Genomic DNA, 141,225 nt, shown 5'->3' with positions numbered 1-141,225 from the left:
ATTAGGGGTCGGTGGGTCATGTTGTTTGATAGACGTGGATTCTTAAGGGAACGGCTCATAAAGGGACACATCTTTTCACTGGGTGTTGACCGTTTTTATCATTATGGGCGGCGGAGGCACTGAATCCCGCCCAATGATTTTTTTTTTTGAAAGTGGGAGAGATTTTTATTTTCCCGCTTCAGATGAGGTTTCAAAAATCGGCGGGACGTCAAATCCCGCCCAACTTTCCCGCCCGGTAGAGCCTATAAAATAGGAGTGAGGAAAATGATTATTTGCCATCCCCTCTTCCTTTTTTCTTTTTGTTTGTCGAAAATGTCTCAGGAGCTCGTCGGTGATGATCAACAGGGAGCGATAATTCCGGTTGTGGAGGTGAATTCGCTCTCGGATGGGTATGATGAGCCTCAAGTTTTCGTCGAAGAACCGGTATCTCGGAGAACCAGGACGTCGCAAAGGGCAAAAACCCACCGGTGGCGGAGGCGGAATCGCCGGAAGTGGTGACTCCGGTGGTGGTGGTTTCCCCCTTGGTTGGGGATGAGAGAGTAGATCGCGGCTCCCAGAGTAAGAAGAAGTGGAAAGCGGAATGCAAGGAACATTGAGGTTCCCCTTTTTCTGGGGATTGCCTCGCTCCTGGTGATGTCCCCCACTTTGTTGCCAATTATAAGCGGTCCTTGAAGCATACCATGGAGAGAGGATGCGGGGTGATGAATCAACTTCTCCAGCAGGGCTCAAAGGTTCTTCGATTGAGGGCCAGGGTCGAGAAGTTGGAAATGGAGAACGAGGCTCTGAAAGCGATGTTACAAGGAGTGACGGAAGGTGACCAGAGGGTTGGATCTGTGTCACCCGGTCACGAACCTCATCTAAAGGAGGATTCGCCAGAGGAGGATCCTGAGGAGGACCCCGAAGAGGAGCCGGAGGAAGATCCAGTGGAATGACCTGCGCCTTTGGCCGTGGCCTTGGCACTGTTAGGCTCAAGCTCCTTTTGTCTTTAGTAGTTTGATGGAGTTTTAGATGTTATTTCTTTTTTGCAAATGGCCTAGAAGCCCTCCTTCTGTAGAGGTTCTCTTACTTGTGAATAAAAGAATATTTGTCATTTCTATCTTTTTTCTTATAACTTTCAGTATTATTTAATACCGATAGTAATGCGCAGCCGATGCTCGTAGATGTATGACAGGTACGTTGTTTGGTAACAGCGGGAGCCGAATGTCATGAATTATGCGTCACCATGTGAGGGTGCATTGTTTAGTTGGGGCTACGCTCATGGCGCAAGTGCGTATATTTGGTTTCGAGGGTATTCTGACCTTGACGTGGATATCATATAGCTTGAGTGTATTGTGGGATTGAGTTCTCTAAAGGATATTCGACGCCAGGGGAAACTTTGTTTCAGGAGTGTCTATTGTCGTATTTTGAGGAGTGCTTTGGAGAGACATGTGTAACGGTCGTGACCCTTTAGTTTGGCGCTTCAAATAATGATGATAAAACGGCGCATTTAACGTTCCAAAAGTCGTACATGGATTACGGGATGCCATGTGGCGCCTTATGTCAGAGGGACGTGACTTTTAAGTTTTCCGCCCACGGTTCTTATAAAAGCCCGCCCATTTACCTTTTCTTTTTTCACCTTTATATCTTTTTCTCCCCCTTTGCCTCTTTCTTTTATTCCGGTGGGATTCCTTTGGATTTTCCGGCGTGAAATCCTTTTTTTAGTGAATCATCTTCCTTTTCTTGTTGGGACTTTCCGTCCTATCCAACTCTTCGTCGAAACTCAAAAATTTTTGATTGAGTTTCCCCCTTTTTCGACGGTATTTCCGACACTGATTGGTCTTCTCCGGCGGGCTTTTCGACGTACTCTCTCCGATCTCACCGGTGCGTTTCTCAACCCGCCCTCGCATTTCATTTTCTTTAGAATAATTATGTCAGAAAACACGGATTATCAAAACCAAAATATCGAAGCTGTGGTAATGGAGGAATCTTCTCCTCCCCTCGAATCCAGTCGGAAATAGAGGTAGGGAGTCTGCCGGAGCAATCGTCGGCGAAGAGGCGTAAAATTAGGGCCAAGAAGGTTGGTGAAGGTATGGTGGTTGAAAATATCGGAGTGTCACATAAAATTATAGCTCCACGTTCGAGGAAAGAGGTGGATCCTATTCTTCTCCTTGAGCCACTAGGCGCGGTAGAGTCGGTGCCGAGTGATGCTCCCGTGATTGCTGCGTTGTCCGAGGATAGGAGTGATTCACGCTCGGCGCCGATGAATGTTCAGATTAGGTGTAATGCTAGGGAGTCCATGGAGCTTCACAGCCCTCACGTGCCTCATTGTGGGGCATATCATCCTGAAGTTGCTATGAGTACAATAGGTATCCTTCAACCTTCAGATCTTAGGCATTTGGGGGAGAAGTACCACATTCCGGATGATTATGAAGTCCGACTCCCTACTTCCAACGAGCGGGTATGTGGTAGTAGCGTGGAGGGGGAGACGGCCTTTTACAAGGAGGTTATTGAGGCGGACGTTCGTTTTCCCCTTCATCCAATTCTGATAGATTTTTTAAATTTCTTTGGCCTGGTGTGGAACCAGATCCGGGACGGGCGTGAGGGGACGGGCCCCCGCGCGAGTCTCTAGACCATCCACGTGAAGGAGAGCCCCACCAAGGAACCCTCGAAAGAGTGCCCCTCACAGCATGAGCGGCGATGTGAAGTGAGATACCTCTCGATTCGGGGACTAGCCCGGATTCGAGACGCACCTTAAGCAAAGAAAGAGTCGCCATCCAAGGAAGTGGGCCCTGGATCCCATGCTGTGCTCTGTTGCAACGGATAACCAGAGATATAAAATAGGGTTCGTGCCTGATGACGAATGGGGAAGGGATTAGGCGCCCCCAATTCGCCCAAGTGCTAGCACCTGGTCTCTTATGCCATTTATTATTAATTTTGAAGAGTTTTGGGCGAAAATCATGCGAAATGGGAACGAATATCTCCGAGATAACGTCTAGCTAATCATGCATGTCTCGGAGATGAATAAGAAGCACACACACAAGAAATGAAAGATATGTCGCCTAAGAATAGCTAGGTTATGAGTGCCATGCCTAATTGGTGTCTAAGTTCTGGTGGACAAGCACATGCATGTTACAGCTAAAGGTATAGGATCTGTACATAAAAATAAGAAAACACAGCAAAACACGCAACACAACACGACTCGACACACGACCCGACACGACAAACCCTAGACTCTAATGCAATACTTGACTCGGACCAGGATGGCCATTCATCCTAGCTGCACTACGTATCCCGGCCTCGGGAAGAATCAGAGCCAACGTAGTTCGGTGTCCTATGCTAAACCACAATGCCTAAACCTCTAGGACCGCTATCCTAGACTCGATCAACTAGACTCGACTAGTTTTTAAAGCTTTTTGTGCGATTGCTTAAATTCAAGTGGATTGTAATTTTTAGGACTCTCTATATGTCCTAACTAATGCAAGTTGATTAGCCTTAAGCTAATGCAGGTGGGCCCTATATCCTATGTGTATCTAGGCTGTGCAACATAAAGAAAACCATGGGCTGACTATATGCTTCCTAGTCTAGCCATCGGTTCGACTAAGTGTCTGACCGATCGACTCGAGGCCTCCTAACTCTAGGGACACTCACACGACAGGACACACCACATCAATACAAATCAAGACCGACTCCTAACTCTAAAACACCCTAAATATCTTGGACAGACTCCTAACTCTAGGGGAAGATCTTTTTGAAAAGGTTTTGAAGTTTTTTGTATTTTTGGAAATATTTGAAATGTTTATTTTTTAAAGGTTTGGAGATTTTTGTATTTTTCTGGATTTTTGAAAATGTTTATTTTTAAAGGTTTGAAAGCTTATGGAAGTTTTGAAGTTTTTTGTATTTTTGGGAATATTTGAAATGTTTATTTTTAAAGGTTTGAAAGCTTATGGAAGTTTTGAAGTTTTTTGTATTTTTGGGAATATTTGAAATGTTTATTTTTAAAGGTTTGGCTGGACCTGGGATGTGAACCCCAAGCTGCACTACGTACCCTGTTGAAAGGGATCAAGCCAACGTAGTTCGGACTGAATTCCTAACTACTCTGCACATGACTCAAGATTTTTTGAGATTTTTGATTTTTCAGATGTTTTTGAATTTTTAAGTGTTTTTGGAATGTTTTTGTTGTTTTTAAGTGTTTTTGGAATGTTTTTGTTGTTTTCCAGTGTTTTTGGAATGTTTTTGTTGTTTTCAAGTATTTTTGAAATATTTTTGTTGTTTTTTTTTTTTGACACCAGAGAATAAAATCCTATCATCATAAGGGTAGGGAGACTTCTGGAATCCCGCAAAGGTTGGACAGCATCCTATGCTTTGCGGGGGAACGAACAGGAAAATAACTCGGCAAGGGTTGGACAACATCCTATACCTTGCAGGAGCGGGTAAAGATCACGACTTGATGAGAGGATGGACAGAATCCTAACCCCTATGATGATAGGAAAAACTCCTGGACTGACTGAAGGACTGACTCCTGTGCTGAAGACTGACTCTGAAAGATAGAAGGACGGAATCCTAAATTTTATGAAGGGATAGGACAGAATCCTAAACTCTACAGGGGTAGGACAGACACCTAAACCCTAGGACGGTAAGACTGACTCCTAAACTCTCTAGGACTGACTCTAAAGAGGAAGAAATCCCTTAACCTGCGAAAACTCTAAGGCAGGAAGGGAAGGGGTTGTACAAATCAAAATGAAATGGGTTGCCATTATTAAAATGAAGAGGGCTGACAATATCAAGATGAGGGGGCTGACATATCTAAAAAAAGAAATGAGGTGGCTGCCAATACAGAGTCGGTATGCTTGTGTGGGGCCCGCTGGCGTTGGGTCCCGCTACTGGGGTCCGCTGATGTGGGACCCACTGTGGGACCCTGCTGATGTGGGACCCGCTGTGGGACATGCTGATGTGGGACCCACTGTGGGACCCGCTGATGTGGGACCCGCTGTGGGGCCCGCTGTTGTGGGGCCCGCTGGGACTGCTGTTGTGGGACCCGCTGTGGGGCCCGCTGTTGTGGGGCCCGCTGGGACTACTGTTGTGGGACCCGCTGTGGGACCCGCTGCTGTGGGACCCGCTGATGTGGGACCCATTGTGGGACCCGCTGTGGGACCCGCTGATGTGGGACCCGCTGATGCGGGACCCGCCACTATGAGACCCGCTGGTGTGGGACCCACTGGTGTGGGACCCGCTGATGTGGGACCCACTGTGGGACCCGCTGATGTGGGACCCGCCACTGAGGGACCCGCCACTGTAGGACCCGCTGTGGGACCCCGCTGATGTGGGACCCGCTGATGTGGGACCCACTGATGTGGAACCCGCCGCTGTGGGACCCGCCGCTGTGGGACCCACTGATGTGGGACCCGCTGTGGGACCTGCTACTGTGGTGTATCGTGTAGTGCAAAGAATGACTAATTATAAAATAAAAAACTGAACTTACACCCGCTATAATAGGAGGAACAAAAGATCCAGGAAGATGTTGACGGAGTCGGTGTGCTTGTGTGGGGCCCGCTGATGTGGGACCCGCTGATGTAGGACCCGCTGGAGGTGGGGTGGAGGAGATGGGATGCCGGTGGAGCTCCGGTGGTTGGCTGAGAGGATGCTGGAGAAGGTGGTCTGCAGAGGGTTCGAGAGAAGGTGGAGGTGGCTCTTTCCTGTTCTCGGTCTGCAGAGGGTTCGAGACCAGAAGAACTCCTCCAATGGTTTTTTTTTTTTTTTTTATATTATTCTGGTTTTACGAAAGAGGGGTGGTAGGTGAAGAAAATGAGGGGGAAATGAAGAAAAAAAGGAAAGGGAGGGGGGACAGTGATGATGGTTTTTTTGTTTTTTTTTTTTTTCGTCAAATGGGAGGTGCGGGCTCAAGAAAAGAAAAAAAGGGGGGACAATCATGATGGGTTTTTATTTTATATTATATATATATATTTATATATGTAAAAGAAACCGACGATTCTCCTCTCTCTCTCTCTGTAAAATCGATTTTTATTTTATTATTATTATTTTTTTATTTTATAAAAACAGGGTGGTGATATTGGCACTACCAATATTGATGGGCGCACTATTGGCGGAAAAATTGATGGGCGCACCATCCAATCGTGTCTTATTCAAAATCTGCTCTGCACCGTTCCAGGATAATTCACCCCCCTTTTCTGGTTTACACTACGGTCCTTTCTCTGCTCGTTCGCTAGGCAAACGTACTCGGATTTTGACGAAATTTTGCGGGGACCTAGCTGGGACCCTAACTTACCTTGGGGAGAAATTTGGAGTCCTAAAGCATTGGTTTGATGGGGTTTTGCATAAAATTGGAAGGGTTTAGGGCACGGTCAAAATGGGGTGTCTACAGATGCCCCTCTTTGGCAGAGTGTGCTTGTCGCGCGAATGTCAAAGCTGAACAGACAACACATTTTGACTGGCCCAAAATTTATTTTACAAAGTTTGAACTCGTGGAGGGAACAGATGTCTCAGGGGTCTCACTCGAATTGGAGGGAAGGGATGCCTCAGGGGTTTTGAATGAAAAGGATTTTGATTATTGGCTTGATGCTCTCAAAGATGCTCTCAGAGAGACTTTCGTTTTAAAATTTCACATTCAACATGACTTAATATTAATTTGGTGAAATGCTGGACACATAACTCAGCATTCAAAACATATTGGTGAGATAGCCTCCCACCAGAGAAATAACTCGAGTAACACATCGGTCACACTCGAGTAACACATCGGTCACACAGGTATTCCTGACTCCGCACTTGGGTGACGACACACTGTGGAACGACGGACCATGACTTGACAACAAAATAACTAGAGAGAGTTGTTGTCCAGCTTTTCACCAAATTAGACAAGGAAGAACAACAGTTGAATGAAAATTTTGATCAGGGGTCCATGGTAATAAGCCATGAAGAGCCTTGCAGAAAACGAGGGTCCACGGTGGTGAACCGTGAAGAGCCAAGCAAACGGGAATCGAGGGTCCATGGTAGTAAGCCACGAAGAGCCTCGCGGAACGAAATTTATTTATATTTTTTTATTTTTAGGAAACTAGAAATCGAGGGTCCACGGCAACAAACCGCGAAGAGCCAAGCCATAATCTGGGGTCCGTGGTAATAAGCCACGAAGAACCTTGCAAGAAAGATATTGAGTGATTAATGGATTAGAAAAACTGAGAATCAAGGGTTCATAGCCATAAGCTATGAAGAGCCAAGAAGTAATCGAGGGTCCACGGTGACCAGCCGTGAAGAGCCACGCAATGAATCTAGGGTCCATGGCAAGAAACCATGAAGAGCCCAGCAGAAAGGAATTTAGGGTCCACGGCAATACTCCGTGAAGAGCCAAACATTGAATTTGGGGTCCATGACAATAAGCCATGAAGAGCCCAACATGCAGAAACAAATGATATGTAAAAGATATGAATGGAATGACTATGAATAGTGGGTCCATGATATTTCTGGAAGGACATATCACGAAGAGCCAATCGGGGAGCATGGGTCCATAGTATACCTGAATGGTAGACCATGAAGAGCCAAGAAGTAATCGAGGGTCCACGGCAACAAACCGTGAAGAGCCACGCAATGAATCTAAGGTCCATGGCAAGAAACCATGAAGAGCCCAGCAGAAAGGAATCAAGGGTCCACGGCAATACTCCGTGAAGAGCCAAACATTGAATTTGGGGTCCATGACAATAAGCCATGAAGAGCCCAACATGCAGAAACAAATGACATGTAAAAGATATGAATGGAATGACTATGAATAGTGGGTCCATGATATTTCTGGAAGGACATATCACGAAGAGCCAATCGGGGAGCATGGGTCCGTAGTATACCTGAATGGTAGACCATGAAGAGCCAAGAAGTAATCGAGGGTCCACGGCAACAAACCGTGAAGAGCCACGCAATGAATCTAAGGTCCATGGCAAGAAACCATGAAGAGCCCAGCAGAAAGGAATCAAGGGTCCACGGCAATACTCCGTGAAGAGCCAAACATTGAATTTGGGGTCCATGACAATAAGCCATGAAGAGCCCAACATGCAGAAACAAATGACATGTAAAAGATATGAATGGAATGACTATGAATAGTGGGTCCATGATATTTCTGGAAGGACATATCACGAAGAGCCAATCGGGGAGCATGGGTCCGTAGTATACCTGAATGGTAGACCATGAAGAGCCAAGAAGTAATCGAGGGTCCACGGCAACAAACCGTGAAGAGCCACGCAATGAATCTAAGGTCCATGGCAATAAGCCACGAAGAGCCTAGAATGAAATTTGGGGTCCATGACAATAAGCCACGAAGAGCCCAACAAGAATAACAAGTAATGGAGATGAATGAAATGAGCATGGAGAGCGGGTCCATGATATATCCTAAAGGACAGATCACGAAGAGCCATTCAGGGAGCAAGGGTCCATGATGTGCCTGCCTGACAAACCACGAAGAGCCTTGGAAGGACAGTGATATTGCTGAGAATTGATTGATTTCGAATGATGATTTTTTTTTTTAGACTGATTGCCTCTTGCCGAGGAAATTGGGAGTATGAGTTCCTTGCTGAGAATTGGACTCAGATAACTTGCAGGGATTTGGATATTGACCATTTTTTCTGATTTTGCCGGGGATTGAAGGCTGTGCGAGCAAATTCTAGACTCCGCTTGGGAAACTGATTTTCTTAGAGAATTGACTCTTCTGAAGAGAGGACTCAACTGAGGAGTTTAGAGGTTAGGCTTGAGATGTGCTTGTACCCCTCTTATCCTTACTTGCTTGAGACATTGTTACTGATTGCCTTTGTGCGCTTGACATCTTTTATGACGCAAGTCATAAAAGATGCCCCTAGTATATTGTGTTTCCATGACAGGAGTTTTAAGAAGGCAAGACAATGATGGTTGAAGAAAAGATGTTTCGTTTCATGAAGGCTTGAGGATGCAAAGTTTTTTTTTTTTTTTTTTTGTATGGAGAGAATAGGACAATAACCATGATGGCTGAGTCTGAAAATCTCTTCTTTCGCATGGCTCACTTTTGGAGGCTTAAGGTCTCGGGTAGGTTTGAACAAGATGTCTCCCGCCCCTTCTGATACCTAAACCAGGATTTACTCTGAATTTTCTTCGCATTTTGGATGACACGCTCCCATTCTTCCAGCATCTGACAGTTTGGACTTCGCAAGGAGAGGGAACACAAATATGAAGGAGGAACAGATTTCCAAGGACTCAATCAAAGAAGATTCTCATTGTTCCAAGGACTCGACTCGCTTTTGACTCACTCTTGGATCTGATGTGTCATTTTTTAAGGGTATGGCTTAGCCACTCTTAGAGTATTTCGAAGACCGTGTCAAGATGCACAACTCTCCTTTTTCGGTGTTTATGTCATGGTTATTATCCCTTTTGGATTGCTCGGTTTCAATGCCCCAGTTTAGAGGAATGTTAAAGTAAGCTTGCTGACACTACTTGGACCCCGAGATTTTACCCTGGTTGAAGACTGTTTCTCCACCTCAATGATTCACTTTTTGCTGGAAGTCATTGCCATTGACCAGATTGCCTTTTCAGGTTTTCAATCTGACGGACCGCTTGCCCTAACTTTTGCCTGGTTCGCCCTTTCGGGTTTTCAATCCAGCGGGCTCGATACACTAACTTTTGCCTAAGCTGACTTTTCAGTTGTCAACTTAGCGGGTGAATGACCCTAAATTTTGCCTAGACCGCCCTCCCGGGTTTTCAGCCTAGCGGGTCTTCAAACTCCATCATTTTTTCTTCTTGACTTTGAACCTCTGCTTGTTCACCAGAAGGACTTTCTAGGCGGGCTTGGGTTCAAAAGGGTTAGATATCGGAAGTTCAAACGATTTGGATCGAATCTGGTCTCGCCAGACTACCTACGTACCCCAAAAATGGAGGATCAGATCCGCGTAGTTCGCTTTGGGTTTAATAAAGAATGGTTTAGCTTTTTAGCTTCAAAAGTTTGAAAAGGGGATGATTTAGTTTTTATCCCCAAGGATTTGACCGAACCTGAGTTGATCAGGTTGCCTACGTACCCCCGAAGAGTTGGGGATCAGGTCCGCGTAGTTCGGGTCGAAATGCCCCTGGTTTGCGGGTGTTTGAAAAGAATGTTTGATTTTGTTGAGGCTCGAAGGTGTTCGCAAAAGGATTTTTTTAAACTTGGGATTTGTGGCGTTTAAGGCTCTGGCGTCCAATGATGGCCTTCTGATGTTTTGGCATACAAGCTTCTTGAATGGCTAAGGTTCAATGGCTTTGAACTTTTTTTTTTTTTTAGGAGTCTGGCGGCATTTCCTGGCAAGACTTCATCTGCACTGTGCAAGCTAGACTGATTGAATTCCCACTTTGTCTTTGAGATCTTGCACTGATATTTGGGATTCTACGACTCTGGGTCTTCTCTGAATGCTGAAGATTTTGAAATTTTCAATCTACTTATCGACTCCGCTTCCTGCGATTCTGATGCTCTTGAGGAGTTGACGCGGGGCATGCTCCCTTCTCCTTTCTTCTCTGGATTCTATCTTATTTTTCTTTGTTCATTCTGATTTTTATTTTTTTGCTTGGATGTGGGGAATGCCCCTACGCCTGGAATGCTTTAACTTGAAATTCCATCGCAATGTATAGCCCAAGTATTCTTTTTGGGGTTCATGCTCTATGCTCATGACTTTGTTGTCCGAAAGTCTTCTCTCAATTTTTCATTCACTGCATTTGATGTTTGGTATTCTTCATTTGAATTTTTTTGCTTTTTTTGACCTGTCTGAAGCTGAGGGTGACTTACGTTGAACAATGCCAAGACACGCTTCCGGTTTATCCTCATAGGACCAAGCAACACTTATTTGAACCCTCTAAATAGATTTATCGATTCTTTGCGCTCTTCGGGAGATTTTGCCAATCCTTATTTCCCGAGTTTCGGATTTGGATACCACTATCCACGGTATCGATTTCATCTTCGAGTGGCTTTGCTCGACGCTCTTCCCCTCGTTTGATCAGCTTTCAAATCTCGAGGAGAATTTCATCAGCATCCTCGTCTGAGGAGGGTGTCTTAATTTGTTTATTAACATTAGATCCAAGAGTGAACATATACAAGAATACTGACGACACTGGAATCAAATGTTCGTTGCATTGAATGTTTGAAGTACATACATTGATTTTTGACGCGCCACGATAGGCTCTCCATCAAATTCAACAAAAGAAGGGACATTGGCTCACAATGAGAGAGACCACAAAACACGACATACTTAGAATTGATATTGACATGGTTAGACTTACCAACTTTGACAGGAGGGTCGGTATACACACTTCAAAGCAAATTTCAAAGATGGGACACTTCATCGGAGGCAACGGATTGGCGCTGAAAGTTCAAGGGCAACGTGCCTTCATTAATGATGATAATGATTTGAGAGAGCAATCCTGGAGTTAGAATCTCAGAAGGGAGGGCCTCTCAAGTTTCTGTTGACCCAGCTCAAATTGTTCTTTAGCACCTGACAATGGCAAGGCTTTCTCTGGTATGATATTTTCAAGGAGTTCAAGCTCTGACATTTTTCTTTTTCCTTCCCAATTATTTTCCAGCCCAGAAGTGGTACAGGTAAAGGTGGTAAGATATGTGAAGGGTTGAACGGGTGAAATGGTTCCCATGGTGGGTGAAAGAAGTGCAACATGGTTAGGTGCAGGGTTCTCGGAAGCATTTGAGTTCAAGAAGAATGAGGGGATCCCTGTCTATCAGGTAGCGGGCTAGACCAAGCGAGTTCAGAGATGGAAGCTCTTTTTGGGGTTGATGGTAGACGAGTGACTAAGACTCCTGTCATGGACACCATAAACACTAGGCTCAATGAGAATTAATCGCATGACAATGTAATGTGCAAGTTGAAGCAAAAGGTAGCACAAACACATCCTTCCCCTGGATAAAATTCGACATCTTAACGGTTGTACATGAAGATGTGGTACGGCAAGTACATGGTTCGTCAACAAGCCTAAAAGGATGATGACCACACTCAAAGTATTCGGAGAAAATTCGACAGCATAACAGCTATACTAGGAGATGTGGTAAGGTAAGCACATGGTTGTCAACGAACCCAAAAGGATAATGATTACGCTCAAGGGTTCTGAAAAAAAATCGGCAGCATGACGGCTATACTAGGATGGTCTCAGCAACTAAACATGAAGAGTATGCCGTCATGGTCAAGATAAAGCAGGGCTCTCAGCAAGAACACACTCCGGTAATGATAATGGCAAGATAGACTCATAATCGACATGCGGAGTACATCTGATCAGGATCAATCAAATGATCAAGCACATGGGAGATAGATCATGGCTAAAAGAGCCCAGCATCTGATGATAATCCACAGAATGGATGGAGAAGAATAATTGATTAGATTATGAAGGAAAACTTAACTAGGAAGCAAGCCCTAATCTAATAATAAATATGTACATATATATATATATATATACATCCTAACCAGGGACACCAACCCTAGTCTAATCTAGCGGAGTCGAGAGAGTCTCGACTCATGACAGACAAGTGAGTGTACTAGGACTGCGTCTGTAGCCACATAAGGTGGGCTACAATAATCTATAGATAGGACATGGCTCCTAAACCTAGGCTCCAACATGTGTAAGCCACACATGTTCGTCCTTATATGAATGCAATATACTTATATAAACACGGGTACTTCCTAGTTGGGTTTCACTAGGTCAGTAAGTATATACATAATATATAAAACAAAGTAGGGCTCCGAACTCAATCTATCGGGTACTATGCGTATGAAACATACTTAATATGTATAACTCAAGTGCACCGAGTGTTATACATAGTATGCTTCATTGCTCATCGGCTGCTGTAAACACAAGTGCACCGAGTGTTTACGGCTGCAGCGCTGGCGCATAGCTTGGAAATAGATTCAACAGCACCATCAGGGTGTAATAACATCCCAGTCGGGCACGCATCGAATCTATCCCGTGGAGCCAATAAAAAAACAATGAAAATCAAGAAATAAAAAATATGACAATGCCTACTGTGCAGTGTGTGAATCCCTTGTTTTAATTACGCACCTACTTGGTGCCCCTGGATTTCTAACGATAAAGTTCCCATTTAGCTTGATTTTGACCCAAATTTCTTCAAAATTAATTAAAATGGCATTTTTACGGAGTTAGGCAATGTTTCAAAAACTCCCCAGCAGAGTCGCCAGTCTGTGGAACCAGATCCGGGACGGGGCGGGAGGACGTGCCCCCGCGCGAGTCTCTAGACCATCCACGTGAAGGAGAGCCCCACCAAGGAACCCTCGAAAGAGTGCCCCTCACAGCATGAGCGGCGATGTGAAGTGAGATACCTCTCGATTCGGGGACTAGCCCGGATTCGAGACGCACCTTAAGCAAAGAAAGAGTCGCCATCCAAGGAAGTGGGCCCTGGATCCCATGCTGTGCTCTGTTGCAACGGATAACCAGAGATATAAAATAGGGTTCGTGCCTGATGACGAATGGGGAAGGGATTAGGCGCCCCCAATTCGCCCAAGTGCTAGCACCTGGTCTCTTATGCCATTTATTATTAATTTTGAAGAGTTTTGGGCGAAAATCATGCGAAATGGGAACGAATATCTCCGAGATAACGTCTAGCTAATCATGCATGTCTCGGAGATGAATAAGAAGCACACACACAAGAAATGAAAGATATGTCGCCTAAGAATAGCTAGGTTATGAGTGCCATGCCTAATTGGTGTCTAAGTTCTGGTGGACAAGCACATGCATGTTACAGCTAAAGGTATAGGATCTGTACATAAAAATAAGAAAACACAGCAAAACACGCAACACAACACGACTCGACACACGACCCGACACGACAAACCCTAGACTCTAATGCAATACTTGACTCGGACCAGGATGGCCATTCATCCTAGCTGCACTACGTATCCCGGCCTCGGGAAGAATCAGAGCCAACGTAGTTCGGTGTCCTATGCTAAACCACAATGCCTAAACCTCTAGGACCGCTATCCTAGACTCGATCAACTAGACTCGACTAGTTTTTAAAGCTTTTTGTGCGATTGCTTAAATTCAAGTGGATTGTAATTTTTAGGACTCTCTATATGTCCTAACTAATGCAAGTTGATTAGCCTTAAGCTAATGCAGGTGGGCCCTATATCCTATGTGTATCTAGGCTGTGCAACATAAAGAAAACCATGGGCTGACTATATGCTTCCTAGTCTAGCCATCGGTTCGACTAAGTGTCTGACCGATCGACTCGAGGCCTCCTAACTCTAGGGACACTCACACGACAGGACACACCACATCAATACAAATCAAGACCGACTCCTAACTCTAAAACACCCTAAATATCTTGGACAGACTCCTAACTCTAGGGGAAGATCTTTTTGAAAAGGTTTTGAAGTTTTTTGTATTTTTGGAAATATTTGAAATGTTTATTTTTTAAAGGTTTGGAGATTTTTGTATTTTTCTGGATTTTTGAAAATGTTTATTTTTAAAGGTTTGAAAGCTTATGGAAGTTTTGAAGTTTTTTGTATTTTTGGGAATATTTGAAATGTTTATTTTTAAAGGTTTGAAAGCTTATGGAAGTTTTGAAGTTTTTTGTATTTTTGGGAATATTTGAAATGTTTATTTTTAAAGGTTTGGCTGGACCTGGGATGTGAACCCCAAGCTGCACTACGTACCCTGTTGAAAGGGATCAAGCCAACGTAGTTCGGACTGAATTCCTAACTACTCTGCACATGACTCAAGATTTTTTGAGATTTTTGATTTTTCAGATGTTTTTGAATTTTTAAGTGTTTTTGGAATGTTTTTGTTGTTTTTAAGTGTTTTTGGAATGTTTTTGTTGTTTTCCAGTGTTTTTGGAATGTTTTTGTTGTTTTCAAGTATTTTTGAAATATTTTTGTTGTTTTTTTTTTTTTGACACCAGAGAATAAAATCCTATCATCATAAGGGTAGGGAGACTTCTGGAATCCCGCAAAGGTTGGACAGCATCCTATGCTTTGCGGGGGAACGAACAGGAAAATAACTCGGCAAGGGTTGGACAACATCCTATACCTTGCAGGAGCGGGTAAAGATCACGACTTGATGAGAGGATGGACAGAATCCTAACCCCTATGATGATAGGAAAAACTCCTGGACTGACTGAAGGACTGACTCCTGTGCTGAAGACTGACTCTGAAAGATAGAAGGACGGAATCCTAAATTTTATGAAGGGATAGGACAGAATCCTAAACTCTACAGGGGTAGGACAGACACCTAAACCCTAGGACGGTAAGACTGACTCCTAAACTCTCTAGGACTGACTCTAAAGAGGAAGAAATCCCTTAACCTGCGAAAACTCTAAGGCAGGAAGGGAAGGGGTTGTACAAATCAAAATGAAATGGGTTGCCATTATTAAAATGAAGAGGGCTGACAATATCAAGATGAGGGGGCTGACATATCTAAAAAAAGAAATGAGGTGGCTGCCAATACAGAGTCGGTATGCTTGTGTGGGGCCCGCTGGCGTTGGGTCCCGCTACTGGGGTCCGCTGATGTGGGACCCACTGTGGGACCCTGCTGATGTGGGACCCGCTGTGGGACATGCTGATGTGGGACCCACTGTGGGACCCGCTGTGGGGCCCGCTGTTGTGGGGCCCGCTGGGACTACTGTTGTGGGACCCGCTGTGGGACCCGCTGCTGTGGGACCCGCTGATGTGGGACCCATTGTGGGACCCGCTGTGGGACCCGCTGATGTGGGACCCGCTGATGCGGGACCCGCCACTATGAGACCCGCTGGTGTGGGACCCACTGGTGTGGGACCCGCTGATGTGGGACCCACTGTGGGACCCGCTGATGTGGGACCCGCCACTGAGGGACCCGCCACTGTAGGACCCGCTGTGGGACCCCGCTGATGTGGGACCCGCTGATGTGGGACCCACTGATGTGGGACCCGCCGCTGTGGGACCCGCCGCTGTGGGACCCACTGATGTGGGACCCGCTGTGGGACCTGCTACTGTGGTGTATCGTGTAGTGCAAAGAATGACTAATTATAAAATAAAAAACTGAACTTACACCGGCTATAATAGGAGGAACAAAAGATCCAGGAAGATGTTGACGGAGTCGGTGTGCTTGTGTGGGGCCCGCTGATGTGGGACCCGCTGATGTAGGACCCGCTGGAGGTGGGGTGGAGGAGATGGGATGCCGGTGGAGCTCCGGTGGTTGGCTGAGAGGATGCTGGAGAAGGTGGTCTGCAGAGGGTTCGAGAGAAGGTGGAGGTGGCTCTTTCCTGTTCTCGGTCTGCAGAGGGTTCGAGACCAGAAGAACTCCTCCAATGGTTTTTTTTTTTTTTTTTATATTATTCTGGTTTTACGAAAGAGGGGTGGTAGGTGAAGAAAATGAGGGGGAAATGAAGAAAAAAAGGAAAGGGAGGGGGGACAGTGATGATGGTTTTTTTGTTTTTTTTTTTTTTCGTCAAATGGGAGGTGCGGGCTCAAGAAAAGAAAAAAAGGGGGGACAATCATGATGGGTTTTTATTTTATATTATATATATATATGTAAAAGAAACCGACGATTCTCCTCTCTCTCTCTGTAAAATCGATTTTTATTTTATTATTATTATTTTTTTATTTTATAAAAACAGGGTGGTGATATTGGCACTACCAATATTGATGGGCGCACTATTGGCGGAAAAATTGATGGGCGCACCATCCAATCGTGTCTTATTCAAAATCTGCTCTGCACCGTTCCAGGATAATTCACCCCCCTTTTCTGGTTTACACTACGGTCCTTTCTCTGCTCGTTCGCTAGGCAAACGTACTCGGATTTTGACGAAATTTTGCGGGGACCTAGCTGGGACCCTAACTTACCTTGGGGAGAAATTTGGAGTCCTAAAGCATTGGTTTGATGGGGTTTTGCATAAAATTGGAAGGGTTTAGGGCACGGTCAAAATGGGGTGTCTACACCTGGCACCATCCCAGATTTTTTCGAATGGGTGGAGGGGTCTTCTGGCGTACATAGTAAAAAGTAAGATGGTGAGGGCCCCACTATCCTTGGATGTAATTCAGAAGTGCTTTCTTATGAAGATGAAAGGGGATTGGGTGGATGTGGCTCAACATCGAACGTTGATGATCATGGGCGGATCCCCGTCTTCCATTAAGCGGTGGAAGAATGAATTTTTCTTTGTGAAGCCGCCTCAAACAGCTGGGTGTCGATTTACCTTTGATTGGAGAGAGCCCAATGAGGAGAAGATGGGGCTGAAGTTTTCTTTAGGAACATTGAGTCAGTTGGTATTCAACGACGTTGTCGGTAGGGGTATAGAAGTCAGAAAGGAAAGGTTTGACGTTCGGGATTTCAAATCCGAATGAGTATTGGTCAAATTTGACTTAAGTATTGTAGTGGTAGACTCAGAAGATGAAGCTCGGAATGACAGTGAGGAAGAGGGGCAGGAATATGAGACGAGTGTTGACGAGAGTCAGTCTGATGATTCCCTCTTCCGACCTTGTTTTCCACATTTATATTTGCTTCCCTTTTATTTTTTATTGTGACTTATTTTTCGGTCTTATCGCAGAAATGGCAGCACAAGGTTCAGGTGCTAGTATTTCTGCTTTGGCTTTGGCGGAGGCACGGAGACTAAAAATAGAGGAAGTAGCTTGGGCAGAAGGAAGAGAAAGCCTTGAAGCTTCAGGCAAACAAGTATGGGAAAGGGTCAGTTTTGAACCTAGGGTCCAAGGAAGTTGCTCATTCGGAGAAATCCGCGCAAGGCAAGCGGCATGCGGAGTTGTAGGAGAGGAGCCCTAGCAAAAAGAGTAAATCGGTAGAGGGGCAGGGTCTCAAAGGTAAAGACCCGGTGGCGGCTCCGAAGACCTTCCCTGCCAAGGGTTGTGACGGGACCCAGGCTCTTTTTCTGCCGGTGAACCTTCCAAAGGACCAGGCGGTTCAACAGGGGTCCTATTTCGACCCTAACTGGAAGTGGGTACCACTGATTCCGCCCTTCGTAACCCAAGGGTGGCTGTGGAGATGGCGATGACGAGCGTCTTACCGAAAGACTTGACGGAGATGGAAAAATGTTCGCACTAAGCCTTGAGCCGGGACATGGTCGCCTTGGCGAAGAAGGTGTGCATTTTGATTTTTAATTCCTTAAATGTCCTTTAGGCCCTTCAAATATTTATGTCTTGCTCTTTTTACAGTTATCTGATATTTGTTCCTATACCTCGCGGCGCATGGATAAGTACCAATCTCTTTACGCTCATGCATCCAAAGAGGTGAAGAATTATGCGGATTCGTAGGAGAAGAATAGGAGAATATTCGAGGAGTCTTTGGCAGATGCAAAAAAGCTCCATACGGATGCCCAGGCCGAGCTTCAGAGGGTTAAGGATGAACTTGACCAAGAAAAGGAGATCTGTGCTAACCTCGAGAAGGAGCGGAATGAGGTTGCAGAGCGAGAAGGAGAGATTCGGTCCAAGGCGATTGCTGAGTTTCGCCAGTCTCAAGAGTACCAAATGGATATGGCCCTCCACGTCCTGGAATTTGAAGCAGAGGGGTTCATTGATTGTGGGAACCAAGTCAAGGCCATTGACTCCGACTTTCCTATTGAAAGGCTAGAGGGACCTCCGGGGACCGAGCTCTCTGAGGGAGAAGATTCCGAGGCGACTGAAGCGAACGTGGCAGATCCTGTGGTTGCATCTCTTGGAGTGGAATCCTCCGTTCCGCCTGCGTCCGAGCGTCCTGCAGAAGGAAGCGCGGAGAAAGATGTTTAAGGGTTGGGACCCAGTGTTTTTCTTTTTGCCTTTTTCATGAACTTGTTCTGTAAAAACTTAATTTTATTTTGGTGTGGATGGAAGGGTTTGTCTTTTGAGGCAATCCTTTTTTATGGTGATGTAATTGAGACGTTTTTACCTCTCACTGGTGATGGTGAGTTTTCCATCAACTCTCATAGAGTATTGGTTTACTTTTTTGAAGCAGATAGACTCCCTACCGAGCTTCTCGAGGCATCGGTTTATGGGTCATATCTTTTAAGTAGATAGACTCTTTAACGAGCCTCATGGGGCGTCGGTTAATGGGTCATATCTTTTAAGTAGATAGACTCTTTATTGAGCCTATTTGGGCATCGATATATGGGTCGTATCTTTTAAGTAAATTGACTCTCTACCGAGCCTCTTGGGGCGTCGATTTATGGGTCATATCTTTTAAGTAGATAGACTCTCTACCGAGCCTCTTGGGGCATCGATCTATGGGTCATATCTTTTAAGTAGGTAGACTCTCTACCGAGCCTCTTGGGGCATCGATTTATGGGTCATATCTTTTAAGTAGTGTAAGCCCAATGGTTTTTACCTTGGCATTCCCATCTTGTTTTGATGATTCCAATACACAAGTGATCATTTATCACTAATGTGTTTGTTTGTCTAAGTTGTAGATCTTGATAAAGTAAGATCAATGATGCTTGGATTGAAGGCCAAGAAGCCCACATTGGACCACTAATTGGAAGGCCAAAGTCATCAAGCAAGAAGTCATGAAGACTTGAAGACATGAAGAAATTAATATTGAAGACCACTTTTTATCTTTTAGAATGTAATTGATCCAAACCTAGATTAGGTTTTTAGAGGCATAATTAAAGTAATCTCACACACCCTAAATAAACAAGTGATTGTATTTGTGGAGTTCCAACACCTTGGAACCCTCATAGCAATCCCATCTTGGTTGAGAACTGGAAGCCCAAAAACAGAATTGAAAATCTGCTCTGCATAGGCTTCTCGGAACTCCGAGAGTTTTTCTCGGAACTCCGAGAATTATTCTCGGAACTCCGAGAAATGGTCCAGTAGACTTTTTCCAACTTCTGTGTGGCTTCTCGGAACTCCGAGAATTATTCTCGGAACTCCGAGAACACTCCAACGGTCTGAAAAAGAGCCGTTTGGAATTTTGCTGGAATTACCGTAATGCCACTGAACGGTCATATTTTGTTTTTCCTATAAATATGGGTGTTCTAAACATACAAACGATCAATCCTAACACTATTAATCTTCATTTGAATACCCAAGAGTGAATCAAGCTTCAATTATGCCTCTCATCACCAACTCTAGGATTTGGATCATAGGCTCTCAATTGTACATCTTTTGTAACTCTATTGAAGGGATTTTTTAGTTCTTTCTTCCATCTTTCAAGATTTGTATTCGGGCGAGTATTCGGAGAAGCGGAGCCCTTTTTTTCTCCGTGGTGAGGATTGCCACCAAGGTTAAAGCAATTGTAATTGGCACCGATCTTCGCCAAGGTTAAGAAGATCAAATAGTGAAGCCATCAACGGGTTTGGTTGGTGGAGTGGAGTAGGCCTCGGGTTTGAGGACCGAACCACTTTAAATCTCGGGTGCACTCTTTCTATCTCTTTGCTCTTTCATTTGCATTGCACCATTAGATTTAACTTGTATGCTTAAAATATTGTTTTTGATCTCTTAATCGGTTTAAGTTTTTCAAATTGGTAAATTCTAGTTTTCTTAAACAACCGTATTCTCCCTCCTCATAGTTGCCATTTCTATTATAACTTGGGACCCCCTATATCGGATTTTAACTTGGTATCAGAGCCTTGGCTCTTAAAAGATTTTAAAATTTTTTGTGAAAGTTATTTCAAAATCTAACTAGGGAAAGATTTTATTTGGCAACTTCTAATTGTGAAATGGCACACCAAATAGGAACCGGACTTCCGGAAGGCCATTCCACAACTAGACCTCATTTCTTCAATGGGTCAAACTATGGACATTGGAAAACAATGATGCGCATCTATCTTCTTTCGATAGATGTGGAACTTTGGTACATTGTTGAAAATGGATACAATGTACCTTCCAATCCTTTTAAAGAATGGAATGTGGTAGAGAAAAGGCAAGCAAATTTGAACTACAAAGCAATAAATTCCTTGTTTTGTGCCTTAGCTACCGAGGAGTTTAATAGAGTTGCTCTTTTTGATTCCGCCAAGACTATTTGGGATACCCTTGCAACTACCCATGAGGGAACATCACAAGTCAAGGATTCCAAAATAAACTTGTTAAAGAGCAAGTATGAAATGTTTAGAATGAGTCCAAACGAGAGTATTTCGGAAATGTATACTCGTTTTTCTATTATTTCTAACGAACTAGCTAATCTTGGTAAATCTTATCCTAACGATGAGCTTGTGAGTAAGTTACTTAGGTCTCTTCCTCCCCATTGGGATCCAAACGTGACCGCGATTCAAGAGTTAAAAAATCTCAAGACGCTAACCATAGAGGAGCTTGTAGGATCTCTCATCACCCATGAGATGCTCCTTACTAGCCGACAAGAGGAAAAGAAGCCAAAGGAGAAGGAGAGGGAATTTAGATCCCTAGCACTCAAGGCTTCCAAGGAAGACTCATCAAGTGAAGCGGATAGTGACGAAGAAGAAGCTTTACGAAGATTCAAGAGCTTGTGGAGAAAGAAGCATAAGAAAGATAAGAAAAAGAAAGAAGAAAGTGATGTTGATGGAGCCTTAAGATGCTTCAATTGCAAGAAGATAGGACACAAAAGACCGGATTGTCCACTTCTAAAATCAACTTCCTCTAAGTACAAGGGTAAGAAGGATTGGAAGAAGCATAAGGCTCTTGCCGCCGGTTGGGATGCGTTAAGCACATCGGGCAAAAGCTCAAGTGAAGGGGAAGAAAATAAAAAAGATGATCTTTGCTTCATGACATTCACCCATGAAGTTGAGGTAAACTCTAACCCCTCATATTCTTCATCTAGTAGTAAAAGTGATAGCATACCTTATGATGAATTATGTGAAACCTTGCATACCCAAATTTCCAAAAACAAAGTTCTTAAAAAATCCATTTTAAAGTTAGAAAAAGAACTTGAATTTTTGAAAAGTGATTTATCTTCTTCCATATCTCAAGAACAAGTTACACTTGAAAATCATAAACTTAAGATTAATACCCTTAAGGGTAGTTTGGATGAGAAAACTTGCCAACTTTTAAAATTTCAAAATATGGCAAGCTCCTCCAATTCTTATGAAGATGAAAGAAATGAGCTTTTAGTTCAAACATCTCATCTTCATAATGAAAATGAAAGACTTAGATTATGTTTACATGGATTTCTAAATGGAAATAAAATTATTGACATAATCCTAAGTAAAACTAGTCTTAGACCTCAACATGCTTATCATGATAGGACTAGTGTATCTAACCCTCTTGTTAGATGCCATTTTTGTGGAATGAATGGTCATTACCAATTCCAATGTGCATCCAAGAGTAGGGCTAGATGTGGGACCAAGAAATCTTGGGTTCCCAAAACCCCCATATGATGATATTCATATTGTGTAGATTAGGGGTTTTTGAACTTAAAATTGAATATATTTCATTTGTATGTTTTTTTTAGATAACCCCTCTTGTATTGTAAAATTATTTTAACTAGGGGGAGTTAAAATTGAATTTTTCTTTGAAAAAGGGGGAGCTTTAAAATTGTAAATTTTAAACCCTTGTTTTTCTTACCCCTTCTTTTTGTTGATGACAAAGGGGGAGAAGAATCTAGAGTAAAGTCTCTAGTGTAAGAAAAATGTGAAAAGAGTATATGCTTTGATTTGTAAATCTCTTGTGCTTGTCATCATCAAAAAGGGGGAGATTGTAAGCCCAATGGTTTTTACCTTGGCATTCCTATCTTGTTTTGATGATTCCAATACACAAGTGATCATTTATCACTAATGTGTTTGTTTGTCTAAGTTGTAGATCTTGATAAAGTAAGATCAAGGATGCTTGGATTGAAGGCCAAGAAGCCCACATTGGACCACTAATTGGAAGGCCAAAGTCATCAAGCAAGAAGTCATGAAGACTTGAAGACATGAAGAAATTAATATTGAAGACCATTTTTTATCTTTTAGAATGTAATTGATCCAAACCTAGATTAGGTTTTTAGAGGCATAATTAAAGTAATCTCACACACCCTAAATAAACAAGTGATTGTATTTGTGGAGTTCCAACACCTTGGAACCCTCATAGCAATCCCATCTTGGTTGAGAACTGGAAGCCCAAAAACAGAATTGAAAATCTGCTCTGCATAGGCTTCTCGGAACTCCGAGAGTTTTTCTCGGAACTCCGAGAATTATTCTCGGAACTCCGAGAAATGGTCCAGTAGACTTTTTCCAACTTCTGTGTGGCTTCTCGGAACTCCGAGATTTTTTCTCGGAACTCCGAGAATTCTCGGAACTCCGAGAATTATTCTCGGAACTCCGAGAACACTCCAACGGTCTGAAAAAGAGCCGTTTGGAATTTTGCTGGAATTACCGTAATGCCACTGAACGGTCATATTTTGTTTTTCCTATAAATATGGGTGTTCTAAACATACAAACGATCAATCCTAACACTATTAATCTTCATTTGAATACCCAAGAGTGAATCAAGCTTCAATTGTGCCTCTCATCACCAACTCTAGGATTTGGATCATAGGCTCTCAATTGTACATCTTTTGTAACTCTATTGAAGGGATTTTTTAGTTCTTTCTTTCATCTTTCAAGATTTGTATTCGGGCGAGTATTCGGAGAAGCGGAGCCCTTTTTTTCTCCGTGGTGAGGATTGCCACCAAGGTTAAAGCAATTGTAATTGGCACCGATCTTCGCCAAGGTTAAGAAGATCAAATAGTGAAGCCATCAACGGGTTTGGTTGGTGGAGTGGAGTAGGCCTCGGGTTTGAGGACCGAACCACTTTAAATCTCGGGTGCACTCTTTCTATCTCTTTGCTCTTTCATTTGCATTGCACCATTAGATTTAACTTGTATGCTTAAAATATTGTTTTTGATCTCTTAATCGGTTTAAGTTTTTCAAATTGGTAAATTCTAGTTTTCTTAAACAACCGTATTCTCCCTCCTCATAGTTGCCATTTCTATTATAACTTGGGACCCCCTATATCGGATTTTAACTAGTAGATAGACTCTCTACCGAGCCTCTTGGGGCATCGATTTATAGATCATATCTTTTAACTAGATAGACTCTCTATCGAGACTATTGGGGCATCGATTTATGGGTCGTATCTTTTTGAATTTCGTCCTTAGTTCGTCGCTTGTTCGTCTTGGAGATTTATTATTGTCGGGGAGCAGTCGTTCTTACGGGTGGAGAATCGAAAAGGAGATTTTATTAATTGAAGGAGAGAATTACATGGCTGCAATATCACAAAGATAAAGACAAACGCATAGATTTATTGAAAACATATAAAATGAAAGAGAACTAAATTCTCGCTTATTGGTAGAATTTCTTCAAGTTCGATATATGCCAAGTGCGGGGAATAGGGTCTCCCTCCAGACTCTCCAACTGATATGACCCTAGTTGGAGTATGCGGGAAACTCGGTAGGGTCTTTCCCAAGTAGGAGCCAACTTCCTCGAGTTGCGCGGGTCGGAGACTTTGGCTCGTTGTAACACCAAGTCTCCTGTTTTTACTGCCCTTTCCTTCATTTTGGAGTTGTAGTATCGGGCGACCCTCTGTTGATACGCGGTCGTCCGGACTCGGGCCTTTTCTCGAATTTCTTCTACAAGGTCGAGGCTACTTCTTAGATGTTTGGGGTTCGCCCGCTCGTTGTATGTTTCAAGCCTTGGGGAGTGGGCACCAATCTCGACCGGACTAGCAGCATCTACTCCGAAGGTGAGGCTAAATGGTGATTCTCCGGTAGTAGTTCTGGGGGTGGTTCTATAAGCCCAGTGGAGACTTGGTAATTCTTCTACCCACAAGCCTCGGGAGTTCTCCACCCGCTTCTTTAATCCTTTCAAGAGTGTTCGGCTGGTTACTTCAACCTGTCCGTTAGCTTGTGGATGGCCGACCGAGGTAAATCGTTGTTCGATGCCGAGTTTACCACAAAAGTCTTTGAACTGCCAGCTTGCAAACTGAGTTCAGTTGTCGGTTACGAGGATCCGCGGAATTTCGAACCTACAAATAATATCATGGTAGAAGAAGTTTTCCATTTCTTTGGAGGTGATCTTTTTCACCGCTTTGGCTTCGACCCATTTGGTGAAATAGTCGATAGCAACATACATCATTTGGTGCCCCTTGGTCGAGTTCGGAAAAGGTCCCAATAAGTCCATTCCCCACATGGCGAACGGGACAGGGTTGGAGATGGGTTTGTAGGGAACCACAAGGAGACGAGATACGGTAGCGAACTTCTGGCACTGCTCGCATTTTTTGACAAAATCTGATGCGTCCTGTTGGAGAGTCGGCCAGAAGAAACCTCGGCGGAGTATCTTATGAGCTAACACCTTCCCGTTTGAGTGATCACCACAGATTCCTTCGTGAACCTCTCTCATAGCGAGTTCCGCAGCTGTGGGTTGGAGACATTTCAATAGCGGCCATGAAAAGGACCGCTTGTACAATGCTTGTCCGTCGAAGATGTAATGGGCGGCTTTGGCGATTAAGCGTCGGGCCTCTTTTTTATTAGAGGGTAAGGTGCCGTCTCTTAAGTAGCGTACTATTGGGTCCATCCAACTGGGCTCTTCTCCGATTTGTAGGATTTCCTTTCCTTCGATACTTGGTTGAGAGAGAATCTCGGTGAAGACATTTCCTGATTCAACTATGCCAGAAGACGCCATTTTGGAGAGTGCATCGGCATGGGAATTCATGGTTCGGGGGATTTGCACTATTTGGAATTCTTCAAAGGCGAAAATCTCCTTGTGTACCTTTTCTAGGTACGTGATCATTCGCTCTTCTTTAGCCTCACTAAAACCGTTGACCTGGCTCACGATCAATCGTGAGTCACTATGTGCCCTGACGCGGTTGGTGCGCAACTCGGCAGTGAGTGCTATTCCGGCGATTAAGGCTTCATATTCTGCTTCATTGTTCGAGGCTTTGAAGTCCAGCTTCAGGGTGTATTCTGTGAGGAAGTTGTTAGGTCCTGATAAAACCAATCCAGCGCCACTGCCCCCATCGATGGCGGAACCGTCAACGTATAGCATCCACAGAGGATTCTGGTCTGGTGATCCATGAGTCGGCTCCCCGGTGAAGTTATCTTATTTTTCCGATTCGTCCATCGGTATAGTGCGTTCAGCAATAAAGTCTGTGAGTACCTGTGATTTGATCGCAGGCTGTGGTTTTATTTGAATGTTGAATTCCCCTAACTCGATTGCCCAATTAATTAGTCGGCCTGAGGTGTCAGGCTTTTGCAATATCTTTCGGAGAGGTTGGTCGGTGAGGACTTTAATGGGATGGGCCTGAAAATATGGACAGAGCTTTCTTGCAGATACGACGACTGCAAAGACGAATTTATCAACCTCTTGATATAGTGTTTCAGCGTCATGGAGTACTCGACTAACATAGTAAACGGGTTGCTCCTTTTTTCCCTCCTGCCGAACGAGCACGAAGCTTACCGCGCTCGGCCCTACAGGCAGGTACATGTATAAATCTTCCCCTGGTACAGGCTTTGAGAGTAATGGAGGTGTTTGGAGATATGCCTTTAATTGGTCCAAGGCGGTCTGGCATTCTTCTGTCAATTGAAAATCTTTTACGCTTCAGAGGGTTTTGAAGAAAGGCAGGCATTTTTCGGCGGATTTAGACATAAACCTGCCGAGGGCTGCGATTCTGCCTGTGAGCCTCTGCACGTCCCGGACTTCCTTCGGCGCTGTCATCTCTAGTAATGCTTTTATTTTCTCAGGATTAGCCTCAATTCCTCGCTGGCTGATGTGGACCCCGATCCCGAGGACGGTGGGCGAGGGACACGAGATCCCACGTCGATCCTCTAAGATCTCCACAACGTGAAGGAGAGCTCTACCAAGGAACTCTCAAAATGGTGCCACTCACAGCATGGGTGGCGATATAAATGAGATACCTCTCGATTCAAGGACTAGCCCGGAACCAAGCTGTACCTATAACAAAGAAGAGTCGCCATCCAAGGAAGTAGGCCCTGGATCCCATGAAATACTCTGTTGCAACGGATAACCAGAGATACAAAAGTCCGTGCCTGATGATGAATGGGGAAGGTATTAAGCGCCCCCAATTCGCCCAAGTGCAAGCACCTGGTCTCTTATGCCATTTTAAATTAATTTTGAAGAGTTTTGGGCTAAAATCATGTCAAATGGGAACGAGTATCCCCGAGAAAACGTCTATCTAAGCATGCATGACCCGGGGATGGGCAAAAGAAAATAAACATCCGAATCCTAATTCACCGCATCTAATCCTAACCCATCACATCTAGGAAAGCAGTAACACCCACACGCATAGCTACAGCTAAGCAGATAATCAAGATAAGATGAATAAATGCTACAACTAAGCAGGTGAGAGGACAGATAAGCACAACAGTAAACTATCAAAGCAATAGAATAAACATACTAGCATGCGAGCCTATGTAAGAGATAATGCTAATAAAATAATAATCAATCTCATGCTAGGAAAGTAAGCAAGCTAACAGTAGCACATAAGAAGTCAAAGATAAACACACAATGAGCTAAAAGATACAGGGAAAGAAATGAATCGGAAAATCAACGGTACATGAAGACCGAGAATGCCAGGGAAAAGAAAATGGAGCGTACGATAGGCTCAGGGAGCGATTCTAATGAATCAAGCTCAGCGATCTTGATCCGCTAAAGATCGGATAAGTCTCACGATCGTCATAGCCTATCGTTGGGCTCAGCGAGGACAATCCCTGTGAAGGGGCCACGCTACGTCGTCGCCTGTCCCAAAACCCGATAAAACGTCGGAAAACCGATAAAACCGGAAAACCACGATCAAAATCGGAGATGAAATGAAAGGAAGGCTCCGAGTGACCTGGCGATCACCATCCTTGCCCATTTTGATTTTTGTTGTGAAATGTTTGAAAGGTTTTATTGAAAAGTTTGACTGAACTTGGGACAAGAATCCCAAGCTGCCTACGTACCCTGTGAAAAGGGATCAAGCCAACGTAGTTCGAAACAGCTTTTCGAAAAACGCTTTGAGAGTTTTTTGATATTTTTTGTTGTTTTTGGATTTTTATGTATGTTTTATCCCTTTTGATTGAAAGGGGGGTTTTGGCTCAAGAGGTTGCCGTCCGTCATCGCCTAAACCCGACGAGTGCTCCCAAAATCGATGGGGATTCCGAAATCGCCCAAGCAATGAGAAGCACAGATAGGATCAATGGCACTGCTAGCATCTAGTGATGTGGATATAGAGAGTTGGACATTCATAGTTCCAAAGCTATCCCGACTTCCCACACGATCCAAAGGAAGACAATTGACAGAATCAACTAGTTACAGGCAATAAGCACAACTAACAATGTTAAATGATGGAGTTCCAAGGAGAACCACATTACCATTACGATGAAAATCATTTCACTTCTTATTTTGCACTTAGTCACCACATTACCATTACGATGAAAATCATTTCACTTCTTATTTTGCACTTAGTCACCTGAGAATAATTTCAGTTCTTTGTACCCAATTGATCTAATTTGATCTAATTTGAAGGAGACAAAATAAGAGTAGCTCCAACTCAAAGCAATCATCGAATAAAAAATATGCCCATATCCATATCCCTTTCCTAACAAGGCCCATGGATTTAGGAGTAGCTCTTATATATGCTTTTCTAAAGAAATCAGCAAAAACAAACGAGAAATCCCAAGAAATCCAGAGAAGAGTGGAACATTGAGCAACCCAAGAAGATTAGCATGAGAAACTGAATGGAAATTGAAGCAGAGTCCATGAATAAAAATCAATATGCTGGAAAGAATAGCCCCAGAAATCAAACAAGTATAATAGGCACACTCTATATACGAAACAAGAAATTAAGAAAATGGAATTACCTGAAATTTAGGACAAAATAGACTTTGACTTTGGATTTAGATGCTCGCCGTGCTCCGAAACCGAACCAGCTCTTCGTTTTCGGAGATGACAAATGCTCTATGCCGATCTCCCCTCTCTCTCTCTCTCTGTTGGTATTCTTCAACAAAATTAGGGAGGCTTCCCTGCTTCTCTCGAAAACAAGTTTTGGGATCTTGCGAGAAGGGGTTGCAGAGACGATGGAATGGGATGGGCTTTAATAGAGAAAGAGAAAGAAACATGGTCTATAGATTTTCTTGATTTAATTTTAAAAGAGGGCTTGCAAAGAGGATATTGGACGTTAATGGTGGAGATAGAGGTGCAAATGAGGGTGGGTTGCAGAGGGATGGTGCCGGAATTAATGGAGGGGGTTGAAGAAGATGGTCGTAGGTGGTCGGAGAAGAGGAGATGGGAAAAATCAAATGGGTTTGGGTTTTATAAGTCTGGGTGGCCGGAATCCATGGTGGTGGTGGAAGAAATGGGTTTCAAAGGGCAGAGATGGGTTTGAGGAGGTAGTGAAGATGGTGTGGGTTTGAAGGTGGGTTTGGATGTGGGTTTTCGAAGTGGGTTTGGGGTGGAAATGGTGATGGGGTTGAATTTTGATGTGGGTTTCAAGGGGTGGTGGATGAGGAGATGGCTACGCCGGATTTGGGGTTCGGATTTCGGAGCTCCGGCAAGATTGCCGAGGAAGACGATGGGGATCTTTTTCTCCTTCTCCTTCTGCTCTCTCCTACTCTCTCTGTTGCTCTGGATTTTCTCTCTGTTTTTTCTTTTGGATGAAAAGGAAAAAGGAGTTTAAGGATGGTTGAGATGTAGGATGATGGTGGCGGTGGAGTTGAGGGTGGTGGTGGTGGATGACGGTGGAAGAAGAGTTGGGAAAATAAAATGGGTTTAATGATAAGGGTAAAGGAAATGGTGGGGGATTTCAATGGAGGTGGAGGTGGGGGTGGTGGTGCCGGATTCCGGTAAGGCCACCAGAATCAATGGAGGTTGGGGGTGAATTTGAAATGGGTTTAGGTGTTGAAAATTGAGGAGGTAGGGGGTGGCTGTGGTAATGGTAGAAGAAGATGGCCGGCCGGCCAGCGGGAATGAGAGTAGTCGGTGGCGGCTGGTGGTCAGAGAAGATGGACGGAGGTGGTGTTCGATGGAGGAGGGAAGATGGCGATGGTGGCAGCAAACCCTCCCTCTTTCCTTCCTTGCTCTCTTGGTTTCTCTCCTCTGGATTTTCTCTCTACTTTTGCCTCTCTATCTCCTCTCTCTGTATATTCTCTCCTCCCTCTGCTATCCTCTCTTTTTTTTTTTTTTAGAAAAATCCCTCCTGGTTCTTACGAGATTTGCCATTTTTATAGTTAGGGTTGCCACCCTTCTCTAATCTCAGCCATCCATTTTCTTCCTTTCTTGATCCTATGGCCCTTGATTCCTTATCCCTCTTGCCTTAATTCTATCACAGAAACCCTAAAAACCTAGAGTGTCTAGTTGATCTAAGCCCTACACCTCATCTCCTTAATCCAATGGCCCATGCCTGTTGCTTGCAAAGAAAGAAATGTCCATTTTACTAAATACCCCAAGGAGAAGGCAATTTTACCCTCTTGCCACTATACCCTATTTGGCTTTTCTTCTCTTAAAGGGAATGGTATATTATTCCCTCTCTCTTCTCCAAGCAACCCCAAGCTGGCTAATTCACTCCCCTCTTGCTTAACATGGGAAAGTGATTTAACACACGCACGCTTTGATAAAAGCACTCCTAGGGATATTAGCAGCCTCTTAGGGATTTTGCACTACAGTGGGTGGGTACCATTTTGAGTTTTCTCTGCACTTAGGGCCCACCTCCTTCAGGAATTCTGGGATTCGGCTTCGGAATTTCATTCGAGAATTTATTCGGTTTCAGAGATTTATTCGATTTTGGGGAAAATGGTCCGGTCAAAATGGGGTGTCTACAGCTGACCATGAAGCCTAGGAATTTCCCGGAGGTAACTCCAAAGGCGCACTTGGCGGGGTTCAACTTCATTCGGTTACGACGAAGCATGGCGAAGGCCTCTTCAAGGTCGGCAATGTGGTTTTGTGCTTCGAGGCTTTTGACAAGCATATCGTCGACATACACTTCCATGTTCCTTCCGATTTGCATGGCGAAAATCTTATTGACCAATCGTTGGTACGTGGCACCAGTGTTCTTGAGGCCAAAGGGCATGACCTCATAACAAAACAATCATTGGTCGGTGACGAATGAGGTTTTCGAAATATCAGGTCCGTACATCTGTATCTGGTTGTAGCCGGAGAAGGCATCCATGAAGCTCAGCATTTCATGTCCGGCGGTTGCGTCGATGAGATGATCGATCCTTGGTAACGGGTAACAGTCCTTGGGGCAAGCTTTGTTAAAATCGGTAAAATCTATACAAATCTGCCATTTTCCGTTAGACTTTTTGACCATCACCACATTGGCGAGCCATTCCGGGTAACGAATTTCCCTTATGAATTTGGCCTCAAGGAGCTTATCCACTTCTACTTTGATGTGCTTTTGTCTTTCGGCGGTAAAATTACGTTTCTTTTGTTTGACCGGCTTGTAACTCGAGTCTATGTTTAGTTTGTGGACTGCTACGTTGGAAGGAATTCCCTGCTTGTCAGTCAAGAGAGATCCTATCTGGATGGTTCGTTCATCAGATCCTGAAAACAAGGGGGATCTTTATGAGTTCCTCAACCGGTTCTCCTCGCTTTATTTTGACTCGAGGGTCGGGACCGCCGATCGAGAAGGTTTGTTGGCGGTTTTTTTTTTTCAGCAGGACGGTGTAACATTCACAAGCTTTCTCTTGATCGCCGATGACTTCCCCGACGCCTACTTTTGTGAGGAATTTTATTTTCAAGTGGCAGTAGAAACCACTACCTCCAGCTCGTTCAGCGCTGGCCGTCCGATGATACCATTATAGGCAGAAGGGACGCGGACTATCACGACGGTTTGCATGATGGTTCGCCGAGCGGGGTAAGTTCCAAATGTGACGGGGAGTTTGATTTTGCCTTGCACTTTGACCTTTGCTCTGGAAAACCAAAGATAGACCAATCCACCGGTTCCAGTCTGTCTTTATGGATGTGCATTTTGGCGAAAGCATCCTGGTGGAGAACATTGACAGAGCTTCCGGTATCTATGAGAATTCGACTGACATTGAAATTGGCGATAGCGAGTCGAATGACTATAGCGTCATCATGCTGTCGGTCTATTTTTTCGTAGTCTTTCTCAGTGAAAGTGATAGGCACTGAATCCGATTTTGACTTTTTCGAGGGGGTCTCCACAGAATTGATCTGTCTCGCATATTGGTTGCATCCTTCCACGGCCAGTCCACCAGAAGCGGGACCACTGTAAATGGTATCGATATTCCCAGTGATCCTGGGCGCTTCTTCTTTATCCGACACTCTTTGTCTGCTACCCTCTGCTTGGAGACCAGGCGAACGTCGATGTTCATCTGGTCGGTGTACTTCAGATCTAGGTCGCTGCTGGCTTCTTGGAGGGTTTTGGAGGTAACGATTGATCCGACCGAGTCTCGCAAGTCTTTCAATTTCATTCTTAAGATGATAACAGTTGTCGGTGGTGTGCCCATGATCTTGGTGAAAATGACAATATTTACTGGAATTTCTTCCATTTCCCGCGTTTCGCATTCTCTCGGGCCAATGTACGGGCTCCTTATTTCGAATCTCGTACAGGTTATTTGACACGGTGGTGTTCAACGGGGTGTAGTTGACCCTTTCAGGATGGGGATTAGGGGTGCGACGAGTCTGGCGGTCGTTGTGTCATGCTTGCTTGTGGTTCGGTCCCGATCTGAAATCGTCCTTCCGCTTCTCACTTCCTCGCGTACTTTCCAACTCTTTCTCCATGGCAAAAGATTCTTCGTTATTGATATACCGATCCGCGGTGGCCATGAGTTCTTGGAGGTCTCGAGGGGGGTTCACATTCAGGGCTACTTTCATGTCCCTATCCCGAATGGTGTGGGGAAGCGCGGCGCGGACCATATCAAAGTTTTGTTCGTTGATCTGGTGAAGTTCCGCGCGGAAACGACCGATGAACCTCCTGAGTGTCTCGTCTCTCCCCTGTCTCAAAGTCAGAAGAGTGTCGGCTGGTTTCTTTCGGGGCCGACTGTTGACGAAATAGGCGACAGATTCCTTCCCCAATTCGTGAAAGGATTCGATGGAGTTAGGCCTTAGTCGGTTGTACCAGTTACTGGCGTCTTTCTTTAGATAGGCGGAGAATGCCCTGCACATTGTGGCGTCAGAAGCGTTCCTAGCGATCTCGCTATCCCATTCTGCCAGGAAGTCTGGATCACATGGTGCCTTCATTTGTTGTTAGAGTTCTCTTATCTGGCGTTGGGGATCAGCCATGATGGTGGAGTTTTCTTCTGCTTGGTCATTTTTCGTCGGGCTTTCTCTTTGCGGAGGTATCTGGTCATCATTTCATGGAGCCAAATTTATGGGCTCCATCATCGGGTCATTGCGCCTTTGACGACGATTGTCCTGACGATAGTCGGATGGCGGACTAGTGATTGATGCAGATCCTTGTTGATTCTGGCAGGGTTTTTTATTCTGAGGATTTCGCCCTTCTGAAGATTCTTGCTCTTCTGAAATTTCGGCTGGTGAGATTCTCTCGGCCGGTAGGTTTACAGGCGGAGGTGGTGCCACCGGTTGAGGAGGGATTCTTTGAAGTATCTGCTGGAGGGCGGATGCAACATCTCCGAGTTGTTGCATGAACTGGTTGAAGGCTGTCATAGTAACTGGAGCGTCGCCGGAGACAACCATCTCTCATGTCTCCTCCGGCCGTTCCTGGTTTTGTTGGCTGGCTTGACTTCTTGTCACCATTCCACCGTTAGGTTGGGAGGTAGTTTTTTATTTTGGCATAAACGGTCACACGGATGGAGCCAATCTGATGACGCTGAAAATCTGACTGCGCGAACTAGCTTGGCAGAACCTGGAATCCTGCGCTCACAGAAAAAGCGTCAGTGGGCCCGAAGTTGTGGCTCCGGACGGCCACTTCGACACTCAAGTCAGAAATAGGCAATCACAGACAATGAACAATGAATGGGGAAAAGCCAAGTCAAGTTACCAGACCAAAGGGGGAGAAGAAGAAGTGACTGAATGCCCTCGCTTGAGTGTGTAGACCCTTTTTTATAGGGAGGGAGATCCACGATCTTGGAGATATCAATTAGGCCTTTAATTTAGCCCACGTGGAGCATGATGGATGGAGAATAAAATCGTGGAGATATGATTTCCGATGATTCTGGACGGAGATCTTGGATGGTGGCTTGGGCGGGATGTTTGAATTTTGAATATCGCGCCTGGCGTGCAACGGTAGTCCGGATTGGTCGCACAATGGCGAGATTCCCTTGATTGCGCTTAACTTCTTTTGAGGTTCGTTACCGTATGAAGGCGTAGTCTTATGGGTGTAGTTCGCTAAGGAGTGCTGCTTGTGGAGGCCAACGAGATCTAGTCAAATGGCGAAGGATGGATTTGAGGGTTGGTACCGTGTATACCGATTTTTACCCCTAACAGTACACATGTTGAGTAGTTAGTTGTCTTTGATGATGTGGTAGGCTACCACTACTAGTTTGGCCTGTTGGGGCTGTCCCTAGTGGGATAGTAAGTGGGATAGTAAGCCAGAGTTTATTTTAACCCTCTTATATTTAGCGCCACAAAGATATGATGACTGCGGTTTCGTGGAATTCCTCTAAACAAACTTTGATAGCACGCTCAACGATGGAATTTGAATTCATCGCCTTAGACAAAGCTGGTGAAGAAGCAGAGTGGCTTCAACATTTTCTGGAGGATATTCCATTATGGCCAAATCCTATGCCTGCAATTTGCATACACTGCGACAATCAAGCACCAATTGCAAGGCACAGAATGTAATATACAATGGTAAGTCTAGACATATTCATCGTAGACACAATACCGTGAGGCAGTTGCTCTCGAATGGTATAATTTTCATAGACTTTATGAAGTCTAAGAGCAAGTGAACTGTGCATCGAGGGGAATGGGGTTAAAAGCCTCAACCCAATAAAGAGATTCCAGGGTGGAAACCTAACCTAGCAATTGGAGATCCCGTGGACGAGGCTCAATAGGAAAACGTAAATTTTGAAAACTCTAATGTGAGCACTGTTTCCTATTCCTATGATGCACCAGTGCTACCTACAACGTTTTAAGGATATCCTAAGCGTTTAATGATTTCTATATCTTGGAAAACCAATATTTTGGTACACCAAGTGAGGTATAGTAGGATACCTTTGATAGGAATGCACCTATATCCGTGGAGCTGGCCGACTCTATGAAATTCTTTAAAGGCAAGAATTTCTAAAGCACGCATGAATCCCGAGAGGTTCAAAGCCGAAATAATGAACACAACAGAAAACCAATCTTGGATTGGAAGGGCTCTGTGTGAGGTCTATTGTCTGGGATTATACAAACAACTAGCAATTCAAGGCATAGTCCATCGACTAGTTAAGTAAGCCCGATAGGCTATCACTAAAGAAGGTTCAAAGCGAAAGCTACCTATCTTGATGCAGTGTCCTTCCACAGACACACTCAAAATTTCTAGAGTCAAAATGTTTTATCTTGTTGATCCATTAAATGTGGGGGATTGTTGTAACCTAAAATGATTTAATGGCTAATGGTTTAATGGCTCATGTCCATTATTTCCTTTGTAACTTAAAATAGTTTAATAGCTCATGTCCATTATTTCCTTAAAGTTAAAAATTCTCCATTCAATTCATAACAGTTATAAATTCTTCATTTATTTCCTGACAGTTACAAATTCTCCATTTAATTTTTTGGTAAAAAGACATGTCCATTCGTTTTCTATAAATAGCAAACGAATTTCTCATCCAAGACATAATTTTTTCTTCTGCAGAAAGAGTTGTTCTCTGAAAGCAAATTATCTTTTGATCATCATTTTGATATCAAATCAAATTTTCTAAGTGTTTTCTCTTAGTGTGTTGATCCAAGTAAATTTCGATCGCGCCCAAGTTTGATAGTGCTAATCAAGCCTGGTTGGAAGTGTTGTATCTTGGGAAGTATTGTTCATTATCTGTGAAGTACCATAAGCATTCATATCCACCTAGCACATTGTTCACAAATCTGAAATAAGCAATATCCATGTTAATACAATAATGGAAACAAGAGATGCTGAATTCTTTGAGGATATATATCCTGCAAAGAAAGATCAAGGTGAACCTTCTCAGAAAAGATCAAGAGAATCTAATTCTGAGAATGAGGAAGTCGAGGCAAATGAGCCCGAACTTCGAAGGAGCAAGAGATCAAGAATTGAAAAGTCCTTTGGTCCTGAATTTCTAACATACATGTTGAAAAGTGAACTTCAAACATTTAAAGAGGCTATGCCAACTCCAGATGCTCCTTTCTGGAAAGAAGCTGTAGACAGCGAAATAGGTTCTATCCTAAGTAATCATACTTGGGAATTGGTTGATCTTCCCACAGGAAATAAACCAATTGGTTGTAAATGGATCTTCAGGAGAAAGTGTAAAGCTGATGGTTCCATTGATAAGTACAAAGCAAGGCTAGTAGCCAAAGGGTTTAGACAAAAAGAAGGTCTAGACTACTTTGATACTTATTCACCGGTAACAAGAATAACATCAGTGAGGATGTTAATTACTATAGCTTCGCTATACAATTTGCAGATACATCAAATGGATGTAAAAACTGCATTCTTGAATGGTGATCTTGACGAGAAGATTTATATGGAACAACCAGAAGGTTTCAAGGTCAAAGGACAAGAACACAAAGTGTGTAGACTTGTCAAATCATTGTATGGACTTAAACAAGCTCCTAAACAATGGCATGAGAAATTTGACCGAGTTATGATACAAAATGACTATAGAATTAATGAGTGTGACAAATGTGTATACATTAAATCCAATTCGGATGGTTGTGTACTCATTTGTCTATATGTCGATGACATGTTGATTCTTGGCAATAACTTGAAGGTTATTCAACAAACCAAGAAGATCCTCGAAAAGAACTTCGAGATGAAAGATTTAGGTGTTGCTAGTGTTATACTTGGCATAAAAATTATAAAGAATTCTGATGGCCTAAATTTAACGTAATGTCATTACATTGAAAAGGTAATTGAGAGGTTTAAAAGGTTTAGCATTAAAGATGTGAATAATCCTTTTCTTCCATACTTAACTCTGAGAAAGAATACTGGAAACAGTATTAGGCAGCTGGAGTACTCTCAAGTAATTGGTAGCATCATGTACATCATGAATTTCACTAGACCGGATATTGCGTATTAAGTTGGTAAACTGAGTAGATACACAAGTAATCCTGGTCATGAGAATTGGAATGCTTTGTTGAGAGTGTTGGGTTATCTTAAAAGAACTAAAGACTATGCTCTGCAATATAGAAGATATCTGGCTGTTCTGGAAGGCTATAGTGATGCGAATTGGATTCCGGATTCTGATGAATCAAAATCGACTAGCGGATATGTATTCACGCTAGGTGGAGCTGCGGTTTCGTGGAATTCCTCTAAACAAACTTTGATAGCATGCTCAACGATGGAATTTGAATTCATCGCCTTAGACAAAGCTGGTGAAGAAGCAGAGTGGCTTCGACATTTTCTGGAGGATATTCCATTATGGCCAAATCCTATGCCTGCAATTTGCATACACTGCGACAATCAAGCACCAATTGCAAGGCACAGAATGTAATATACAATGGTAAGTCTAGACATATTCATCGTAGACACAATACCGTGAGGCAGTTGCTCTCGAATGGTATAATTTCCGTAGACTTTATGAAGTCTAAGGAAAATATCGCGGATCCGCTGACAAAAGGTTTGTCGAGAGAGCAAGTGAACTGTGCATCGAGGGGAATGGGGTTAAAAGCCTCAACCCAATAAAGAGATTCCAGGGTAGAAACCTAACCTAGCAATTGGAGATCCCGTGGACTAGGTTCAATAGGAAAACGTAAATTTTGAAAACTCTAATGTGAGCACTGTTTCCTATTCCTATGATGCACCAGTGCTACCTACAACGTTTTAAGGATATCCTAAGCGTTTAATGATTTCTATATCTTGGAAAACCAATATTTTGGTACACCAAGTGAGGTATAGTAGGATACCTTTGATAGGAATGCAACTATATCCGTGGAGCTGGCCGACTCTATGAAATTCTTTAAAGGCAAGAATTTCTAAAGCACGCATGAATCCCGAGAGGTTCAAAGCCGAAATAATGAACACAACAGAAAACCAATCTTGGATTGGAAGGGCTCTGTGTGAGGTCTATTGTCTGGGATTATACAAACAACTAGCAATTCAAGGCATAGTCCATCGACTAGTTAAGTAAGCCCGATAGGCTATCACTAAAGAAGGTTCAAAGCGAAAGCTACCTATCTTGATGCAGTGTCCTTCCACAGACACACTCAAAATTTCTAGAGTCAAAATGTTTTATCTTGTTGATCCATTAAATGTGGGGGATTGTTGTAACCTAAAATGATTTAATGGCTAATGGTTTAATGGCTCATGTCCATTATTTCCTTTGTAACTTAAAATGGATTGTTGTAACTTAAAATAGTTTAATAGCTCATGTCCATTATTTCCTTAAAGTTAAAAATTCTCCATTCATTTCATAACAGTTATAAATTCTTCATTTATTTCCTGACAGTTACAAATTCTCCATTTAATTTTTTGGTAGAAAGACATGTCCATTCGTTTTCTATAAATAGCAAACGAATTTCTCATCCATGACATAATTTTTTCTTCTGCAGAAAGAGTTGTTCTCTGAAAGAAAATTATCTTTTGATCATCATTTTGATATCAAATCAAATTTTCTAAGTGTTTTCTCTTAGTGTGTTGATCCAAGTAAATTTCGATCGCGCCCAAGTTTGATAGTGCTAATCAAGCCTGGTTGGAAGTGTTGTATCTTGGGAAGTATTGTTCATTATCTGTGAAGTACCATAGGCAGGAACAAATCGCTTTAAGGAGATTCGGTAAACCGTACCTCACTTCATTACTTGATTTCTTTCAAGTTTGTTACTTTGTTTATAAACACAGTACTCTTATTGTTTTGTTCGGTTGTGGAACAAGTTTCGGCTTTATTAATCATGCTTATATCTCACTAACAATTCTTCTATACATTCCAATTCTATTATTGGTTTACAACAAATAGTGTGAATACAACACACTTTACTCAATAGCTTTTTCTCATGGACTGTGAGTGAGGAGAGGTTAAGGAAGGGCTGAAACACAATGGGATAAAAAACTATACTCAAAATATGATATATTTTTCCCTTATTTTTTTTAGCCTTTCTCACCATCTCCTCTCTCATGCCCTCTCAAGTCTCTCTTATTGCCGCCCTCGTGACCCTTATCTCAACACATTATAACCGAATATTCTAGGGAAATAAAATTCATGGTTGGTAAACATAGAGTAAACGAGGCTTAATGGGTCAAAAGACTACGATCATTCAACTTTGGTAGGGCAAACGACAAACCATAGGCTAGACTTGGGTTTGCTAGATCAACTGTCAAATCACATCCACATGCCACACCTAGAAATCTTAGGAAAGAATCTTAGGATCGAGGTTTTTTGTATCTCTATGATTTTACGAAGTGAAGTGATATATTAACCCTTTTTTTTTTTTTTTACCTGGGACAGCCCCTAGTGTAATTATGACTACTCTTACACTAGAGAATGCTGTCCCACGTAAAACACAAAAGAGGCAGAATATATCATTTTCCTTCTTCCAAAGGGAAGTGCTACATTCGACCCTTTTTCTTCATTGGGCCAGCCTCTTCTAGTGTAATTACGACCAATGGTTTAAAATTTCGATTTTCGTACCGGTTTCGGACATTCCAAAAACTGAAATTTCGGTCGAAATTTGGTAATAATTAAATTTTTTTTAATTCATTTCAAAATTTCAGACGGCCGAAATTTTGTAACATATATATATATATATATATTTTTTAAATTACAATTTCTGGAAATTTCGCACCGAAATTCCCGAATTTGGTAAAGGCTGAAATTCGGAATTTCAGGAAATTTCGGATTCAGTCTCCACCGAAATTTCGGACTTCGGTCGAAATTTAAAACCATGATTACGACTACCCTTTAACACTACAGGTGTGGCTCAAGAAAGAAAAGAGGGCGAATCTATCATTTCCCATTCCAAAATCATGGCTTTATGTTCAAGAGATAATAGGAAAGTAGTAGTGAGGAATGAGTCATTAACGAAAGGTACACCCACATTATTTGCCACGTATACAACTTTCAAAACATGTTTATTCACCACTACTGTTTGGTTAGTGACAACTGACATGTGGCCGTGGATGATGGGCCTTCTAAACCACCTACTCCACAAAATATCAAGCTTTTGTCACGTCCCAGTAATCGCTTTTTGCGTAGTCTCGACTCTCGGGCTCGGCCGAGTTGGGCCGACAAATGACATTTTGTCCCCTCTTCTTAATTCATGTAAGACCTTTGCAAATGGGTTTTACAGTCGCGACATGTAACGTTGTCCGAAAAAGAAAGCCATTAGAGCGACCGTTACCGCTTGCGTTGAAATAATTCGAATCGACTCAGCTCGGCCGAGTTTATTTTTTTGACTCGGATGAAATTTTCTCATGGGCCATGCATATTCTCCACCGTAAGTCTAAATCGGCAAGGATTGCGGGAATCAATCTCAAATTCCCAACTTAACAAACGAAACTCGGCTCAGTTCGGGTCTGAGGAACTTTCCTCAGACCCCTTGGTAATAGTCTAATAGCAAGGGGTGTGGAAATATCAATTAACTACCTCGAAACAAAAGGATAAAAGACGCGAAAGAGAACGATTACCCAGAAAAATTATTTTAGGGTATGTTTGGTTGTACAAGCTTTCCTAGGTGTTTAACTTGGGTATTGGGTGCCACGTTGTCAAAATCCTCTTTTTGGTTGTCTCCTCCTTGTCCTCTTCGTCTGTTGACGTGGAATGCCAACAAACTCCCAACAAAATGCAAGAAAAATAACCAAAAAAATGTTGTTTTTATGATTTATTTGTAGTTGAATGACATGGATCCAATGGAACAACACCCTTGTGGATGGGTTTTTGCAATGGTGTCCTGTTTACCAGTACACATTAATAAAAGATTTCAAGTAGAATTCTAAATTGAAGGGCGGCCTTGCAAAAATCCACCCTCAAGGGCACTCCGTTGGATCCACATCCCCCAAATGTATTTATAATGAATATGGGTTTTTGCAAGTGCGCCCTTCACTTTAACATTCTTGTTCTATATTACTATTTTTCAGGTGGCACATAGGCCTATTGGTGTTGTGGTGGGCCACTACATGCAAGAGGTCTCCATTCATTGTTAGACAGTATAATCTTAGGGTCCACTAGATATGTATAAGTTGGACCCCACACAATGAACAAAAAAATCTCATTCATGCGACTGTTTGTAGCATTCCTACTTTTCACTTTTTAGAACAACCAGGTGGAGAGTCACTTTTGGCAAACGAGATGACGAGTCCAACCCGAGTTGATTTTTGGAATCGGTCCGAGTTGCCAAATATCATCCTAGGACCATTCACTTTTCCAAAGAAAGCGCCACCGAACAAGTGGATGGCAGACTGGCAATTGCCGGTGAAACCCTCTTGACCATTGAGTACCAAAAATAGACGAAGCAGTTCGATTCCAAAAAGAAAGGCCAATGATATTGGCCCTACCAATTTTTGATAATTGCACGAACTCATCTTGTCTTTCTTCAATGGGCTCTTGAGAGCTTTTCGTTAACTGTCTTAACATTTGACAGCTATCTAAATTGAAAAAGACAATATGAGTTCGTGCAATTAAAAACAAACTGGTAGTGCTAATATCCGCAAACAAGATTTACCTGCTGTAGTCGGTCACACCAAAATAATACATCCCCTCTCCCTCTTCTTCTTATCTCCTCCTCTCCATAAATCCAACCCCAAGCTTCTCATTCCTTTACCCTGCGACTTCTTTGCCCTTCCCTTTCCGTCCAAATTACGGTCTTACCCCTCTGGTTATGCCATCTCCCAAACATGGGGAACATGAGAGCCTAAGCTCGTCTTCAGCTCTCGGCTTCCCCCGTCTCAGATTCTTCCGTTACCGAAGGTTGAGGTAATATAATCACCTTTCTACCCCTATGTCTCACCCATCCAAAAACCGAAGACATGGGCAGGAAGACAAGCGCAGGATCGGAAAGTCTAAATCTTTCCATGGAAGAGTCCCGACGGCAATAACGTCACCGTTGGTCCGGCCGAAGACACAGCAGGATCTGTTCTCCAGCAAAAATCTCGTCACCGGTACGTCGCCGGAGAATTCGAATCCGGCAACGCCGAGGCTGACGAAATTGCTGTTGAATGTGACCGTACAGGGGAGTCTCGGGGCGGTTCAGGTGGTAATGCCGCCGGAGTCGATGGTTGGAGAGCTCGTGGGGGCCGCTGTTCGGCAGTATGTCAAGGAAGGGAGGCGGCCGCTGCTGCTGAAAACTGAGCCGGCTGGTTTCGACCTCCATTATTCGCAGTTCAGCTTAGAAAGTAAGGCACTGTTTGGATAACAAAACTTGGCTACAAAATGTTTTGAAACAACTTCCTCCATATTCCTGCATATTTCAACGTGATAGGGGTACTTTTGTCCTCATAAAAATTGTTTTTTCTTCGTTTTTTCTTTATTACATCTAAAAAAGTTGCCATGTGCACTCAATATGCAGGAAGTTCCTAGAAAAAGTTTTGAAGCCAAGTTTTGTTCTTGGTTGCAAAACGTTTTGCAAGAACTTCTTGGATATTTCTGCATATTTCAACGTTATAGGGGTACTTTTGTAGGAAGTTTCAGAAAAACGTTTTGCAGCCCAGTTTTGTTCCTGTTTGGATTTCAAGAAAAAACATTTATGACAAAAAAATTTAGAGTGAAATGATATGGTTGATATTAAGAAAATAAATAAATATAGGGTTGGTTCAGTTTATCTTTTTCCATGTACTAGTAAAAATATTTAGAAATATTTTTCCTTTCCAAACTTTTACAGAAATTTCTCAAAACTCCTCCGCTAAAAAAATCTCTAATTTGGCTCTGTTTACTTGTTTTCCCTCGAAAGGAAAAGAAAATGTTTCCCGGGAATCTGACGTGGTATTAGGAAAAGAAATCCAGGGAATCTGTGTAGGAAAAGGTTTCCCTGGACTATTTCTAGACTGTTCACTTGCGCAGGAAAAGGTTTACAGGGAAACTGCTTGCCCTTTTTTTTGCACTAGTTTTTTCCGGATACGAAATCCGAGTGTTTTTGGTCGGAAATGAAATCCTTAACGGGGGAGGGAATGGGCTTTTCCATGTCATTTTTTGACTTATCGTAGAAATTCCACATGTATAATTCTATTTTCCCGGGAAAGCAAGTGAACACCAGAATTCTATCTTGTCAAGGTCTTGTCAAGCAAAAAAGAGGCTGTTTTCCAAGGATTTGCTTTCCTGGGAACGCAAGTGAACAGAGCCGAATAGGTAACTCCCTTCCACCTTTTGTCCTTCCTTCTCTGAGCAATTGAAAATGGACCTCTTCCGTGTTTGGATTGCAAGAGAAACATTTCTGATAGATTTTTTTTTTCTCTTAGGAAATTTTTGTCTTTCTGCAGTCAAGAGGGAAATCATATGATTATGATAAATTTACAGGGTTATTGGCATAGATTAAAGGTCGACGTTCTACATAAAAATTGAATAGGATTGGTTCAAATTATCTTTTTTTGGTCTGTAAAAGAAGTGTAAACTTTTAGAACTTTTTTTCCTTTCGAAACTTTTCCTAAAAATTCTTGTAATCCAAGCAGGTCTCTCTAAATATTTGTGATTGGATTGCAAGAAAAATATTTGTGATGGAAATCTTTTTCTCCAGAAATTATTTTCTTTTCACAATTTAGAGGAAAATAATATTGTTATGGGTAATTTATTTTAGAGAGACATTATGATAAATCGCAGGTCTCTCTAAATAAAAATTAAATAGGATTTGTTCAAGTTATTCTTCTTCTTGTGTACAAAATTTAGGCAGCTTTAGAAATAATTTTTCTTTCCAAACTTTTCTAGAAAATTATTGCAATCCAAAGAGGGTAAGGGACCCGAAATTTCTGAAACCTTCCCTCCTAAAAAAATCTCTTTACGTAACTTCCTTTTTTTTCTTCTGTTCTCTCTTTTTTTTTAATGGGTAACAGAAGTTGAGCCTCTGGCTCAATTGGTTAGGGCTTTTTCTTCTGTTCTTTGGACAACCGAAAAGGGAGATTTTTTTTCTTCTTCTTCTATTGTTTGGACAACTGAAAAGGGCTTCTCCAGGCCTTGTTTGGATTGCAAGAGAAACATTTTACATAATTTTTTGTCTTTTCAGAGTTTAGAGGGAAATGATATGATTATGATTAATTTAGGGCAGTGATAAATCGACCCCAAATATCTTAAATCGTCTCCCTATGTGTCTTTCTCTCTCCTCCCGGTTAGAGAGAGAAAGACAAATAAGGGATCGATTTAAGATATATAGGGTCGATTTATCACTGCCCTTAATTTAGAGGGTTATCATGGTGTCCCATGTGATGAAAAGGGGCACATTTATCATTTCGCTAAATTAAAGGTCGCTCTGAATAAAAATTGAATAGGGTTGGTTCAACTTATCTTTTTTTCGTGGGTAAAAGAAGTGCTAACCGTCTAGAGTAATTTTCCTCTCCTAACTTGCTTTACTGCTGTCTGCCGGCCCTTATTTCTATGGCATGTATGGCAATAATTAAAAAAAAATCATGGATTTTTCATGATTTTCTTTTAACCATAGGTGACAGAGGGTAGAGAGGCTTGGTGAAAGATGGGTAGAGAGGGCTGGTGAGAGAGATTTGAGAGGTCGTGAGGAGAGAGCATGTGATGGGGTTGGTAAACAAAGAAAAAACAAAATCCTGTTTAAAATATCTTTCTTGTTTTCCCTATTTTCCAACCCCATCTCATGCACATGGTTTTAAATTTCGACTGAAATCCGAAATTTTGGTTTTCGGTGAGGATCGAAACAGAAATTTCAAGAAAATGGCATTTTAAAAAAATAATAATAAATGTTACAAAATTTCGGCCGAAATTTCAGATTTCGGTGGGGTCCGAAATAGTTACCGAAACCGAAATTTAAAACCTTGCTCATGCACTCCTCATCCATGCCGCCCTCAAATATCTCCTCCTTTACCTCTTTGCTCCTCTATGACATTTGGTAAATAATATTCCATGATTTTTTCCATGGTTGCCAAACATGCCCTAAGTCATAAAAAAATAAATTTTCGATTCTGTTTTCTTTGAAACAGAGAGCCAAATGTTCTCATGTTTGGAAATTATAGATCTTTATTTTCTCTTTTGAAAATGGGTTTTATGGTTTTAGTTACTCTATGCTCTAACAATCTAAAACTTTGAAATTTGCTAAGTATAATTTGGGGTTTAGAATCGATTACTCTCGAAGACTTGGGCCTTAATAATTTAAAAGCCCAGGGACTTCATGTTACTTTTATGTTCATTTTTTTATATTGAAAATAGGGATATTTTTATACTGGATAGGCCCCACTGGATGGACAATCTGGATAATCATACATTATGCCATGTGTATATGATGAAGGAGCTAATCTGTTTCATTGATTTGGCAGGCTTAGATCCAAAGGAGAAGCTCACAGGGGTGGGATCAAGAAACTTCTTTCTTTGTGCAAAGCCTTTGGCTACATCCTGTTCCAACCAAGCAGAGAAAGCAGCTGCAAAGATGGGCTTTCCATGGATGAAGCTCATGGATTTCTTGCTCTGACTTGTAGTTTTCTTCTACTTCAGCCAAAAGGGCTGTGTGCATTATATTGTAATCCTATTTCTATTGTGGTGAGCAGCTTTGTAAAAAACACATCTCACATATATACATTAAGTTTACTCTATTCAAATTATTGCAAAACATCTATATAGTGATCAGTAATGTTTCCAAAGGCAAGGAAAAACAATGTTTCTAAAACAGCTACTAGGCTTCTTGGCCGCTTGCCCATCAATAGTCCAACATTTGAACAAAAAAGCTAATTTACTCCAAGAAAGTTGGATGCCTGAATTGGGTGTACATAAAACAAGAAACTATGCTCTTCTAATCAAAGTGTATTCAACTGCAAATTGGCCTAATCAGTGATTACCCAGATCATTGGATCCAATCACGAAAAATCGGGAAGAATCCCGTTGGGCAAGACGACCCATTTCTCCAAATCTTGGCAAAAAAAAAAAAAAAAGGCGGCGAAGAATGATTTTTGCCTGATTTTACGAAGCCAAGCAGAACTGATTAGGCTTTAGCAAATTAACTGTTGGATATGTTCTAATATAAGCCCATAGATAGTGGACTAGATGTATGGGCCCATATGGGCTGAAGCCCATAACCTCTCTTATTTCTCATCCTTATCTCTTCAATATTTATAACCGTAAATAGGGGCTGGGGGCAGCTGTCTTGGTATTCCACTTTGATACCTTGGGAGTAATGCTTCAAGCAAAACTCATGCTTATCTTCTCCACCGACCCTCTCTTCCCCCATCTTTCTCTAACATTAACATGTGAAAAACTTTGGATCAATGAAGAAGAGGTCAGGATCCCATACTTTTGCCTACGCTTCTCTTTCTATGGCGAAAAAGGACCAGGACACTCATTTCTACATAGATATCTCAACTACTGTGCATGTTTAGTCATAGTTTTTCAGGGGATGCGAGTGTAATCGGAGACATGCATAAGGCAGTGAAAAATCTGAGTAGTCCCCCCCTTGTCTATCAAACATAAAATGGTCACTGAAAGCCATGGGTTTCAAATTCGGTTTTGGATGCGTTTCGGTCCTCACCGAAACCGAAATTTCGGCCGAAATCCAACGAAATCAAATAAACAAATATTTATCTCGTACAAAAATTCAGGAAAATATTAAATAAGGAATGAAATCCAAATTTTCCGATGAAATTCCTTATAATTCGGACCGAAATTTCAACCGAAATTATTGAAATTTCGACCAAAATTATGAAATTTTGGTCGAAATAATGTAAGGTTTATGGTATTACCAGTTTCGATATCGGTGATTTCGGTCGAAATTTAAAACCATGCTGAAAACTGAACAAATCAGTAGGCAGCTGGAGGAATGGCCTATTTTCTATATGGAACTATACTACTCCCCATCTATCATAACTTTGGACGAACAGTGTACAAAACCTGGAAGAAATGAAGATTTTCATCATTTGGCATCATCATGCTTTGCCTTGTTATGGGATTGCAAGGCACCATCAGAGTTGAAACTCCTGTCGGGCAAAGACAGCATATTTTTGAGAGGTCAGAAGCTTGAATAACACCAGGCCACCTTTATTGTGAACTATGGGGCAAACCGGCAAACTGACCACTATCTATTTGTTGATATAGATACCAAATTAAAATGGTCAGGCCTCCAAAACGTTTATCAATAATTATTATTTCAAAATTTGCAACTTTAGGCCAGCAAAAAGCATTAATTTCGCTAAATTAATCAAAACAAACTGCAAAAAACGAAAGCATACCTGTTACAAGATTTGCAAGAGAATTGGCCACCAAATTTTGGGGTTTGAGGCTTCGACACCTACAGTTTATAAGTTGGTTAATAACATATACGCAGTACTGGAACTTAGATTTAAAAAAGTATGGAAACTCAATATCAAATCTCTACAAGAGATCAAAATTTAATATCCAAAAATTGCCGAGACCAAAGATGGTCCAATACTCAAAAGCTTAGCTAGACTCTTCTCGTGAAAGGGGAATTGGGAAATGTTTTTCACAATAAAAAATCAACAACGTGTTTAATAGACACATACAAGCAGGGTGAGGTAGCACACCCGTCTTCTGACCACTGGGTGTGACCAATTTGTCCTTCTTCTCATGAAGAGGTGGCCTAGCAGCAGGTTCAGCAGATCTCTTCTTACTTGATTCAGCCTTCACAAAAGGAAAACAATCATATTGAAAAAAGAAGCTGAGACATTATCCACAAATTCAATAAGCAATGAGCTTAACGAGGGAGGCATTGTTTTTTTTTTTTTGTTGAAAAGGTAACGGAAATTGCATTATATGAGAGAGAGAGAGAGAGAGAGAGAGAGAGAGAGAGAGAGAGAGAGAGAGAGAGAGAGAGAGACGTCCCCAAGATCAACAATGACAATGCGAAAAGGCCCCTCCCATAAGAGGGCCACATAAAACCCAAAAAGTGAAAAAATATTTACATCACAGGATTAGTGGAGAGTAGCAAGGAGGCGCAGTCCACCCCTTCCTTGGCAAGCACATCCGCGAAATCATTACCCGATCTAAGAGTATGATTGAGCACAGGTCGAATAGTTGATCCCTGATCTCATCTATCTTGAAAGCGAGAAGCCAAGGACCACAAGCTTTGTTACCGGCCCAAGCAATGGTATTGGATGAGTCTCCTTCAGCAATAAGGGGTCCGAGATCATTCTGTGCATACCACCGCAAGGCAAACAAGAGGGCTGACAACTCCGCTTCATTTGCGTCACAGTCCTCCAATGGCCCCGAGAAAGTCATTAAAATATTGGCGAAATGGTCCCGGATGACACCCCCGATACCAGCCTTTCCAGGGTTACCATAAGAACTGCCGTCGAAATTCAGTTTGAACCATCCCTCAGGGGGAGGTTTCCATTGCGGTAATATCTGGACCACTGCTTTCCGCTCGGAGATCACCACCGCCCAATTCCTAATCAACTCACCGGTGGAATAGTGGATACCTCCTCTGGCTTTTGCTCAGCTTATGATGGAGAGTTTAATGTCGAAAACCACCTTTGACCAACCTCGCTCGTTTCCGCTGAAAATGCAGTTGTCACGCTCAGCCCACAGGTGCCATACAATCGCAAACGGGATTGACAGCCACATGGATTCACCAACCCGGCCAGTCAACATGCCCCACCAATTATTGATAACAGTACGAATGCTTCCCTGGAGTACCCATGAAAAACCAAAGAACCTGAAAATTCCCATCCATACCTTATATGCGAATGGGCAGAGAAGGAATAGATGATCCAAATTCTCTTCCGCCATTTTGCACAAAACACAATGATTCGCTAATTGGAGTCCCCTAGTCTTCAGTCTCTCACAGGTGTTAATGTCGTTGAGCGGTAAAGTCCATGGGAATCCCTTGATACTATGGATTGTAAACATTTATTTTTTCACGAGGGAGGCATAGTAAACATACCTTCTCAGGGGTATCTTCATCCTCCTCAGAGCTTTCATCTCCATCATCACTTTGGCCTTCCCCTTGAAGCATGTCCCTGTAACAGAATCCATCATAAAACCTTGAATAACCAAGCAAGGCAAAATTGGGCTTGTCAGTATATGCCTTGCTGAAGTTTTAATAGCAGCCAAGAATCACAAAAAATGACAAAACAACATTTGAGAAATTAAAAAACACGCATCTTTTAGTCACAATTCTTTCTTCTTTTGATACTAACCACGTCGTATTATAAGACAAACTCACTTTGTCTTTTATTATTTAATCAGGGGAAATGATATCCCCCCTCCCCCGCCCGCCCCCCCCCCCCCCCCCCCCCCCCCCCCCAAAACAACCTCTCCTCCTCCTCTTCCACAGCACAGCAAGAACCTTACTGAACCTGCAGAACGTGCTAGAGAACTTGCTGCGGAATTTGAAGAACTTGCTACGAAAGTTGCAGAACCTGCAGAACGTGCTGCAGAACTTGCTGAGTAAATTACAGAAATTGCAGAACGTGTTGCAGAACTTGCTGCTAAGACGCCTGTCCCTGAGAAGAAGGCTATGTTGGTTACACCTGGTGGCCAGAAGTAAGGTGTGCTACCTCACCTTGCTTGTATGCGACCATTAAACAATATGTTTATTTTATATATTGTGAAAAATTTGCCCAATTCCCCTTTCGCGAGAAGAGAGTGCAACAAAGCTTTTGAATAGTGGAGAGCATATTCGATCTCTGCAATATTTTTGGATTTTAAATTTTGATCTTTTGTAGAGATTTCATATTGGGTTTCTAATGATTATATATTAAAACTAGTTCTTTTTGTTTTCAACATTCAGGGAACCCAAAGTCAGAGAAGGAGAAGCCTAAACATGCTATGGGTAAAACAATGCTGCAAAACCTGAATCATCTGCTGCTAAGAAAGTGAAAATGTCAATTGTCCATGAGGATGATAATGATGATGACAATGAGGATGATGATGAATCTGAGGAAGATAAATCAGATGACGAGGTATGTGTTTTTTTTTTCCTACAGTGAAATAACAAAAGATACCTATTTGGCTAGAAGCTCCTCCCGATTATTACGATGGCACTTCCCCCACGATGGTTTTTAGGGTTTCTTGTGCTCCTCAAGATAACCAGGTTTACCCGATGATTGGCCAAGAATCTTTTGTTTCAACACCTCTAGCACGCCTGTTACCCCTCTCTCTAGCAGCAGATATACTTATATTCATGATGAATGTGAATTGTGATATACTTATATTCATGATGAATGTGAATTGTGAAGGGACTCAAAGGAGTTGATGTTCACCATATTTTTGTCCGAAATAGTAATGCTACGAATTTCTTACTGACCTCATCATCCTTCCCTTGCTAGTAAATTCTCGTCATCTATTGCTTGTGAAGGAGTTGCTAGATATTAGTTTCATTTGGAGCACTCTCCTTGCTGTCTTTCTTGTGAAATCGTTGCATTGGAATTCCATTAAGAAAGAGTCTGCCGTGATCTTGCCAGCATTTGGATTGCAACTTGAAACACACTATAGGAGATAATTGTGGTAGCGGGACTCTTCCACTTAGGGTTCGGCGAATCTATGGTATGGGTGGTAGAGTGTGTGACCCCTGTTACTCGTTATTGGAGCCTGGCTTTGCTAATACACAGTGAAGCAGAGCTGATGTTAGTTTCTCAGGAATTACGACCGCCCGTGAAAATGATGGTTCTTGTATGGGAGGCTTTGTGTGCTGCCATGGATGGTAAAACAAAAGCTGGTTAGTAATGTTGGATGACCCTTCAAAAAGTATGTCGGATGACATGTTACAGTAATATAATTTGAGGGCTAAAAGCAGTCATGGGAGCTGATCAATGACATGTTACAGTAATCAGTTCAATGCTTCTTGTTGACCAACTGAAGTTTATTCTATTAATACAATTTTTTTGCCAATGATATTTGCAGTACCATTTTTTGATAATTAGACGAACTCACCTTGTCTCTTCCTTTTTAATTGGCCGGTGAGATTTTTTGGGACTTGTAATAGCTTTTGACAGCTGATTAAGGGAAATGATATTTCCCCCCTCTTCACAGATAAAATCCCCCCCTTTAACGTTATTTGTTAAGTTTTAAAGGCAAAGAAAAACGTTGAAGGGGGTGAATTTATGCTGAAGCAGTGAGCCATTCTCACAGAAACCGTTGAGAGGGGGATGTATGAATCGGACTATCAAAGGGAAAACCAAGGGCATTCATCCTAGTGCTTTTACCTTCCCATCACCGGCTTGTTTTATTGCTTTACTTTTCCATTTAATTTTGTGCACGTTCGGATTGATTTGCCCAGCGGATTTTCTCAACATAAACTAAACAATACAAAAAATATTCATCATGAATGATCATTTCTTTGTTCTTTTTTTTTCTCCGCCTCCATTTTGTCATGCTGCTATGATGTAACGTGCAGTTGTCCCGAGGCAGCAGGATGTATAATATAGGCCCCCCTATTTCCTCTCCTACAGTCAGTGGCTTATTCGGCGTTATGTCACAATTCATTAATTCTCGGGCATAGTTGTTCACGAAACATGGCATGTGACATCTGTCGGCGGTGGGAGTCAACCATCCGAGCGTACCAAAATAAAAACATTCACACAAGCAGCGTGTAGAACTGATAGAACCTGATGTCCTTGACATCAGAATAGTAATCTGCATATGGAAAAAATAATTTGATGCGAGAAGTCTCTCGAAGAGCGTCCTCTAGCCCGAGATTCCTATTGTGGTGATCCGGAAGGATTTCACTAAACCCAAGAGGACGAACCGTACACCCGAGAATTAATAAGCCCAGTGGATAATTTATAAGCATTTGATTCAACCCTTCCTTTTGCCATGGGTTTTAGGGATGCTGAAAGGATGGCCGAGCGTACGATGGATGGAATTGCGTATTAGTTGTCTCCCTGGACAGAAGAAAGTCCAGGGGTGGAAGAGCAGAACGTATATGATCGGGAGTAAGGATTACTTATCATTGTATCCCTTTATCGGGCGGGATGGAATGAAAGTAGTCCCCTCCACGGCCTTGCTTTTCGTTTGTGTAGACACCCCATTTTTACCGAACCCTAAAACATCAAGTTTGAATAAAAATCCATCAAATAAGAGAATTAGTGTCCCAAATTTTACCCTAGACTAGGTTAGGATCCCAAGTAGGTCCCGGCCAAAATTTGCCTAATAAGACGAGCGTAGTTAGAATAAATAGTGTAAAGAGAAGTGTGTATTATCTAGATTAGGGGTGTCCCTTGGAAGAAAGAAGTGAATGTGTGTCACATGGGGGGGGCGGGGGTGTCCAAAAATTTAAAGGGGGAATTAGTTCTTTAATTAATTTTCATTAAACATTATTTTTAGGGGCCACCTCATCCAAATAAAACAAAGGCAAAACATTGCAATGAGGGTGTCTCAAACAACTTGGGGGCTAAAAATTAAGCAAAAACCTTATAAATATGAGCTAAATGTTCTCATTTAAAAAAATAGGGGTTTTAAAAAATAATGAGAGAGAGAGAGAGAGAGAGAGAGAGAGCTTTTGCTTCAAACCCTAATCTCCTTATCTTCTTCCTCGGCCAATGCTCCGATCAAGCTCCGTTGGAAACCGTAGCTCAGGTCCTACAATCTTAGATCCAAATCTTTAAATCGGAAATTCAAGCTTTTAAGCTTTGGATCCAGATCATAGCTTCTTAAAATCCAGTCGTCTTCATTGGATCTAGGAGATTATGCAATCGATCATCATTGTTGTGCTACAGCTGAGCTAATAAGTGAAAAGGAAGACCGTTCACATTTATGCAAAGGTAACAAAACTCAGGTATTTGTTAAGGCATTTGATCTATAATTCTGTTTTGAATGTGGTTATAATGTTATATTACTCTCACTTGCTGATTTTTCTTATAAAAACTTAAAAAGTAGATGTTTGTCTTTGAGGTCTTCTTTAATTCAGCCTATTAGATTTTAGTAGTGGTTATATTGCTGAAATGATAATGAATAATGGCTTAAGTTCATCAATTAGACATATTCACACTGATTGTGTTGATTTATTTTGGTAATGATCAAGGATCTAATGGAGTCGTTTTAGTCTTGGTGAGCGTTTTGGCAAATTCTGTAAGATATTGTAATAAGCAATGGCTAGATGGTACAATCAATATTATACCATCTGGAGTATAACGAGTAAAAATACATTAAATAATGAACCTAATGATGTAAACAACCCTACTTGTCTACTGCTTTTATGAGAATCTAAAGGCAGTAGACAATTGATTGTACCACATATCAGAATTGTAGACAACCGTGCTGGTCTACAATCAATATTGATTGTACAATTTGTACCACATATCAGAATCTAAACAATATTATAAAGAGAAAATGACCAAAAAAAGGGCTTTGATATGACAATCACTTGTCAAGGGGAGACTTGGAAATGACCAATCCAGAGTGATGGTGACTGGTTTGGGTAGGTTTAGGACAAAACTACCCTTAAAGTCATATAAGTGTTTTTACAGTATTTACTCTCTCTCTCTCTCTCTCTCTCTCTCTCTCTCTCTCTCTCTCTCTCTCTCGCCGTTCCTCTCTCGCCGGCTCTCACTCGCTCTCGCTGGCCATCTCTCTCTGTCGTAGGCACCCTCTCTCTCCCCCTCTCTGGTGTGATTCTCTCTGATCCTCTCTCTCGTGGCCCTCTCTCTCTCTCTGTCATCGGCATCCTCTCTCTCCCCCCCTCTCCGGCCCTCTGTCTCTCCAGTAGCCTCTGATTATGAGAGGACCTCATTTTCACAGGTTGGTACTCTTTCCCTCTTAGTTGTGTTTTGATATTGTAAGTTAGGGTTTTGAGAAAATCAGTTTAGAAACAAAAAATTAGGAGTTTTGAGAAAATCAGTTGAGAAACAAAAAATTAGGAGTTTTGAGAAAAGTTTAGGAACAAAAAATTAGGGGTTTTGAAAAAATCAGTTTAGACTCAAACAAATAAGTTAGGGTTGGTACTCTCTCTCTCTCTCTCTCTCAGTTGGGAAAATCAGAGAGAGAGAGAGAGAGAGAGAGAGAGAGAGAGAGAGAGAGAGAGAGAGAGAGAGAGAGTAATCAAACCCCTAATCGAAACCTGTAATTTTTTTTAGAAATCTAAGGTTTGAAGCCCTAAAGTTTGGTTTAAACCCCTAATTTTTTTAGAAAACCTATGGTTTAAAACCCTAAAGTTTGGTTTAAACCCCTAATTTTTTTTAGAAAACCTATGGTTTAAACCCCTAAAGATTGGTTTAAACTCCTAATTTTCCCATAATTTGTCAGAAATTATGGTTTTAAACTCCTAAAGTTTGGTTTAAACCAATAATTTGTTAGAAATCATTGGTTTAAAGTTGAGAAAACCAGTTTAGCAAAACCCTATATTTTCCCAAATCAGTTGAGAAAACCCTATATTTCGAAAAATCAGCAACTAAACCCCTAATTTTTTAATAAATCTAGGGTTTAAACCAATAATTTGTGATAAACCAATAATTTCTCACAAATTATTGGTTTAAACCTCTAAAGTTTGGTTTAAGCCATTGGTTTAAACCCCTCTCTCACATTGTCACTCTCTCCCTCTCAGTTTTAAGTTAGGGTTTTGAGAAAATCCGTTTAGAATTTTCCCTATATTTTCCCAAATCAGTTGATTGAACCCTATAGTTAGAAAAATCAGCAACTGAACCCCTAATTTTTGTATAAATCTATGGTTTAAACCAATAATTTCTCACAAACTATTTGTTTAAACCTCTAAAGTTTGGTTTAAACCAATAATTTGATAGAAATCATTGATTTAAGCTCCATCTATCAGAAATTATTGGTTTAAATCCCTAAATCTTGAACAATTAATGGTTTAAACCAATAATTTGTGAGAAAGCATTGGTTTAAACCCTTAATAATTCGAAATAAGTTGGTTTAAATCCTTAATTGTTCTAAAATGTATGGTTTAAACCTATAAGTTCTCACAGATTAGTGGTTTAAATCCCTAAATGTTGAAAATCAATGGTTTAAACCAATTATTTGTGAGAAATCATTGGTTTAAACCCCTACTATGTCCAAAATTAGCTCATAAGTTTTGAAAAATGATGGTTTAAACCAATATTTTGGTAGAAATCATTGTCTATAACCCCTAATTTTTGGAAAATATATGCTTTAAACCTATAGTTTCTCAAAAATTATTGGTTTAAACCTATATGTTTTGAAAAACCTATAGTTTCTATATGGTTGGCATCACAGTTAAGAAGAATGTTGGGTTTTGATCCCTAATGGATCAAAAGGGTAAAATTCTGGTTGTTAAAGAATTTTGGTAGACAACTTTGTTAATTTTTTTCCTGAAATTCTGTCTGAATAGGTCCAAATCTGATTAATTGGATTGGATTCCATCTTTTCCACATAGTGATCATCTCATGAAACCATGGTAATGCCTCCGGTTATTCTTTTAAGCCTTGTTTTCCATCTTTTTCATATAGTGAAAATGTTGTATATATCTGATAATTCTTTGTTTTGCAGGCGTCTTATGCTACGTCGAGATGCTGCCCCTCCAAGTTTCACGACTTCTTCAAGACCCTGAAGTTGAGGAAAGCACATACCGATATGCTAGAGAGAAGCCCATTTGGGGCCTTGCTTAATCTTGAAGGTGTCAAATTGCACAAGGCAATATTGACTGTCCTCATGCTATCCTAGATACCTAAGTCGAGGGCATTTAAAATAGGTGGCATATTAGTCCCCTTTGAGGTCAGGGATTTAGCATTGGCATTGATCCTAAGCATTATAGGGGATAGAATACGGATACACTGGCATTCAACAGAGGAGGTCGAAGGTTGGAGGTTTGCCCGTGCTTGGGCGAGATTTGGTGAGATTGCAGATGTTATCAGGGCAGAGTCCAGATCGGATGAGATTGCATCGGTCCAGGCGACAGTGAGACATGTGTTGCTGCTCTGTGCTTTTTGCCCGGGCTGACCCTATGGATCACAGGACGAAATCCTGCCTCTTCTCCTACTTAGGAGAGAGACCGTGAGAAGAGTTGCTTGGGCATACCCCGTCTACGACTTCCTAGTAGAGTCATTGGATGCATATTCCAAAAACGGGAAGATGGGATATATCACCGGATGTGCTATTATGCTACAGGTAAAGAGTACATATATTATATACATGATTAGTCTTTTGTAAGTTTGGTTATTTGTTCTCTAAATATTGTCTGTCTTCATTCCAGGTGTGGCTATTCGAGCATACTACCTTTTGGGCACCTTCTACTCGTTTCCACTCGCTCTCCACTCACGTTGACGCCCAGTTCTCTACCCTTTATCAGTACCTCTCCGGTGGTTTGTCGAGTCAACACCCGGGCAGTTTCTCTTCTTCTCCGCCACCACCTCCTCCAGAGCAGTAGATGGATGCAGTTATTTGCTGATGGCTCTCTTTTTTGGCTCCGACTCCTTTGGTATATTTGGAGTCTCTTTGTGGATGTTTTGGGCTGTATTAGCTTTATATTCAGAGTCTCTTTGTAGATGGATGCAGTTATTTGCAAATGGCATGAAAGTTTTCTTTTCAGCATCTAAAATGAAACATGTGTTACAAACTTCATTCATGGAGAGAAATATAGAGAGAGTAAACAATTTTCTTAAGCCCAAATCCAACGCCGGAGCTGTTATATAATCAACCATTTTCTAGGTACAAATTAAAGCCTGTACATTATAGGGTATAAAAACAGTAAAATTTCTCATTGTTGCATATCTACACAAAATGCTGGGCCATTCCCATATAACTTCATAATCTTTAGATGAATCCTCACTGGTTGAATTGCTCAATGGTTGATTGCTCCCTAGTCCAGAAGTTTTGGAGCCGCGTCTAGTTGACGACCCCGGACTTCTTGAAGAAATCTAACATTGAAACTGTATTGGGTGCAAAAATAGGCCACCTACATGGAAAATTCAACACGCCAGCAAGTTGTTTAAATGTTTCATCTCATTTTATGCATGGTCTTGAGAAGAATTCACCTTCTAATGGTTCACAAGAAAACAAAAATTACATACCAGGAGGCAGGCAGAATAGCCCTAGAAACAGTTTCTATCAACGAAATCCAAGTCCCTTCAATTCAAATGATCCAAAAAATACAAAAAAAGAATCATACTTTAAAGAACGGAGACAGGCAGGATAGGCCGGGCCTGCAATAAAATTACCAAGAATAGTTTAAAGCTGGCACGGATTGTATCAAGGATCATAATATAAGAGAAAACACAAGTCAAAAAATTACATACCAGTGTCCCAATGGTGCGGAAGGCCTGATTGGGACCGTGTTTGGCTGAGGAATTACGATGGGCGGATTCTTATACGATCTCTTATTATGTCCAAGTTGACCGCAAGTACCGCACTTATGGTACACTCCTCTTTGCATCCCTCTCTCCGTTCTCACTTTTTTCGATCAGCCTGGCTGTCGTCTTGATTTTGGCGGCAATACCAACTGCAAAGGATGGGTAGGCTCCGGCCATTGCGATCGGTCTAACGTGGGATAAATTGCTCCATCGTAAATCCTCCGATACGTATCGGCATGATAGCATTCCTCGCAGTAACTGTATGGGTCTCGTTGGTCCAGTCCCATGGTTGCTATCGCATGGGAGCACAGCATTCCCATCGTTTGGAACAAACGACACATATATGTTTTCTTTTCTAAGTCCACCTCATCAACGTGGTACTTGGACTTGACCTCATATACGGTCCAACCACACTGGTGCGCCATATAACCACCTGCTAGAATACGTTCATCGACCAACCAGTCTTCTGCATTTGGGGTCAAACGAGTCGTCCACTTGCTACCTGCCTTCTGACGGTACTGAAAGAAGTCAGATAGTCTCCATCTTGTCTATTCGACAAGTGCTGCAATAGGCAGCTCCTTTGCGCCCTTTAAAAGTGCATTGAAGCTCTCAGCTGCGTTAGTTGTCAGCACGTTATATCTAGAACCTTCAAAATACGCGCTGGCCCAATTTTGTTTAGGAATCTCCGATATCTATTTCTCTGTGCTTTTACTCATGCTTTTAATACTCTCCATCGCATCCTTAAAAGCACCCTCCCTTAGGAAATATGCAGCATTCATAAAAAGTTTTCGGAGATCTTCACTCTTAAATTTTTCATGGAAGTTGGCACTGAGGTGGTGGATGCAATAGAAATGGTGCGACCCTGGCAGAGCTTCCGCTACGGCTCTAGGCAACCCCTTCGTCCGGTCGGACCCAATCATGATGACATCTCGTCCTGCCGAAATGAAATTCTGACGAAACAAATGCAGGAACCATACCCAGCTATCATACGTCTCGGCCTCGACTACTGCAAGTGCCAACGGGAATAACCCATTGTTGCCATCTATCGCAGTTGCGGCTAGTGGCCTTGGGATGATCGTTCCCTTTCATTGTGCTTGAGCATGTGTGCTGAGGGATAAATGTTTTTACCTTAACATAATCTGTATAAGTGGTCCCTCTGATACGCCATGCGCAGGTACGATCCTTGCATCTAACGCCGTACTTTGTAGGATTTGTCTCTTGTGGGACAAACACAAACCGATGCCGGATTGCGTACTTTGTGACTTTCTACTGAAAGACTTTAAGATTTGGGAACATTGCCCCGACCGTGAAATCCTCAGGTCCCACGATCACTTTTACTTCATCACCCCCTACAATCATATCATTCGCTTCCATCGGCTGCCTTATATTTGTATTTCCCAAAGCATCGCCTAGATAATTAGTAGGTTCATCCTCCTCCTCGTCACTCATCTCATCATCGTCACTGAAGTCCTCTTCATCATCACCGAAGTCCTCCTCATCATCGTTATAACTGTCATTGTTCGGTCGAACCAAATCATTAGCATGAATATCACCTCCAAAATTCCTACACTAGTCCGAATCGTTTCTGCCTGGTTGGGTTTTCTCAAACTCGGTCTCAGTCGCGTCGGTCTCATTCAAAGTGGGATCTTCGAAATCCTGATTCAAGTCCACTTCATACCTGCAGATCGGTAGCCAATTAAAGATAAAGTAATTGATTTAGAAATGAAACGAAGGAATATTAATCTCACCCAACAATTGTTCAATACTATAATTTACCGATGTATGGTATGAATACCGCCAAGCGTTCTTTTCTCTTTTCGAGCAACGGCCGTTAGACTCGGTGATGCAGGAAGCACGGAGACAGTATTAATATTCGGCCTCGAAGCCTCTGCAAATGAGGAAGGAATCGTAGGGTCCGGAGAATTTTTTCCTCTGAATCTGAACTCTTTAGTTACATATAGGCTCAAGGTGTTAATGACTGTACTATCAAAGAGCATCATTACCAGATCAAGGTCGTCGTCATCTCGAATATCATATAAGATGATCTGAGATGGGTCAAAAACATATCGACACTTTATAGATAGAGAAACCTCACTTCAATTGGTCCCAATTTTGCTATGAATTAGATTGTCAAAATCTCTATATTTTGTTCTCCGACCCACAATAAGAGGCAACTTCTTCCCGCCGACGTATTCAAATGATACTGCATCTTTTGAAATGCCGTCGACGTGTAAGACAAAAGAAGCCATTCGTTCCTCTCTTATGTAAAGACAAAATTAAACACTGATTAGAAGTTGTTTAAAGCAATTTAAACGTACTAAAAATGGAAAGAGAAGAGAATGGAAAGGAAGCTACATACCTTTCCATGGAAGGGAGTTAGTATTAGTGCAATGCAATGGAATGATGCTTTGGAGTGAACCAATCGAATGGTGGTTTATGCCCCTACAAATGAAGCAATGGAAATGATTTTTTAACAATTACGGGCTTTCTCAACTGATTTCTCAAACTTCAGTGTAAAACAACTGATTTCTCACAAATTATTGGTTTAAACCATTATTTTTTCTAAACTTTTGGGATTTAAACCGATAATGTGTCACAAATTATAGGTTTAAACCATTGATTTCTCGAAAATTAGAGGTTATCTCAACTGATTTCAGAAATATTATGTCTTTAAACATATAATTTTTGACAAATTATTGGTTTAAACCATTGACCTTTCAAAGTTTAAGGGTTCTCTCAATTGATTTCCTAAATACTAAGGGTTTGAACGAATGATTTCTTAACAATTATTGGTTTAAACCATTGATTTTCAAAACTTTATGGGTTTAAACCAATAATTTCTGAGAAACTATTGGTTTAAACTATTGATCTTTGAAAAATTACAACTGATTTTAAATATATTACGGGTTTTAAACAATGATTTCTCACAAATATTGGTTTAAACCATTGTTTTTCAAAACTAGGGGTTTAAACCATTAATGTGTGAGAAATTATTGATTTAAACCACTGATATTTAAAAAATTAGGAGTTTTCTCAACTGAGTTTTAAAATATTAGGGGTTTAAACCAATGATATCTCACAAATTATTGGTTTAAACCATTAATTTTTCAAATTTTAGGATTTAAACCAATAATGTGTGAGAAATTATTTGTATAAACCATTGATCTTTAACAAATTATTTCTTCAAACCATTTATTTCTCAAACTTTAGGGGTTTAAACCAATAATGGGTTAGAAACTATAGGTTTTAAATCATTGATTTTTTTAAAAATTAGAGGTTTTCTAAAGTGGTTTCAGAAATATTAGGGGTTTAAACCAATGATTTCTCCCAATTTAGGGGTATCAACCAATAATGTATGTGAACTTATACGTTTAAACCATTGATTTATGAAAATGTAGGTCTTTATCAACAGATTCACCAAATACTTGGGGTTTAAACTAATAATTTGTTATCGATTGTTGGTCTAAACCATTAATTGTTTAACAATTAGGTGTTTTCTCAACAGATTTTGGGTTTTATAGCAGATATTTCACCCAAGTATTGGTTTAAACCATTAATAGTTCAAAACTTAGTAGTTTAAATAAATAACTTGTGACAAACTGTAGGTTTAAACCATTGATTTTTTCAGAAATTAGGAATTTCCCAACTGATTTTCTAAAAATTTGTGGTTTAAACCATGCAGATTATGGGTTTAAAAAATAATTTCTGAGAAACTATTGGTTTAAACCATTGATATTTGAAAAATTACAACTGATTTTCGATATATTACGGGTTTTAAAAAATAATTTCTCACAAATATTGGTTTAAACCATTTTTTTCAAAACTTAGGGGTTTAAACCATTAATGTTTCAGAAATTATTGATTTAAACCATTGATCTTTGAAAAATTAGGTGTTTTCTCAACTGATTTTTAAAATATTAGGGGTTTAAACCAATGATATCTCACAAATGATTGGTTTAAACTAATGATTTTTCAAACTTTAGGAGTTTAAACCAATAATGTGTGAGAAATTATTTGTATATACCATTGATTGATCTTTAAAAATTAGGGGTTTTTTAACTAATTTGTTATATAGGTTTTACCCAATGAATTCTAAAAAATTATTGCTTCAAACCATTTATTTCTCAAACTTTAGAGGTTTAAACCAATAATGAGTTAGAAACTATAGGTTTTAAACCATTGGTTTTTTAAAAATTAGGGTTTTCTCAAGTGGTTTCAGAAATATTAGGGGGTTTAAATCAATGAGTTCTCACAATTTAGGGGTTTCAACCAATAATGTATTTGAATTTATAAGTTTAAACCATTGATTTGTGAAAGTTTAGGTCTTTATCAACTGATTTACAAAATACTAGGGGTTTAAACCTATAATTTGTTATCAATTGTTGGTCTAAACCATTAATTGTTTAAAATTAGGGGTTTTCTCAACTGATTTGGGGGTTTAAACCAGATATGTCTCCCAAAGTATTGGTTTAAACCATTAATACTTCAAAACTTAGTGGTTTAAACCAATAATTTGTGACAAACTGTAGGTTTAAACCATTGATTTTTCAGAAATTAGGTATTTCCCAACTGATATTCTAAAAATTTGTGGTTTAAACGAATGATTTTTCACAGATTTAGGGGTTTAAACCAATAATGTCTGAGAAATTATTGGTTTAAACCATACATTTTCCAACCTGAGAAGCGTGCCGCTGTGTGGGGAGTGCCTTCTTTTGTGCCGGTGATGGGGAGAGAGAGGGCAAGCGAGAGAGGTAGAGAGAGTGTCGGAGAGAGAGAGAGAGAGAGAGAGAGAGAGAGAGAGAGAGGCGGGAGAGAAAATGCCGGAGAGAGAGAAAGAGAGGCGGGAGAGGGAACGCCGGAGAGAGAGAAAGAGAGGCGGGAGAGAGAACGCCGGAGAGATAGAGAGAGGCGGGAGAGGGAACGCCGAAGAGAGAGAGAACGCCAGAGAGAGAGAGAGAGAGAGAGAGAGAGAGAGAGAGAGAGAGAGAGAGAGAGAGAGAGAGAGAGAGAGAAGATGGTGAAAAGTGGGTGAAATGTGGGTCTTTATCACCTGCAATTTGATTTGAGAGAGAGAGAGAGACAAGTGGGTGAAAAATAGTCTTTATCACCTGCAATTTGATTTGATAGGGGGAGAGAGAGAGGGAGAGGGAGAGAGAAAAACATACACTAAGGGCATTCTCATCCTTAAAACTCTTCATTGGTCATCTACAACTCTCCTCCCTTGACAGATCATTGTCATATCAAAGCCCTTTTTTTGGTCATTTTCTCTATTATAAATTCAAACTCCTTCATTATTACAATGAAATAAATATTGTTTCAGAATGTGTGTCCTTGTGTACAAAGGAGGATTGATCGTTCCTTCGAAGTGGATCAAGTAGTTGATCTTCACTTCAAGAAGATCAAATCGGTTGCGAACCGATTTGGGTTCGTAACAAAAAATCCAATGGAAATAAATACATAAAATCCCATGATATTGAATATTCTTAATAGGTGAAGTAGTTCAGAGATTGAAACCACAATAATAATGAAGAAAAAAAATCAACAAACGGAGAAATTCTAGGGAGAAGAAATATGCGAGGAAGTTAATAAATGATTACCCCGAATCTCCATTGATGGAGCACTGAAATGGTAAAGTAAGAGAGTTTAGGGTTTTTCGCAAAGAGGTTTTGATGGAGTTTCAAAATGAAGGAGCGAATGAGATGAGCTCTAGGGTTTAGTGGGGACTTAGAAAGGGAAGCTTTTACACTTTTAAATTTGAAAGGGAAATGTTACAAGAAAAATATTTATGAACCGTGTGGCTTTCATGAAGGACGGTGACAGTAAAACATTGTGTAATATGATTAGGCTTGTGAATAATGTCAGCCATTACAAATCTGGCTGGCCCATTGATCTTTGATCAAGGGGGTCAAAATGACATATTTTAGATCTTTCCCAAGAACCTTCAATACAGGATTGGGACCCGCAACTTCATAGGATAATCCAAACGATTCATTTGTTGGACCACATTGCAAATAAGTTGTACCCCAAAAATCATCTCCATAGGGTGATCCTTACCCTCTGATCTATAGGGGCCCATACTCTTATAGAAACCTATCTAGATCGGATGGTTATGATCATCCTATGGAGAGTATGCGAGTTTAGATCATCCTATGAAGTGGGGCATGTGGACGCGAAAGTTCGTTGATCTGGTTGGCAACACAACTCTGGCTCAAAACCATTGGCCCTACCTTGATGAGATATTCTTAGTCTTTTAATCCATAATTGGTGAGAGAGGGGTTGGGCGGGTGAAGTAGCTAAAAATCATGAAACAAAATACAGGAAACTAGTTTCTCCAAGTGGTGAGAAGGGTCTGAAAATCAGGAAACAAAAAACTCTACTCAAAATCCAATCGAATTTTTCCTGATTTTTGGCCACTTTTCACCCTTATCTCAATCGGCCTTCTCATATCACTCTCCTCTCCCCACTCACCCTACCCCACTTTCACCACTTGGAGACACTAATTTATCATGAAAATTTTTCCACCAAGGGTCAATTGTTTTTTGGTTTTAATATAGGGAAGTTACTAAAGTATAGAAGATTAAATAACGTCTTCTCCAACAGCTTAAGCTTTTGGAGCAATTGGTTGTTTCACATGGTATCAGAGCAAAGGTTCTGGATTAAAACTCTTTGATATTAAAAATCCACATCTAATGGTCAACCCAAAAGAGGGGCCACATGTGCCATGTGTAGGCCAACCCTAAAAAGAGGGGCCACACATGAGAGGGAGTGTTAAAGTATAAACGATTAAACAACGCCTTCGCCAATAGCCTAAGCTTTTGGAGCAATTAGTTGTTTCACCGAAATGATATATCTACCCCCTTTTGTCCGTCTCCCAACCCACGCCCCCCCTCCCCCCCCCCCTCAACACTCCGTTGTAGTGTAAAAAAGTAGCCTCAATTACACTGGAGGGTGGTTGCCGGGTGAAGAAAGGGGGTGAATACATCATTTCTCTTTTATATTAGACTCTGGTTGGATGCCACATGCATGGCATCCTCAAGAATTTCCCAATAATAAAAAAATGCAATTTTCTTCAACTTTATGGTGCTTGGTTGCCAATTTTGCATCGAAATCCTTGGAGACTACCGGACAAGTTTCAGAGATAATAATTGCGTCTAGTGGCGTGGCATCAATGACCTCTCCTTGTTCTTTCCAAGCCAAATTTCTCAGAAAGGGAACAATTTGGCTTGGAAAATTATGCTGTTTTTTTTCCTCTCTCTCTTTCTCTATCTTCCTTCTCTCTCCTCTGTTTCTACATTGATCCCCCTCTGACTACTCTACTAGGTTGGCAACCAAACACTACTCTATTTTACAAGGTAAATCAAATGTTCGTCTCTTCCCTATTGACTACTTATACCACTAATCTATAAGGTAACTGCCTGTATCCAAACATATCTAAAATTATTTTTGTTGTTGCACACTTGCCACAAAAAGGGTTGGAACAAGCGACTGTTTTCTGTTAAAATTTTGTTGACCGGGTGTTGTATTAGGAACACCAGCATGGCTCCCCCACTTTTCTGCCATCTTTCCCAATATGCCGATGGGGCTTCAACCACCCTGTCTTCTCTTTCCTATTTCTTGCAACTGAAGATGTTTCTTCTCCTATTCTTTTTCTCTTGTTTTTCTATCTTAAGTTTTCAATCTAATGATCCCAACCAAACGGATCCTTGAGATTTGGTTGTTTTCCCTTTGTCGTATTGCTTGCTATAATGGGCCCATCCTAAGATGCAACTGTTTGGTTGCCACATGCCTGGCATCCTCAATTATTTCCCAAGCAAAACCAAATACACTTTTTGGTGACTTTATGGTGTTTGGTTGCCACATGCCTGGCATCCTCAAGTATTTCCTAAGCAAAAAAAAATGCACTTTTTGGTAACTTTATAGTGTTTGGTTGCCAATTTAGCATCGAAATCCCTAGAGACTACTAGACAAGTTTCAGAGGTCATGAAATAGACCAAACGTAAATTCGTTTTTAATAGGGGGTATTTTCGTATTTTCCCATAAAATCTATATTAGGGTTTTTTGGAATTAGCATAAATACTAATTCTGGGTTTATTTCTCCATAGAAATCCTAATCACCGGTGAAAAATTGCTTATTTTGTGATCCGCAGCATTCTGTGGTGTTTTGTGGACTAGGCCTATGGCCTGAAGTGTTCACCTATTTTTGTTTTGATCGGTTCTGTTATTGTTTCGGATATGGCTACAGTCTCAGTTTCTGCACTTGAAATATGCATGATTATCTCTTAAACCTAATGAGCATGGATATTTGTTTCCTTATTTCTTTTTTTCTTTTTCTTTTTTTATGACATAGGGTATCCCCACTCCAATATTTAGGGTGGGACTATTCCTATGGATGTGCGCAATCACACGTAAACCATGCGCATCAGGTAAGCCCGGGGGATTCGAACTCTCGTCACTGGGGAGCACACCCATGACTTTAAGCCAAAGAGCCACATCCATACGTGTTGTTTCCTTATTTCTTATTCGTGACATATTGTGATTCTTTGGTTATTCCATTGTATTCCTTGTTTTATCGGCATGCTTAGACCCTGCTGATTTGGGATAGCGGAAGACTAACTTTATTTAGGGGCTGTTTGGATACACGGATTTTAGACTCCAGGCTTTTAGTTTGAAAACAGTGTAAAAGAGGGTTCATGATGAAGCTGCTCTATGCTGTCATGACAACGATTCTTGGATTTTAAGTTAGAAATCCAGGTTTTTGAAATCTCTCCCGCATCCTCAGATTTCTAAAACCTGGAAACATGAGATGATCTGCTACTCTCTTGCTGACTGAAAGACGGGCGAGAAGTCAGAAAACAACGGCTGGTCCTCTTCTTCTCTTGTCTTTTATCTAAAAATTTTAAGAAATCCCGGATTCTAAAATTCATGTATCCAAACAGCTTTTCCAGGGGATGATTTGCTAATCTCTTGCTGAAGGAAAGAAGGGCGAGAAGTCATAAAACGACGGCTAGTCCGCTTCTTCTCTCGTCTCTTATCTAAAATTTCGAAGAAATCCCGGATTCTAAAATCCGCGTATCCAAACGGCCCCTTAAAGAAATTCTGAATTTCTTACTTTATTAGAGTGAGTACTAGTTTGGATTACGTTACATGTCAATTTTTTGGTATTATTGGTAGTGATGTGAGACATGTTTAATCATGTCATTAAATAGTTGTGATTGGATTTGGATTTACATTTAAATGTGTTCGAGCATGGTTCTAATTATTTCTGTTAACCCTGTATGCTTGTAGAGTTTACTTTGCAAGTATCTGTTGTTGTTACATGTCGGTCCATGGTAATGGTTTGGGGTGTGACAGGTAATAATTGCATGCCTGGTGATGTGGCCTCAATGTCCCCTCTAATACTTTTCAAGCAATATTTCTCAAAAAATGGAGGAATTTGGCGTGGAAAATTTGCTTCTCTCTCTCTCTCTATTTTCTTTCTATATTGGTAATGACACCCTCTCCAACTGTTCTAGGAGGTTGGCAACCAAACGTGAATTATCACTATTCTGCAAGGTAAATCCTAGGCAAATCAAATGTTTTTCTCCTCCCTATTGACTACTTAGTACCACTAATCTACAAGTAAACTACCTGCATCGAAACAGAGTCTTATGAACAGATGTATGTCCTTATTGACAGATGTATGTCTCTCTGGAATCACGTGGGTCACCTTATGATGTTCCGCTACCCAAACTGTCACGATTATACATGGATAATGATATATTCACCCCTTTTTCTTCGTTGCCAACCCTCTTGTGGTGTAAAAGGGATCAGAGGGGTAGCCCACGGAAGAAAGGGGGTGAATTTATCACTTCCCTTGTCCTTTATCTCGTGTAGGACCCAATGTTGATAGTCGGACCCAATAATAAAATGTCCCTAAGTTAGGTGGTGAGAGGTAAAAGGCTGTGCTAATAGGTTGCGGCCCTGTCTCCATGTGGGGCCATGTACGAAATTTATGGACGCCATTTTGCTCTTTTATTATGCACAGGGGAAATGTTAAAGTACAAAAGATTAAATAACGCCTTATCCAACAGCTTAAGCTATTGGAGTAACTGGTTGTTTCACATGGTATCAGAGCAAAGGTCTCCCGTTCAAACCTCAAGTATGGCCACACGTGAAGGGGAGCGTCAAAGTATAAAAGATTAAATAACGCCTTCTCCAACAACTTAAGCTATTGGGTAATTGGAAGTTTCACAGGAAATATCATCATTTGCTTTATTCCTTCTCCAAGAGGGCGAGCTCTGGGGCAACTGTAAGGTTGCGCCACTGTGATCTCGCAATCACATGTTCGAGTCACAGAAACAGCCTCTCTACAAAGCAGGGGTAAGGTACATCTAGCCCTCCCCAGACCTCACATTGGCAGGAGCCTCGTTCACTATATATCAAGATGAAAAATGGGCAACTTCTTTTCATTTTTTCTCGGGATTTTTGTTGATTAGTCCCTACATGGCAAAATAATTGCTTATTAGTCCCTAAGAAAAGCATATTATCTTAGCAGTCCTACTTTTTGAAAATATTTACTAAAATGTCCCGAAAACTCACCAACGTTAATTTTCTCTGTTAAAAATTTTAAAATGGCAAATTTAACACCCCCCCTCCCCATTTAATCCGTTTTAACGTTTTTAGATTTCCCTTCTAATATTTTTAGAAAATAACTAGGAAATAAGCAAAAATATTATCTCTTCGAATATTCTCATAAAAAAACCTTCAACAAAAAAAGCATTTTAAATAAATTGAAAATCCCTCTAAAATAAATTAAATAGGGTCGCTTTGAGTTATCTTTTCTTCATGGATAAATAAAGTAAGAGATTTTAGGAATATTTCTCATTTCAAACTTTTCCACGAAATTCCTATCTTGGTTGGATTGCAAGAAAATATCTCTGATGGAAAATTATTTCTATGAAATTTTTTTTCCAATGATTTAAGAGGAGAATTATTTCTATTAATTTAGAGGGAGAATGTCAAAGGGAAAGTCAAAATGGGATAAAACGTTAACAACTTTGAAGGATTTTACAAGATTTTTGAAGAGAATATTGGAAAAGATATTACTTTCTCTTATTTCCTGAATTTTCTTCTAAAATATTGGAAGGGAAATCAAAATACGCCAAAACGGATTAAAGGGGTTGGGGGTAAATTTGCCATTTTAGAATTTTTAACAGAGAAAATTGACATAGGTGAGTTTTAGGGACTTTTTAGCAAATATTTTTCTAAAAGTAGGACTGCTAAGATAATATGCTTTTCTTAGGGACTAATAAGCAATTATTTTGCCATGTAGGATCTAATCAGCAACAATCCTTTTTTTTTTTTTTTTCTATTTCCTTGTAGACTCAGCTTACCATTTCAGTTTTCCAGACGACCCAGCTGTAAATGTTAAAATGCCTTATTTAAGTGGATGCATGTTAACAATTTGGTTTCGAGAAAATTCTCAAAAAAATGTGTTCAATTACATAAATACTTTTGGCTTTTGACTTAGTGGTTGGAAAGACCTATATTGTTTCTTCATGAGAAAGAGTTTTTATATGGTGTAAACCCATATACTCCAGCATTTTTCAAAAAAGTATTGTACGGGCATGGTTTTAAATTTCGACCGAAATCCGAAATTTTGGATTTCGGTGGAGACCGACACCGAAATCGACCAAAACCGAAACGGTCATTTATTTCGGCCGAAATTTCGGAAAACCGAAATTTGACCAAAAAAAACTGTTTTTTTTTATATTAATTTAATATTTTACCAAAATTTCGATAATTTTGGCCGAAATTTAATATTAAATAAAATATTGGTTTTGGGTTATGTATCAGATTTCGACCGAAATTTCAAAATTCCATAGTCCGAAACCGGAACCGAAACCAAAATTTTAAACCTTGGTACGGGTCACACCATAGGATGATCCAAACCGTCCATTAGATAAGCCACAATGCAAATAGGTTGTGCCTAAAAAATCATTTTCACAGGGTAATCTAATGAAAAACAATGCAAATAGTATTGTACGGGTCACACTTGAGGGTCGACATTTTTACATTTTTCGCAAATAGGTGCAAATTTGCCATAATAGGTATACCTTTATAGCATATGTACAAACAGGTGGGAATTTGCCTTGATAGGTCGACCTTTTCAGCATTTGACCAAACAGGTAGGAAGACCAATTACAGGTCAACCTGTAGGTCGACCTTTCCACCATTCCGTCATACAAGTGTAAAACATGTGAAAAGGTAGACCTTTCCACCATTCCGTCATACAGGTGTTCATAAAGTTATTGCAACATTGACACCCAATGAAGTACTATTATATTGTGTGAAGCAATATTTCTACTCTGGAACCACTATTTGTACCTTGGAACCACTACATAATGGTAAATAGTGGTTCCTAGGTATAATTAGTGATTCCTGAGTATAATTAGTGGTTCCTAGGTATAATGAGTGCTTTTGAGTGTTTAAAACCCTATAAATACAGTCATTCTCACAAGTATTAGGCCATATAAACTATGAACCACCATAACATCCGAGTGTTTAGAAAACTATTTAATCCATTGTTCATAAATTCATTGCAACATTGACACCCAATGAAGTACTATTAGATTGTGTGAAGCAATATTTCTACTATGGAACCACTATTTATAGCTTGGAACCACTACATAATGGTAAATAGTGGTTCCTAGGTATAATGAGTGCTTCTGAGTGTTTAAAACCCTATAAATATAGTCATTCTCACAAGTATTAGGCCATTTAAACTAAGAACCACCATAACATCCGAGTGACAATACACCATATATCCAAGCATTAGGCCATCTAAACAATACACCATAGCATTGTAAAGAGGATGATGACAATAACAAATGCCTAACAAAACCATAACAAATCCCTAACAAATAAACAAGATGATGACAATACACCATAGCATTATAAGGAACATGTTAAACCTATGCAAATGTATCACAATGGACCTACTTGAGAAGCTTAGGTTTGATTGCCAAAGAAAAATAAAAGATCCAATAAAATCTACATTTTAGGAGAGGGGAGTTTCACCTCTTTGTAATGGAATTTCGTTTGGGTTTTTTACAAAGATAATGGCGTTTGATTTTGGCATGGGGAAGAAGGTAAAAATGTCAAAATGTTAGGTGAAAAAATGCATTGGGATTTGTTGCTTACTTTTTTAGAGGGAAAACCAACACAAGGGCATTTTTGTCCAAAAACACTCATTGGGATGCGTTTCACCCCTTTTTGAGAAATTAGCCAACTTAACCCTTTTTTGAGAATTTCAGATAAAAATCATATTTTTTTGAGAATTTTCCCTTTGGTTTTTGTTATTTAATTTTTCATTTTTTAAACAGAGGCATGTGTAAAAGATATGCCTGATTACTAAATGAACACCAACTCTTGGCTATGTGATTTTTGTGTATACTCTATCTTTTCCGAATTTTAGGTTGGAATTTGGAGGTTATATTATATTTTATTAACTTCCTATATCCATGCATTCTCTCTTTTTTTTAAATAAAAATAAACTCAGTTTTGATGCATCTTTTTATAATCCATTTACTTATATTCTTTTACTATTAACTTTGAGTTTTTGTTCTTTGATAATGGCCTCAAAAATTTGTTTTTTTAGCATATAATAGCATAAATATTGTGTTTCTTAAGGACTCTGTAACAGAAGTTTTTATCTAATGACCTTTTCCGTTTAAATGTTAAATGGAATGCATGTGCATTTTTACTAGTTTATGGTAGTTCAAATCCTTTTTCTGCAAGTTTAGGAGAGTTGCAAACAAAAGAAGACATTTTAAGAAGATTTGAGGACAGGCTTTAAATGGTCTGTCAAAGATGAAAGTTACAAATTTTCAATCCACAGTTTCTACGTCTCAGTGTCGGTATAAGGGCGGAGGAAAATACCCGGGGGGTAGGCCTGCTGGAAGGCGCGGATCATGGTAGATAGCAGTGTCCTGGTACAAAGCGTAGGGATCCCGGCGTTGAAACTCATCAAGTGTCCTTGGAGGTTCCAACTCCACAAGCCGACGATCACGAAGCTCCATTGTTCTGTTGTAATCCATTTCTATTGGCCTGTTTGTGTAGGGATACCATGGAGGTCGTAATGGAGGAGCTATCGGTGGTGCTGATACATATGCCTCTCTTCGGTATGTATCAAGATGACTTGCGTACATCACTCTACCATGACCTTGCGTCCTAGCAGCAGGTTTAGAAGATATCGTCTTGCCTGTTTCAGCCACCTTCACAAAAGGAAAACAGGCATATGGAAAAAGAAGATGCAGCATTATCCACAATTTCAATAATCAATGAGCTTAACTAGGGAGGCATTGTAAACATACCTCCTTAGGTGTAGCTTCACCCTCACCAGGATCCTTGTCATCACTTTGGTCTTCCCCATGAAGCATGTCCTGTAATAGAATCCATCATAAAACCTTGAGTACCCAAACATGCAAAATTAGGCTTGTCACTATATGCCTTGCTGAAGTTTTAGTAGCAGCGGAGAACCACAAAAAATGAGAAACGAACATTTGAGAAATTAAAAAACACGGATCTTTTAGCCACAATGAAATAATGGAAATACAATGATTCAGATAATGCCAAGATGTAGTTCCATAATGCACATCCAACCGAAACATAGACATTCAGTAGATGGACAATTGATATTTTTAACTGGCATTATTAGTAGAGTTCTTTTTTGTATGATACTACAGATTCATGGTGTATGCCAGTAACAATCATTTACAAGAGGATGATTAGTCATTATATGCATCCAGTAATACTTCTAATTTTGTAACCAAATAGGTTTTCTTTTGTTATTGCACTTGAGAAAAAAAAACCTCGTCATCTGATTCATCTTCCTCAGATTCATCCTCCTCCTCATCATCATCCTTCTTAGCGGCTGATGATTCAGGTTTTGCAGCATTAGCTTTATCCATAGCAAGTTTAGGCTTCTCCTCCTTGGCCTCTGGCTTCCCTAAATGGTGAAAGAGAAAACATATGTACTTGTCACAATAAAGAACCAGTATTAATATAAAACTTGAATCACAATGAATAGTGGAAGTAATTTGATACCATTTTCCTTGACCATAATTGGAATATTCACATCAGAATCTGTTTCTGGCATTTGAAATTGAATCAGAAAATATAGGTTTACATCAATGAAGAGGTAAATTGTGTTGCTGAAAAGCTTGCGCGAGAAGGGGTCTGGAAAGTCGCCTTAGAGTGTTTTGACTTCTTGCCTTGCTGATCTTGTTTGCTATTTTGTTGTTTTTCTTTGTTTGTATAGCTCCTGACCTCCTCGGTCGTGAGCTCTTCTTGATTTTTAATAATATCTTTCATTAACATTCAAAATAAAACTTCGGGTTGGGTTTAAGGCCGATCTGCTCGATCAAAAGTCCAAAAACCTAAGTACCAGCTCAGGTTGGACTCCCCTGCCTAAAACATGAGGGTGACTTCGGGCTGGGCTTGAAATCGATAAGCTCGGTTAGTACGACCTAAAACCTGAGCACAACCTCTGGTTGGGTTTAAGGCCGTCTAAAGTCAAAAAAACTGAGTACCAGCTTGGGTTGGATCCCAGCCTAAAGCTCGAGGGTGACTTAGGGCTGCGCTTGAAATCGATTAAGATCGGTTATTATGACCTAAAACCTGAGCACAACCTCAGGTTGGGTTTAATGCTGATCTGCTCGGTCAAAAGTCCAAAAACCTGAGTACGAACTCGGGTTGGATCCCCCTTCCTAAAGCTTAAGTATGACTACAGCTTAAGTATGACTACAGGCTGGACCATGTTCGGTCCTCGCAACCTCCGAGTTCAAACATGAATTTAGATTACACTGACCAAGTGAGATCCAAACTAGGGCAAGCACAAGAGAATATATAAAATACGAACTACCACTTAAGCATCACCGAAAAAGTCTTCATCATGGTTTTAAATTTTGACCATTTTGGTTGATGAAACTGAAATGTACAGTACCCAAAACGTTACACGATTTCGGCTGAAATTTTGTCCGAAATTTAAGGAAATTCAACAAAAAATCTCGATTTTTTTATTATTTAATATTTTCCCGAAATTTCGGTTTCGGACGAAATTTGGTATTAAATAAAATAATATTTTTAATGGTGTGTCGGATTTCGGTGAGGACCGAAAACGAAATTTGAAACCATGGTCTTCATTCGATCCGGATAAAGTACATCAGTGGGCTTCACGGCCGAAGTACAAAAAAAATAAAAATAAAAACAAAAAAGAGACACCCTGAAGAGCCGTCCTATACGGCTAAGTGCTCTGAGAGATCGACATGCTGCGAGGTCAGGTTGACTGGCGTTGTTCCACCAATCCACCGTCCTGGACAACGACATCATCCTCTTCATCCTCAGAAAGGACAATGTCATCCAATTTCATATCGGGGTGCTTCTCAGCCAACATCACCTTGCACTCGTTAAATCCCACTAGGTAGGATTTCCCTAAGAAGCTTACAACTCGTTTTGGAACTCGGGGCCCCCTTGTACACCGTGACGGCCGCCCTTCAGATCTCCGCAGCACCCGTTTCCAGTCCTTTAAGTTTTGCCTCGGCAGCCTCAGCTCGGCATGTCACTTCATAGAGCGTCTCAAGAGCTGATTTCTCAGCTTCTCTCAAATCGTCCTGCTTCTGTTTGAGGACAGCGATCTCCTCAACTTGTCCTTGCATTGTTGCCTCGAGCTGAGCCTTTTCTTGCTCCAAGCCCTGGATGGTATTGTTCAGTCCATAAACAGGGACATACATCTTCATCATCCGGTCCATTAGATCTCCGCTGTAAATTTGTTGTTGTGCAAATACTATTAATACGATCAATAAGATAGAGATGCACGCCAAATTAAAAGCCCGAACTGAGACTTACATTGTATATGGCCTGACAGACCCCTTCTATGACCGTGTCGAGCGGCTCACACGACACACGAGCTTTATCCCGAAAGTTTGCTAGTGGCACTCTTGGTTGTCATCGCTCGATCACTTCCTTTTCCACTAAGTGATTGCTTAAAGACCTTAGCGTACGATCTGGGCTGTTTCCCACTCGACTTTGGATCTTAGCACCCAAAACTGCCCCTTTCGAACAATCTCCATAGAAATCCGAGCATCGCCCAATCCGATATCATTCCTCCTGACCTCCCAGTCCGGACGAAAGGCCACATTAAAGCGGCCCGGCCTCTGTGCCCGGGGGGGCATCCGTGTCTGGAGCCTCTTGCGCCAAAATTGGACATGGCGGAATCGGAATAACAATGGCTGCGCTTGATGAGCTGACCTGCCCTTCACCCTGCTGGCAGGACTCCATCGCCTCGCTCCTTAGAGCAGTAAGAACCCATGGACATTTTTCTCCCTGCGTATGTCGGGGAGTCTGAGTTAATCGCGAGCTCAAAGGAAGACAAGCCTCCAATGCCTTCCTCTTGGCAACTCCCTTTGGAGCTTGCCTAAGGGCGGCCTCGATAGCAGCATCCATCTCTACAGACCTCTCTTGGCAGCTCCCTTCGCAACTTTCCTAAGGGCGGCCTCGGTAGCAGCATCCATCTCTACAGAGAAACAGATATGTGCTAAAGTCAAAAGGAGGAAAAATAAAGGAACTAAGTTATAGCGCGGATTTCCTAAGACACCTACGCGCTTTTGTGGCCAAGCTAACCCCGATCCACAACCTTTCTTCTAAGCTAATGAACGGCACAATTCCCAACGTAGGCAGTTAATGCTCTTGCACTCATTTAATTCTAGAGAGCTCATAGGGAGTCCAAACTCCGGGTGCTTCTTGACCATTTGTTTGTGAGTGCATGCCATCACCTCATGAGTGCTTCCAGCTGAGACCCCATCCATCATCTGGTCAGATTTCAGCGGCAACACTCCACTATTCAAAAGCTTAATTGTACTCCTCGCAAAGGGGGATTGGGCAATTTTTTCACAATATATAAAATCAACATTATGTTTAATAGCTGCATACAAGCAAGGTGAGGTACATACCTGTCGTCTGGCCAACGGGGGTAACCAACTTGGCCTTCTTCTCAGGAAGAGGCGTCCTAGTAGCAAGTTCTGCAGACCTCTTCTTGCCTGATTCAGCCTTCACAAAAAGAAAACAGACAAATTCCATAAAGAAGATGTAACATTATCCACAAATTCAATAATAAATGAGCTTAACTAGGGAGGCATTGTAAACATACCTTCGGAGGTGTAACTTCATCCAAACCATCATTCTCGTCATCACTTTGGTCTTCTCCTTGAAGCATGTCCTAAACAGAATCCATCATAAAACCTTGAGTAACCAAACCATGCAAAATTAGGCTTGTCACTATATGCCTTGCTGAAGTTTTTGTAGCAGCCGAGAATCACAAAAAAACACAGATCTTTTAGCCACAATGAAATAATGGAAATACAATGATTCAGATAATGCCAAGATGTAGTTCCATAAGGCACATCCAATCAAAACCGAGACATTCAGCAGATGGAAAATTGAGATTTTTAACAGGCATAACCAGTAATTAACAAAACAGCAAAGTTCTTTCTTGTATGATGCTACAGATTCACGGTGTATACCAGTAACAATCATTTACAAGAGGATGATAAATCATTATGTGCATCCAGTAATCCTACTAATTTTGTAGCCAAAGAGGTTTTCTTATGTTATTTCACTAGAGGAAAAAACATACCTCGTCATCTGATTCATCATAATCGTCATCATCCTCGTCGTCGTCGTCATCCTCGTCATCTTTTTTTCGTTCTGTTAATTTTACCTCCTCCTTGGCCTCGGGCTTCCCTAAATGGTGAAAGAGAAAATAGATGTATTTATCACAAGAAAGAACCAGTATGAATATATAACTTGAATCACAATGAATAGCAGAAGTAATTTGATACCATTTTCCTTAACCATGATTGGAATATCCTCATCAGAATCAGTATCTGTATCTGGAATTTGAAATTGAATCAGAAAATATAGGTTTCCGTCATTGAACAGGAGTGATTTGATAGGATAAATGATTTTAAAACTATAACAGGGAATGGAAACTGATGGGGCCTAAAATGGGCCACCCAGTTGCAAAATGACACGTGGCGGGGGATAACAGAATAATTATCTCACTAAGGAAGGTCCTAGAGCAAATTCTATCCAATCACAGGCTGACACCTGTCTAAGGGCAGAAGGGTAGCCTAATACCCAGACTCCAACTATAAGTAGCCTTAAAAGGCTCAAAGGTAAGGGTTCAGATCCCAAAATTTACTATTCATAGCTTTCCTTTCCTTATTTGTTGCAATCACTGACTTAAGCATCGGAGGGCCTTCCCGGAATAACCACTCCGAGTCGGTCATCTGACCGTTTGCTACCTCGCGCAAGTCCACATCAGCTCTTCCTAAGCCACATCGACATATCCCCAATTTTTACCGCAACAGATTGGCGCCATTCGTGGGACCCGAACAAGAAGCCTTCATAGATCTTGCTATGCCACCTAGGAAGAGCGCCCGCACAGGCTCAGCTCAGGGTGCGAAGTCAGCACCTCCCATGGACCAACCTCCAAGGCGACACATAGCCTCGCAGGTCGTCGTTACCCCTTGCTAGAGGGACAACCCTCTGTCATGCCAGAACCTCAAGCGCCCATCGAACAATTCAATGCGCTAATGGAACAGGTTACTGCCCTCGCAAACCAATTCAAAGATTTCGTAGAGCGTCCTCCTACGAGAAGCCAACAGGAGTGACAACCGACACGAGATGGAAGCGTGGAAACCGGACGAGAAGAGATGCTCATGTACTATGAGCACCACCCGGTCTCCTCAGATCGGTACGTCCACCACGTCCACCGCGCTCGTGAGAAATCTACATCGCCGAGTTACCAACCCTACCAGCATGGAGACCGTTCGAGATCAACCAATAGACATCGGCCCCGAAGGAACCATCCCCGCTTCGACGAGCGCCGACCTCGTAAGGCAAGTCTGGAAGGAGAGAGAGCGGATCAAAAAGTTGAACGCATGTTATAGGGACCCAAAAATGATTGTCCAACCCGAACGTGACACGTGTCCCCAAGTAAAATTCCCCAATTACCCTACCCAGCAAAGGGTAATTATGTACTTAACCGAAAAGAACAGAAAGACAAATCCACATTCTACCCAATCACAGGGCGACACCTGTCAGAGGGCAGAAGGGTAAACCAACCACATCCACTTACTATAAATAGCCACTAAAGGCTCAAAGGTAAGGGTCTGAAACCCAAAAAATTACTATTCATAGCTATTTTCTATTCTGTACGGCTTATAGATGATGTCCTGTGCTGACTTAAGCATCGGAGGGCCCGTCCGGGGACTATCCCCTGGGTTGGCCTTCTGACTGGGTGTTACCTTGCGCAGGATTCGTCTTGGTACAGAGCCGATCTCAGACGCCCACTACAATATCCAATCATATCCCAGTCAAGTTTGCTTTTCTTGGATTGCACCTCACATAACTGTTTTTGACCACAACAGTTTGGCGCCATCCGTGGGACTCGAATGAAAAGCTGTCCCCAATCTCCCACATGACAGGCAGGAAAAGCAACCGCACGAGTTCAGGTCGAGGTGCGGGATCTAGACGAGGTGCCCACTCCCAGCAGCCACCTAGAGACCCTCCGCCTTCCAAGGTTCCTCCCAAAAGCAGACGCCTAGCTTCACAGATCGTAGCTAAAGTTCATCCAGAGGATCAAGGACTAGAAGAGCAGCGCTCGGCCGCGCCCGTTGTGCAACTCCCAGTGGAGCAGTTCAATCACATGATGCAACAAGAGGCCGATCTAACTAACCAAGTCAAGATCATCTCTAACCCTCCTCCTGCGCGTCCACTATCCCCAAAGCCACGCATGCAAAGAGAGGGAGTGTCTCACAAGCGCGAAGAGCAGCGCGACTGTCTCAGATCTCGCCCGCGCTCGTCCAATCGATACTACCGGCACAGTCGTGACCGGTCTCCTTCGATGAGTCGAAACAGACGTTGAGAATGATCTCCCTCACCAAGTCACGATTAACATCGAGATCGATCGAGATCGGTAAACCGACAGCAAGGCCCAAAGAATATCGTAGGCCAGGGAAAGCACCAAGAGCGGAAGAGAAGATCCGAGAGTCGATCAGACTCCGCTTCTAGTCCTCCACAAGAACATAAAAGGCACGGGGAAAGAAAAGGAGACAAAAAAGACGAGCACATGATGCGCAAACTTGAAGAAATCGATCATTGGATTGAAGAGTTAGCCAAAGTTCATAAGAATCCTGATCTCAAGGTCTTCAGCAGCAAGCCTCCATTTACGAAGCCATCCTAAATGCACCAACTCCCCGAGACTTCCAAATGCCACTGATCCCGTGATACGACGGGACAACTCGGGACAACTGATCCCATAGACCATCTGGAGACCTTCAGAACCATGATGCTGCTACATAAGGTCTCAGATGGGTTCCTGTGCAGGGCCTTCCCAACCACACTGGTAGGTGCGGCCAGAGATTGGTACTCAGGACTAAGACCGAATTCCATTAACTCATTTGAAGATCTCAGGGACAATTTGGTTTAGCACTACATGAGCAGTCGTCGACCGAAGAGAACAATCACATCCCTCATGGCGCTAAAACAGGAGCGTGATGAGTCTTTGAAGGATTTTGTACGCCGATTTAATAGGGAAGCCCTGCAAATAACCAACTTGGATCCATCGGCAGCCGTAAACGCTTTGCTAGCAGGAGCTAAGTCAGATGACTTCAAGTGATCCATTGTGCGGAAGGCACCAACTTCCTTAGTTGATCTCATTGCGAAGTCAGAAAAATACATTTCGGTAGAAGACACAGTGGCGGCTCTGAACAACAGGCATGGTGGCCAACCTGAAGAGAAAAGGAATGGGCAATCATCGAACCACAAACACAGACAAGAAGATGGACCACCCCGAAAGGATAAGAGCCCGCCACACAAAGAAGAAAATTATACCCCACTCAACACCTCAAGGGCCGGATCTTGGCAGCCATAACAGATGAGGACTTTCTTAGGTGGCCAGCCAAGACGCTGAGCAAAAGCAACAAGAGGGACAGGACCAAGTACTGCAGGTACCACAAAGACCATGGACATGACACCAACGAATGTCGGCACCTGAAAGAAGAAATTGAGCTGTTGATCAAGCGGGGGCACTTGAGAAATTATGTCAAAGGCGAAGGCCAAGACAGAAGAGAATCCCGGGCTCATAGTCCAGTTAGGGGTAGAAGTCCGCAAGGGTCTCCATCGTAGAGAAGCCGAGCAAAGTCCTTAGCTCCAGTAAGCCCCCTCGGAATAGAACCATCTTTCGAACCAACTGGGGTCGTCACAACCATAATCGGAGGAGAAGTAGGAAAATTCGCAGCAACCCCCGGGTGCGGATAATACAACTACACCTGGGGAGCAGGAAGGTGTGAACGATGCAGAGAGCTCGCAACAACCTCCGGGTGGGGATAATACAACTACTCCCGGGAGCTAGAGCATGAGAAAGAGGCACCGAACCTCGAAGGACCCAGTGGTCCAAGCGAAGGCGATCGGCAAGGTCCAGACGCCCTCTGGGAACTCTATGTAGACAGCTCCTCTAACGCACAAGGAAGCGGGGCCAGCCTTATCTTGACAGGACCCGACGACTTCATTGCCGAATACGCCATCCAATTCGGATTCCACGCATCCACCAACGAAGCGGAATATGAAGCCTTGATAGCGGGAATGAATCTGGCAATTCAGGTACGTGCGGACAAACTCAAAGCCTTCAACGACTCGAAGTTGGTCGTCAAGTAAGTGAAAGGTGAGTTTGAAGCCAGGGACTCAAGAATGGCTAAGTATTTGACCAGAGTCCAGCATATCGCAAAGAAATTTCAAAGCTTTAAAGTAGAACGCATCCCTCGAGAAGAGAATGAGAAGGCAGACGCACTATCCCGACTGGCAACATCGGGATACTTAGCGTTAGGTCGCATATGTGTGGAGCACATGAAGAGGGCCGCCATCGAAACGGAGATCGAAAAGTTGATGCAAGTGGAGAGGGAACCGTGTTGGATGGACGAAATCATTCGATATCTTCAAGATGGAAAACTCCAGGATGATAGGAAAGAAGCACGCAAGGTGATGCAGAGGGCATCCCGCTTCAGCTATGATGGCGAGAACCTATAGAAGCACGCAAGGTGATGCAGCCCTGGTAGAGTGAATCATCCCCCGCAGCCTACTGGCATCATCAACACAATAGTTAGTGGTCTAACGGTGGGCGGTACCTCTTCATCAGGACAGAAGGCATATACAAGGCAAGTCAGTTCGGCCCATCTCCCAGGTAAAAGGCCAAAGACGGACCAAACCATATCTTTCTCGAACGAGGACCTCGAAGGAGTTCTGTTACCCCATAACGATGCGATGGTCATCGACATGATTATATCCGACCTTCTCGTGAAGAAAGTGTTGGTAGATAACGGGAGCTCGGTAGACATCTTGTACTACCATGCCTTCAAGCATATGGCCATCCCGGAAGAACGTTTGAAACCCTTCGAATCCAATTTATATGGTTTCTCTAGAAACATCGTGCAAGTCGAAGGTTCCATAGAGCTTCCCGTTTGGATTGGCAGTGCCCCACACCACAGTTTCGCGGTGATAGAGTTCTTGGTGGTTAAAGCCCAATCCGCCTATAACGCAATTCTAGGAAGGCCCGGGCAAAACCTACTAAGAGCCATCACGTCGGCTTATCACCAAAAGATGAAGTTTGTCACCCCTGAAGGTATCAGAGAAGTTAGAGGAAATCAGATTGAGTCCCGGGAGTGCTATGTAATACTCCTGAAGGGAAAGCTCGCAGCTGAATCACTCCCGATCGAGATGTTTGACCTACTGGACGAAGCCCAGATGATGAGAAATGAATCAGTTGAAGACGTGGAGAGCATTCCCCTCTCTGAGAATGGGGACCGAGAGAAGGTCATTCAGATCGGATCCCCGCTCCCAGACGATCTCAAGACAAGCCTGGTAAAATTCTTGATGCAAAACTCGGACGTATTCGCCTGGTCCCCAGTTGATATGCCCGGGATCGACCCCAAGCTAAGTGTCCATAGGCTCAATGTCGACCCCACCTACAAACCTGTGAAGCAGAAAAGAAGGAGTTTCACGCCCGAAAGACAGAAAGCTATAAGGGAGGAGATCGAGAAATTGCTTCAAGCCGAGTTCATCAAAGAAATACACTATCCAGACTGGTTGGCCAATGTAGCTATGGTGAAGAAGTCTAACGGGAAGTGGAGGATCTGTATCAACTTCACCGACCTAAATAAAGCGTGCCCAAAAGACAGCTACCCCTTCCCGATGCTACATCGGGACATGAACTACTCAGTTTCATGGATGCCTTTTTGGGCTACAAGCCTACAACTAGATCAGGGTGTACGAAGAGGACATCCCAAGACGGCATTAATCACGGACCAGGGCTTGTACTACAACAGTCATGCCCTTCGGTCTGAAGAACACTAGGGCGACATATCAAAGGCTAGTCAACCAATTATTCAAAAAGCAGATCGGACGCAACATGGAGGTATATGTGGACGACATGCTCGTCAAGAGTCTTCAAGCCGACCAACATGTTGGCGATCTGGAAGAGTCATTTGAGGTTTTGAGACAAAACAATATGAAATTGAACCCGACTAAGTGCGCTTTCGGAGTGCAAGCGGGAAAGTTCCTAGGGTTCATGGTTAGCTAGAGAGGCATTGAAGCAAACCCGGAGAAGATACAGGCCGTGTTAGAGATGAGTCCGCCAACTACCATCAGAGAGATTCAACGGCTCACCGGACGAGTTACCGCTCTTGGAAGGCTCATCTCCAAGTCCGCGGAGAAATGCCTTCCCTTCTTCAAAGCCCTGAAGGGAGCCAAGAATTCGCCATGGACTCAGGAATGTCAGACAGCCTTCGACGAGAAAGACATGCCTTACTTCACCACCTTTACTTAGTAAGCAGGAGCCTGGAGAGCAAGTCATTCTCTACCTAGTCGTCACGGGGAATACTCTGGCCCCCGTCCTAGCTCGAGAAGATTCCGGGCTGTAGACTATGTTAGTCGAGTGCTACATGATGCGGAGCTCAAATACCATAAGGTTGAAAAGGTGGCCTATGCATTAGTCATGGCGGCCTGTAAACTAAGGCTGTATTTCTAGTCACACACTATCGACGATCTAACGGACCGACCCCTAAGGCAAATACTGCACAAGCCAGACAGCTCTGGTAGGTTGGTGAAATGGTCTGTAGAGTTGGGCGAGTTCGACATCCGTTACAAGCCATGGCCAGCCATCAAAGCTCAGGTGTTAGCAGATTTCCTCGCAGAGTGTGTACCATTCCAAGTGAGCCAACTGTAGGGCAAGGGCCAACCCCTGAGGAGCCTATAACAAAAGAAAGGATAAACACCGAAGAAGAGACGAGGCTCACAAATAATAATGGCCCCACAAGCGAAGATCTTATCCCGGAAGAACAGTTCTGTGAACTTGAATGGAACCTTTTCGTTGATGGATCCTCTAATATACCGGAGTGGGGTCGGATTGATACTCACAGGGCTAGACGGACTCTCTGTCGAATATGCATTACGCTTCTACTTCAAAGCCTCCAATAATGAGGCCGAGTATGAGGCCCTCCTTGCAGGTATGCAGCTGGCGCTGGGAGTGGAAGCAGATGACCTCCAGGCCCATAGCGACTCCCAACTGATCGTCAATCAGGTCAACGGAGAATACGAAGCCAAAGAACTGAGGATGTCTAAATACCTACACAAGGTAAAGAAGGCGAGCATTGATCTTACAGAAGAAACAGTTCTGCAAATAAATCAAGGACCTTCATGGATGGACGACATCGTCAAATACCTAAAGCACGAGACATTGCCTGAAGACAAGAAAGAGTCCCGAAAGATTATCATGCGATCCGCCCGATTCGTCCTACACAAAGACGAGTGGCCCTATTTGAAATGCCTAGGGCAAAGCGAAGCAGCTCGCTCACTCAGGGAAGTTCATGAAGGCATATGCGGAGAGCACCTGGGCTGAAAGGCCCTAGCACATAAAGTACTCCGGAGAGGATATTACTGGCCTACTCTCAGAAAGGATGCATCAGAGCTCGTAAAAAAGTGCAAGATATGTCAGAAGTTCGCTGCGATTGACCATCTCCCTGCAACACCGCTGGTCCCGGTTCTAAGCCCGATACCTTTCGCAGTATGGGGAATGGACATCTTGGGGTCGTTCCCTCCAGCAAGTGGGCAGAGAAAGTTTGTGATCGTCGCAATCGACTACTTCATAAAGTGGGTCGAGGCAGAGCCTTTGGCCAAGATAACTGAGCACAACATCACGAACTTCTTTTGGAAATTCGTGATCTACCGTTTTGGCATCCCTAAAGTCCTCATCACCGATAACGGAAGACAATTTGATAGTGCAAAGTTCAGAAGGATTTATGCAGACCTGGGAATAGATCAACGATTCACATCGGTGGCCCATCCCCAAACCAACGGATAGACTGAAGTTACCAATCGCGTCTTGTTGCAAGGTATTAGGAAGCGACTGGATGACCACGAAGGAAGATGGGCCGACGAATTGTACCATGTTTTATGGGCATATCGCACCACAACCAGGACGCCAACGGGAGAAACCCCCTTCAACCTGACCATCGGAACTGAAGCGCTGATACTGTTGGAAATTGGTACCCCCGCACTAAAAAACGAGTACTTCAACGAGCAACACAATTCGGACGGGTTGAGAAGCAACCTCGATCTGTTGAAGGAAGCGAGAGAAAGGGTGGGAATCAGAATGGTGGCATATCACCAAAGGGTAGGAAGGTACCACGACACTAAGGTGAAAGATAAGCTTTACCGGGTTGGGGATTTGGTTCTGAGACGAGCCTTTGTCTCACAACCAACCAAGGTTGGGAAACTCACCCCGAACTGGGAAGGCCCCTACAAAGTGGTGAGGATTATAAGACCTGGAACCTATTGGCTAGAGACACTGGACGGCCACTCACTCCCTCACGCCTGGAATTCCAAGAACCTCCGAAGGTTCTATCAGTAGACAGAAAGAAAAAGAAGTCAGTGTAACGACCCAGTTGTAACCAGGTTTTTCTTGTTAATGAAAAATGAACACTTAGATCTTTGCTTCAATTCAGAAATTCATTTCAAATCCTATTTGTATACGATAAAACACTGGGGGTACTAATAAGCTCAACGGTTGGCGGTCGACCAATAGAAGGTCGTCCATAAATCCAACCGACCTTCTTATGACACAACGTTTAAGGGATTCCAGAAAATCCCAAGTTGTAGTTCATACGAAGGAAGGTCGTCTACTCCAAGGACGACCTCTTCACAACTCAAACGGTTGGAGGTCGACCAATAGAAGGTCGTCCGTAAATCCAACCGACCTTCTTATGACGCAACGTTTAAGCGATTCCAGAAAATCCTACGTTGAAGTTCATACGAAGGAAGGTCGTCTACTACAAGGACGGCCTCTTTACAACTCAACGGTTGGAGGTCGACCAATAGAAGGTCGTCCATAAATCCAACCGACCTTCTTATGACACAACGTTTAAGGGATTCCACAGAAAATCCCAAGTTGTAGTTCATATGAAGGAAGGTCGTCTACTCCAAGGACGGCCTCTTCACAACTCAAACGGTTGGAGGTCGACCAATAGAAGGTCGTCCGTAAATCCAACCGGCCTTCTTATGACGCAACGTTTAAGGGATTCCAGAAAATCCTACGTTGAAGTTCATGCGAAGGAAGGTCATCTACTACAAGGACGGCCTCTTTACAACTCAACGGTTGGAGGTCGACCCATAGAAGGTCGTCCGTAAATCCAACCGACATTCTTATGGCACAACGATTAAGGGATTCCAGAAAATCCTAAGTTGTACTTCATACAAAGGGAGGTCGACTACTCCAAGGACGGCCTCTTCACAACTCAACGGTTGGAGTTCAACCAATAGGAGGTTGTCTTAAATCCAGCCGACCTTCTTATGATGCAACATTTAACGGATTCCAGAAAATCTCAAGGTGTACTTCGTACAAAGGAAGATCATCCAAAACACATAAGAAAATTGATGAACTAAGACTTGGCCAAATTTGGAACAAAAGGCCTTTTCATTACTTGTCCAAAAAGTTACAAAATGGGCTTCATGGCTGAATTACAAGTGGAAGTAAAACAAAACAAACAGAAGCCCAGAACACCGGCTCATGGGTCGATTTCATGGACAGGAGGGGCGGTGTTGGTAACCTCCTCGTCCCCGCCTTGGCCTCCGCCTTCCTGTTCATTGCCGTCCTGACCGTCGTCTTCATCTTCAGACATGAAGACATCATCGATCACAAACCCAAGATCGGTGTATTTCTCTTCTACCTTCCTCTTGCAGTCAGTAAAGCCCTGCTCGTAAGAGAGAGTACTGAAGTCATACATGGCGGATTTGTACTCCTCCGATGCTTTGAACTGCTCTACATCATCTGCTCCGACCTGGGCTTCCTGTTCCTCCCTTTCTTTGAGCTTCACTTCAGCCGCCTCGGCTCGCTCAAGAAGCTCCGTCATCTTCTCCTTATCAAAGGCAGCTTTATCAGTCGCCCCTTGAACGTCGGTTTTTAACTTCTTGATCGCCTCGTCGAGGACCTTGATCTCGCCCAAAAGCCTCTCCTGGGTGGACTCCAAGGAAGCAACGTTATTGTTCAGGTCGGTAATGGTGCCACCGACAAAAAAAGACTGGTCCATCATCGCACCAGCATAGATCATTGCCTGCACAAAAGGTCATTCCAAGAAACATGTATAGACCATTGACCATTGTCTGCACAAAAAAGCCGAGCTACAACTTACATTGTAGATTGATGAGGCCCATCCTCTCCGGAGTGCATCAACCGGCTGGTGCTTCATCATGGAGACATACTGGGGAAGCCGGGCCTTTGAGACGATCTCATAGGCCACGAACGTGTCTCTAACGCCGGTGTCCCTCAACCGAACAGGCTAGTCCGAATTATAGACCTCGTCAAACTCCTCCGCAGGCCGGCGGGATGCCTGAGCCCCGAGAGCCGGCTGGGCCAATACCGCAGATCCTTCGGGAAGCACAGGGGCCCGAGCCCCAGATCCGATCTGTGACTGAAGAAAGGCGTTCAGTGCCGCCCGAGACTTCCCTGCCGTGGTGGAACGGCAGGACACCCCTAAGGGCGGAATTTGGACTGGATCCGGCCGGGCAAGACGTGAAGCTGACCTCGCTGGTGGAGGAGAAGAGGTCGTAGCCGTGGATTTTCTCTTCTTCAAACCAGCTTAATCAGCAGCATTCATTTCTACATGCGCAAAACAAAGGATGAGAGGAAGACGAAAAGAAAATAAAAATCTCCTAAGTTATAGTTCAGCTCTCAAAGCAAGGACTCACGTTCATCAGTGGCGGAGCTAACCCTGCATCACTTCAACATCCTCTCAACTATAAACTCTTTCCAATAGACCGAATCTTCATTGCAGAGGTCTTCAAAGATCTCTATTTCGGCCGGACTCAGTTGTGAAGAGATATTAATTTCCTCTATGTACATATCCCTCCACCTCGTACTAAAAGACCAGTTCACCCTAGAACGGACGACGAAGTACTTGTCCTTCCACCCGTGGATGGAGGAGGGCGTACCCCATATCAACTTCACGCCAATCCTTTGGCTGAAATACATCCAACCGTGCTCTTTATGCCGCTTCAATGAAACACATCGGCGAAATAAGCTAATGGTGGGCTCTCCGCTTCATAATAAAAATGAAACCTATAAGCACCTGCGAGGAGTTTGGCACCACTTGAATCGGGGCAAGGCCATAAAAAGACAAGACTTCGGCTATGAAAGGGTGGACTGGAAACCTAAAACCGCCCTTCAAAGTCTCTACATATACATAAACGTCAGGCAGACAAGTGCATGCCCGCTCACCAGATCGGGGCAACCTCAGTTGAAACTCAGGAGGGATGAAATAGTCCTCCCTAATGGACTCAAGATCCCCAAGCCGTAACGTACTACGTTCGTCTTCAGCTACGACTCTATTGGCTTCGGGGGAGTTCACTACGTCCGTCTTCAGCTTCTAACTCGTCTCGCACTACAGCTAAGTCTGAAGGACCGGCCCTAACCTCTTCGGCAATCCGCCCCCTAGAGGGCAGAGCAGACTCTGGATCATTGGACATTACTAAAAAGAAAGAAGCAAACAAAAACAAGAACGGCAACGATCCAAATTGGAGTATACCTATCAAAAAGGAGAGGAAAAAAGGGTTTTGATCCCAAAAACCGAAACGGTGACCGAACTCCAAGCGAGGCTCCTTTGAGTAAAAATTTGACATAGAAATGGGCAAAGGTGAAAAATGAGGAATTACCCAAGCCTTATATAACCGTGTAACGGAGATCGAGGCCATAAATCACGTCCCTTCGACTCCACAAACGGGCGCATTTAACATGTCACAACACCATTGAAGGACTATGGACCGTCACGTCTTGACTCCCATCACCATTAATGCCCTCGAAAAACCCGCTAATCTTTGCATTGCAACGGTTGGAGGACGTCCGATAAAGAGGTCGTCCAAAAATCCAGCTGACCTCCATATTTTGCAGCGTTTGAAGGGTTCCTGAAAATCCTAAGTTGTAGATCGTCCGTGAAGAGATCGTCCGAATAAAGTGCTGATCTCCTCACATTGCAACGGTTGGAGGATGTCCGATAAAGAGGTCGTTCGAAAATCCAGCCAACTTTCATATTTTGCAGCGTTTGAAAGGTTCCTGAAAATCCTAAGTTGTAGTTCATCCGTGAAGAGATCGTCCGAATAAAGCGCCGATTTCCTCGCAGTGCAACGGTTGGAGGGAGTCCGATAAAGAGGTCGTCGGAAAATCCGGCCGACCTCCATATTTTGCAGAGTTTGAGGGGGTTCCTGAAAATCCTAAGTTGTAGTTCGTCCGTGAAGAGATCGTCCAAATAAAGTGCCGATCTCCTCGCAGTGCAACTGTTGGAAGACGTCGGAAAATCCAACCGACCTCCATATTTTGCAGCGTCTGAGGGGTTCCTGAAAATCCTAAGTTGTAGTTCGTCCGTGAAGAGATTGTCGGAATAAAGCACCAATCTCCTCGCAGTGCAACGGTTGGAGGACGTCCGAAAATCCGACCGACCTCCATATTTTACAGCGTTTGAGGGGTTCCTGAAAATCCTAAGTTGTAGTTCGTCCGTGAAGAGATCGTCCGAATAAAGCGTTGATCTCCTCGCAGTGCAACGGTTGGAAGACATCCGATAAAGAGGACGTCCGAAAATCCGGCCGGCCTCCACATTTTACAGCGTTCGAAGGGTCCCTGAAAATCCTAAGTTGCAGATCGTTTGGAAGGAGGCCGTCCAAAAGGACATCGGCTAAAATGAGATTGTCTAAGATCCCAACCGATCTCCACACGATTCAATAGCGGGAGGCTTTCCAAAAGGAGATCGGCTAAAAAGAGATCGTCTAAGATTCCAACCGATTCAATGGCGGGAGGATTTCCAAAAGGAGATCGGCTGAGAAGAGATCATCTAAGATCCCCAACCGATCTCCCACGATCCAACGACAGGAGGTTTTCCAAAAGGAGATCGGCTAAGAAGAGATTGTCTAAGATCCCCAACCGATCTCCCACGATCCAACGACAAGAGGCCGTCTAAAAAGAGATCGGCTAAGATCCCAACCGATCTCCACACGGTCCAACGGCGGGAGGCCGTACAAAAAGAGATCGAATTAATAAGGTCATCAATGACCACTATCGATCTCTTCGCCACCCGACATCTAGAGATCGTCCGAAAGGAGGTGACGCCCACCAGCCGACCACCCCCCCCCCCCCCCAAAAAAAAAAAAAAAAGAGGACAAGAAGAGCCAGTTCCCCAGGGTCGGCCAAGTAGTTTGCACTCCCCTAGACCTCAAAACGTCCTAAAGGAGTTGTGGGGTGGGGGGGCAACTGATGAGGGAAAAAATAACCGTCCAATCGGCAAGCCCCACATGTCAAAGTGCCTCAAGGTATCAGGAGGGCCTCAAAGTAATTTCCCCATAGTCGACAAAAGACCGCTGCAAATGGCGATATTTACAGCTCGTTGCCATCTACTCAGGTGTGACATGGTAATTACGCCACAAGGGAAATTACAGGTTAACCCCTGCATACTCAACCACTATAAATAGGGGTAAAACCCAAAAGGTAAAGGACACGATTCCCAAAACTTACTATCCCTATTGAATTTCCCTAATCTGTTGCTGTCGCTGACTTAAGCATCGGAGGGCCTTCCTGGGAGAACCCCCGTCCAGGCCGGTCTTCTAACCGTTTGCTCGTGTGTAGGTCCAAAGCAAGGTCGCCTACCCACCCTTCGCCTCCAGTTCAGCCATTCACGGGTTTTGACTGCAACACAATACTTAACTCTTATATAACTGAGCCTCCTCTCGTCTAGCGTACTTAACTCATTGACGGCGATATTTACAGCTCACTGCCATCCGCTCAGGGGCGACATGGTAATTACGCTACAAGGGAAATTACAAGTTAACCCCTACATCCTCAACCACTATAAATAAGGGTAAAACCCAAAAGGTAAAGGACACGATTCCCAAAACTTACTATTCCTATTGAATTTCCTTATCTGTTGCTGTCACTGACTTAAGCATCGGAGGACCTTCTTGGAGAATCCCCCCCCCCTCCAGGTTGGTCTTCTAACCGTTTGCACGTGTGTGTAGATCCAAAGCAAGGTCGCCTACCCACCCTTTGCCCCCAGTTCAGCCATTCACAGGTTTTGACCGCAACACAATACTTAACTCTTATATAATTGAGCCTCCTCTCGTCTAGCGTACTTGACTCATTGACAGCGACTATATTATATGTCTGGTCGGCCTCCATACGAGCTAGGGCATGAACCTCTCTAGATCCTCCTAACTTTAAAAGATCCTCAAGTTCGTCGCCGTCCTCGCCGACATCGCCTTCCTCTTCAACCTCGACGTCGTCATCACCCTCTACTTCAACGTCGTCGTCGTTATCGAGAGGCTCAACCCCATGGGGAAGATCTAAATCATCTAACCAAACTTCGTAAACACCGCCCTCACCTAAATATAAGATCTCCTCGTCATCTACACCAATTGTTGCCTCCTGACCAGAACCACGATCCATGTCGGATATGGTAGCCGAAGACGAAGTAATATTGGGAGAAACACTCCCAGAAGACGCACTACCGGAGGAAGAGCCATAGGTGAAGCACCTCCAGACGAAGTACTCAAACTCGAATTATGGGACATGTACAATAAAAAGAAAATCAAAGCGAAGGACAAATCAGAAAAGAATTGCCGAACTTAGAAAACAAAAAAGGGGGGCCCCCGAACTCAAAGCGGCTCAAGAACAAAGGAGGATGATCAAACTCTGGAAGAAGAGAGGAAGAAGAGAATAGAAATGAAGAAATGAGTCTCCGCCTGCTTTGTAAGCCCCTCCATGGGTAAACCAACTTCTCCGATCGCAACCGTTCGACTTCACGGCCAGGATGATGCCACACGTCCCCACACTATTAAGCGCATTAAATGTGCACGGATCACGAGGCGAGATGCCCTTTCACCTTCTCCCCCCACGCGTTCACTAAAAGATAAAAACTACCCAAGGCGGGTAGTTCGTCTTCAATCGGGTTGTCTACAACCGACCTGAACACCTCGTGTTCGCTAAAAGACAAAAACTACCCAAGGCGGGTAGTTCGTCTTCAACTAGGTCGTCCACAACCGACCCGACCACCTCGCTTTGCACTAAACAACAGAGGGAGTAGTTCGTCTTCAACCAGGTCGTTTACAACCGACCTGAACGCCTCACGTTCGCTAAAAGACAAAAACTACTAAGGCGGGTAGTTTGTCTTCAACCAGGTCATCTACAACCGACATGAATGCCTTGCGTTCGCTAAAAGACAAAAAGTACCCAAGGCGGGTTGTTCGTCTTCAACCAGGTCGTCCACAACTGACCTGACTGCCTCGCTTTGCACTAAACGACAAAGCGAATAGTTTGTCTTCAATCAGGTTGTTTATAACCGACCTGAACGCCTCGTGTTCACTAAAAGACAAAAACTACCCAAGGCGGGTAGTTCGTCTTCAATCAGGTCGTCCACAATAGACCTGAACACCTCACGTTCCCTAAAAGACAAAAACTACTCAAGGCGAGTAGTTCGTCTTCTACCAGGTCGTCCACAACCGACCTGAACGCCTCGCTTTGCACTAAATGACAAAGCGAGTAGTTCATCTTCAACCAGGTCGTCCACAACAAACATGATTGCCTCGCTTCGCACTAAAAGACAAAGTGAGTAGCTCGTCTTCAACCAAGTCGTACACAACCGACCTGACCGCCTCGCTTTGCACTAAACGACAAAGCAAGCAGCTCATCTTCAAGGTCGTACACAACCGACAAGAGCGCCGCTTCGCACTAAACGACAAAGCGAGCAGCTCGTCTTCAACCAAGTCATACACAACTAACCTGACAGCCTCGCTTTGCACTAAATGACAGAGCGAGCAGCTCGTCTTCAACCAGGTCGTACACAACTGACTTGACCACCTCGCTTTGCACTGAACGACAAAGCGAGCTTCAACCCGGTCGTTCACAACCGACCTGACAGCCTCGCTTCTCAATTAACGATAAAATCCAACATCAGCCCCACTTGAGCCGACCTTGATTGAGCCGACCTGACAAGTCCCACGGCTTCCAATTGATTCTTTCTACCCCAGCTCGAAAATCGACCCGAGGAATCGGGAGGAACTGATGGGGCCTAAATGGACCACCCATTCGCAAAATGACACGTGGCGGGGGATAACAGAGTAATTATCTCACTAAGGAAGGTCCTAGAGCAAATTCTATCAAATCACAGGTTGACACCTGTCTAAGGGCAAAAGGGTAATCTAATACCCAGACTCCAACTATAAATGGCCTTCAAAGGTTCAAAGGAAAGGGTTCAGATCCCAAAATTTACAATTCATAGCTTTCCTTATCTGTTGCAATCACTGATTTAAGCATCGGAGGGCCTTCCCGGAGTAACCACTCTGGGTCAGTCATCTGACCGCTTGCTACCTCACGCAGGTATACATCAGCTCTTCCTAAGCCACATCGACAGATCCCCAATTTTTGACCGCAACAGAAACATATTTAAATTTCAAGACTTACCAGTGAGGACATCAGATGTGACGAAGAGAAGAAACCACGGTCAAGGAACCAATCAACGAAGAAAAAGATAATGCAATATCCAGACAAACATAAGTATTTAATACACCAAAGGATATTCGTCCCGAATGATAGTCTTGTAACCACAGAAGTGGACACTCCCATTTTTCCAACTGTGAGATAGTTCAAAGTCTTTCTCAAAGACTAGATCAAACGACATGTGAGCACAGTTTTGTGGGAAAAGCATTCCAAGGACTAACTTCTGGTCCCCAACCTTCACATAGAGGAGAATAGGCTCACTTGCTTTCTCTTTATTGAATCCCCCTAGCGATGCCTGCATAATGGCAAGAGAACATTTAATAGGAGATCACTTATTTAGTGAAGGCAAAGAACTGATTTGAAATTAAGAAAAAAAGGGGGAAATGTTTTGATTTGATAACTACCTGCGTTAGATGAACATATTTGTCACGACCAGGATCACAATTAAGGGGCTCCCCAGCTTTGACTTCAGCACCTAGACAGCATAACAAGTTTACAAGATAAACAGCTTCAGTCAAAAAAAAAAAAAAAAATCAATCAATCAATAAGTTCCATTTTCATTGTAGATGAGGAAACAAATCATTTTACATGCAGACACTGACACTGTATTTAGCTTCGTTTTCTTTTCTATTCAATATTGGTTATTAAATAAATTCTAACATCAAATCATAAATGCATATAACATAGCATCTAAATAAACTCAAATTCATACTGCTGGAATTTGTCCAAGCCCAACAGATATTTGCCATGCTGCTAGAATGGGTGGCACCAAGGTGGAAGTGCTCACACATATCCATTGAAATATTCACTTAGCAACCAATCCGGTCTTTAACTAGGCTTTATCAGCTAAAATTGATAGAACTGTCAAAAAAATTCCATTCATGTATAATATAGCAATTAACATATTTGATGAACTGAATTAGCTAACTCAGGCTAGTGGTTATGAAATTAATGCAGGATTCTCATGAAGAACCAGATTGAGGAAATGCATAGATATAAGAAAGAAATTACAAAATAGAATAAATAATAAACCAAAAGTATCAAGCATCTATCAACATATTGATAAGAAAATCTTTCTGATTAGGGTGACAAACGAGAGAAGAACAATCGAAGCCATCAAATAGGTGAACCAGTTCAGAGATTGAAACCACAATAATAATGAAGAAAAAAATTCCACGAATGGAGAAATTAGGGGGAGAAGAAAAATGTGGGGAAGGTAATGAATGATTACCCCAAAACTCCATTGATGGCGAACTGAGAGAGGTTAGGGTTTTGGTAGGGTTATGAAATGAAGGATTGGGAATTCTAGGGTTTAAAGGTTAGGGTTTTGTCTCTCTCTCTCTCCGTCCGAATTTTTTCAAGAAGGAAAATAAGAAATGAAGGGAAGTGATGATATATTCGCTCCGCTTTTCTTGACTTGAGCTGCCACTTCTAGTGTATTTATGACTACTTTTTTACACTTGAAGAGGCTGTCTCAAGTAAAAAAAATAAAGGGACGCGATTATATCATATCATTTTCCAATCTGAACCATTCATTTGTTAATCCCAACTTTTGGATAGTACACGCCTCAAAGACGATCCTAAGCATTCATTTATTGGTTCAAATGCTAAACTGAAGGGCGTGTTTGCAAAAATCAGCAGCAGGGTGCCCTTATTGGATCCATCAAGGTGCATTGATAATAGGACTGAAAGATGTAAAAGTAAAGGAATAATAATTTTTTGGTGATGGGTAGCCATCTTAATCTTCTTCATACTATCTAATCTCCCTTTTAGTTGCTGATCATGTTGGCTCTTCTTAATTCCTGTTGCATATGTCTATGCTCCTATCTCGTCTCTTGTGAGACCCAAGACCATATTTTTAATTTCCAACCTTTAGAATATTAAATGATGTTTTCTGTGTGCAATGAGTCGGGTTTTTCTACACTAGGAAAAGTGCACGTGCGTTGCACGTGTGACCCAAGACCTTAAGTATAATACCATTTTAAAAAAACATGAGAGTAAAAGTATATTATTCTTCAAATTTCATTTAACCCACAATGTACCTCTTCATTGCCATGTGCTTCTTACCATATTTCTCTCTGTATAGAAATGTTGAGGATGCAATATCATGGTTAAAAAACAACTGAGTTCAAGCATTACAATCATTATGATAGATAGATACATTCATAAGATGTTGCTACATTACAATCATTATGATAGATAGATACATTCACAAGATGTTGCTAAATTACAATCATTATGTTAGGTAGGAAACAACTTACAAAATTACGTAGGAGGAGATTATGAAGTGAAAATAACACAAATTTAAGACCAATGTCATTAGGAAAGTTTGGAAAGGGGAAATGGAAATTCAGCTAAGATTAGACGAGCAACATGGTGGATCTTCCCAATAAGTTTATTTCCTTGAAGCTAACTTGGAACCCATGAGAGAGGGAGATCCAAAACTCAAAATAGACAAAATATGGATCACTAAACCTACAGTTCTAGCAGATCAATTGTCTTGAGTCACATAATCAACAAGGTTGAGTCCACAACTTTACTTTAAGCTAGCAACATACAACAAATAACATAAACTGCCAGAGATAAGGGTTGATGAGACCAATGACAATATTCAGCACTACTCTTCATTTGATGTGGTTTGAGTATGGAAATAGCCATGCAGCCCTTGTTGTTTTTACCACAGATTTCGTGGGGACTTTTCAGTAATTCAATGTGGGAAGCGAAGTCGCTTCCTGTGTTCCACTTCCTGATGTCTGATCCCACCACTCTTTTATCACATTCTCAACAGCTTGTACAACCTCCTCCATTACAATCTGAGTCCTCTTTTTCCAATGTCAAATAGGTGAAAATGCTAGGGAGGCCTCCAATATCCACCTGTAAACAAAATTGCTGGTTTGTCAAGTGCAAAAAGATATTTTGTTTCCAATTACAAATACTCTGAATGATGGACAATATCATCATACTACTCTGAAATGTTATATTTAAAAACTGGACATTTTTCCAAAAATTAGATGAAGGAGATAAAGTATATGAAATGGTTTATAGCATCGCTCTTAATATTTACAACCACAAACCCTTAATATTTACAAACAAAAGATTGAAGTCATTACCCTTCGTGTCTCCAACTGCAGAATCCAAGTAAGTTCCTCCACCCGCTTTATCTATGACTGCAAAGAGGCAGCTATACATCACATGGGAAGGATTGAAGGGACCTCATTGCCATCATACACTCCAACTGACAAAATAAGCAAGTTATTAAATCACTAAAAAAAAATCAATGGGAGAGCTCAACAGAGAGATGTGCATTTCTGGAGGAAAAAAAGTAATTTCAAGACCAAGGTATTCTCACCTTGCAATCGGCAGCTATCCTGCAAAATGTTGGTTGCTGTCTTCAAAACAAACAGGGCCTTACTAATCATCCCATGATCAAACCGATATTCATCCGAAGATCCATAAAGCAACAACTCACCAAAGAAAATTAATAGCGAAGAGAAATCCAAACCACAACAATGCAATCCGACCCAACCACTAAAGCACCAAAATAGAAGAAAGCCATTCACATAAAGATTGAGGCTGAATGCTGTTGAAGTTGCATCCTGATATCGTTGACATTCTGAGACCAGATCATTTATGTTGCATTTAGCCTCCAAAAATTCCATCTCGTCCATCCCTCCTCCAGTGTTCCAATAGAAGAAAGATTTCTGTATAAACATAGCTGTAAATCGCTTCGACACTCTCTGTGACAGTAAGTTTCATCTCCTGGATTGAGTTTCCAATAACCAAGAAGGTTCTGATGATACGAAAGTAATAACCAAGTCTGATGATATCTTCTTTTTGATCTATTGTTGTTGTTGACACCACAACAATAACCAAGAAGAAAATCTAAACAATCTAAATAGAGTACCCTCTTTAATTAACAAAAAGGAAATAAACATAAGATCATGCTTGGTTGTTTAAAACACATTCTCTTGGTTTAGATAAAGAAATCTAAAAAATACACTTTATCTTAATATGTAGAGGCAAAATTATAATAGATCAAAATTTTACTTGAATGATTAAAATAAGATGTTGGTATTATTATTCATGACATTCTAAAGGAATATAAATGTCAGTAGACCGATTTCAGAGAGGCAAGTGTGTCCTTTGATAATCAACATGATCAGTCACAAACCTAATTATCCGGTTAAGAAAACTGAATTATACATTTAATTTAAACCGAACAAATATTGATCAGAACTGCTAATAAAATCCATTAAGAGCATATATTACCAGGAAAAAAAAGCAGACACCTATCTCCGTCAAGTCGCATCAAGTCAATTTAAAAAAGAAAACACCTACAATAAAATAGAAAAGTCAATATTTCGACAAATAAATTAGTAAAGTGAACAAATCTAAATCATAAATTTACTATTAAAATATTTGAAAGAAATAAGAAAACAGAGAATGGTGGGTTTTTTCCGTGAGAAGGAAATGAATCAAATGAACAAGAAAATTGGCATAGGGAATAGAGCAATAGCATATTTATATAACATTATTTTATTTTTTCATAGCAGAAAATATATTAAAATTATAGCAACAACATAAAATTTCAAACAGACCACTATGTGGATGTTTGTTAGCTAATCCAATAATAATTGAACAATTTGCACATAAACAAAGATGTTTGTGAAACCAAAGTCCAGTAGTCAATGTGATTGTAATTGCAATCTAAAAGAAACTTCTATTGCATGGAGTTCATACAAGGAACTGTTTTAAACATTCAAGCAGTTGCACACCTCGTCACATTCAACTACTATCTGAGCATGCCTGTGTGTGTATTAGTAGATAATCTGTTAGAAAATGCAGTCTCCAAGACAAATAAAGACATACCAAAACAAAGGGTTCGAAATTTTGTTTCCCATTTAGATAAGGTAAAGTCAGTACTCATAAAACGTATAAGAACTCTCTTCTCAATTCTATTTGCCAGATTTTGTGTAAATTTTTTTTCCTTTCAATGATTTAGAGGGAAATGATATGGTTAATTGGTTATGGCTTATTTGAAGGGATATCAAGGATTTCTCAGAATATAAATTGAACCACGCCAGTTGAAGTTATTTTTCCATATATAGCGAAACAATGGAAAAAATAGAAAATTATTGTAAAGTTTTCCCTGTGAAAAAATAACTTTTTTTGAAGTTTTTCCTCACTTTTCGCCCCATTGTTTTATTATTAAGCAGAGAGAACTCCACCTTCACTATCAAGTGCGGTAAAGGAAAAGATTGAAAAGAATTCTACCAAAATTGTTCCTCTGCCATACAAAAAAAAAAAAAAAAAAAAAACCCCATGTAACTAAATGATAGATAAGTTACAAAGTTGAATCAAGAATCGGCCAATTCAAGTCAACCGACCGACACCAGCTTTTAGAGACATTTGAGCGAGAAAGAGAGAAGCATTTCAATTCGGGACAAATGAAGTAAAATAGTATAAAATTCATAGCTCAGTTGAGAAATTAAAATTTAAAAATCGATAGGAGTAGTGCCTCATGGTTCATGCCCAAGAGTTTATGATGTACATAAAAAAAAAACCCACACATAGAGAGAAGGAGACAGGGAAAAACAATTTCCATACGATATAACCCATTCTAGGGAGAATTTACTCATACATCGACTGCTATACTGTTATTTACCACCCAATATTAACAAAAGATAGATGATCCAAGTGTCAAAAAAATGGATGGATCTTGCATTGATATTTATTCAAAAGACATACAGCTGAATAAAAAATCTAATTAGAAAATCTAAACCTAATCAGTTGATGGAATGGCTTTAAAAGAACAAACGATTGGTTCGTATGGCGGGTCCACCTTTGCGGGGTCCACAAAAAGCGACCAATCGTTGGTTTTATAAGCCACTTAAGCGCAGGGAGCTCCCTACGCAGCTGCGCAGGAACACTTTCCTCACAAATAAAACCATTTATATGAAGTTAATCGTAAGAATAAAAAACTTCCATTGATAATATTTATAAATCTCTAAGGAAAAAAAACTCTTGATAACCTTTTAAATCATCAATTAACGATAAGCAATTCATAACTATCATCTTCAGAATCATCCACAACAAGAGCAGAATATGGGTTGTTATGCAACAACTGTTGTTTACTGGGGCCTGGGGGAAGTGAGCAGATTTGTTAAATAGCCTTGGGTGATCTAGAAATATAAGAAATTCATTACTGCAAATCCAAAATAAATTAATCCAGGCATGATTATGTCTGGAATAAATGTGCTCTATTGGCCACTCATGTGTCCTAAGCACTGTCATGCATGGTAGCCTATGCTGAAATCACACCTAAACATATCATTATGCAAGAAGCCACATCACTTACAAAACAAGATGTAATTTTCTTTCACTAATGAACGATAAAAAGTACACATTGGAAAAAACTGTGTGAATCATAGATTTATAAACAAAATCCCCAAAACTAAAATTTCAGTGTAGAAGTTTCTACACAGCACCCATCTAGATCATACATTGATGCAAAGTAGGTCCTAATAGATCACTTATTAAATGTCAAAAATAATGTAAGTTATTTAATTCCAACCATAAAAATCGGTATGTTGGTGTGTTAGTCACCAAAAAGATATGTTAGGGCATTTTTCCACCATATCAAGTACCCTTATTTGATTTGATCTTACATTTTACATAGAGGAGAAATTGACAATGATTTTAAGCAAGAAACGTCAAATGCAGGCAACGACCAAAACTGCTCAAAATTTCAAAGAGACATTGTGAAGAGATAAAACACAAGTATTTATCAATGTTTTGCTTCTCACATGCATAAATCAAACCATCACTGAAATCAGGGCGGAGCTACATGTAGCAAAAGGTGGGCAGCTGCCCCTGTTGAGTTGGGCCAAACTCCTTAATAGGCCCAACTCAAATGGGCCCAGCCTTATGTATAAGCAGCCCCCCTTATGTATAACCTGCCCCCCTTATGTATAAATCCTGTCTCTGCCACTGACTGAAATCCAACTTTTCTATCATCATATCTTATGAATGTCCTACATTGGCTTTTAGGAGAGACAACAATCTATATCATCTCCCCCAACAAAATAACAAATTGGTTTAGGAGAGACAACAATCTATATCATTTCCCCTAACACAACAACAAATTGGTAACAGAGCTAAGGGAATTCTCTCCTTTTATCATTGTCAATTTCTCATCAACATTTATCATAGTAATGGGAGATGTGGTTCGTTCTTTGCCCATTTGATTGGTTGCAGCAATGAGACCAACCTGAACATGAAATTGGTCACTCACGTGTATTGTCATCAGGCCTATCGACGTCATCAATCAGATGGCGATATCCTGAAATCACTGCTCTAGATTTCACTTTGTCAATAATCATCAATTAATTAGTAGTACAAAATCAACACTTCATTAGCATATATGTCAGAGTTCTTAAGTCACTAATTCACCTTTTTTTTTCCTTAGAATAGTCTAATTATATAGGGTGCTTAGGATTCAGGTTCTATTTCGTTCAATAAACAAGTACCCGGTATTTTCAAAAAAAAAATAAAAAAAATAGTCTAGTTATACTCATGCAAAATTAAGGGGCTATGAGAAATGCTTAAAGTGCTTCCACTAACTTTGGCCATTGTAAAAAATTAAAGCAGAATATAAACAAGTCCTTTTATTGACAAATTATTGCTTAGTAGTGCATAAATCATCAACTTTTTGGTCTCACATTCTCAGAATTAATCTACAAAATTGTTGATCACCTGTAGCAATTAAAATACAAGAAAATAAAAAAATTGGCTTCATACCTCAACAGACCCATTATACATTAAAAAAACGCTGACCATCTGCGCTAGCAGCCTAGCAATATTGCAAGCTCTGTGTATAGTTCATATGAAGAATAGACAATGACTAAGAGAGACACCAATGCCACTGGACCAACTGCGACTTGACTCAATGACTCAAATATAGAATAAATAAAGATAGGAATGAAACCAAAATCTGTGTATAAAAAATGATATAATTCAATCAAGAAAAGAAAAGTGTAGCATATAAGGGAAACCAAATACACTGAAAGGAATAAAAGTGCAATATACTCAAATGAAAGCAAAAGACTCTTAGCATTTCCAGGAATTATAGTTCACAAATGAAATAATCACATATCTCCATGCAGAAATTCTCTTGAATATCCATCAACAAAGACAAAAATTGATCAAAGAAGACGGTGAAGAATAAATACAGAGAGAGAGAGAGAGAGAGATACCTACGGAACAGGCGCATACGGTGATTCCAACCATAAGATCGTCCTGCAAATACTACCTACGGAACAAGCGCCTACGGTGATTCCAACCATAAGATCGTCCTGCAAATACTCTCTCCACCTGTAGCTTTCCCAAAAAAAGAAAAGAAAAAGTACTCTCTCCACCTGTAGGTTCATGCTCTTGAGCTCTGGATGCCATCTGGAAGCAAAAGGATGGAAGAAGAAGACAACAAGGAATTAGAAGATTGAAATTCCACTTAGCAACCCAAGAGGGGGTGAATTGGGTTTCTTTTCAAATTTTAAGAATTTTGAAAACTTAGATTGCACTAGTTTTAGATTGAATAGGAAATCAAAAATAGTATTCAAAGCAATAGTGAAAACTTACCACACAAGAAGAGGTGAAGAGGCAAAGAAGCTTTGACACAAAGATTTTTATAGTGGTTCGGTCTTAGCTCAAGACCTACTCCACTCTTCTCAAGTTACTCTCCTTGAGGATTTCACTATCTTCTCCAAGGAACTTAAATACGGCGTTCCTTCCGCCTTGTACAAATCGAGCTCCACGCTCCAAGGGTCTTCTACGGCGCCCTTTGTGCCAAATACAAAGAAGATGAAATGAAAAGGCTTGCTTGCCTCTAGATAGGCTAATTTAAGGTAAAGCTCACTCACTCTCACAAGAACAAGATGAACAAATGAAGGTCCTAAGGTCTCTCAAGAATAATCTAAGGTAAATGGCACAAGAGAGAGATGGAGAGTGAAGATCTTCAAGAGAAGGAGAATAAATGGTTTTTAGTGCTCTTGAAATCTTTGTAAAATCCTTAGGTCAAAAGCCCAAGAGTCCCTAGGTTCATATATATAGGGAGGGCAAAGAAAACACAAAATTTCGCTTCCCAACGGTCGTCTCAGACTCCGGGCTCGGAGCTCCGAGCGACATATTTTTTTGAACCTGGAACAATTTTCGGAGCTCCGAGAATATTCTCAGAGTTCCGAGAAGCCTACGAACAACAGAATTTTCTTATATTTTTGCTGTTTTTGTTTGGGCTTTTGGAACTTTGATTTTTCAAGATAAATGGAATGTCATGAGGGTCCAACAATGTTGGGACACCACTATGAACATTCACAAACCCATTAAATTCTATCTAGGTTGATTTTAACTCTCCTTTGTGCCATAGACCTAGACTAAGCATTAAGGACCATTTACATTCTAAATTTACTTGGTCTTCAATCTTGTTGGCACCTTGTAGGGGCTTTGACATGTCTTCACTCAACTCCGTTGATGCTTGAGCCAAGCTTGATCTTTTAAGTTGATTTGCCATTTTTGTGCTTGAGTTCATTTGCCATTCTTGTGCTTGAGTTGATTTGCCATTTCTTGTGCTTGAGTTCACCCTTGTCATGCACTCTTGAGGATGGTACACTGTGAACATCATAACTTTGCCAATGGAAATTATTAGTGTATAAAACCTTTATAACAAATTGAGTTTGTTAATCATCAAAACAATTCAATAGGAGTACTTGTTGAACCCTTGGGCTAACAAAGATGGAAGGGGTTCTTTAGTCTGAAGAATTTGGATGTCGTATACACTTGACTTCACATTGTTGGGGATCCATTCAACGAAGTTCAGTTCTTGTTCAGCCATAGGCCCATAGCAGGGGTCATGCAGCCACATGTAGACACCCCATTTTGACAAGGCCCTAAAGTCCCCGAAATCGAATAAGAGCTTCAAAAAATTGAATAAAATTCCCAAATTCAGAGTTCCCCAGAATTAAATCTCAAGCCCCTAGGCCAAATTCCCTAATGTCATAAGATAGAGCCTTAACCTTAAGTTCTTAAGGAATTAGGCCCAAATGCGAGGAAGTCCTAGAATTTTTTGTTAACCCACAGTGTTCACCAACTGGTACGAATTTCCCCGCATCTTGTTAATATCCCTGAGAGTGTCGCTGCAATTTTTCAAAAGAAAATCATACTAGAAATGGAAGAAAAGACAAGCCGAGATAGTACGAGTATCAAAATGCAAAATAATGGATTTCTATTGGTAGAAAGGTGATTTGCCAACCTTAGAGGGGCAATTTTGGGATTCTGATTTTACTTAAGGTGTAAGCAATCCCAATTAGCCTTTGGATCGAATTAGAGGGTTAGGATCATCTGAAAAGAAGAAAATTTTTGCCCCGTTTTCTACCTGGACCCCCCTTTTTAAATTAAAAAGAGTAGTCATAAATCACTGTGGGGTTGTCCCTAGGCAGAAAAGGGGGTGGAATACATCATTTCCCTTTGAATATAAAGGATCGGCTAGGGTTTCTCAAAGGAGGAGGCTCATTTTTTTTGCAAGAAAAAAATCAAGAAGCAGAGAGAGGGAGGAGGAAGAGCCGCCGGCCGATCTTCACCCCACCACCAAGCCTCTTCCCAAACCGTACCCCATCTTCACCCAATCTCCATTGATTCTGGCAAATCCGCCGGAGCACCCTACGCCACCTCCATCTTCTCCGGCAAGCCTATCCCACCACCTCTGCACCTCCTCGCTCTTCTCCACCTCAGCCATTTTTCTCAAAACCCATTCTCGAAAACCCAATCCACCACCACCACCATCAAACCCCCTTTCTGCAACCCCCACCGACAGCCACCATCTCCACCCCAAACCCAAAACCGAAACCCATTTTTTCCACCATCCTCCACCACCAGCCGCCACTGACCACCCCAAACCCATTCGAAAACCCTCTCCCACCCTCATCTCCACCACCATCAGCCACCCACAGCCGCCACCTCCTCCTCCGTCTTTCCCTCTTTCTGCAACCTCCACCGCCAGCCACCATCTCCACTCCAAACCCAAAACCGAAACCCATTTCTGCATTTCAAAAATCCGGCGCCACCACCACCGTCCTCTACCTTCATCTCCACCACCATCAGCCACCCACAGCCGCCACCTCCTCTTCCATTTTTCCCTCTTTCTGCAACCTCCACCGCCAGCCACCATCTCCACCCCAAACCCAAAACCGAAACCCATTTTTTCCACCATCCTCCGCCACCAGCCGCCACTGACCACCCCAAACCCATTCGAAAACCCTCTCCCACCTTCATCTCCTCCAACCCTTACCTCCAAAATCGAAACCCATCTCCACCCAAAACCCTTATTCAAAACCCAAAACCGAAACCCATTTTTTTCCACCACCAAGCTTCTCCACCGCCACCCTTCTGTCACCCAAAAACCCATAAAAAAAACAGAGGAGAGGAAAAGAAAAAAAGAAGAAGAAGAAGAAGAAGGAGAAGATCCACCTCTCTCTCTTGCCGCCGGCTGATCTTCCCCTACACCACCATTACCCCATTTTCAAAAAAAAAAAAAAAGAAAGAAAGAAAGAAAAGAAAAGAAAAAAACAGAGAGAGAGAGAGAGAGATATATATATAGACAGAGAGGGGGAGGCTCGGCCCGACCGTGTCTTCTCCGGTGTCTCGCCGGAGCTCCGACCTCCCAAGCTGCCATTTCCGGCCTCCCAAGCAAATCTTCTCCCCACCATTTCAAGGCTGGAGCCCTCAATGCTCTGCTCCGAGTATCGGCAGAAATGAGCAATGCACTGGTAATTCTCACCCTCGATTGTGATATGTAATCCAATGATCCTCATGGGCCACGCCGGGCAATGTCCACCCCGAGTGAGCCCAGTTCCATCCCCAATCTAACTCGGTTCAGCCTTAATCCAATTCAGCCCCAATTCGGACCCGTAACCCGACCCCAATCTGATTCAACCCCAACTCGGAGCCCACACTAATCTTCCTCTTTCCTTCCCTTTCGAGGGTCCTCTTAGTTTTAGGATTTTCCTTAAATCTTAGGGTTTCTTATAGGTTTTTGAGAGGTTGTCCATCGATTTCAGAAGTCGTCTCGGCGGGTCCAGGCTATGACGGAATGTATCTTGAGCCAACCCCTTCCCTTCCTGCCTTAAAGTCTTCGCAGGTTAAGGGATTTCTTCCTCTTTAGAGTCGGTCCTAGTGAGTTTAGGAGTCAGTCTTACCATCCTAGGGTCTAGGAGTCTGTCCTACCCCTGTAGAGTTTAGGATTCTGTCCTATCCCTTCATAAGATTTAGGATTCCGTCCTTCCATCTTTCAGAGTCAGTCTTCAGCATAGGAGTCAGTCCTTTAGTCTTTCAGGAGTCAGTCCTGTCATCATAGGGGTTAGGATTCTGTCCATCCCCTCATCAAGTCATGTGATTTTTATCCGCTCCTGCAAGGTATAGGATGCTGTCCAACCCTTGCAAAGTCGTTATTCTGTTCATTCCCCCCGCAAAGCATAGGATGCTGTCCAACCTTTGCGGGATATCAGGAGTCTGTCCTCCCCTTGTGATGATAGGATTCTGTCATCTTGTGTCGAAAAAATCAAAAACATATGAAAAATCAAAAATCTCAAAAATCTCGAGTCATTAGAGTTTAGTTAGGAAAATCTGTTCCGAACTACGGATGGCTTGATCCCTAGCTGAGGGGTACGTAGGCAGCTCAGGCGTGCTGCTGGCATCCTGAGTTCAGTCATCATCTTTTTACACCCTTTCTTTTTACACTATTTTCACACACCATTTTTGCACCCTTTCACCATTTTACAAATATTTCTCACCTTTTCGTCCACCCAAGTTCAGTCAAACCTTTTTAATAAATATTTTCAAGCACTTCAAAACAAAAGCAAAAATGGGCAAGGATGGTGATTGCCAGGTCACTCGGAGCCCTCTTTTCATTCCATTTTCGGTTTTCATCTTGATTTTCCGGTTTTCATCGATTTTCTGACGTTTTATCGGGTTTTGGGACGGGCGATGACGTAGCGTGGCCCCTTTACAGGGATTGCCCTCGCTGAGCCCAACGATAGGTCATGACGATCGCAAGACTTTTCCGATCTTCAGCAGATTAGGATCGCCGGGCTTGATTCCTTTTGAATCGCTCTCTGAGCCTATCGTGTGTTCCATCTTCTTTCCCCTGGCATTTTTTTTGGTTCTCACATGCCGTTGATTTTCCAATTTCTTTATTTTCTTACACTTTTTAGCTTGTTGTCTGCTTATCATAGATTTCTCATGCATTCTAGTTTGTTTGTTCTTCTAGCGTGCGATCGATTGCCATTTTCTTAGTCTTATCTCTTGCATAGGCTTGCATGCTAGTGTGTTTACTTTACTGCTTTGATTGCTTAGCTATAGCGTTTATTCATTCGTCTTAGCTTGATTATCTGTCTAAACTTAGATATTTGCTTTCCTTATCTCATTATATCTGTCATTATCTGCTTAGCAGTAGCTATGCATGCGATTGTTTATTGCTTTCTTAGATGTGATGAGTTAGGATTAGATGCGATGAGTTAGGATTTGGATGTTCACTTTCTTTGCCCATCCCCGGGTCATGCATGCTTAGATAGACGTTATCTCGGGGATGATGGTTCCCATTTCACATGATTTTTGCCCAAAACTCTTCAAAGTTAATAATAAATGGCATAAGAGACCAGGTGCTTGCACTTGGGCGAATTGGGGGCGCCTAACCCCTTCCCCATTCGTCATTAGGCACGGACCCTTTGTATCTCTGGTTATCTGTTGCGACAGAGCACAGCATGGGATCCAGGGCCCACTTCCTTGGATGGCGACTCTTTCTTTATTCGAGGTGCGTCTCGAATCCGGGCTGGTCCCCGAATCGAGAGGTATCTCACTTCACATCGCCGCTCATGCTGTGAGGGGCACTCTTTCGAGAGTTCCTTGGCGGAGCTCTCCTTCATGTGGATGATCCAAAGACTCGCGTGGGGGCACGTCCCCCCGCTCCTCTCGGATCGGGGTCCACAGATTGGCGACTCTGCTGGGGAAATTTTGAAACATTGCCTAACTCTGTAAAAATGCCATTTTAATTAATTTTGAAGAAATTTGAGTCAAAACCAAGCTAGGAACTTTATCGTTAGAATCCAGGGGCACCAGATAGGTGCGTAATTAAAACGAGGGATTCACACACTGCACATCATGCATCGTCATATTCTTTATTTCTTTCATTGTTTTCATTATTATTGGCTCCACGGGATAGATTCGATGCGTGCCCGACTGGGATGTCATTACACCCTGATGATATTGTTGAATCTATTTCCAAGCTATGCGCCGGTGCTGCAGCCGTAGACATTGGGCGTACTTTTGTCTACAGCAGCCGACGAGCAATGAAGCATACTATGTATAACATTGGGCGTACTTTTGTTATACATATTAAGTATGTTTCATACGCATAGTACCCGATAGATTGAGTCCGGAGCCCTACTTTGTTTTATATATTATGTATATACTTACTGACTTAGTGAAACCCAACTAGGAAGTACCCGTGTTTATATACATCTATATTGCATTCATATGAGGACGAACATGTGTTGCTTACACATGTGAAGCCTAGAGTTAGGAGCCTTGTCCCATTTGTAGACTAGGATGGCTCACCTTACGTGGCTACAGCGCGGTCCTAGTACACTCATCAGTCTGTCACGAGTCGAGACCTCCTTGGCTCCGCTAGATTAGACTAGGGTTGGTGCCCTTGGTTAGTATGTATATATATATGTATATATATGTACATGTTTGTTATTAGATTAGGGTTTACTTCCTAGTTAAGTTTTCCTTCATAATCTAATCAATTATTCTTCTCTATCCATTCTGTGGATTATCATCAGATGCTTGGCTCTTTTGGCCATGATCTATCGCCCATGAGACTGATCCTTTGATTGATCCTGATCAGACCGTGTTCCACATGTCGATTGTGAGTCTATCTTGCCATTATCATTATCGGAGTGTGTGTTCTTGCTGAGAGCCCTGCTTTATCTTGATCATGACGGCATACTCTTCATGTTTAGTTGCTGAGACCCTCCTAGTATAGCCGTCATGCTGCCGATTTTTTTTCAGAACCCTTGAGCGTAATCATTATCCTTTTGGGTTCGTTGACAAACCATGTGCTTACCTCACCACATCTCCTAGTATAGCTGTTATGCTGCCGAATTTTCTCCAAATACTTTGAGTGTGGTCATCATCCTTTTAGGCTTGTTGAAGAACCATGTACTTGCCGTACCACATCTTCATGTACAGTTGTTATGCTGTTGGATTTTTATCCAAGGGAAGGATGTCTTTGTGCTGCCTTTTGTTTCAACTTGCGCATTACATTGCCATGCGATTTCTTCTCATTGAACCTAGTGTTTGTGATGTCCATGATACGAATCTTGCCCGGTTGGTTAATCATAGCTCTCGAAAGATTCACCTTTTCAAAACCCATTTGGCCTTGCCCAGCTTCAAGGCTTAACCGCAATTCTGCTTCACCCATTGCACCTCTCACATTGTCCAGATGGCTGAGTATACTGAAAATCTCGTCTTTACAGAAATGAGAGAGATGATGATGATATCCATGACCTGATAGATAGGGATCCCCTCATTATTCTTGAACTCAAGTGCTTCCAAGAACCCTACACCTAACCGTGTTGCACCTCCTACACCCACACCATGGGAACCATTTCACCCATTCAACCCTTCATATATCTTACTACCTTTACCTGTACCACCGTGGGGCTAGGAAGTAGATTGATTGCATAGGGAAAATGAAAGATGTCAGAGCTTGAAATTCAGGAGATATCACCATGCCAGAGAAAATCCCACCAATGCCAATGGATCAGTTTGAGCCAAAGTTGATAGGACATTATAGGATTGCCCTTTCTGAGATTCTAACTCCAGGGTCGATCTCTCCAATCATTATCATCATTAAGGAAGGCACGTTGCCCTTGAACTTTCAGCGCCAATCCGTTGCCTTCGATGAAGTGTCTCATCTTTGAAATTTGCTTTGAAGTGTGTATACCAACAGGGGCGATGCCAGAAATTTTGCACAAGGGGGGCAAAAATTATAGTAATTTTTTTATCTATCTTAAAATTAAGATAGATAGAAATTTTGCACGAGGGGGCAAAAATTATAGTAAATTTTGCACAAAAAAGGGAGATAAAAATGGTAAAATTAAAATTTTAAACTTATTTTCTATCTTAGGGAGGATTGGAAAGGGGGGCAAATTTTTTAAAAAAGGGGGTAAAGATAAAAAAATATTAAAACATAAAGGTATTTTTTTTTTTCCAAAATACTAAGGGGGGCAATTGTCCCCCTTTCCTCTCATGTGGCATCGCCCCTGTATACCAACCCTCCTGTCAAAGTTGGTAAGTCTAACCATGTCCATATCAATTCTAAGTATGTTGTGTTTATTGGTCTCTCTCATTGTGAGCCAATATCCAGTCTTTTGTTGAATTTGATGGAGAGCTTATCGTGGCACGTCAAAAATCAATGTATGTACTTCAAACATTCAATGCAACGAACATTTGATTCCAGCGTCGTCAATATTCTTGTATATGTTCACTCTTGGATCTAATGTTAATAAACAAATTAAGACACCCTCCTCGGACGAGGATGGCGTTGAATTTCTCCTCGAGATTTGAAAGATGATCAAACGAGAGGAAGAGTGTTGAGCAAAGCCACTTGAAGATGAAATCGTTACCGTGGATAGGGGTATCGAAATCCGAAACTTGGGAAATAAGGATTGGAAAAATCTCCCGAAGAGCGCAAAGAATCGATAAACCTATTTAGAGGGTTCAAGGAAGTGTTGCTTGGTCCTATGAGGATAAATCGGAAGCATGCCTTGGCACTGTTCAACGTGAGTCACCCTCAGCTTCAGGCATCAGGTCGAAAAAGCGAAAATTTCAAACGAAGAATACCAGACATCGAGTGAAGCTAATGAAAAATTGAGAGAAGACTTTCGGACAACAAAGTCATGAGCATAGAACATGAACCCCAAAAAGAATACTTGGGCTATACATTCCGATGGAATTTCAAGTCAAAGTAATCAAAGAGTAAGGGCATTCCCGCATTTCAAGTGAAAAAAAAAGAATGAACAAAAAAGAAGAAGATAGAATCTAGAGAAGAAAGGAAAAGGGAACATACCCCACATCAACTCCTCAAGAACGTTAGAATCCCAGGAAGCAGAGTCGATAAATAGATTGAAAGATTTCAAAATCTTCAGCATTCAGAGAAGACCCAGAGTCGTAGAATCCCGAATATCAGTGCGAGATCCCAAAGAAAAAGTGGGAATTCAATCAGTCTAGCTTGCACAGTGCAGATGAAGTCTTGCCAGGAAATGCCGCCAGACTCCTCAAAAAAAGAGAAAGAGGAAAAAGTTCAAAGCCATTGAACCTTAACCATTCAAGAAGCTTGTATGCCAAAACATCAGAAGGCCATCCTTGGACGCCTGAGCTTTAAATGCCAAAATCCCAAGTTTAAAAAAAAAATCCTTTTGCAAACACCTTCGAGCCTCAACAAAATCAAACATTCTTTTCAAACACCCTCAAACCAGGGGCATTTAGGTCCGAACTACGTCTAACCTGATCCCCTTCTACAGGGTACGTAGGCAACCTGATCAATTCAGGTTCGGTCAACCTTTGGAGAAAAAGTCAAATTATTCCCTTTCAACCTTTGAGCTTAAAGCCAAATCATTGTGTTCCAAACCCCAGCAAACTACGCGGACCTGATCCTCCATTTTTGGAGTACCTAGGCAACCTGGCCAATCCAAGTTCGATTGCAACTTTGAAATCCAAGAGAAATATCCCAATCCATTTGAACCCAAGCCCGCCTAGAAAGTCCTTTTAGTGAACAAGCAGAGGTTCAAAGTCAAGAAGAAAAAGAGACGGAGTCTGAAGACCCGCTAGGCTGAAAACCCGAGAGGGCGGTCTAGGCAAAATTTAGGGTCATTCACCCGCTAAGTTGACAACTGAAAAGTCGGCTTAGGCAAAAGTTAGGGTATCAAGCCCGCTGGATTGAAAACCCGAAAGGGCGAACCAGGCAAAAGTTAGCGCAAGCGGTCCGCTGGATTGAAAACCTGAAAAAGCAATCTGGTCAATGGCAATGACTTCCAACGAAAAAGCGAATCATCGAGATGGAGAAACAGTCTTCAACCAGGGTAAAATCTCGGAGTCCAAGTACTGCCAGCAAGCTTACTTTAACATTCCTCTAAACTGGGGGCATTGAAACCGAGCAATCCAAAAGGGATAATAACCATGACATAAACACCGAACGAGGAGAGTAGTGCCTCTTGACACGGTCTTCGAAATACTCTAAGAGTGGCTAAGCCATACCCTTGAAAAATAACACATCAGATCCAAGAGTGAGTCGAAAGCAAGTCGAGCCCTTCGAATAATAAGAATCTTATTTGATTGAGTCCTTGGAAATCTGTTCCTCCTTCATATTTGTGTTCCCTTTCCTTGTAAAGTCTAAACTGTCGGGTGCTGGAAGAATGGGAGTGTGTCCTCTAAAATGAGAAGAAAATTCAGAGTAGATCCTGGTTTAGGTATCAGAAGGGGCGAGAGACATCTTGTTCAAACCTACCAGAGACCTTAAGCCTCTAAAAGTGAGCAATGCGAAAGAAGGGGTTCTCAGACTTAGCCATCATGGTGATTGTCCTACTCTCTCCATACAAAAAAAATAAAAAATAAAATTGTGCAACCTCAAGCCTTCATGAAACGAAGCATCTTTTCTTCAACCATCATTGTCCTGCCTCCTTAAAACTCTTGTCATGGAAACACAATATTCTAGGGGCATCTTTTATGGCTTGCGTCATAAAAGATGTCAAGCACACAAAGGCAATCAGTAATAATGTCTCCAGCAAGTTAAGATAAGAGGGGTACGAGCATATCTCAAGCCAAACCTCTAAACTCCTCAGTTGAGTCCACTCTTCAGAAGAGTCAATTCTCCAAGAAAATCAGTTTCCCTAGCGGAGTCTAGAATTTGCTCGCGCAGCCTTCAATCCCCGGCAAAGTTCAGTTCTCTCAGAAAAAATGGCCTACTCAAAACCTCAGCAGGTTACATGTGTCTGGTTCTCAACAGAGATCGCGCACTCCTAAAGTTCTCGGCAAGAGACAATCAATCCTGTAATGGAATCGATCGAAATCTTGATTTCTTGAATCAAAATTGTTCCTCCTTGAGTTTCGTGTTCTTGATTCCTAGAGTGGTTTGATCATGATGATTGTCTAATCATTCCGCTTTGTTCATCTGTCAAGATGCTGTCTTCTCAGATCCCAATTTAGGAATGATCATGATGCTGTCTAATCATTCTGCTTTGTTCATCTGTCAAGATGCTGTCTTTTCAGATCCTAATCCAGGTTTGATCATGATGCTGTCTAATCATTCCGCTTTGTCGATCTGTCAAGATGCTGTCTTCTCAGATCCCAATTCAGGTTTGATCATGATGCTGTCTAATCATTCCGCTGTGTTCATCTGTCAAGATGCTGTCTTCTCAGATCCCAATTCAGGTCTGATCATGATGCTGTCTAATCATTCCGCTGTGTTCGTCTGTCAAGATGCTGTCTTCTCAGATTCCAATTTAGGTTTGATCATGATGCTGTCTAATCATTCTGCCGTGTTCATCTGTCAAGATGCTGTCTTCTCAGATCCCAATTCAGGTTTGATCATGATGCTGTCTAATCATTCCGCTGTGTTCATCTGTCAAGATGTTGTCTTCTCAGATCCCAATTCAGGTTTGATCATGATGCTGTCTAATCATTTCGCCGTGTTCATCTGTCAAGATGCTGTCTTCTCAGATCCCAATTCAGGTTTGATCATGATGCTGTCTAATCATTCCGCTGTGTTCATCTGTCAAGATGCTGTCTTCTCAGATCCCAATTCAGGTATGATCATGATGTTGTCTAATCATTCCGCTGTGTTCGTCTGTCAAGATGCTGTATTCTCAGATTCCAATTGAGGTTTGATCATGATGCTGTCTAATCATTCCGCCGTGTTCATCTGTCAAGATGCTGTCTTCTCAGATCCCAATTCAGGTTTGATCATGATGCTGTCTAATCATTCCGCCGTGTTCATCTGTCAAGATGCTGTCTTCTCAGATCCCAATTCAGGTTTGATCATGATGCTGTCTAATCATTCCGCTGTGTTCATCTGTCAAGATGCTGTCTTCTCAGATCCCAATTCAGGTTTGATCATGATGCTGTCTAATCATTCCGCTGTGTTCATCTGTCAAGATGCTGTCTTCTCAGATCCCAATTTAGGTTTGATCATGATGCTGTCTAATCATTCCGCCGTGTTCATCTGTCAAGATGCTGTCTTCTCAGATCCCAATTTAGGTTTGATCATGATGCTGTCTAATCATTCCGCCGTATTCATCTGTCAAGATGCTGTCTTCTCAGATCCCAATTTAGGTTTGATCATGATGCTGTCTAATCATTCCGCCGTATTCATCTGTCAAGATGTTGTCTTCTCAGATCCCAATTCAGGTTTGATCATGATGCTGTCTAATCATTCCGCCGTATTCATCTGTCAAGATGCTGTCTTCTCAGATCCCAATTCAGGTTTGATCATGATGCTGTCTAATCATTCCGCTGTGTTCATCTGTCAAGATGCTGTCTTTTTAGATCCTAATCCAGGTTTGATCATGATGCTGTCTAATCATTCCGCTTTGTCGATCTGTCAAGATGCTGTCTTCTCAGATCCTAATTCAGGAATGATCATGATGCTGTCTAATCATTCCGCTTTGTTCATCTGTCAAGATGCTGTCTTCTCAGATCCCAATTTAGGTTTGATCATGATGCTGTCTAATCATTCCGCTTTGTTCATCTGTCAAGATGCTGTCTTCTCAGATCCCAATTTAGGTTTGATCATGATGCTGTCTAATCATTCCGCTCTGTTCATCTGTCAAGATGTTGTCTTCTCAGATCCCAATTTAGGTTTGATCATGATGCTGTCTAATCATTCCGCTTTGTTCATCTGTCAAGATGTCGTCTTCTCAGATCCCAATTTAGGAATGATCATGATGCTGTCTAATCATTCCGCTTTAAAATCTCCAAATCTCTGAGTGGCTTAATTAGATGCTGTCTAATCATTCCATTCTGGAATTTGTGAGAGTCTGTCTCACTATCTCTTGAGAGTCCATCTCAGTTTTCTTTTCGAGAATCTGTCTCGTCAATTCATCTTATCATTCATTCTCGATGAGAATCTGTCTCATCGATCCATCTCGTCGCCCCCTTGCTTCCCTTCCGTTTGAAATCTTGGGCCAGTAAAAATGTGTTGTCTGCTCGGCTTTGGCTTCCGTGCGACAAGCACACTCTGCCAAAGAGGGGCATCTGTAGACACCCCATTTTGACAAGGCCCTAAAGTCCCCGAAATCGAATAAGAGCTTCAAAAAATTGAATAAAATTCCCAAATTCAGAGTTCCCCAGAATCAAATCTCAAGCCCCTAGGCCGAATTCCCTAATGTCATAAGATAGAGCCTTAACCTTGAGTTCTTGAGGAATTAGGCCCAAATGCGAGGAAGTCCTAGAATTTTTTGTTAACCCACAGTGTTCACCAACTGGTACGAATTTCCCCGCATCTTGTTAATATCCCTGAGAGTGTCGCTGCAATTTTTCAAAAGAAAATCATACTAGAAATGGAAGAAAAGACAAGCCGAGATAGTACGAGTATCAAAATGCAAAATAATGGATTTCTATTGGTAGAAAGGTGATTTGCCAACCTTAGAGGGGCAATTTTGGGATTCTGATTTTACTTAAGGTGTAAGCAATCCCTATTAGCCTTTGGATCGAATTAGAGGGTTAGGATCATCTGAAAAGAAGAAAATTTTCGCCCCGTTTTCTACCTGGACCCCCCTTTTTAAATTAAAAAGAGTACTCATAAATCACTGTGGGGTTGTCCCTAGGCAGAAAAGGGGGTGGAATACATCATTTCCCTTTGAATATAAAGGATCGGCTAGGGTTTCTCAAAGGAGGAGGCTCATTTTTTTTGCAAGAAAAAAATCAAGAAGCAGAGAGAGGGAGGAGGAAGAGCCGCCGGCCGATCTTCACCCCACCACCAAGCCTCTTCCCAAACCGTACCCCATCTTCACCCAATCTCCATTGATTCTGGCAAATCCGCCGGAGCACCCTACGCCACCTCCATCTTCTCCGGCAAGCTTGCCGGAATCCGGCAAGCCTATCCCACCACCTCTGCACCTCCTCCCTCTTCTCCACCTCAGCCGTTTTTCTCAAAACCCATTCTCGAAAACCCAATCCACCACCACCACCATCAAACCCCCTTTCTGCAACCCCCACCGACAGTCACCATCTCCACCCCAAACCCAAAACCGAAACCCATTTTTTCCACCATCCTCCACCACCAGCCGCCACTGACCACCCCAAACCCATTCGAAAACCCTCTCCCACCCTCATCTCCACCACCATCAGCCACCCACAGCCGCCACCTCCTCCTCCGTCTTTCCCTCTTTCTGCAACCTCCACCGCCAGCCACCATCTCCACTCCAAACCCAAAACCGAAACCCATTTCTGCATTTCGAAAATCCGGCGCCACCACCACCGTCCTCTACCTTCATCTCCACCACCATCAGCCACCCACAGCCGCCACCTCCTCTTCCATCTTTCCCTCTTTCTGCAACCTCCACCGCCAGCCACCATCTCCACCCCAAACCCAAAACCGAAACCCATTTTTTCCACCATCCTCCGCCACCAGCCGCCACTGACCACCCCAAACCCATTCGAAAACCCTCTCCCACCTTCATCTCCTCCAACCCTTACCTCCAAAATCGAAACCCATCTCCACCCAAAACCCTTATTCAAAACCCAAAACCGAAACCCATTTTTTTTCCACCACCAAGCTTCTCCACCGCCACCCTTCTGTCACCCAAAAACCCATAAAAAACAGAGGAGAGGAAAAGAAAAAAAAAAAAAAAGAAGAAGAAGAAGGAGAAGATCCACCTCTCTCTCTTGCCGCCGGCTGATCTTCCCCTACACCACCATTACCCCATTTTCAAAAAAAAAAAAAGAAGAAAGAAAGAAAGAAAGAAAAGAAAAAAACAGAGAGAGAGAGATATATATATAGACAGAGAGGGGGAGGCTCGGCCCGACCGTGTCTTCTCCGGTGTCTCGCCGGAGCTCCGACCTCCCAAGCTGCCATTTCCGGCCTCCCAAGCAAATCTTCTCCCCACCATTTCAAGGCTGGAGCCCTCAATGCTCTGCTCCGAGTATCGGCAGAAATGAGCAATGCACTGGTAATTCTCACCCTCGATTGTGATATGTACTCCAATGATCCTCATGGGCCACGCCGGGCAATGTCCACCCCGAGTGAGCCCAGTTCCATCCCCAATCTAACTCGGTTCAGCCCCAACTCGGACCCGTAACCCGACCCCAATCTGATTCAACCCCAACTCGGAGCCCACACTAATCTTCCTCTTTCCTTCCCTTTCGAGGGTCCTCTTAGTTTTAGGATTTTCCTTAAATCTTAGGGTTTCTTATAGGTTTTTGAGAGGTTGTCCACCGATTTCAGAAGTCGTCTCGGCGGGTCCAGGCTATGACGGAATGTATCTTGAGCCAACCCCTTCCCTTCCTGCCTTAGAGTCTTCGCAGGTTAAGGGATTTGTTCCTCTTTAGAGTCAATCCTAGAGAGTTTAGGAGTCAGTCTTACCATCCTAGGGTCTAGGAGTCTGTCCTACCCCTGTAGAGTTTAGGATTCTGTCCTATCCCTTCATAAGATTTAGGATTCCGTCCTTCCATCTTTCAGAGTCAGTCTTCAGCATAGGAGTCAGTCCTTTAGTCTTTCAGGAGTCAGTCCTGTCATCATAGGGGTTAGGATTCTGTCCATCCCCTCATCAAGTCATGTGATTTTTATCCGCTCCTGCAAGGTATAGGATGCTGTCCAACCCTTGCAGAGTCGTTATTCTGTTCATTCCCCCCGCAAAGCATAGGATGCTGTCCAACCTTTGCGGGATATCAGGAGTCTGTCCTCCCCTTGTGATGATAGGATTCTGTCCTCTTGTGTCGAAAAAAAAAAACATATGAAAAATCAAAAATCTCAAAAATCTCGAGTCATTAGAGTTTAGTTAGGAAAATCTATTCCGAACTACGGATGGCTTGATCCCTAGCTGAGGGGTACGTAGGCAGCTCAGGCGTGCTGCTGGCATCCTGAGTTCAGTCATCATCTTTTTACACCCTTTCTTTTTACACTATTTTCACACACCATTTTTGCACCCTTTCACCATTTTTTAAATCACCATTTTACAAATATTTCTCACCTTTTCGTCCACCCAAGTTCAGTCAAACCTTTTTAATAAATATTTTCAAGCACTTCAAAACAAAAGCAAAAATGGGCAAGGATGGTGATTGCCAGGTCACTCGGAGCCCTCTTTTCATTCCATTTTCGGTTTTCATCTTGATTTTCCGGTTTTCATCGGTTTTCTGACGTTTTATCGGGTTTTGGGACGGGCGATGACGTAGCGTGGCCCCTTTACAGGGATTGCCCTCGCTGAGCCCAACGATAGGTGATGACGATCGCGAGACTTTTCCGATCTTCAGCAGATTAGGATCGCCGGGCTTGATTCCTTTTGAATCGCCCTCTGAGCCTATCGTGTGTTCCATCTTCTTTCCCCTGGCATTTTTTTTGGTTCTCACATGCCGTTGATTTTCCAATTTCTTTATTTTCTTACACTTTTTAGCTTGCTGTCTGCTTATCATAGATTTCTCATGCATTCTAGTTTGTTTGTTCTTCTAGCGTGCGATCTATTGCCATTGAGTTCATTTCAACTTTGATACCCTGGAATCCATCATTTGAAAATGATAAATCAATTATAGGAGTGAATATTGCCAAAAAATAATATGAAAGAGTTGAAGTTTTAATGATTTGCAAAAAGAAATGGATGAGCTACAAACTAATACAATCTAGTTATCTGGCAGCAGTGCAGCTATTTCTGCTGGAGGCTTTTTCCACTCTTCATCATCTATTTCTTCAATGTCAACACACGTGTATTGCCGTGAAGACACATACTCAATTCATATGTACATTTTCAATGAGTGCTGGACTGAAAATGAACCAACACACAAAAGCTGAATTGAACTAATACTCGCACCTTAAAAAAAGACAACGTAGAACCACTACAAAGAAGAAAAAGGGGATAACCATAATAAGGTAGTTTCTTATATGAAGCTAACTGTGGCACATAATTTTTTTTCATCTCATCCAATCCACTATGGTTTTAATCACCTTTTTTTTATTCTCGAAAAGGTGATCGGGTTTTGGAAGATGGGTGTAGCCATTTGGGTGGGGTTGGATTTGAATTGAGGGAGAGTTCTTCTGTCGTAGTTGGGATTCGAGTGAACTCCAGTACATCTCCTTTGCAAGATATTTCTTTGGAATAGAAAATTATCTATGTGAGGAGTTTATGTGCAAATAAAATTTCCTTAAAAATATATGAAAAAATTTAGAGCAAGAAATTATAACTAATTATTCAATCAGCACAAATTTTTTTTAAAGCAAATGAACAATGAAACAGAACTACAAAAATTATAAACACATGTGGATTAACAATATTTTGAGTGGATTAACAATGTATTATTATTTTAAATTTTAAATGTATCATTTAAACTAAAGCTTTCTGTAACTACAACGAAAATAAAAGGAAATAAATTTATTCAGTGGATTAACAATATTTATTATTTTTATTAGAAAGTATGTTCAAAAAATTAAAAAGTTAAACAATTGTGAGAGGCAACATGAAATACATACTAAAAGCAAGTGTAACTACATTTGCATGCCCTAAAATTGGTCATTTCTTCAATGATTCAATATCTGTCGATAGTTCTTCCGGCTCGACTGATAAAACAGATGTTCTATGTTAGAAATAAATGGTTTGTGATTAAGTAAAATTAGTTCAGGTGGGTTTCAATTTTGGCATGCTTGGGAGTCAATCAATGATTTTTCTTTTCTTTTTCTTTAGATTGAAAGAGTTAAAGCATTGGTAGACTTTTCTGTTACCTTGAAGAGAAGGTACCGAAAGACAAACCAACCAGTGTATCCAAGCCCAACTAACTCCAGAATCTTTGGAAGCTGGTAAGAAGCAACCATTAAAAACAAGTTTACCAAAACAATCCAACCCAATGGGCATTTCTTCCAGAAATTACAACAACCTAACGGCCAATAAAAATCCCAAATTATCGAAATTTAAAACCTTGGTTTCTGCTTTCAAAATAAGCAAATAAAAAAAATAAAACCAGACTTTACCTAAATCTGCAGAAGAAATGAAGGAGATGAGAAGTGCAGGTAGAAGAGAATGGTTTTGGAGGATTTTAATAAATATAAATTACATACCAGGGTTTCTTGCTTGAACAGGGTTTCTTGCTTGAAAGGAGATTCACTCAGAGGGGAAACGTCCTGCATGAAGCCCCATATGCAGAGAAGCCCACGCGGCATTTTTTTGCCCAAAAGGAGGATCGATTGAAGCAAGTGTACATTTGGAAGAAGCAAGTGTCGAGAGAGATAGCGTATTTTAGGAAAAAATGGAGGAGAGGTAGATGAAGACTATGCAGAGAAGCCCACGCGGCATTTTTTTTTGCCCAAAAGGAGGATTGATTGAAGCAAGTGTCGAGAGAGAACGTATTTTAGGAAAAAATGGAGGAGAGGTAGATGAAGACTTCTGGTCGTTTCTTCTTCTTCGATTAGGGCGGATATACCTATGAATCAAATGACTTAGATGCCCTTGTGAAATTGGCAGAATTCCTGTGGTGCAGTATAGTTTATGGAAGGAGATTAAGGGGTATAACATTAAGGGATACAAATGGAAATATAAAGGGCAAACAATCGACGAATTTGCCTCACGTGAGTTTTTTGGACATATATGGAGGGGCAAATAAGGAGGCTGATATGCCGATAATGGGCTGAAAATTTGGGACCTATTTGGAAGTTCAACAAAAAGAAAGGGCAGGATGCATAGGGAATTTTGACGAAAGTTGGTTGACGAATTTTCCTTCGTTTACGCTTTTAGAATAGTAAGGATTGCTTGGCTTGTGCCATTTTCCCACTTCTCTTTATGGTGGCAAAAGCCACAAGACCATTGGCATATACAGCTTAAGATAATGTCTTTCACTAGCAGATTAATGATTTAGGGATACATTTTTATTTTAGATGGTGTCACATGTTTTGATCATTAGATTGCTTATTTTTTCCACCATATTTATGGTTGCGGTATGCATCTATTAGTCTATTCACTTGTAGCATGATTGAGTTGGAAAGATCAGATGAAATCGTGCTCAAGACTATTGGCCTTCTACGGAAAGAATGGATGACATCAAATCCACTCTTAGTAAATTGTTGCTCTGGAATGGACTAAAAGTCTGAACTTGAGAAAAGTACGGAATGCGGGCTAATGTTTAGTGAAAATACGGATTGCAGGCACTTTTTAAAACAAGAACAAAAAACGGGCTAATCTTCAAAATCGGGTTTGGAAAAGACCCTGATACCCTTCTGACATCAACAAAAATGTCATTCAGCCTCCTTTTTCATTACTGGCGTGTTTCACGAGGTTCTTTTGGTTCGACAAGTATTTGAACCGACAGAAGTCACAGAACCTTGGGTTCATTTCTATCTTGGCTGTCGGAAATACCTAGATTGATGGATACCTGACACGTGTTGAAATTTTTTTTGGAACACTAGCGGCTCTATACATAGTCGGTTTGGTTTGGATTGGAATCTTTCTGTGAACCCAGAGTCCTTGGGTTCCTTTAAATCTTGGTCATCGCCAATATGAATAGACGGTCGGATCCACGACACGTGAACATCAATATGAAACGGTGGCGTCTTCTAATAATACGCCTCTGTAACCATTATTTCCTTCTCTGTAACCATTATTTCCATCGGCGTACCCATTATTCCCCTCTCTATAACCATTATTTCCATCGGCATACTATTCCTATTCCCCTCTCTGTAACCAATATTTCCATCGGCGTAGTTGCGTACCCATTATTTTCGCCCCATTATTCCCCTCTCTGTAGCCATTATTTCCATCAGCGTACCCATTATTGTCCACTCTATAACCATTATTTCCATCGGCGTACCCATTATTTCCGCTGGCGTACCCATTATTTCCCTCTTTGTAACCATTATTTCCATCTGCGTACCCATTATTTCCGCCGGCGTACCCATTATTTCCCTCTCGGTAACCATTATTTTCATCGGCGTACACATTATTTCCACCGGCGTACCCATTATTTCCCTCTCTGTAACCATTATTTACATCGGCGTACCCATTATTTTCCGCCGGCGTACACATTATTTCTATCTTGGCCGTCGGAAATACCTAGAGATGGATGGATGCCTGACACGTGTTGAAAACATAAGTGAGAAAAGATAACGTCAGTGTTCCAAAAAGTACAATAATGTCGGGGTTCTAAAAAGTTTTCCAACACGTGTCAAGATCCATCCGTCTCTAGTTATTTTCGACGGCCAAGATAGAAACGAACCCAAGGTTCTCTCGGTTCAAATACACATTTAAATGAACCAAAAGAGCCTCGTGAATCGGGCCAATTTAAGAGGCAGTAATGAAAAAGGAGCACTATGTCGATGTCAAAAGGGTATCAGGGTCTTTTGACCACTTGATTTTGAAATTTAGCCATTTTTTTGTTCTTGTTTTAAAAGGTGCCTGCAATCCGTATTTTCACTGAACATCGGCTTGCATTCTGTACTTTTTTCTCTTTGAACTTTTAAGAAGGCTCTGTTCCGTATGTGTGTGTTAGGTGTAAGATTATTACCTGTATGTTCTATCAATGTGATTGTTGTAAAACTAAGTAGCGCCAAGTACTTTTTCTGTCATCGAATTGTTTACTGTTTATTTATCTCTTCTAATATGTTGGTTTCAGAATTTGTTTACGTTATTTCAGTCTGTTGAACGCAAAGAAAGAAGAAATCAAATGATTTGTTTATCTCTTCTAATATGTTGGTTTTGGAATGGGCAATGATATTTTCACTCCCCATGTAGTACGCATTTGCCCCCTTTTAACGTGATTTAACGTCAAAAAACGTTAAAGTTGCCCTCTGTTCACGTTATAAGGGGGCGAATGCGTACTGCAAGGGGGGTGAAAATATCATCACCCTTTCGGAATTTGTTTATGTTATTTCAGTCTGTTGAACGCAAAGAAATAAGAAATCAAATGCTTCTGTGCAGCAAAGACATGTTATAGGTGTGTATGTTAGTGTTCGATACAATATGAACACCGGCAACAGATCTTGGCGATTCAACATTGAGAAAATCACAGAACAGTAGGGATTGAATTGAAATAAAAAAAAGGTCATACCGGAAGCCATGAATTGGGTTTTGCTTTTTCTCTGAGTTTCTCTTCGCTACACAACCGTCGGTGATGGGGACCGGTTTCTTTCTCTTCAAGCGTGGATTCCCAAAGATTGAAACAAATTTGTTGTGTGCAAATAGGACCCAAGAGTTCCTTTTATAAGCGTTTATGGGAAGAGATGCGACTCCTCATCGCGCCGATCCCTCTCCCCAAACGTCTCTTTTTTTTTCAAACGTTTATACCTTTTCACACCAAATGATCTTGACCGTCGATCTTGCAACAGCCATATCTACCGTTAGAATTATTTCCTAACATTCTCCCATTTGGCTAGCAAGATCTTTAAGCCAAACATAAGGATCATAACTTTAAATTAGTTAGATAATAAACACAACATTCCGTTTAGCAAAAACTACCAACAATAAACCATGTAACTATTGGGTCACCAACTCTACCCAATAGCCTACCCCATGATTATATTATTAGTAATTCTTACTAACATGAATGTAAAAGCATACATGTATAAGATGTAAACATGGTCCAAAATAGTCATACAGACACATTCTACCTCTTATTAATAATCCATTTACAAAATGTGCACGAAATGGAGCGGTAGAAAATAATCATAATATATATCAGAATCATAAAATATAATGTGATCACAACAGTGTATCTTAATAACAAATGCAGACTCCCACTATCATAGGCTATCAAAAGTGTCAACCAATCCCATGCGCGCTACATGCTCTCTGAAGAGCTTTGGTGACAAGCCTTTAGTCAAGGGATCCGCCAACATCAGTGCGGTGCTTATGTATTCCACAGATACATGCTGATTCTGAACTCTTTCTCTCAGAACAAGATACTTTAGATCTATATGCTTCGAGCCGTCTTCAGACTTGTTGTTCTTGGAAAAGAAAACCGCATTATCACAGAGAAGTTTCAGCGGCCTCTCAATAGAATCAATCAAATTAAGCCCTGAAAGAAAATTTCGCAGCCATAAGGCGTGAGCCGAAGCCTCCGAACATGAAATAAACTCTGCCTCCATAGTGGATGAAGCCGTCATTCTCTGCTTGACGCTTCTCCAAGAAATAGGTCCTCCTAAAAGCATAAAAATATAACCAGAAGTGAACCGATGGGTGTCCCGACAACCAGCGAAGTCAGAATCAGAATAGCCAATCACCTCAAGGCTATCCGATCTCCTAAATGTGAGCATGTAATCTGAAGTCCCTCGCAGGTAACGCATAACCTTTTTGGCTGCCTTCCAGTGATCCATACCCGGGTCACTTTGGTATCTACCAAGCATGCCAACTGCAAATGAAATAGCTGGACGGGTACAGACCTGAGCATACATGAGACTACCAATAGCGGAAGCATAAGGAATATATCTCATGTCATCCCGTTCTAGTGCGTTCCTAGGACATTGTAACTGACTGAATACATCGCCCTTAACTATAGGGGCAAGACTAGGGGAGCACCTCTCAATGCTGAATCTCTTAAGGACTTTTTCTATATAGGTCTTCTGAGACAATCCCAGCAATCCTCGAGTTCTATCTCGATGAATCTCTATTCCTATAACATAGGAAGCTTCACCAAGATCTTTCATATCAAAATTCCTTGAGAGGAATTGTTTTGTTTCTTTCAGCATGCCTAGGATACTACTGGCAAGTAGTATATCATCAACATATAACACTAGGATGATGAATCGACTCCCATTAACCTTAAGATATATGCATTGATCTACAACATTTTCCTTGAACCCAAAACTAGACACTATCTCATGAAATTTCAGATACCACTGCCTAGAAGCCTGCTTAAGTCCGTAAATGGCCTTTTTAAGCCTACAGCTTAGGTGCTCTTCGCTCTCAGCTTTAAAACCTTCAGGCTGAATCATATAGACATCCTCATGAAGATCACCATTTAAAAATGCAGTCTTCACATCCATCTGGTGTAACTCTAAGTTATAATGAGTCACCAAAGCCATGACTATCCTCAAAGAGTCTTTCCTTGATACTGGAGAGAAAGTCTCTTTGAAGTCTATTCCCTCTTTCTGAGTGAACCCCTTAGCGACTAGTCTGGCCTTATATCTTTCAATACCGCCCTTAGAGTATCTTTTGGTCTTGAAGACCCATTTACAGCCTACAGGCTTGACCCCTTTAGGTAACTCGGTGAGTTCCTAGACACGGTTCTTTTCCATCGAGAGCAACTCATCCTTCATGGCTTCAAACCACTGAGCTGATCGGTCGCTATTTATGGTCTGACCAAATGAAAGTGGATCATTATCCATTTCACCGTCATAGTCACACTCGTTTAGATAGACAACATAGTCATCAGAGATAGCTGACCTCCTTTCTCTCTGTGACCTACGCACAGATTGCTCAGCGACAATCGTTGCTGGAGCATCAGGAATGTGGGGCGAAACCTCCAATGTGCCATCTGGTGCATCAATATCCTCAGGTGGAGGAATCGACACTACTCTTTCTTGGATTACCGGTATTTGAACAAATATCCGGTTCTCCTCAAAAGTAAGTGACCTAGGCACAGAACTCCCACTGAGATCACCATCCTCTAATAATACAGAGTATCTAGTCTCTACAATCCGGGTGCTATGAGTAGAACTATAGAACCTATAACCCTTAGACCGTTCAGGGTAACCTATGAAGTAACAAGAGATGGTCCTAGCGTCTAACTTTCTCAACTGTGGGTTATATATTTTGGCTTTAGCCATACAGCCCCAAACATGCAAATATCCTAGCTTAGGCTTTTTACCGGCCCATAACTCATAAGGGGTCTTAGCCACAGCTTTACTCGGTACACGGTTTAGGATATGAACGGCTGTTTTCAATGCTTCTCCCCACAAGGACTCAAGCAATGGTGAATTGCAAATCATGCTCCTCACCATATCCATAAGAGTACAGTTTCGTCTCTCAGCAACACCATTTTGCTCAGGTGTACCTGGCATCGTGTACTGAGCGACAATACCGTTCTCCTGTAGGTAAAGTGCGAACGCACCTGGACTGTGGCCCGTATCGGAATATCTGCCATAGTACTCCCCACCTCTATCGGACCTCACAACCTTAACCTTCCGGTCAAGTTGTAACTGAATCTCAGCCTTATAGATCTTAAAGGTATCCAGTGCTTCCGACTTTTCTTTGATGAGATAGACACAGCTAAAACGAGAAAAGTCATCGATAAAGGTAATGAAATATCTCTCGCCACTTAGGGCAGGAGTAGGAAATGGCCCACAGATATCAGTGTGAATAACTTCTAACATGCCGGTACTCCTAGTGGCGCCCTTCTTACTAGTTTTGGTTTGTTTACCCTTAAGACACTGCCTACAAATCCCGAAATCAGAAAAGTCAAGAGGAGGAAGAACTCCATCCTTCACCAGTCTTTCCATACGACTAATGGAAATGTGGCCTAAACGCTTATGCCACAAACTGGAAGAGTTTTCATCAACTCGACCCCGTTTATTGCCACGATAACTGATTTCCTCATTCACATGCATGGATAACAGAGAATGTGCAAACAAGCTATCTAAATTAATCATATTTAGATTGCCCACAAGAGGACCAGAACCAACAACATTGGAATCATGGAGTAATGTAAAACCTTTATTCCCAAACTTAATTCAAATCCAGAGGAATCAAGTCTGGATACAGATAGAAGGTTTCTGCTCATGGCAGGTACATAAAATGTGTCTTCCAAATACATAATGAAGCCACTATCTAATACAAGACGAAAAGTGCCAATAGCCTTGACGTCTGCTTCTACTCAATTTCCCATCTTAATGGTTCGCTCCCCTTTCCTGAGTCTCCGTCTCTCTTGAAATCCCTGCAAGGAATTCGAGATGTGAATAGTGGAACCTGTATCTATCCACCAGGTATTTCTAGGAGCATTTACAAGGAAAGATTCATGACAAACAAAAACTGAATTATTACCTTTCTTATGCAGCCACTCTTCATACTTGGAGCACTCTTTCTTTATGTGACCAAGTTTCTTACAGAAATGGCACCTAATGCGACTTTTCATCTCACCGGTCAAGCCCTGAGCCAAACCACTTGCTACCTTCTTCTTGCCTTTCCCAAAGCCATTTCCTTTGGTTTTCTTCTTGAAGTGACCCTTCAATGTTCCCTATGTGGTGTAATGAGCACTTTCAGGTTGCTCGGTCTTCAACCTCTCTTCTTCTTGAACACACATGGCTATGAGTTCACTCATTTCCCACTTCTCTTTCTGCGTATTGTAATTAATTTTAAATGGAGTAAATTGCGCAGGAAGAGATGTCATCATGAAATGAACAAGGAAACCCTCAGAGATCTCCATGTTCATTTTCTTTAGCTGGGAGGCCATGTCATTCATTCGCATAATATGCTCTCTCACACCACTACTTCCATTGTACTTTATAGTGATCATCTTCATCATCAGTGTACTGGCAAGAGCCTTAGACGATCCCTTAAACTGATCCTCTACTGCCTGTAGGTACTCGTTAGCAGTAAATTCCTCATTTTCCTCTGAGTCGGGAATGCCTCCTCGGATAGAGGTAGAGATCGTGCTTTTCATAATCATAAGGCTCATGCGGTTTGACCGTTCCCATTTTTCATAGGTAGCCAAATCCGCAGCAGTACTTTCATTAGAAGGCACTTCAGGTTTGTCATTCCTAAGTGCATAATCTAGGTCCAAACACCCTAAGACTATGTGAATATGATCCTTCCATTTTCCAAAATTAGTCCCACTCAAAACCTTGATCCCGGACAAATAACTAGAGATAGAACTAGGGTTCAATGCTGTAGACGAAAAGGACAGACAATTACAATTTTGCTCACTATCTAAGACACCATTTAAATCCACAAAAGGAGTTTATTCAGTAAAATCCACGATTTAATGTAATCCAACTTTAAAATAAATGACTAAAGTAAACAGAAACAAAAAATACATAAGTGTGTTCTTGATGGAACACCCGGTCTGTCATTGTGGGATGTCCGTTGGGCCATGCCACGATACACATTTGGTTCCATTTTTAAGTCAATTTATCTTTAGGGATCATCATGGGTCGTCCGTTGGGCCGTGCCATGACACACATTTGGCTCTCATCCATGAGACTAACTAGGGCCAAATAACTCTATACTTAAGGTACACATCACCGTTGGGCAGAAGCGCAACCCCAAACCAAGTTATTCAGGCCTAGCCCTCTCACATCGCATATTTGTGCAAAGCAACAGTCATCCGTTGGGCTGAGTGTTGCTCTTGGACAAATAGACGCAACTTAAAGTGGTTTTGTAGTTCATAATGTGTCACTATATGCGACACTGTTCTTTATTTAAACCACTAATCCTAAGCGATTCCGTTTCCCAGTCGGAATCACAATTCTTTGTTCATTCACAACTAAAATAATGAACAAAGTGTACAAACATGTGTACATAAAACCCGTTTTCAAGTTCCATGAAAAACAGACATCAAATTTGGGTTCAGAGGGGTGGAAATCCCCTAAATCCGAATTTACCCGGCCCAAAATCCAAAAAAAAAAAAAAAGTTGACTCAAAATCAAACAAATAAAACCAAATTTTGTTGAATTTACACTGTAACCATATAATACAGTGCTCAAATGTAAAAAATGACTCCAAAAATGGGTTCATGAGGGTTCCAAACCCCTAGAACCAATATTAGCAAGACCCAAAACCCCAAAAAATGGCAGAAATGGCCCAAAAATGGTCCCTGGGCCAGTTTGGGTTGGGTCTGGTGTGCCCAGACGGGTTTTGTGGGCCTGATAGGTCAACTGAGCCTTTCTAAAAATCGTGGATCCTTGATGGATTCTTAACGTGCCTGCGCGGCCCATCGGCCCATCACTGTTCATCATCTTCTCCAATAGCAGAATAAATTCCAGAAAAATCCCAAAAAAAAAAAAAAAACAAATTTCGATTTCATTTTCTGGGTTCGTTTGACATTGAATTTAGGCACCGTTTGTTGCATTGGACTCGTCTCTCGACGAACTTCACATCCATGCAGAAAAATCACCGGTCGGAGCAACCGTTTTCCGGCGATGTAAAAAAAATCCCAAAAATAAATAAATAAATAAAATTTTACAAACTCTATTTCAATCGGATTTTCTCGTCGTTTTCTCGCTAGAACCGTGGCTCTGATACCACATGTTAGTGTTCGATACAATATGAACACCGGCAACAGATCTTGGCGATTCAACATCGAGAAAATCACAGAACAATAGGGATTGAATTGAAATAAAAAAAAGGTCATACCGGAAGCCATGAATCGGGTTTTGCTTTTTCTCTGAGTTTCTCTTCGCTACACAACCGTCGATGATGGGGACCGGTTTCTTTCTCTTCAAGCGTGGATTCCCAAAGATTGAAACAAATTTGTTGTGTGCAAATAGGACCCAAGAGTTCCTTTTATAAGCGTTTGTGGGAAGAGATGCGACTCCTCATCGCGCCGATCCCTCTCCCCAAACGTCTCTTTTTTTTTCAAACGTTTATACCTTTTCACACCAAATGATCTTGACCGTCGATCTTGCAACAGCCATATCCACCGTTAAAATTATTTCCTAACAGTGTACTCACATCCTTTGACCTTTTTTTTGTTTTCATTTGTCTTGACATGAAACTGTTTAACTTCTGTTCTTAATGCAGATTGTGGGTGCTATGCTTTGGGAAATATAAGAAACTTTCTTCCTAAAGTGTACTCTTACCTCAAGGCCTTGTTTGGATTCCAAGAAAAACATTTTTGACTGAAAACTTTTTATCAGGAATTTTTTTTATTTCCGTGATTTAGTGGTAGATGATAAGATTGTGGTTAATTTGGAGGATACTATAATAAATTGAAGGTCCCACTATTAAAAGTTGCATAGGTTTGGTTCAAGTTGACATTTTTAGTCTCAAACAAGCTAGAAAATTTTAGAAATATTTTTCTTTTCCAAACCTTTCCAAAAAATTCCTACAATCCAAACAGGGCCAAACTTTAAAGTAGTTATCATTTATATTCAATAGATAATATTTTAAAGAAATGAGCTCTAATGATTATTTTACATTCACATCAGTTCTTTAATCTCATGTGATGATATTATGATATTCTCATGCACTATAGATTAAGTCCATATTTCTTTGGCATTCTTACAAGTAGAAATTTTATCAAGCATATTTGGAGATAAAGCACAACATATAATAATCATAGCTTTAGAATTTAAGTAAAACAATCTTTTATCATATTCATTTACTCTCTTGGACAATGTAAAACCATTTTCAATGGTTCTCAAGAGATCATCATCTAGATTCTTAAGATAGGACTTCATACGGATCGACCAAGAATAATAATCGGTTCTATCAAAACATGGAAGTCTAGATGGCATTAGGTTGCCCATAGATCTTTATCTTGTAGGTTTTCAATAGAAAGCCTCTATAAGAGTCTACGCTATGATATAAAATGAAATCCAATAGGCAACCCAAGAGGGGCGTGAACTGGGTCTAATTAGAAATTTAAAACTTGTCAAGTGTGATTACCTAGAAATTAAATTGTAACTCACCCTTGTTAAATTTTAAAATCAAAATAAGCAAAGTGTTAGATGTTACCAAGCAATTGTAAAGAAGGGAAGGAGAAAGAGCCAATGAACACAAGAGATTTCTAAGTGGTTCGGACCTTTCCAATGACAAATTTACACACACACACATAAGAGGTTTCCAGTCGTTTCACGATGCTAAAGTATTTACAAATAATTGGTTTTAGCCATTTCATGTTGCTAAGAGTAGAAGTCATCTATACTTCCTCAAAGGAGTTATTTAAGAATACAACATACCAATAAGTCTTCTTTTACTAAAAACCCCTGCTTTTTAGTACATTTAGAAAAATCTTAACTCAAAAAAATACACATCTACCATTGCACTAGAGAAATAAATTTTAATACGTTTGCTCTGACACCCATCCAAAAGATAGCCCACCTCTAGACCGTTCGATCACTGTAAGTATTCAATTGGTAGAAGATCATCAATGATATAAACATTAGAATATATTATTTGCCATTTTAATTAGTTTATATTCACATAACCCCTTTTTTGCAGCCTTATTAAACGATGTAAAATATCCTAGTCGCACGTGCATTTTTTACTAGTCCATTCAATGATGGGAATTATCAGGGCAGTATCCTAGAAAGCTCTCATCAGCCAATTAAATAAGAAAAGACATTCACAGCATGGTATTGTAAATATCCCTTTGCCTTATTTTATTTTTCACATAAAGGACTGATATTGGTGATATCCGGGGAGGTGTAATTCTCCTATATTTGATGGTATCAATAAGATATGTGAGCTTGGCACAATTTGCTGATATCCATCTGGGTTTGATTTGCGTTTCTTACCCAAAAAACCCACAGAATCGCGATTGTGTATATGCATTGCATATATAGTAGCGGCCTAGCGGGACAACCCTTACCATGTACTGGTTGGAAGTTATTTTTGCTTGAAAAGAATTAAAAGTTGACTAATTTTTCTTATATGCAAAGTGTACGCCTGAGTAATGGTATATTTAAAATCATTTTATAAACTATTGTTAGAAAACTCTCACTATTATAATCTCCTCTGTAGCCTATGTGTTTTGATGGTAAGTATGTACAATTTATCAATCTTATAAGAATAAAATTAGAACAGATTAGAGCATATTATTTTCAAAACTGTGTCAATCTTAGAAACAACAAAAGCGTTGGGAACAATGTTGATTAGAATTTGCTGGGAACATGTTGCATCGCTATAAATAGATCCATAAGCGTTGCTAATTTTAAAACATAAGCTGTTAAAGTATAAAAGATAAATAACGCCTTTCTCCAACAGCTTAAGCTTTTGGAGAAGTTGGTAAGTTAACATGGTATCAAAGCCAAAGGTATTGAGTTCAAACCTCCCGGATAGCAAAAATCCACATGCGATGGTCAGCCCAAAGTGGGACCACATGTGCCACGTGTTTGCCAAGTGGGCCACACGTGCGGGGGAGTGTTAAAGTATAAAAGATAAATAACGCCTTTCTCCAACAGTTTAAGCTTTTGGAGAAGTTGGTAAGTTAACATAAGCAGGATGGAGTTAGGAAACATATCCATGAAATATGGTAATACATGGGTTGCTAATTTTATAACTTAAGTAGAATGGAGTTGGGAAAAATATTCTGTTTGTCATCTTTTTAAGTGATTTCGGCATTTTAAATTATTAAGATAACCAGCTTTCTCTCTACATAAAGTTATAATGTATTTTATCATCAACTAATTCCATGAAATATAAATTAATATCTAAACCAAAGAGATAATTTAACAACTTATAAATGTAAATTTTCTTTTCTTGGATTGATCTATGGTATAACTAGTATTCTTGGCACGGGGTATAAAATAATGGGCTCTACCCGTGTTGGGTTCCAACAACATCCTATCCTAGAGGAAAGTTATAACGATCAACATAAAGACAGATGAGCCAACTTGATATTTTGGCATTATCATCACTAATAAGGTTTCGGAGGATTCTCCTCCTCCATCCAATCAAATTTGATCGTCTTTGATACAGCACATTAAAAAAATGAATTAAGCCCAATTGGGTAGACCTGTAGACACCCCATTTTGACCGAACCCTAATAAGCGTCGGTAGGATGAAAACCCTACCAAACTAGTGTTTTAGTGTCCCAAATTTGTTCCCAAGCTAGGTTAGGGTCCCACTAGAATCCCCATAAAATTTCATCAAAATCCGTCGTGGTCTGCCTAGCAAACGGACGGCATTTGTAGAGTAGTGTAGTGTAGGAATAAGGGTGGCGATTCAGCCAGACACGGGGATGCGCAGGAATCTAGAAAACCAGTTCAAATTTTCCGTAATGGGTTGTCCAGGGAGAAACAAGGGGTATGCGGATTAGTGTGCAACACAATTAGTTATGGGAGAATCTTAGGAAGCCTCCTGGAAGCTTCCTAGGTGGTTAGAGAGCTCCAAATTCTCACCATTGAATAAAAATGTGATATGGATGGTTGAGATCATTTTTCAAAAGAAGATATTTTTGCAAATTTTTCCCCCCTGTTTTCTACTTGGGCCGCCTCTTATAGAATAATAGTTGACCTAAATTTGCCAAGGGGGTTGTCCTGGAAGGTTTGAGGGTATCAAATATATCATTTCTCGTTTTCTTCTTGGGCACTCCCCGTGTGTCAAAAGGTATTAAAAATGAGCTGAAGGTGGTTGTCTTAGAGGAAAAGGGGAGGGGAGTCGAATTTTTGGTAGTTTCACCTAATAAAACCCCAACCGATTAGGGTTTAAAAAAAGAAAAAAAAAGAGATTGCAAAGAGAGGGAGAGGAGAAATCGCAGAGAAAGGGAGAGGGAGCCACCACCACTCTTTTCTTCATCATCTTCTTCTTCTTCTTCTTCTTCTTCTTACAACCACCACGATCTTCAACCATCTCCGGCTGAATCCCTTCCCCATTTTCTTCTTCTTCCCCAAATCCACCACCATCTCCGGCCGCCACCACCAAATCCGACCCAAACCCATTAAACCCGAGCTCCACCACCGTCTCCCCTTTTCTGCTACCTTCCACCTCTATCCCACCACATCCATACCCATTTCCCCTAATATCCAAACCCACCTCTAGCCACCACCACCACCCCATTCCCATTCCTCTGCAAAACCCATTACCCCAAACCCATTTCACCATTATTTCCACCATTTTCTTTGATTTCAGCCACCATTACCTCCACCCATCTCCGGTCAATACCCATCTTCTTCGATCGACTCCAACTCCGGTCGCACTTCCATCTTCACAACCCCATTAAACCCTCCTCCAGTGCTCCTCCATTGAACCCCCCTTTCAAATCCATACCCATTTCCTCCTATAAACCCTCTACAATCTCCCACCACCAACATACTCCGGCCAAAACCCCATTAACTCCGGCCGGCCACCTCCATCGAAAACCCTCTCTCAGTCCACCATTACCATCAAACCTTGCCAACCCCCATCAAAACCCACATCGAAACCCCAACTTCGTTTTCTCTTCAAAACTCCTGTTTCTCCATTTCAAAAACCACCACCGCTATCTTCTTTTTCTTCTTCTTCCCCAATCACCACCACCTACCACCGAGCCACCGTCATCCACCTCCATCCATCTTCTCCGGTAGAGTTGCCGGAGTCCCGACGGAAAATCTCCATTGCCGACCTCTGCTACCACCCCTATCTCATCCTCTTTCCCACTAACCTCCATTAAACCCATTTCCATTAAAACCCTATCCATCTCCTTCAACCCCAACTCCTTTTCTACTGGCAAAATCTGTAGATTCCGGCCCGGAATCCGACCATTTCCAACCATCAATCCATCACCACCCTCTTCTTCATTTGCCTCTTTCTTCCCAAACCCACTTCAACCCTCCCCATTCCGGCCATCTTCTCCGCTGTTGCTCTTCTTTTCGGATCGGGCTCTAGACGGATTCCAGCGAATCTCTGGCTGTGGCTAGTCTTTCTTCTTTCATCGCTTCATCATCTTGAGCAATTGCAAGTTGATTTTCATTTTTTTTTAAAAGAAGAAGAAGAGATTTAGTGATTTTGTAAGACTATTGTGACGATTGAAGCTGGAAATTGAGGAGAACAGAGAATCGGATGTATTATTTGCTTCAACAAGAAGAGAAATCATCTGAGAGAAGCTAGCTCTGTATTTAAGAGAGCTCATGAATTGCTTGAACAAAGGAAAATCTCAGGTGAAGTGAAAGTGCAGAGGAAGGTAACTTTAATTTCATTTCTTTTCTTTCTTTCTTTTTTTCTTTTTTCTCTCTACTGTTTAAATTCTTTTGTTTTCAAATTGGTGTGGTCTGCACCTTGATTTTTGGTCAGGATTTCTTCATCACTAAGTTCTATTGTGAAGCTGAGTTCATTTTTTGGACCCATATGATTTCTGTTGATCTTTTGGTTCTTCATTCAAAAGAATTGTATTATTCCGTGATATGTAATGAATATTCAGATTTGAGGTTTTGCTGTCTGGGAAAAGTTAAAATGGTTAAACTTCTCATGTGATAGAGAATAGTAGATCAGGTGAAATGAATGACAAGTTGAATTTTATACAGGTGTTAAATGCTGTACAAGTTGAATAACACTATGCTTGTTCAGCTGAGGAAAGTTTAGACTGAATTTTCAATTTGATATACATTTAATGTCCCTTTGAAAAAAAGAAAAGAAAAAGAGAGAAGTTTTTTTTTTTTTATATTTAAGTTGTAGCTGGACTGTTGGATGTTAAATGATAAGGTATGCTTCATGTTTCTAGGATATGATAGTGTCCATAGGAGACCTTTCTCTTGCTGAAACCTGATGATGTCCACAGTAGTCCATTCTTTTGTTGGGATGTAGTAATGCTCATAGCAGCTATCATTCTGTTTTGGCATGTGGTGATGCCCATATCAACACTGGGTAAAAGGGCTGTATAATCACTCAAAGAGAGTATTCTCCATCCTTGGTATTCCTCGCTCCATCTATGTCATCATCAGTATGTTTGATTCATGCCATCTTAATTGCCTTCTTCTTTGGGTCGCATTATGTGTGTTTTATTTCATTTCAAAGAATTGGCCTTGCCTGTGATGCTTGAATGATGTTTGAATAAGGTTGATTTGCCAATTAACTTGCTCTTTGCTATACGAGCAGCCTGAATGGCGATATTTTGACAAGATCAGCATGATAGCTTTTCATTGTTTTGTCATTATCATAGATCCTATCTAAATTCTGCTCGGAATTTTAGTTCATGCTGTTAAGGGAGGGGAGAAAAGATTTGGTTTCTCAATATTGATCTTCAGTATCGAATCTGACTGCTAGCATGTGATTGATTTTTGGATCTCGTGTTCTAATGAAAAAGCAAAGGAAAGGAGGTTTCTGCTTCAATATGAAGTATATTGGTTTTGAGTGATATCCATGTCAGTTCACTTGTTTAGGGTCTATTTTCATTTCAATATTCCTAAGCTTTAATGACCCCTGTTCTTAAATTGGTTTAGTAGAGATTAACCTCGAGCAGCTTCTTCTTTTTTCTTTTTTTTTATGTGTGGATTTCCAAATGATTTCATACTCACCATTGTGCTGAGTAATCTGAAGTATGGGCTCCTTGGATATTCATCGCTTATTTCTTAAAAAGGTAGCTGATATGGGGCTTGGGGAGTTGTCAATGGTGTTTATCATTGTGAGTTGTATTTGATGGGGAGCATTGTGAATTATCATTGGCTTTTCAAAAAGGGTCATTGTAATGCAAATTATCACTAATATGAGCCCTGAGAGTTGATCCTAATGTCAATGGCATGGGTCCCTTGCAATGATACCAAGTTAACCAGTGCCCCATTGATATGGCTGTCATTTTTCCCATCGTTTGCATCATGAGCAATGATGAAATCATTGCCAGCGCACCCTCGGTTCTATACTCAATTGTCTCCCTGTTAGTAGGAGGCCAACTTGGTCTGGTAGTAGTCTAACATTCTCGTATATGAGACAAGCCTTGTCTCGTTTAGAGAGTTTTCCTTTAGGAGGCTTACCTAGCCTCATGTTAGAACCCTCATTTCTAGAGCGAGCCTTTGACTCATTTGCCCTCCCTTATAGAGCAATAGAGAGTCTTGGACTCATTTGCTTCCCATTTTGAGTCGGTTATTCTTTATGTTAGGAGTTCGGCCCATAGCTTTATGGTTTGCCTGTTAGATAGGAGTTTATCCCTTAGGGCAGTTAGCACTTTTCTTTGTTAGAGACTATCTTAGTCATATAGGCTCTTCAGTGCTGGGGATCTTAGATTGTTTTCACTGCTCTTGGAGCACTTGTTTGCTTGTTGTGGATCGTCTCTTTGAGACATTTGTTGCTTGTTCGGGGTTTCCCCTTTTTGCTTTAGGGCTTTGCCCTAGTTTATGGTTATGCTTATTTGTTCCCTGTAAGAGTGAAATCATTTTAAGATCCAAAAGCTTTGAAATCATTTAAAATCACAAAAAATATCAGAAATTTAAAACAACAAAAACATTTGGAATTTCGTTAAAAGCATTAAAAATAAAATAAAAGAGTTAAAAGTTTTTTTATGAGCGTAGTTAGGAGTGTTCGTTTCGAACTACGTTGGCTTGATCCTCTTCCACGAGGTACGTAGTGCAGCTTGGGATACATATCCCAGGTCCAGCCAAACTTTGTAAATAAATCATTTAACCCTTTTAAAAATACCAAAAATCTTCCAAAACATTATTTTTTGAAAAAATCTTCCTCTAGAGTTAGGACTTTGTCTTAGATAGAGGGTTTTAGAGTTATGAGTTTGTCTTTGATTTATTGTGTGCTTGTTTGTGTTTGTGTTAGAGTTAGGGGTCTGTCCTAGAGTTATAGGAGAGCCTCCGTCCGGTCAGTTGGCGATCCACATCGCCGACTGATGACTAGAATAGGATGCGTTAGTCCGCCCTTTGTTTTTCTTAGGAAATACAGCCTAGTTACACATAGGTTGTAGGAACCACCTGCATTAGCTTAGGGCTAAACTTGCATTTAGTTAAGGCATATAGGGTGTCCTAAAATCTACAATTCACTGGAATTTAAATAATCGTTCAAGAAGCTTTAATAACTAGTCCGGTCTTTTAGATCGAGTCTAAGATAGAGGTCTAGGTGTCTTAGGCATCATAGCTTAGAATAGACGCGAAGAACTACGTTGCCTTGATTCTCGTGGAGGCGGGGATACGTAGGCTTCTTTGGATGAATATCAGACCATCCGAGGACTCGGGCTAAATCTTTTAGAGTCTTAGGATTTGTTATGTTGTGTGTTTTGTTATGTTCTCTTACTTTCTTGTACTGATCCTATACCTTTAGCTGTAGCTTGTATGTGTTTGTCCATCAGAACTTAGACACCAGTTAGGTATGTCACTCATAACCTAGCAATATTTATGTGGCACCTCTTTCATTTATTTTTTGTGTGCTTATTATTTCTATTCTCAGAAAATGCATGCTTAGATAGACGACTCCTAAGGATTGTTCCCATTTCACATGATTTTTGCCCAAAACTCTTCAAGGTTAATAATAAATTGCATAAGAGACCAAGTGTTCGCACTCGGGCGAATTGGGGGTGCTCTTCAGACCTTCTCCATTCGTCATCAGGCACGGACCGTTTGTATCTCTGGTTATCCATTGCAAACAGAGCATTTGTTTTTGGTTCCATGGCGCATCCATGGATGGCAACTCTGAGTTATTTTTAGATATATCTTGTTTCGAGCTCTGGCTCCGGATCAGGATGTATCTCTTTCTTTTTATATCTCCACTCATGCTATGCTGTGAGGGTGGCAGCAGTTTTGAGAGTTCCTTGGTAGAGCTCTCCTTCACGTTGTGGAGTTCTAGAGGATGTAGGGACTTGTTCCCTCACCGTCCTCGGATCGGGGTCCACAGGACCCTATGTAGTCAAAGAAGTTTCATCAGGATAATTGCCAGACGTTTCCTGCCAAAAGCCATCAACACCAAACAGATTTATTATCCATAAAGGCTCGCAAATACCAAGAGCGCGAAAAATAAAGAAAAATTATAAAGTTCAAACATATGTTATTTTGTCATTTTATCTTTATGAAGTGTGCTACTTGATTCTCTAACACCACCACGACCAATAAAGAAAATTTCTTTCTCATTGAAGAAAACAATACAAAACAAACTAAGTTTGGATGGTAAAAAATAATTAGGTAAAGAAGCCCCTTTCTTTATGTTAGGTACCTTGCTAATATGCCAAAAGCTCCAAAGTTGATGGAACGTGTTAGGCAAGGCCCTGTAAACCTGTCCCATACCAGGATGGGACCCACCTAGTCCCAAACCCAGGTGGGCCCCCACTCAGGACCGTAACATACCACCACGCTTCTGAATATGCCGTCCTTAGCGGCCCACTCTGTGGCAGCTTTCACGGTGGCCGTTTTTCCAGGTAGCCCTTTCCATAGGTCACCCCTTCCGCGGTGGCCCACTATGTGGCAACTTCACTTCTGTAGCTTTCACTCTGCCTTTTTACCAGGTAGCCCTTTCCAGGTAGTCCTCTCCATAGGTCGCCCCTTCCGTGAATCGAACATGGGACATGGCTGCTGCTCTGATACCAAATGATAGGTACCTTACCAATATGCCAAAAGCTTCAAAGATGATGGAACGAGTTAGGCAAGGCCCTTTAAATCTGTCTCATACCAGGCTGGGTTCTACGCAGACCCATACATAGGTGGGCTCCCACTCAGGACCGTAACACTTTACCGTGACCTAGACTCCGACGGGATGCTCGTTTCCGCTAAGGGCTGCTCTTATATATATATATATATATATATATATATATATATATATATATATATATATATGAGGAATATGTTGGTGCGCTTAAGTGGTTATAACGCCTCTCATTCGTTTAAATGTTTGGGTCCCGCTTAAGCGAACAATGGGAGGCGTTATAACCACTTAAGCGCACCAAAAAAATGGTGCGCCAACTCTTCTCTCTCTCTCTCTCTCTCTCTCTCTCTATATATATATATATATATATATATATATGAGAAAACGGTTCCTACACATATGTGTAGATAAGTTATCTACACACTAGCTTAAAATACAGTGGGGGCCACATTATTTGGGTGATCCAAACCATTCATTTTTAAGGCCTTCACATAGATAGGGTGTCCACAAAAAATCAGATCCATAGGATCATCCTAACCATTCGAACTGTGGAGGCAAAAAATGGACTAATTTGTGAAGGTTTAAAGACATCCATTTTACTTCCACAAATCGTAGGGTTGAGATGATCCTATGGATCTGATTTTTTGTAGACACCCTATCCATGTGAGGGCCTTTAAAATGGATGGCTTGGATCACCCAAACAATGTGGTCCCCACTGTATTTTAAGCTAGTGTGTAGAGAACTCTCTACACATATGTGTAGGAACCGTTTTCTCTCTCTCTCTCTCTCTCTCTCTCTCTCTCTCTCTCTATATATATATATATATATATATATATATATATATATATATATATATATATATATGGTTTCTGAGCTCGAGCTCAGCCTGAGCTAGAGCTCAGAAACCATATCTCCCATAATTGTTTGATTCATCCAACCCATTCATTCTATAGGTTATGATTAGGATTATGGTTATGGTTAGGATTGTAGGTTATGGTTAGGTTTATGATTTGTGGAGGTTTAAAATGGATGGCTAGAAGATGTTCTTCTATAGATTGAATGGTTAGGATTATGGTATGGAGATGGTTTGTAAGGAACACCCTATCTATGTGAGGTCGTATAGAATGAATGGGTTGGATGAGTAAAACAACTATGGGAGATGGTGTGTTATGAGCTCTAGCTCAGCCTGAGCTCTAGCTCAGAAACCTCGCCCTCTCTTTCTGTGTGTGTGTGTATATATATATATATATATATATATATATATATATATTAAATTTCCAGATGACCGCTTAGATTTTGGGAGGCGACAGAAAAACTCAATCGTTTTAAGATTTGTGAAACAACCAACTACTCCAAAAGCTTAAGTTGCTAGAGACGGTGTTATTTAATCGTTTATATTTTCAACATCCCCTCACGTGTGACCCCTCTGATACCATGTGAAACAACCAACTACTCCAAAAGCTTAAGCTGAACCAACTACTCCAAAAGCTTAAGCTGTTAGAGATGGTGTTATTTAATCATTTATACTACAACAACATTCATTAGAATAGGAAACAATGTGTTTAATGCATCTATGATTTTCGCGGATGGGACGACAAAATCTGGAAATAATGATTCCAAATATAGGAAGGTATGCCTGTTTGTTTTTTAGGGTTTTTTTTTCTATGTATTTCTAAGGAGGTGCCATGTTAGATTTGGGAGAAGGGGAGGTATCCATTTCATCCACCTCTCTTATTGCTATTATATAATAGATCGATCGATAGATACAATACATTTTAAAACTCCTGCTCTCTTTTTACGTCAAAAAATTTAGTCATAAAACTATAAAAGCATTGATTTTTAGTATGAATTATGTTCTTATTCTTATTATTTTCTAATTTAGTTTTAAGATCTTCTAATAGGTTTTTTTTTCTGGTTTTCCATTTATTTTGGAATCTCCCAATCGATTTTAGTTTCTTAGTTTCCTGTTAAATCATCTCTTGAATTTTATGAATATTATTTCTAATTCAATTTTGTGATCTTCTACTTCATTTTAGTGTCTTGGTTTTGATCATCTATCAAATTTTAGTTTATTAACACTTATTTTATCTTAAACATCATCTTCAATTCAACTTGAGTTGAGGCCATGTAAGCAAGGATATTTCGGTAGTTTAAATCCGTTGTCTGCTCGCAAAGCAGGGAAAATCTCATCAAAGTATTCAGTAGTTAATTATCTAATTAATGGAATTAGAGTAATATAAAACAAAACATTAAAATGAGAATAGAAGAGAGATTTTTAGGCCTTTTTATGGTTTCGTATTAATGTATTTTGATGAGGAATTGGGTGAGTAGTGGACTCTGGAAATTTTCGTAGATGGTAAAAGTAGAGAGAGAAAATGGATTGGGACTCTTCAAGCATATTTGAGAGATTGGTTGTTAACAAAGAACAATATATTCACCCGCAAGGGTGAGGAGATTTTTTTTATACTTTTTCTCAATTCTTGCTCAGTTGTACCTAGATGTAGATGTAGTTGTAAATTTATATTTTTACCTCAGTTTCCTCCAACATCTCAGTTCTCCCATTGTAATCTCCAAATATATTTTTACTTCATTGTAAATCAAATCAATAAAGGTTAAGCAACAATGAAATAATAAATGAAAAGAATTAACTTCTACACAGTGCGCTTTGGATGCAATATCCCCCACAAAAGAGATGAAGTTTAGAAACGGTGATAACACTAAACCTTTTATCGACTAAACAAGGAAGACAAGAATAGAATAATTTGTGTTAGGCTCTTTATAAGAAGGTGCTTTGATATTTGTAACATTTTAGTCACATGGAATGCATTTTTGTCCCATCAAAACTGAGCTTATTTCTAACAAATTGTCGTGCTATGTAGTTTCTTACACCAAATGGAAAGAATCATGCAGGTCCTCTTTCCATGCGTGCAATGTAGTTGACTCTTTGGGTTCAATTATTTTCCCTCTTCTCCATGAATAACTACAATTGTCTCATTTTGTTTCAAAGTGACTTGAAAATAATCTGTGCGAGGAATTTATTCTCATGATAAATAGGTGCCTCCAAGGGGGTAAGAGAGGAGTAGGGCAGGTGAAGTGGCTAAAAATTAAGACATAAAAAAAACAGAAAACCAGTGCTTCCAAGTGTGAGAAGTGGCTGAAAATCAGGAAATAACATAACCTATTTTGAGTAGAGTATTTTGTTTCCCGATTTTTAGTCACTTCTCACTTGGAGACACTAGTTTCCTAATTTTTAGCCACTTCACCCATCGTACCCCTCTCACAACTTGGAGACACCGATTTATCATGAAATTTTTTTTTATGGTACGTGCCCTAAATGTGTATCTTTGAACGGATAGTTCTTTTTTTAAAAAAAAGAAAGAAAGAAAGAAAAATCAAAATGACCCACAAACTAGGCTAGAAACCTACTTTATAATGGAATTTTCGAATAAAAATTCAAATTCAAATTATCCCATAAAAGTTTCATATGGAACTCTAA

General features: G+C 41.5%; 3 protein-coding genes and 3 long non-coding RNA genes across 10 annotated transcripts; all 6 read right to left on the bottom strand.

Moving 5' to 3' along the window:
- Window positions 1–45,290: 45,290 nt before the first annotated feature.
- LOC143863571 (uncharacterized) lies at window positions 45,291–48,892 on the bottom strand. 4 transcript variants are annotated; one of them, XR_013240905.1, is made up of 4 exons: window positions 47,874–48,892; window positions 47,475–47,592; window positions 47,184–47,242; window positions 45,291–46,931 (listed from the first exon to the last, which is right to left on the bottom strand). XR_013240905.1 is itself a non-coding variant. In XM_077374280.1 (4 exons), exons 1-3 carry the CDS (start codon window positions 48,187–48,189, stop codon window positions 47,187–47,189), a joined length of 414 nt encoding a protein of 137 aa, XP_077230395.1. In that variant the 5' UTR covers window positions 48,190–48,892; the 3' UTR covers window positions 45,291–46,931; window positions 47,184–47,186. The 4 variants fall into 4 exon arrangements, 2 of the variants coding, with proteins under 2 accessions (XP_077230395.1, XP_077230396.1); XR_013240906.1 differs by having other exon boundaries at window positions 47,496–47,592; XM_077374280.1 differs by having other exon boundaries at window positions 47,950–48,892.
- A 22,070-nt stretch (window positions 48,893–70,962) lies between these two features.
- On the bottom strand, window positions 70,963–93,713 carry LOC143863813 (histone deacetylase HDT1-like). Its single transcript, XM_077374583.1, has 11 exons — window positions 93,527–93,713; window positions 92,700–92,770; window positions 92,376–92,590; window positions 92,260–92,276; window positions 76,052–76,102; window positions 75,847–75,953; window positions 75,361–75,429; window positions 75,164–75,260; window positions 72,026–72,162; window positions 71,528–71,596; window positions 70,963–71,428 (listed from the first exon to the last, which is right to left on the bottom strand). The coding sequence occupies exons 1-11, from the start codon at window positions 93,537–93,539 to the stop codon at window positions 71,063–71,065; spliced, it is 1,212 nt and encodes a 403-aa protein (XP_077230698.1). The 5' UTR covers window positions 93,540–93,713; the 3' UTR covers window positions 70,963–71,062.
- On the bottom strand, window positions 72,312–75,139 carry LOC143863816 (uncharacterized). Its single transcript, XR_013240992.1, has 3 exons — window positions 74,813–75,139; window positions 74,061–74,727; window positions 72,312–73,973 (listed from the first exon to the last, which is right to left on the bottom strand). It is a non-coding gene; the product is annotated as an uncharacterized LOC143863816 (long non-coding RNA).
- On the bottom strand, window positions 76,109–92,253 carry LOC143863814 (uncharacterized). Of its 2 annotated transcripts, none has more exons than XM_077374585.1 (2): window positions 85,955–92,253; window positions 76,109–85,876 (listed from the first exon to the last, which is right to left on the bottom strand). In XM_077374585.1, the coding sequence occupies exons 1-2, from the start codon at window positions 86,012–86,014 to the stop codon at window positions 85,331–85,333; spliced, it is 606 nt and encodes a 201-aa protein (XP_077230700.1). In that variant the 5' UTR covers window positions 86,015–92,253; the 3' UTR covers window positions 76,109–85,330. The 2 variants fall into 2 exon arrangements, with proteins under 2 accessions (XP_077230700.1, XP_077230701.1); XM_077374586.1 differs by having other exon boundaries at window positions 76,109–85,843.
- Window positions 93,714–94,573: 860 nt separating the features above from the next.
- LOC143863247 (uncharacterized) lies at window positions 94,574–96,043 on the bottom strand. The gene is made up of 3 exons (XR_013240838.1): window positions 95,645–96,043; window positions 95,406–95,530; window positions 94,574–95,169 (listed from the first exon to the last, which is right to left on the bottom strand). It is a non-coding gene; the product is annotated as an uncharacterized LOC143863247 (long non-coding RNA).
- Window positions 96,044–117,079: 21,036 nt separating this feature from the next.
- LOC143863257 (uncharacterized) lies at window positions 117,080–118,605 on the bottom strand. Its single transcript, XR_013240842.1, has 3 exons — window positions 118,574–118,605; window positions 118,328–118,399; window positions 117,080–117,109 (listed from the first exon to the last, which is right to left on the bottom strand). It is a non-coding gene; the product is annotated as an uncharacterized LOC143863257 (long non-coding RNA).
- Window positions 118,606–141,225: the final 22,620 nt, after the last annotated feature.

The sequence above is a fragment of the Tasmannia lanceolata genome, unplaced genomic scaffold, assembly GCF_043159265.1.
Source record: "Tasmannia lanceolata isolate RefF3 unplaced genomic scaffold, GAP_Taslan_0.1 ptg000044l, whole genome shotgun sequence".
Taxonomy (NCBI): domain Eukaryota; kingdom Viridiplantae; phylum Streptophyta; class Magnoliopsida; order Canellales; family Winteraceae; genus Tasmannia; species Tasmannia lanceolata.
This window is presented reverse-complemented; position numbering and strand designations above follow the sequence as displayed.

What these genes read in the sequence shown, in the direction of transcription:
- LOC143863571 (XM_077374280.1), bottom strand. Translation starts at nt 48,189, where the DNA reads ATGACTTTCTCGGGGCCATTGGAGGACTGTGACGCAAATGAAGCGGAG. An exon ending in CAATCATACTCTTAGATCGG is followed by an intron (nt 47,593 to 47,949) that starts GTAATGATTTCG and finishes CCTTTTGTGAAG; the next exon opens with GCTGAATCAAGTAAGAAGAG. An exon ending in TGTGCTACCTCACCCTGCTT is followed by an intron (nt 47,243 to 47,474) that starts GTATGTGTCTAT and finishes TATAAACTGTAG; the next exon opens with GTGTCGAAGCCTCAAACCCC.
- LOC143863814 (XM_077374585.1), bottom strand. Translation starts at nt 86,014, where the DNA reads ATGATGAAGCACCAGCCGGTTGATGCACTCCGGAGAGGATGGGCCTCA. An exon ending in GGGCCTCATCAATCTACAAT is followed by an intron (nt 85,877 to 85,954) that starts GTAAGTTGTAGC and finishes CCTTTTGTGCAG; the next exon opens with GCAATGATCTATGCTGGTGC.
- LOC143863813 (XM_077374583.1), bottom strand. An exon ending in AATCATGGTTAAGGAAAATG is followed by an intron (nt 75,954 to 76,051) that starts GTATCAAATTAC and finishes TTCACCATTTAG; the next exon opens with GGAAGCCCGAGGCCAAGGAG. An exon ending in AAGATGAATCAGATGACGAG is followed by an intron (nt 71,597 to 72,025) that starts GTTTTTTTTTCT and finishes ATTCTATTACAG; the next exon opens with GACATGCTTCATGGGGAAGA.